At 44.0% G+C, this 110427-nt stretch overlaps 2 protein-coding genes across 2 annotated transcripts; both read left to right on the top strand.

Moving 5' to 3' along the window:
* The first annotated feature begins 8116 nt into the window (after positions 1-8116).
* Positions 8117-92670, top strand: LOC128453123 (ankyrin-3-like). The gene is given in 47 exon segments (XM_053435837.1): positions 8117-8239; positions 36002-36103; positions 36385-36483; positions 38782-38880; positions 39492-39590; positions 40745-40930; positions 41337-41360; positions 42874-42972; positions 43317-43415; positions 43984-44082; positions 44584-44781; positions 45469-45567; positions 45716-45814; positions 45925-46023; positions 46133-46330; positions 47740-47838; positions 49876-49974; positions 51305-51502; positions 51787-51885; positions 52728-52826; positions 52932-53030; positions 53189-53284; positions 55184-55256; positions 59391-59514; positions 63083-63227; positions 65061-65128; positions 65913-65945; positions 66837-67124; positions 67159-67313; positions 67630-67841; positions 67927-68134; positions 68333-68429; positions 69791-70019; positions 70109-70234; positions 70569-70691; positions 71248-71274; positions 72642-72723; positions 81993-82067; positions 82384-82515; positions 82906-83049; positions 85213-86656; positions 86777-86939; positions 87235-87315; positions 87590-87673; positions 87802-87909; positions 89059-89150; positions 90545-92670. Coding segments are annotated over 46 exon segments (6804 nt in total). The 3' UTR covers positions 89131-89150; positions 90545-92670.
* A 1007-nt stretch (positions 92671-93677) lies between these two features.
* On the top strand, positions 93678-108317 carry LOC128453647 (coiled-coil domain-containing protein 6). The gene is made up of 9 exons (XM_053436652.1): positions 93678-94012; positions 95216-95365; positions 97184-97312; positions 97901-98004; positions 99042-99202; positions 101263-101419; positions 102959-103059; positions 104279-104400; positions 107040-108317. The coding sequence occupies exons 1-9, from the start codon at positions 93758-93760 to the stop codon at positions 107235-107237; spliced, it is 1377 nt and encodes a 458-aa protein (XP_053292627.1). The 5' UTR covers positions 93678-93757; the 3' UTR covers positions 107238-108317.
* The last annotated feature ends 2110 nt before the right edge of the window (positions 108318-110427 follow it).

The following is a 110427-nucleotide window of genomic DNA, read 5'->3' on the forward strand; positions in this document are numbered from 1 at the left end:
ATCTCCAGGCTCAATAAGCACGGAGTGAAAATGCTCAGGTGGCATTTGACCTTTCTTCAGTGAAGAAAAGCAATAGCATGAGTCAGTGTGTGCCTGAATGTGTGTGCACTTCCCTGTAACACAGGACTGGGGGGTTTCTGGGTGCAGCAGCACTTTCCAGGTGGCTGCTTTGTGTGTTTGTGTCTGTTCGTGTGTGTGTGATGATACTTTGATATGGGGCCTGCGTACAGTGCAACAGCGAGTGAGGCTCCCCAGACACAGTGTTTCTTGGCACATCTCTATGATCCCATCATGACGGGGAAACTCGACACTGGGGAGGATATTCCACTGGCCAGCAGCTCAGGGAGGGTAACAAGGCTGCACAAACACGCAGCTCCTGCAATCCTAGTAGCAGGGTCTGCTGAGGTTATGGCTGCACAAACACCCAGGGCTTCACACACTGTGCACGGTGCAACCTTAACACGGGACCACATGTACAGTGCATAGTTTTACTTAAGTTTGCCAAACTACACTAATACACCTCTGAACACCTGTATATATGTGTATATGTAATATAATGTGTGCGTATTTATATATATGTATATATATATATATTTATATGATTGCATAAGTACACCCCCCCAAGACTGTACTAATGAACACCCCCCATTGCTGAGATGATTGGCACAGAGAAAGCATTACACCGGCACATTCAGGCATATGGCATGTGGACCCACTGATGGGCCCACACATATGGTGCTGGTGGCTTCTGCTGCTTCGCATGGGAGGAAGGTCTGTGGTTGCCTTTGATCAGCCTCCAAATCACAGAGCACAGCACATAAAGTGCTGCCTAAAAATCCCGAACTGTTTGGGTTGCATTATTTTGTCTCATTATTAAAAAAAAACAAATCAAATACAATGGCTCTTAAAGGCCTCCTCCCCAGTTTATGTGATTTTGCAGTCCTAGGATTTATTTAAAAAAACAACACAATACTGCAGTTTTTAACAGTATGTGTATTTTTACTACATCATTTCTTTTTTTTATATTTCCTTTGAAAAACTTACAGTTGTTTTATGGAAAAGTTATAGTCCACTGGCGTGTGTTTTGAGAATTTACACACACAAAAATGTCGATTGTGTTGTTTTTATTTTGAATCTTAAGTCCCCCCCGCTCCTGTCACGGATCAATGGCTACCACAAGTAGCCTGGCTGACGTCCAAAGCAAGAAACAACCATTAAAATCCCAGTTTGAACTAGAAACCTGGACAACATCACAAACACCTGTACTTTACAAGAGATTGTTCACCCTTAACTCTAAATCCACTGACACTCTTCCTGAACCATATTATCATGTGGACATTAATCGTGTGTTTGTGTTTTCAGTCTTTTAACATCCTCTTAATTCCCCCGTCAGCAAAATCAACCCACAGTTTCCATGGCAACTTTTGTTTTCTATATTTATCCTCCATGGGAAGTTCCTGGAACATCCCACCACCTTGCCCACCAGAGAGCCGCCGTCCAGGGACTGGATTGTCATATTGGGAGGCATTTGCTATGGTGTTGAGTCATATCTCAGAGATTGACATGTTGAATCTGGCTTCTGATTGGCTGAGTGACAGGGTCATGACCTCTGAGGCCTCCAATCCAACCATCAACAGATTCTCTAGCTCGCTGTACTGCTTCTCACCATCAGTCCCATTGCCTTTCCAATACATTCAGAATTTCCAGAATTTGTCCTGCTCTGTTTTCAATTAAAAAACACTCAAGCTGCATCGTGATGGCTTCCATCAGGAAATGGTGTTTTATTAATGACCAAATTGAACTTCCTCCTCGGCCACAGATATAATTATTCCGTCCACAACAGATTACATAGCATAACTGGACTTACTGTAAACCAGCAGTGAAGAAGTGGGAATTAAGAGCGAGACATTTAATAGACAAGTGCACAGGAGAGACATTCATCACATCGCTCCTCTTCTAAATCATTTCCCTGCAAAGTTTAGACACCGCCCGGATGACCAAATTGTTTCCTCGTTGTTTTGTACAGGATTTGATTGATTATTTAAAGTCCTGAGTTATTGCGGAGCCCGATGCAGTGTGAGGAAGACACCGGCTGTGATTGTGCGACGCTGTGTATTACTGTTCCCAACCGACCGTGAAATTGTTTATTCTTCTGCTGCCGTTCCCGTGTAAAACAGAGAGGGGATAACTTCCCTCACTGCACAGCCGAGCCTGTCACAGCACCACTTGTTTCAGCCAAGAAAATTAACTCCCCGTTGCTCACCGGAAATTCGTAATCAACCGGCAACAGTGCCTCGCTCTCCTTGTTACTTGGATATGACCACTGAAGTCATTGCTACTCCCGGGAGTTATTGTCTAAGAAAAAGAGCTTCAGCCTAATTAAAACACTGATTATATTTCTTCTTGTCCTCGTATGGACTTAGATTTAGTCAACAACACTTGATTGCATTCTAGAATTTTTGCTTGCAAATGCTTTCTGAGTCGTAAACACGAGTCATTTGCTTTGAACAAACCAGACTGTGGTAATTAAATGCTTGGAAATATGGCCATTGACTTTTCACACAGTCTCCCCCTGGTGTTATAGGTACATAAATCCAAACCCTTTTTGTTTCTAGAGTAAATCACACCTCCCCTAGTGGTTGATCCTGCGCTAACCTGCTGCTCTTCATCAGCTCCTCTCATTCTTCCGATTCTAGTGAGGAAGAGGAGGAGGTGGTGGAGCATGTAGGGGACATATCCTAGTACAGGCAAGCAAAATTGAAATAATCATGCTTTGATGATGGAGGCGATAGAAATGCTCGCTGGTTTCTCTTTGAGTGAAATCCGGGCTTGTTTTTAAAATCTCATTTATTCCCCTCTGCATCGTGACAACATTTTCAGTGACTTCAGTAATTTTTTCGGATGATTAACTCTTTTTCCTGCTTTGATGTGACCCATATAATCTGTATCTGTGAGCGTAAACAGTGAATCTCTCTGCCTACGACTGCACAGTGACAAAAATAAAAAGCAATTCATGCTCATCAAACTGAAAAGAACGTACCTCCCCCCAACTGTCAGTCAACTGCCGAGGACCCCACCTCACGGTGCACACGCCTGCCTCCGTCGTGTGCATGTGTGTGTCAGTGTGCTCCTCCTCTCCACTGTGAAAGTCCTGTCTGCCCCTCAGTGGGGAAACCATGGAAGGACATTTTGTTCTGGTTTGAAAGGGAGTGCTCGGTCGTGACACACATTTAGATAGGTTACTGGTGGCTAAGTGGGTTAAAGCCAAAGCGCATGTCTCAGGGTACATTATGCTTTGTCTGGTAGGGAGACATTCAAATCATTTTGAGGATGGAGTGATTACAGGTTGTCGGAGAGAGATCTGTGTGAGAGTGGGACTCTGTGTTAAGACCGGAGTGGACACGAGAAACACGGAAAATAAACAACCACCATGTTATTGAACTGCCTTATAAGCTTCGGGCTTAATAACCAGTCTGCAAACATCTTCGAACACCAAACAATGTCTAAAGCGGCATTCAGACATGCTCTGCAGTGTGAACACTGGCCGGAAATTTCCCAAAGGGGCAGAATGTGTTGACGCCAATGTTTCGTATCAGTGGATCCGCACATTTTCCTGAATTCTTCATGCCAGGCCCCTGGTATATTCTCTGGGAAATGGCCGAGTGAGCCCATGTGAGGAAAAGGCAGCAAAATCCCTAAAAGTATTGATTATTCTAACACATGACGGATGAAAAATGAAAGAAAGTACAAAGAATCCAAATATCTCAGGATGAGAAAGAGGTGTTGACGTGCTGTAAACAAGGGTCATTTATCAAGTCCTGTCTCCTGCCTGCTCCAAACAATCACCTGAATATCCTGTAAAGGTTCTTTTTGTTCTGAACACATGTGACTCAGAACATCTCCTGCTGCATTGTTGATAAGTGAAAGACAAACTCCAGATATTTCATTGAATCTCTGATATATTGCAAAACTCAAATCCATATTTCAACCCCCATCACCTCCTTTTCTCACCACATCTCCCCCCCCCATATTGATGCATTAGGCCTCGGGCTAAGTGTAGGTGGTGTAGGAGGGGATCCTGTGTGGGTGGATCATTTTCTGTCAGTCACTCCACTTTGCCATTTGACCCTGCACCTTTCATATTCCTCTTCGTTCTTCCTCGAGGCGTTTCTAGACCGGTCAGAGCAGACAAAGATTTCTTCACACTCTTGGATTAGCAGAGGGATTTATGTTGTATAAAGAATATATATTACTTACAGGTAGACCCTGGCCTTATAGCAAAGATTTTTTTTCCGTTGTATATATTGGATCTAAGTTTGGGTCGAGATCTGGTGTCACGTAAATACGTGTTGCTTTGCTTATGTCCCTTAATGACAAACACTGATTTAATTGTATTATCCAAGACCTGTATTTACACAATCTCATGCTGTGCTCCCAGGACATATGGGACAGTTGATGCCGTGGACCACTGGAGGGTAGCAGAGCACAGAGAATGATTCAGTTCAGCCAGACTGACAAGCTGCTTTTCTTTTCACTCCTTTATACTGAACCTCAGATCAGACATGACGACACACGATTTACAGTTTGTGAGAATTCCTGCAGCACGGTGACTGTTCTCGTGCATGTGAGGGAATGATCTATACAAGGCTGCAAAGAGGAAGCAGTGTTCAGGACAGGTAGTGGTGAATAACGTGAAACAGGGCAGTTCAATTCAGAGCTGGGGTGTGTTGGTAATCTTCTGTCACCTCACAGTGACCTGTCCAGCTCCCACCCTCCAGATGCTGTCTTAGCTCGGCCCTTTTAGTTTTTTGTTGGTGTATTGGGACACACTGTTGTGGCTGCAGAGGTCAAAAGGGCCAATGACACTGATGCCGTGATTGGTCGTGTTGCACCCAGGGGAGTTGCGGCAGCGGGTCACACAGACTCAGGACAACACAGATCATAACAGGAAAGAGACTGAGCCCAGTAACATCGTCTCGGGGGATTTGAAAAGACATTTGAGGATTTAGAAAGTTTCCCTTCTGACCTTGTACTTTCAGTGCTTAACTTCAACATGTATATTCCGAAAAGACCAAAGATAGATTCACTGTAACAGGATCTCTACTATTTATTTACTTTATTGATTTGGAATGCTTTATCGATACAATTCTCTATACATTGATTGGTTTCAGAAACATATTCATCAAAACCCATATAATTGATTGTCAAAACAGTTGTCAATTAACAAACAGTTTCAGCTCTAATAATACCACTAATGTTTAGTCGGGGTTGGGACATTAATAGTAGTATAGTACACATTCTTCATTGTGTGTGTGTGTGATATATCCTCCCAGGGTGTGTGTTTATCGTAACTTGTGGCAAATTGCCTGAAAAACAGTGGAAAACGTCCAATAATCATTGACTTCTATAGAGTTCAGCTCCGGCCAACGGCCAACGCTGCTCTGCTGTAGTCGTCTTGATTTGTCCTTGCTTGTAAAACGCTGTTTGAAATATAGGCCACCTTGGCAGTGGCTCTTACTACGGCTATGGGGGGGGGGGGGGGGGGGGGGGGGGGGGGTAGTGTACTCTTGGCTATCAACGTTTGAATGGATTATTTTCAGTGACTTAATGAATTGTTAAGGAGGCATTAGAAGAGGTTTTTATACATTTGCTTAACAGAGAAAAAAATGTCATTCATCGTGATTCCTCTTTGCATATCTCTCCTCGGACAAAGGTTTTTTCTTTTTTCTCTCATGATAGCGGTTTGTTTATCATGAGCACATATCCCCCGTCCCCGCCATGCTTCCACATGCACCCCCTCCCCCCCCCGCTCCCTCCCTTCCCAATCCCTCTTACCTCCACGCTCCTTATCCATCCATCCTGTCCTCCCCAAAGCCACCCCATTGGCCCTCGCCTAGCAACCGCACGATAATTTGGCATAATGTGACACCCCCTGATGCATGATGGGGGCTATAAGTCAGCATCATCCCCCCCCCCCCCCCCCTCGTGCTGGTGTTTTCGGTTGAAAAGAAAGAATGATGAAGCGGAGGGGATGAATATATTTGAGGTGGATAAAAGAGAATTTCACGCTGGTATTGTTACATGGCTGGTGTCCACTGGCTAAACCCATCATCTCTCCCTGGAGGCTTGTTCTCCTCTCTCTCTAGCAGCAGTGCTCGATCATCCACCCGCTTGTTCCCGGCTTTTCACCGTATGGTTTCCATGTGGTTTGTGTGTGTACAGTTAAAGGGCGTGACCACAGATACAGTGGATCCTGTGGAAAGCAGACAGGCATGTGGTGAGGCAGCCTCTCGGTATCAACAGGACCCGGCCGGGGCTCATAGGTGCCTCTGACAAGCAGGCGGGCAGAGAAACACAAAGATGGCCGCTGCGTGCTCACGTCTGTCTCCCGCTGCCGTGTCAGACGTGAGCACGGCCGATGTGAAGGACGTCCCGAAATAAGACGTCTGGTGTTTCTTCACCTCCTCCTCCTCTTCACCTCCTCCTCCTCTTCATCTCTCTCCTCCGCTCCCCAGTCACAGAAAATCAAACAGGATCCTTTGTTGTGTCCCTCTCTCTCTCTCTCTTTCTCGCCCATTCTGTGTAAATCTGTCCCTATTCCTGTCTCTCCCTCCTCTTTCTCCTCCTCCTCCCCTGTTCCTCTGCTTTCAACAAAGACCTGAGTGATTTGGAGAAACAAAAGCTCCCCTGGTCCAGTTTGACCCCCCCCATCATGGTGTCAGTGAACCCAGATGGTGGGAGGAGCACACTGAGGTTAGAGAGGCACCCGACCAGGAGCTCAGACTTATCTGAACTGAGATGTGATTTATTTGTGCAGTCGTTTGATGAATCATTAATCGATTTTTATTTATTTAATTGGGGGGGAGGGGGGGGGGGGTAGTTTGCCATTCATTCATTCATTCATTCTCTGGTATGAACATTACATTAAAAAGTCAAGTACATTGCCGCAGTTACAATTAAACAATTAACTGGCATTAGTCAATTATGCTGATATGTGTGTGTGTGTGTGTTTGTTTGTGTGTGTGTGTGTGTGTGTGTGTTTGTAATGCTAGTGCACTCTTCCCATCAGGATCACCCTGTCTCTGCTGCCTGTCTCTGCTCCCTCTCTCTTTCCCTTCACCCGTGTCCTTTACATGTTCTCTCTGTGTGTGTGAGATGGCCAATAGGTTGGGGGTATACAATCTCTCTCACAGTCACACTCACATGCACACACATGCACGCACACACACACACACACACACACACACACACACACACACTGCTGTTTCTTCCCCTCACCATTTCCTTTCCAATTCTTACCCCGGGTGCCTTTGCTTCATTCATTCATGCACTTGCACGCTCTAACACACAATTAATCTTTTTTTACACGGTATCTCACACACGTGCATGAGCAAACACACACACACACACACACACACACACACACGCACACACACATCTGCACGGTAGAGCACCAGGTGAGGACCCGAGAGGAGGAGGAGGAGGGAGGGGGGGGGGGGGGAAGAAACATTTAAGAGGACAGACCAGAAACAGAGCGTGGTTGCCATGGTAACCGTTCCTCTCACACCCGCCCCCCCTCCCTCCCTCCATCTCCATTCTCTCTCCCTCCTCTCTCTCTCTCTCTCTCTCTCTCTCTCTCTCCTCCCTCCACCTCTGTACTGGTGATGCTCGCGTCTCTTTCCTCTCTCCATCCGGTTTGTCCTCACCTCTCCTGGACGCGCTCCTCTCTCACTGCCAGCGGATGACACACGAGGAGGAGGATGAGGACGACGAGGAGATGAGGAGAAGGTGCTTCCTCCTCTCTTCCACATTTTCATCACTTTAAAAGAAGAAGAAGAAGAAGAAAAAGAGAGAACGAGAAGGAGAAAGGGCATATCAGACCAAAGGAACGAGCAGAAGAAAGGACACACAGGATATACCTCCAAAGAGAAACCCTACTCTTCTCCATTCTCCTTTTCAAGAAGGGCATTTTTCTTCCCTTTCCCCCCCTTTCCTTTTCTACCCCTATTTTTTACACTGAGATCCTGGTTTTGTCAATAGCCTCTGAACTTCTCTGGGATTTCAGGTGAGGCACGCGTGTGTGGTGTGTGGTGCCTCTTCCATTTTTTTACCTATCATGGCTCACGCGGCCTCCCAATTGAAGAAGAATCGGGGGGAAGTGGATGTGAATGCATTAGAGGACGAGAAGGAGAAGCGGAGGAAGAGCAGGAGAGCAGCGTCCCGGGAACAAAAGAGGAAGGTAACGAGGACTGGCTGGCTCGGCTGGTGGCTTCATCTGCTCCGCTAGCATCAATCGAGCGTGACTGAGTGTGTGTCCGTGTGTGTGTGTGTGTGTGTGTGTGTGTGTGTGGGTCTCTAAATCTCCTCTTGACCAGCAACATCAACTTGGTTTGGAGATTTCCTCCTCACGTCATGTACATGCTCACATTCATGTGCACGTGGAGACCCAAGACATGCGGCATCTTTAACCTTGTAGACCAAATGTGTGCGTGTGTGATGATGTTGCTCTGGTGTGTTTATTGTGCGTTTGAAGTGTGTGCATATGCTTGTGTGTGTCTCTTTTTTTACGCGATGGCTGAGAACATAACTTCACCTGTTTGTGCCCGATGATCCCAGCGACCCGTCTCTGGACGTGAACGCTGTGCCGATGGACACATGGAGCGTTTTGTTTTCCTGCCTGTGACTCTTTGAACGTTTCCCACGGTTCTTGTGAAAACTACGTCACTCAGGGCTTCCTTAAACATCTGCGTACCGTTCCCTGTGTCAGTGAGCAGTGAGTTGGTCAGTTGTTCTGCAAGGAGTACGATCCGTGCAACCGTGTTGTGGGATTCGTTTCAAATTAGACGAGGGCTGGGAGTTGTGTAAACTATGAGGTCATGTTTGTTTATACACGGTTTAAAATGCAAAAAAAACTCATCCCACACTCCTTTTACTTTTTTGGGGGGAAATGTGTGTTTGAGTGTGTAGTTCAGTGGGTTTGTATCTGTGTGTGTTTGCGTGTGCGTGTGCTTGGATGCACAGACAGCCATGTATAATGCATACACGACTGATTTATTGATGACAAAGCTTTTCATATGATGGAGGAGGAAGTGAAGTGCACGTGGGTCTCCCTCCCCGCTCCTCTTCCTCTCTTACATGTCAGCTCTTTACTTTGGACAAACCAGGGGGAGACACTCAGGCACAATAGTGAAAAGGAGCCACAAGGTATGAAAATGATCAGCTACCTCTGATAGAAACGGGAATTTTGAGAAAAGGTTAACTTGTCATCTACATCAACAGTCTGAACTGTCGGCAATCTACACATTGAATGTGGTGTGATTTGTCCGTGAGTCAATAACAGTGACATTTACTGTACTTTGCGCCCATGGGTGCCGGGTTTTGAATTATGCTGCTGCCAATGTTATTTGACCTCAGCCTAAACATAAATAAAGCTCTCACAGCCTAATCTTTTGTAAACCAAAAAATAAATAACGCAAAGAGGATAGTTTAAAGTGTGTGAACATGCCTGTGGGTGAACATTACCTTTATCTCTCCTGTGCTTCTGTGTATGAGAATGATGTGTCTGAGATATTGATCAATAGGAGGTTTTATGGTCCTCATGATGGCTCGTGTTTCATAGACGAGAACAGGGGATGATGAGAGGAGAGGAGAAGACAGGAGAGGTGCTGTATTGACTGGTTTGTGCACAGTGCCATCCAAAGAATAATACTCTTCCTCTTCTCCGTCCTTCCCTCTGTCCTCACACAAATCTACCATTCTCTCCCTCCTCTGTCTTTCTATTACTATTTTTCTACCCTTTTTTTTCTGGGTCTTTGTCATGTTTACTTGAGAGATTTGAACCCTGGACCGTCGCTGTGGGTCACTCTCACTCACACACCCTCACAGATGAGCTTCTCAACACACCAGGTTCTCTCCTGTGGTTTTATTCTTTGGCTGACCTTGATCATGCAATGCTTACCCCTGCTGGTGGCCTTCCAACTTTCACTGTGTCCAACAACACGTGGAAACACACAGACACGTGTGAGTATAACACACACACACACACACAAGAGAGGGATAAGTTGAATATTTCAGTCACAGGCAGCAACAAAGAATGACAGAGACTCTATGAAAGATTTCCAGAATAGGAAAACAGAAACGTGAACATTTGACCGTCAACGTGTCTCCATGTGTGAAAATCCTTTCAAGCCCAAATAATGTTCAAGTTGTATCACCAGTTTGTCATTAGTGTTTCCTTTCTACCTCAAACTCTTAAGGTTTGTTGCTCCTGTTGTAAACCGATTTGTTCATCTTGTTGCAAACTGTGCATCAAACTGCTTTGAGTCACTCCTGTCAGAGAGCCACATGCTATATTTAGGTAAAGCGAGTGTATAACTATGTAGAGAACACTTGTAAAAGGCAGAGTGCTGCCTTCCCATCGGTGTATTCATTTGCATTAGTCACCAAGCAGGTTGAAATGCTGCAAACCCATATTTAGTTTAAGGTAGTGTAGTAGTAGTAGAAGTTAATTTATGGAAGGATGTGTCAGTGTGCATATTCCAGTCTTGTGTTTTATTTAAATTGCAATTTCCCATCTTGTTATATGAATCTGTGCAGTTCAATGAATCACAGGCTGTGTCCAGAATCACTCCCTCATTCTCACGTCACTTCTCTCTAACTTCTCTTTTTCGGTCTTGTCATCAATCACAGACCTGTATAGTCGCATAGAAAGTTAGGTGGAGAAACCAGGGTCATCTCTTGGTATGTTCCACTGTGGGAATTTCTACATGGACTCAAGTAATATACTAGAGAGTAGATATAATACACTGTATTGGAAACAGCCTGAGTACCTGACTATCAAAATGCAGAATGAGAACAAGAAAGCGCATGTGAGGGAGTAGAAGCTGCTTTTATCAGACTCCACTCACTTCAGTGTTGGTCTAATGGAGTCCAGGGTGTCTGGGGAGGGATCCCTGCCAGATGCCAAACAACTTGGTGTTCTGTGGGTGTATGTGTGTGTGTGTGTGTGTGTGTGTGTGTGTGTGTGTGTGTGTGTGTGTGTGTGTGTGTGTGTGTGTGTGTGTGAGAGGAAAGCAACACTGAAGAATATAAAGTTCCCTAACTTTAGCACCTTGGGGATCCCAGTAGTCAACCTGAGGCTCTGAGGACGAGGTACAGGGAAGAAACCACGTCTCTTTGCATCTTTGTTTTTCTTTCAAATGTGTCTGCGTGGATTCATTTTCCTGAGATGGTTGTGATGAAAACAAGTCTGTGACAAGTGTAAACTCAATAGCAACAGTGGGCGTCTGAACGGGAAAGCCCTGTTATACGGTTACATAAATTCTCCAAGCTGCTTTACTTCTAATGACCTTATCTAGAGCCAGGAGCCCCGAATGGATTCCCCGAGGGAGAGGGAGTGCTAAGCAAAGCATAGGCTTCCTTGTGCTGTGTCCCAATTTTACACACTGTTCCTGTACACAGAATACGCTTGGTACTGTACCTATTGTTTCTCTCACAGGGCTTATATGGGCCATGAGCTGGATTCTCTCTACGCTATAATCTGATCCTGTTTTTATCTTCCAAGGAATGTCTGCGCCTGTTTTCCGTTTTTTTTTTTTTTATACGTCCAATTATTGTGTCATTATCTAAACCACAGACAGTTTATAAGGAAGGATGAAATGTCAGCTTCTCAAACGTGAAGCTAGAGCGGCTCAGTCGGCCTCTGGGGGCTTGATGCAATGTAGGACATAAACTCTGCCTCCTCACTCAAAGTACACACGTCCAAATGTGTTCTTAAAGATGGTGTCTTTTATTCTAGATAGTTCTTATTACACCAGTGTATCTTCTTAAAAGACTATTGACATCTGAGGCACAGGAGCTCCACCCCCTGCTGCTACTGCACAGATAATATTATGACCTAATTTCTAGTAAAAGTGGAGATGCATCGACCGACTTTATTTACTGGAAGCCTAATGAAAACAGACATTTACAAAATTGCTAAATTCCAAAGATCCCCGGCATGGTCCGATCATCAGAAGTGAACATCGTCATCATTCGTCCCCATCGTTGGAGAGTCAGTGTGAAACCGGATCTCAGTGGTGAATCTTAGCAGACTGCTGGAGGCCGATGGGGAGTGTTGAATTTGGATGTCAGCCTGGCTGCCTTCAGAGCAAGCCCATGGCAACAGTGGCAAGGCAAGAGTCTGCCCGGCCCTAAGAGGGAGAATAAACCGCGGGGGAAAAGTCTCATCAGGCTTTAGGGAAGCATGAAGGGACGATACATAATATCACTGCATAATTTAATAGCTTTATCTCTCATTTTTCTTTATTTATTTTGCTCCCTGTCTCATTTTACTCACTCATCTCTCTCCACTCCACTTTCTGGCCGGACTGAAACAAAGCCGGCACGTGTGTCGCTTCCCTTACCCCCCCCCCAAACCTACTCCTTCCTTCACCTCCTCCCCTCCCCACCAGCCCATAAATGATGGAGGTTAATGAATTCAGCGCTCATGCATGCTTCTGCTAATTGCATTGGCATTGGGAACCCCTCCCATTATTACAAAATGTTTTCAACCATCAAGATGGCCACCGCCAGGACGGCTGGCAGGAGTGGGTCTGCGGAGCCTTCCAAGCGTCTATTTATTGAAATGACAATTGATGTCGAGTCTATTGTGTTTTTTATAAACATGGTGGGAGTGTGATGTGTGTAAATTGAACTGAAAAGCAGTTGCTTCTCCAGAATCAGATGTAGAGCAAACTGAGGATTGTGGATTTTGTCCTTCATCAGTCATTTGAAGCATGGTAGGATGAATCAGTTAATAGTATGAACAGGAGGAATGATTAGAGCGAGCAAAACTGTGCATACTGCTGTGCTCACCGGACTATTATGGTCTGCATTGCTACTGCACCGGTCATTCAAAGAATTAACATTCAGTAATTACTGCTCCATATAGTTAGAGTCCACCTCCCTCACGCTGGATGCTGACCTAAGCAAAAGGGATTCACGAGAAAACAATGTGGTGTTTAATCCACCACAATTTGATCTCATTGATCTCACAGTTAAATGTTCACTCTCTTTACACCATATCAGAATTATTAACCACTATTTCTCTGTTATTTATTTGAGTCTCATGTCTAGTTTTTCGAGATGCTAAATTCATAAATTTACGTACTTGATTAATCACTTAATTCCTGTTTAAACAAATTAAATATTTCCTAAAAAAGCATTCCACTAGAGAAATATTTTAATAAACTGTCGCTTAAGATAATCACCGATTGGAGTTTAACCAGGAGTGAAATCTAAAGGAGTACAACTTAAAGGTTACAAATATCCCATAATGCATCACTCTCCCATTAAAAAAGCTTTACTAATCTGTGATTGTCTTTCTAAACGTCATTCAGCCTCCACCTTTTCCATAAATATTGTTGCCATGTTTTATTCTAAGACAAACTCGGATCCACTGCACTACCTGAACTCAGGTCAGAGATCTGCGGATCAAATTAGATTCTGTTGAATGTCAATCCAATCGTTCTCTCCACTTAAACACACCACAAGTTAATCAGTCAGTCTTTAATCCACACACTTGTATTTCACATGGCCGCAAACGTGCAGGATGCTCCAATGGGCGACATGCTCCACTGTATGCTGCTATTGTTCTAGATTAGCTTCAGTCTCTAAGGGGAAATGAGAGCGTGTAATAAGGATTGTTCTAATTATTGATCCACCACTTTGAGGGTCCTTACTGTGAGTACTGTTGGGTGATGGCATGTGCTCTTGTGTGTGTATGTGTGTGTTTCGTGGTGGTGGTATTTCTTATGGAGCCTTCGTAACTGGAAACCAGTGCACGAGGGGGATTTGTTTGTCCTACAACTGGGGAGAAAAATCCATGTTGTCTAGTCGTGGTTCCTGGTTGAGAAGATCTGACATCTGCAGCAGGTTATTTAAGTTGTGTTCAACACTAGATTAAACCGCTGTCTGTCTTTTCATGCGGGCGCTTGATGAAGTGTGTGTTTGCACCGAAGAGTCGGAGAGAGAAGAGCAGCGAGAGGGAGGGGCAGAGAACGAGAGAGGAAGGGATGAGGACTAATAGATGGAGAGAGAGAGAGAGAGAGAGCATGTGTGTGACGGAGAGGAGCAAGTGAGAGATAAGAAGAAATGTAGAGAATTAGAGAGTCAGTCAGAGAGAGAGAGAGAGAGAGAGAGAGAGAGAGAGAGAGAGGGGAGAAAGCATGATCGTAAGCCTAAAGGTCATTTGAAGGTGAGTGGCGTCCTTCTCGCCATTCTTCCAATCCATGTGCACCCTCCCTCCTCCCTTCCTCTCTCTGAAGTAGTGCCCTACTGTATGTTGGACTACTTATGTTATTCCACATGACACATATATCAAGATTAAAGTTCTATATAATCTCAGGGCTCATTAAATGAGTAAGAATGACACACAAACTGAGGTTCTCACTTCCTTACAACTCAGAGGGTTGTTAGCATGTATTAGAAGACATAGGATAATTATATTAATCCATAACGTTAAGGAGCATTAAGTCCTTCAGTCCGATAGAAAATCGTAGAAAATGGAGATTGGTGAAAAAATCCATTTCATATTTTTGTCTTCGCGTGTGATATCTATGAGTTCCGTGTGAAAATCACATATTCCCACACAAGAAATGTAGGAATGGAGAGTTTTACCTGTGATAAATTCACTAAACTGGCAACTGTAGAACATTATTTGGGTTTAGTGACACTGTCAGTGGATCAGGAGCCCGGAATTATTTGTCAGATTTCAAGTTCATCTTGCTCCCCTTGCAGAATGGCAGTTTTTTTGCCTTTCGTGCTTTGTTCTTTGTTTTATGTGACACCAATCTGAATGTCTTGTTTTATGTTTCCTTGGACAAAACAAACAGTTAACTGGCATCGGTTTGGGATTAGGATTTACTGTTATTTGACATTTTATGGACCCGGTGATTTATCGAGGAAGCGATAAGCAGATTCATCAGTCATGGAAATAATTATTAGCTGCAACAAACACACACAAACAATGGCACAGAGACGGAATAGTGGGAAAGAAAGAGCAGGAGATGAATCAGCGGACTTGATGAGGCATGGACGGAGGGAGAGAAAGGAAAGGTCAAGACGCGGTGGGCAGGTGTGGAGGAGTTCCAGAGAGAAGAAGAGAAGAGGATCTTCCGGAATGGAAGGAGGGAATAAGAGAAAAGAGAGATAAGAATAGAGAAGTGGACGAGAGGCGCAGCTGGTGGATGAAACACGGCAGGGGAAGATGTCGGCGCTCCAGAACACGTTCACACAGTCGGCCGGTGAACGATCAGTAAAAATAATAATAATAATAATGATGATAGTGATAATAACCTTGATTCATAGAGCGCCTGTCATGGTGCCCAAGGAAAAAAGACATGTTGACTGAAGCAGCCCCGTTTGTGTGTGTGTGTGTGTGCATTAATGCAAATGTGGCAGGTGCTAATCATCCACTCACAGATAAAGCTTATCCTATTGAAATGATGCTGCCCCCCCCCTCCCCTGACACACACACATGCACGCACGCACGCACACACGCACACACACACCACTCTGTTGACCCATGGGACTGATGCTTGTATGGCTTGATAATTACTTTCTTTTTGCTCGCCTCCACCACCACGCCGGTTCCCTGTCCTCCACTTAACCACCTGCCACGCCGCCATCATGTGCAGCGATAACTGGAATCAACTGATCGTCAAGCCGAGCCTCCAGGTCCCGGCTCAGCTCTGGAAGCAACGGAGACAACGGAGATGCAAAGATATTTTAAACATGTCGCAGACTTTGAATTCACGATATCTGTGAAAGGTTTCGTCACCCTCGTGTGTCCCCCCCCCCCCCCCCCCAGACAAAGCCTCTGTCTCTATGGGCAAGGGCGGGATGGTGTGGTCCCGGTTCGGTGGCACCCCCGCCATGCAGGCTGGAGCTCAGAGGCTGAGGCGATGGGCTCTGTTAGGACAGATCGATGGTAATCACACCTCTTCATAGTTAGCTCTTTCGCGTGGGGGGAGGGAGAGAGAAGGGCCGGAGAGAGGGAGAGTAAATGAGGGGGGGGGGGAAGCAGCAGGAGGAGGTGGCAGCAGCAAGGGGGGGGGGGGGGGGATATTCAGTGTCCCTTTGGGAGCAGAAAAAAGCCTGGATTCATGATTAGAGAACATGTTCACCCCACCCCCTCTGTCCCATCTACCAAACCCCAACTCCCAAACATAGATGCACCTTTTCTCTCTCTGCACACGCTGATGGTGCTGGGAAGTCATTTTGTCTCTTACACGTCCAGCCGTCCCCCATTCTCCAAACACAACTCGTCTGCTCTTTGTTTCACTGAGAAGGATTAATCTGTTATGGTTCGTTCTATTTTCATTTTCTTCTCAGATGTTTACTCTGAAGCACAATACACCTCATGTTATGTCCGGCCTAATAGACTCAGCTACAACAGAGGCTCTTAAACCCGGTTTGTCACAAATGTACTTTTGCTCGGGGCCCCGGGGGGGAGCGGCTCCATCGCACCTTAAAGGAGCTAATTTAGTGTGAAAAGGTTGCGTTCTGTGTAGCAGTGTGATCCTAGCATGGGAACTCTGTATTTCCAGCGTGTGCCTGGCCTTGTGTGCACCGCGCGGTACAGTCAGCGGTGAAAACACCAGGTGAAATGATGTGTTTTGTCATCTGCTGGCTTGTGTGAGACAGGTTCCAAGCGGCCCTGTGCAGAACGCTGTAATTCAGCATAATGTCGGCTGATGGGGAAAAGGTTGATTGTAGCTCCGAGCTGGGATTGGTATTCTTCTACTCAGCTGGTTATGTGTCAGATCACTGGATAAATAGACCTTTAGACAGTAGAGCCACGCACACACACACACACACACACACACACCCACACACACACACAAACACACGCGCACACACACGCACACACACACACACACGCACACACACACATGCACAGTGAGGTCTTTGGCTGCAGTTCTCGTGTTTTCCTAACAGTTGTGTGCACAGCCAGAACAGTAGCAAAGCATTCTGTCTGCCCTAATGTTTGATGCTGAATTATTCACGAGCAGCTTTGCCCAACATGTTTGCTCTCTGTTATCAGTGACCGCTCACAGCACATTGTGGGTACGCGAGTGTATTTTATCATCCACGTGAAGACTCTCGTCACCGGGACGCGAGTGAGGCGGCGGAGGATTAATATCGTGATGTAACATCACAACCCTGGTTCACTATACACTATCAGAGAGGATTCCTGAATTGCAGTATCAAGTTGTAGCATGTGTGAAAACCCAGGATGAGGTGCTGCAGCAGATCACGTCTATGTTTCTTTTGGATTTTGTCTCCCTTCCTCTTACTGGTTCTTACTGGTTCCACTCTGTTCATGAATAATCAGGAAATTGTGAGATTGGCATGAATACTCCTACATGACCATCGGTGTCGGAGGATTATCAAAGCGATCGTTTTCTGTGGTATCTTTGTATTGAATGTGACATTTATCTCGCAGATTCCTCTTTTTAAAGATCCTAGAGGTTTTTTTTACGCAGACTTGAATCAGACTTTATATCCAGAAGGGATTGGTGCCACGAGGGGAACTCTCTGTACATGTTGTGATATGAGTTTACCCCCTTAGGGCAGAACAGTAATTCAGGATTGATGCTGTGCTCTGGCTCTAGGTGCCCTTCAAGCCCACTGTTCCTGCCAGAAATCCATCACTAATACTGTACAGCAAGGGCACAAACACAGGAGGAGGAGGTGGAGAGATGGTGTGAAGAGTGAAAAGAGTAAAGCAGGACTAAGAATGCTAAATGAAGCTGAAACTAAATGACTTGACACGAGAAATGATTAATCGTATAACCTGATTTTAGGGATTTTGAGCAGATGGATGGATAAAACCTATTATCACGGCTGACATGATTAGTCAGTTAATCGATTTGTTGATTGACAGAATATGTTTCAGCCTCACAGATGGATCTAGGTTTGAACTGTCTTTGGGTACAGCTTTGTCCAAATATACACAGATTAGCATTTTGGATAATGAACGAATAGAAGGATGGACAATTGTGATAATCATTGGTTCAAGCGTCATAATTGTAACAGACATATTTTTTTTCTTTTTCTGACGATTTCTAATCCCAAATAATTGGTTGATTTTATCCAGAAAACGATCCGTTGTTCATGAAAGTTTCAAAGTGGAATTTCTTCTGCTCTGAATTCAACGTTATTTGTATCGGGGAGGATCTGTCACCAGTGAAATGCTGCTGTTTGACATCCCACAGGAATGAAGAGCGTTAAAACTGATGATGAGGGTAAAACCTGATCTTTGCTTCATCATCTCTCAGCTCACACGGTCAATACCAACACATGAGCTCGCTCTCCCATGCATAACTGAGTCACGGTGAATTCTCTTTGTTTCCTGGTTGTTAATTCTTCTCCACCATCACTGAACCAATAGGTCGTAAATGATCTTCGGCATCATCTGGTTCCTCTTCCTCCTCTGGTGCTTCTTACCCTGTTTGGTTTCAGCCTCTTTAACAAACACCCCATCACGTTGGAAATAGAACAGCCCTGCAGCATCTTCCAGCCAGCTCCCTCGATGATGATGTGTGTTCCATGTGTTGACAATCTCACACTGGATATTTTCGGTTTTCCTCCCTGGTTGTTGTTTTGAAAGCGGCTCGACTCAGAGATGTTGTTGTTTATCTATAATACTAGTATGTTCCCACCCAGCCATTTCCTACCTGGAGGGAAGTGAGTAATAGAACAGAGAGCAGATCGTCTGTGTGCTGTCGCTTGGTCTCGATTTTAGAACAAATAAGGATTTGACTCCCTTCTGTGTTTGTCTAAAATCCTCCTGTTAGTGAATTCAAGTTTTTAGGTTTACCACAACTTTATTTTCACCTTCTGTGAAGTGTCATGTTGGTATTACAGTTGTGTTGAAGCAGGTGTCTGGCGACATTGCTTTTGCACAATATGCACCAATGAACGACAAAAGATGCTAATCCTCTATTTCTAAATGTTGAAAATCAAGAATTGGTATTAGAGTGAGTTTCATATATTTTATTTACTACAGTTTTTCTCACAGCTATGGCCGACACGGGTCAAGAAAGAAAAAACATTAACTTTTGGCATGGATCCGACTACATGCTACAGTAAAAAGTTACACACTACAGTTTTAAAAAGTAGACACCACATTGTCCTTACTGTCTAATTGCACACTTTGCAATCTGTCAGCTTGAAGGTTTGATCTGATGCAACGGGACGCAGCAACATGAGTCAGATTGTTGCTAGTGTTGCTGCTGACTAGGTTGCTGTCACTGTGTGTGTGAGTGTGTGTGTGTGTGTGTGTGTGTGTGTGTTGCTGAATGGGGATGCTGTCAGCTGTGTGTCAGCCATCTTGACACCCACATTGCGCTTTTAACTTTTCCGGGACCTTTCCTACCCTGACAGCCCAAATGGCCTCTCGGCCAGTTACATACATGCAAGTTGCTGAAACGTCCAATTAGAAGAAGTGTTGGAACTAAGCAGAAATGACACAGAGGAGACAGCAACAGAAAAAAAAACGAAGCTGCAGTGCTTGTTCATCGTTTCACAGGGTCAGCTTGACTTTTGTACTTTTGACCTTTAAATTAAATGGAACGTATTGACTTCCAATTGATTTTAAAGGTCTTTAAAGGTTCAGTGTGTAGAATTTAGTGACACCTAGTGGTGAAGTTGCATGTTACAGGTGCATACCCATCAACTCACCGTCACTTTCCAAAGATGATAGAGAATAAAATGTCTCTTATACCGCCTTATGATGTGATGGCATTATACACATTCTTTGTGTGTAGGCCGTGTGTGTGTGTGTGTGTTTGAGTCTTTGTACCTGTGCCTCTCTCCATGTGTGTTTGTGTGAGTGTAGATTACACCCACCACATGTTAATGTTGTATGTAAGAGGCACTTCAAGGTGAGCGCAGTGTGGGGGTGGAGGCTCTTAGACGTGACTTGATCATTTGAGTTGTTGCTGACACCGTCACGGCCTCAAAGTGTCCTCATGGAAACACATATCACTTAATCAGGTGAAGAGAACCCTCGAGGTTCTCTCCCTGATATCACATGTTCGTGTCCCCTTGCTGTGGCAACATAGCCACACATGTCACATGCAAGTTTACCACAAGGTTAAACCAACACGGACGATATATGTCCCAGATATGTCCCCTGAAATAGACAGAAAACAGAAGAACTTCTCAGGAAATGTCTGATGGTCGGGGCAGGGTGAGTAGGAAAGAGAATAAAACAGAAACACTCTGTACATAGGAAGAGACGAGACGACGGCTGAAAAATATTAGGTCAAATCATAAGTGTGGCAGATGAGAAACCACCTCAGTGAAGAACGCAGCTCAGCATCATTGTTCTGTGTGTGTGTGTGCGCGTGTGTGTGTGTATGTGTGTGTGTGTGCACTAGCCAGGCTAACCGACTGTACCCATCATCAGTCAAGGTTGTGTCTTATTATAGGTCATTAGTTTCTATGCTCGGCTGCGACCTTGAAGCGCGCTGCATGCACATGCACCATATCAGGAAAAATGTGTGTGTGTGTGTGTTTGTGTGTGTGTGTGTGCGCGCGTGCACCCATCCTGCTCTGTGCATTGCGCCACACAAAGTACGTGTTCGAGACTGCCTACTGTATGTCAACGTGTTGTGAGAGCGTACATGGCTGCACCGTAGATGAGCTGTGTGTGATGGATGGATGGACGGGGGGGACGGGGGGGTCACAGAGGGTCAGCCAACATGCCCTCATGCAGGGGGGGGGGGGGGGGGGGGGGGGGGGGCGGGGGGGTCACTAACACTGGGCTAAAGTAAAAGTGCTGCCACCCAAAAAAAATATATGTCTCCCGTTCTGGAGAAGAGGCTGAGTCCGAACTGCCAGCAGTCATTTGCTGCTTGTTGCCTTCCACCTGCTGTGACAGTCACACTGTGATGTGCAGACCACATCAAGGTCTCACCCAAATATTTGACTTACTGAGAATGTGATGCATCAGAAAAGTGTTTAAACACTGACTCGCTGCTTTTTATTCCTTTTTTGTTCTCTAGTTTGAACAAACAACAGTGGATGTGTTGCTGGGTGACAGTTACAAATGATGGCAGCTGGATGTTCTTGCCGTTCTGGTTACTTTTCCCTTTCAACCTCATATAGCACGTCTGAAATAAAGTTACTATAAGTAACAGTCCACACCTGAGACTTGTTTCAGTTGTATTGTAAACTGTTTTGCCGAATATTCAGCATGTAAGATCTACCTGAGCCGGCGTGCCTCCTGAGGATCGGTCTAAATCCTGGGGGACTGTATTGCTGAGCACCAGTGGAGCAGATTCATGTTGCAGTGTCCCGCTGAAAGAAAATCAGCCCAGAGAGGAGGAGGAGGAGGAGGAGAAGGAGGAGAGAGACATTCTGGATCATCCTGTACCCCTCCCTCTATCGATTTCCGTGTCCCATGTCTCAACACAGCACATTTGATAGAGAGACGCTGCTCATGAGCCCGGCCAGCGACACAAGGAGAGATGACATCAGAGGAAGCTTTTTTTAATTCTCCTTTCTCCCCTTTAGAAAGTCACATGACGCGACTCCCAGGGTCCACCTGACGTGCGGTGACGAGGACTGTTGCACTGACATCTGCTGGTGTTTTTCATTCTAAATCAATGAGAGACGGAATGAATGATCATTCCCCTGCATGCCGTCCCCTTAAAAATAATGAAATCCTCCTTCAGGCCCACACTTGACCCTTTAAACTCCCGTGACCTCCGGGTCTGATGTTGTGCTTCGGTCAAGGCGCCATAATTGCTGTTAAGGGACTAACGTGCCTGAGTATTTGCTGTCATCCCTCCAGCTGGAAAGAAATATACACACTTCAGAATGCGTGTTGCTGTGTAGTGCGGTTGTAGTGTAGTGCTTTGTCTTCTGGGATAACGACCATTTCATAGCATAGTGAATTTCTTTACTCTCAACACTGCCGCTGTCTGTCTTGTTGCCACGCTGCTGCTATTATGGATTTGGGCCCCCCCCCATTCAACAGCCTATTACTTTGTGTTGCCTGAGGGGCAGCTGGCTGCTTCAGCACCTAATAGCCTTCTGTTGGCTGAGCAGGATCTGAGAGACCATCACTCCAGCGTATAGGAGGCTGTAACGTGTAATAAACCCCTGTGTTTGTGAAGGAGCAGAGATTTAAGAAGTTTACATGAAAGATCAGCGGGTTTCATCGGTCAGGGTGTTGGACATTGGATAAATTCAAGCACCTTTTCACTCTCACTCTTCCTCACGAGGCTTCACTCCTTCCTCCTCTTTCCTCCTCATCCTTTTCTGTCTGGATGGAGCCTCTGATCCACTTGGCCTCATGTCAAAGGTAGAAGATTAGAATATTGTCCCTCAATTTTAACACGTTTACTGAGACGTCTGTGTGTGTTTAGTTTATTATCTGTGTGTGGAGGCTGAGGGGGGGGGGGGGGGGGGGTTCAGGGGGGACAGATGGCTCGTGGTCTGCTCTCGTCTGGTGCTCTCCGCCTGCCAAAGATCAGGCTCAAACCATTACACCACTCAGCACCACTCCGCTCAGGCCTGCTCGACGACAGGCCGACACAACAGCCCTCTTTCTGTTTTATAGAAAACTTTATGAGCGATTATAATGATGAAGTCGAAGATACAGAATTACTTTTACAGCAGATTTAGTTTAGGCTCACTGACAGACTGTATTTAACAATAAATACCAGGTTTTATTCTTTGGCTCTTTTGAAAGTAAGTATACTACAGAACATAGTATTTTTTCTAGATTTTGAAATCCAGAGAAGTAAAATACACACAATAATTATACAGATATTTCATGTTGTTCCACTCAAGTCCTCCCATACAAATGAATGCCAGGTCACAACCTAGATACAGTCTGTGTGTGTTTGCAGGATGTGAGAGCATCAAGCTGAATGTAGGGGCGTCTCTGCTGTGGTGGTTTAGTGAGAAGTGAGAATGTGAACACAAAGCTTTCAGACTTGGCCTCTTCCTTCTCCACAAAGTCTGGAGAGGAGCCTCGCCGTCTGCTGCAGGGGTCTCAGCAGAGAGAGATTTATCACTGCCAGACACACACACACACACACACACACACACACACACACACACACACACACACACACTGCATACAGTACAGTATGTATCTTAAATTAACTGACTGAATAAGTAACTCCGATTATCTAGCCTAGGTGGCATTCTCAGATATATTGATTTATTTTAATCTGTCTTTTCCATGTTTTAAACTGTATGTTTGAAAAATGTTGTGTTTATGTGTGTGTGTGTTACTTTCCCCTGCATGTATTTCCATTTAAAAGCTTTTTATTTCATTGCTGCCCATCTTGACCAGGACTCCCTGCAAGAGGAGATATTGTATCTCAATGTGACCTTCCTGGTTGAATAAAGGATGAAGGAAAAAATAAACTTATAGCAGAAGATAAAAAAAGGAATTGTGTTCACTTAGAATTGACTTTAACTTGACTTTAACAACCCCCTGTGGAGCCAGATGCACATTTATTACAAAGTTTACTCCCTTACTATAGTGCAGCTATGGCACTAAACCAGTCCAACAGATAGGATGTGTAGGAGGTGGTAAACTTGTTGATCTCTGTTGCTTTCAAGGACACGAGGGAGGTTTAGAAACGTACATGGCACATCTGAGACTGTACCTGTCTGTGACACATGTGCAGACCCACACGAGGAAAAGTCAGACGTCTGACATGAAGACTCAGAAAAATCTGTGATCAGGGAACACGGATGGATGGTGGAAAGATGGATGAGTGAGATAGAGACAGAGAAGTTGAGGAATGGCTGGATTCTTCCTTTTTATCACGAATGTCCCTCCAGTTTCTTTTCCACCATGACTTGAGGGACACTGTGGTAATGGGCGTCTGCAGTTGATGAATTGGTTTTATCATTCACCTTTTAAACACTGTTTTGAAAAAAGAAAGAAAGAAAGTATCTTCCCTCTGTGGCAGATCAAGTCAATCATGAGATTCGATTAATCCTGTCATATCAGCTCAGGCTGCTCGAGTGTATTTGACTCAAGTGTAGTTTTTCCTTGTCAATGCCCGTGTGTGTAAAATGAGAGTGTGTGTATCTGCTGTGTGTTTTTACCACTAAATCTACATAACAAAATCAGTCCTGTGTGTTGTGTACCGACAAATTATTGAATCACTGCACAATTTAACACATATTCACTACATATTTGAGTTTTTTGTGTTTAATGGGGACGATGAAGTATAGTGGCTGAGATTTGTGATCAGGAGATTTACTCTTATTATCCTATAAGCTTTAGTCTTTTCTCTAAAGTCCCTTCAACATATTGACCTCTTTCTTTGTCACGCGTTGCCATCCCTCAAATTTGAAAATGTGTGTATCACATGTATCCCTCTCTCCTCTACATAGACACACTTATAGTTCAACTCATCTCAATTCCATCTCTTGATGCTCGTGCATGTGACCTGCTGTTCACACAGGATTGGCTCTTATTATAGGTAAAGTCATTTCAGTGCATTCACTGGTTCGTCATTTGCATTTTCATGTTCCAGTGATGTATCAAAAACCCACTCATAAGAAATCATGTATCAGTGGAGAACTGGCTTTTTGACCCACAAGGTGTTTGAAGTAGTTTACAGACTTGAGTCTCTTTAACCTGAGATGGCATCACTTCTGTTCTACAGTGTGATGCACATCTAACAGCATGAATACAGCCCATATTTCAGTGGAGACAATTGTCATCGGAACAGGAGCAGTAGTTTTTCTGTGTGTTTTCTCATGATTAACGTGACATGTGTCCACTTTAAAAAATACTCCAGATGTGGAAACACGTGAGACCTGTGCTGTTTTCATGATGATGATGGTACTTGTCATGCAGGAGACTGTCCACCAGAGTCCAGTGTTTGACTGCTGAACACAATCTGCTGCAGGTCAGACTGAGGCTGTGGAGGAGAAAAGCAGAAGAGGAGGAGGAGGAGGAGGAGGAGGAGGAGGAGGAGATGTTTGACTCGTCTCTGACTTTGTGCTCGATTTAACTGAACTTTGACATGTTGTGTAGTTTTGGTCTCTTGTCGCTCTTTGGCTGAGAGCTCTGTTCTTCTGCTCTATGACTTTGTGCTTCATCTATTTGTCCTCCTCTTTGTCTCTTCTGTTTCTATCTTACATTCTCTTCTCTCTCTCTCTTATTATTGGTTATTTTGTTGATTATTTTGTTGATTAACCTCGTAATTGTTTGGTCGAATAGTATACAGCCAAAGTGACCATATAGTGAATAAAGTCTTTAAGGTGACGTCTTCTTACAACAGCACTTAGATTTCCATTTACTATCTAAGTAAGGCAGCAAATTCGCCTTTTTCAGAACAAGAGCACATCTACTGTTAGATCCTTGAAAAAGTATGAGTAACCAAATATCAAACTGGATCATTTTTTGTTAGTCGAGTAATCTAATAATCATTTCAGGTCTTCTCTCACTCTCCTCTATCTTTACAGTCTCTCCAGTCCTTCTGACCTTTTCTCTTCTCAGACCTACTCCCCCCCCCCCCCCCACACTTCTCTTTCCCCTGTGTGTATTTCCTCGTCCTCTTCTTTGCTCTTCTGGAGTCTTTATGGTGACTTTTTGGCGGGACAGCTATTGATCCAGCGTCGTGCACTAGTGTGTAGGTTTCACCTGAACAGCTGACAAGTCAGTTGGATGAAATCCAATGCGACATTCAGGTTCTCCCCAAGTCAGGGTCAGCGTTATTCCCCCTGGTCCCAGACACAGGAGAGACAGTAGGAGCCTTCATGTGTAGTAGAACAACATTTAATTTAAAATAATATGGATTTAATAGATATTTAACCTATTTACATAGTATGATTTTTCTGATAGTAATAGCTCAGTAATGATCTGATATTGTGGTGCTGCATGATGACGTCTGAGGTTTGCATATTCACTCATTGCTCCAGTTGAATGGTTCACCTATTTTCCTTTCCCAAGTTCCCTCCCTCTTCTCCTCTCCTCCTCTTTCTGTTCTTTCTACCCTTCCTCTCCCTGCCTCCTTCACTTCCTCTCCTTATCCCCTCCCTCCCTGACGGTTTCATGTCCCAGGTGACGGAGAGGAGCTGTGCCCTTGAGCGCGCTCTGTGCAGCGGGGGCAGTAAATTTCCGTCTGGTGTGTGTTATGTGCTGTATGTTCTCCGCAAATACCGAGGATAGTCTCCAGAATGAGAATGATGGGATGTTTTACAGCTTCCCTCAGATGGCTGAGCTCACACATTATGGTTGTGAAAGCCAGTCACAATTATTGCTTTTGCCCCACGGCTCTTTCTTTCCCATTTGAATACATAAGCATTTATGTGTTTTCAGGCTTGGATTTAACATGCATATCACAGTTCTGATGCAAAGTATTGCTTCCAAGAAATAATATATTTATTTAGCTTAATAATCCGAGCTATAATTTGACATTACAGTCTACAGTACATCAATCACACATACACACATTAATGAGAAATAATAAAACGAGATTAAGATTTTATTTGAGTGTTTAACCTGACTAAAGTAAACAGTAAATATTTTATTTGTTCACAATGTTTCCTGAAGCACAGATTACAGTTACACTCACTATTTCATCTGTTAACATCACATATAGCATCTGGTGATTTTATCTATAAATGGTTTCTCAAAAGACCAGTGAGAAACAATAAGTAGTATATTTACATGTCAAATAGATAAAGTATTATAATCTACCTATAGTAACATTTGAAGCCTAAGATCCCAATTGTACAAATCAATAAAGAGAAAATATAATGTTAAATGAAAGTATAAGAAAGATATAAATTATGTTAATTGTAAATAAAATTAAAAATGATTCCCAGATGTAATACAATTTGATTTTTGGCAATAGAGATCATTTTTCATAAACGCTTGACTCCCATCCTCCTCTGTTGTGACTCCCCCCCCCCCCCCCCCCCCTCCGTAGCCATGGCAACCCGGCAGAATCCCAGCTGCTGGCTGCAGCGTTAGCGTGAAGGAGCCGGTGATCCACCGATCACATGTTCAAGTCCCCTCTACTGGTCCAGAGCATCTGTCACTCCCTCTGTCAGCTCTCACCTTCTCCGTCAGCTCTCACGTTAGAATTTTCTCTGACTCTCTCTCCAGTTCTCTTTGTCTCTCGTCCGAAAGCTGATAGCGCTTGGAAAATACCCATGATGCAAGTGGTGCCATTCCTCTGGAATAGTGACAGAATGTGAAAGCGGCCGGCTGAGGGATGGACGAGCTGCATAATATTACAGGCAGTGCTGCCAGGAAAGCATTATTCCTGCTATAAATAACATGCACGGGTGTGACACTGATGAACTGTGCTTATCATTTATAATCAAAATGCTGCTGGCGTATGGAAAGTGTGGGATTTTTCCAGATGCTGTAGAAGTGAACGGCCGCAGCATTTGTTTACTCAGCTGTGGAGAGCGACTTTTCCATCAACAACAAAAATGTGTTCTCAGCCAAGTTTCCCTGCAGGACTTCTGCTTCTGCTCAACGATGCTGCACCACAGTAAACGTGGAGCGGCTGAGGCGGACATGAATGTTTTGTTTATTTGGTGAAAGATTGGAAATCAGTAGTTCTATCAGGTGAGACTTAAAGAGAAACAAATGAAACGGACAATGAAATGTAATTTATTGTTAACAAGAGGAACAGGCTTTGGCAGAAGTAACAGAAACAGTTGTTTAAATGAAGTGCGTTGGATAGAAGAAGATTTCCCCTGAAGCCCAGACACTGGTGATGAGGAATGGAACATGTGGGACCTCTTATGAAGGGGCAGCTGTGGTAAAGTGGAGGTTGAGCAGGTTGTTCACTAACCTAATCAATCTCAGCCTCCCCCATTCATTCATTCATTAATTCAAGTGTGAATTGAAGTTTTCTTTGGCAGGACACCCCAAAGCGGTGAGCCGGCAGTGTGATTGATTCACTGTTGTCCTGCAGTTGGATCATTTGCTAATACCTACATTTCCCAGATGAAATGAATTAATTCAATAATTAGGGCCCGAGCACTGACAGTCGGAGGCCCTATTGAAATTGTAATTCAATTTATTTATTATTTGCAGCTGGACTTGGGCCACAGACATGATGAGGATGTGAGAGAATATCAGAACACCTTTTGGTTTGGGCTCGTTGGCAGTACGAACAAATTTATGAAAAGAAGAAGCTGCACAGTAACAATATCCATAACTGGCATAAATAAATGTGATGCTAAACAAGTATTTTTTTTAATTTCCCAATATTATTATTCCATCAATCTGTTAAGAGTATTTGTATGAAATCATATGGCCTCTTAAACATGTACATACAATCCTTGGGAGATCTTTACAGTTGTGCGTGGTCCTCCGAGATAAGATAATCACATCATATGCTTCGCAGGTAATTACCCAATTACACAGACACTTTAACATGCCTGTGGAAACGTTACATGTTACATGGACACACTGGTTAATGCTGCATGCTGCCCTTCATGGGGACTTTTCAGTTTCTTCTGCTGCATCAGATCCAGGCTCTTTGTGCACATTTTCCAGGGGAGCAGGGAGTTTAACTCGGTACTGGTCTCCTGCACTGTGAGCAGGATTTGTGTGTGTGTGGGGGGGGTGATATCAGTGGGGGTGAGCTTCTCATCCCCAGTTCCTGCTCAGCTGACTGCTGAGGGGTGAGAGGTGGGAGGAGGTAGGGTGTCCCTAATACCAAGGGAAAAGCCCCCTAATCCGCTGTCACAGTGTCCCCATTGATTGGTGGGGCGGCCCCCCCACTGGTCCACTTTCCCCCAAAGATAGCGTCTGGTGTTATTGTTGTTGTCCTCTGCTGTGATTTGGACTTGAAAAAACTTCCCCGAGCAGACACACGTAGAATCGGCCCTGTTGGAGCAATAAGCCTGAAACACACATTCACGCTGCTCTTTGTCCGTGTGGAGGAGAAAAAGCTGATAAGCAGGATGATAATTCAGAGCCATGTGTTGGCAGAGGATGGCAGGGGGAGTGAACCGGTGAGTGGGAGGAGGAGGGAACGAGGGAGAGTGGGTGGGATAACACCAGAGGGGAGGGGATGGGAGTGGAGGGGAGGGGCTTTGACATATCCCACCCGAGTCACCTCAGTTAAAGTATTTGTTTTCAGCTGCTATTTTCAGCTCGGCCCCTCTTGCCTCCCCAACCTTGGGTATCAAGGTCTCAGTGTCAGCGCCCCCCCCGTCCCCCCCTCACCACCCCTCAGAGTAAATGAAGGTGAGGAAGAAAGGGAAGGAGGCAGAGAGGGAGGAGGGAGACGCCTCGGCTATTATGGTAAGTCAAGTGCTCCTCCTGCATCCCCCCCACCCCACCCCACCCCACCCCACCGGTTTCGAAGATGCTTTCTGGGGCAGGGGCCAGCTCCTGTGAGGCGGTGGGGATTTACCCTGGTTGACACATTAAAAAAAACGAGAGAGAGAGAGAAGGGGGGATGACAGGGAGAGAGAGCGAGGAGCAGCAGAAGGGATTTGCAGCGTGTCCCTGAAAGATGCTTTGTTTACCCACCGCTGCAGAGTGGGATAGACCCGCTCTCCTCTTTCCTCCCCACTCCTCCATCCCTCTTTCTTTTTCCGGTGCACGACATTGACCGGGCGGAGGAAGGAGCTGTTGTATCCTCCAGTGCTGTAGCATCTATTTTTTTCTACTCTTGTTTCCTGAGCTGATGGCACCTTGCTGGTCCCAGTGGGCTCGATGCCCGTGAGGTTGAGATAAAGACGGAGCTGACAGAACGGATGAGGGGTTAATTGTCTGAGCTCGGGTTTCACTCCTCTTCACACAGAGGAGGGGAAAGACAGAGAGAGAGAGAGAGAGAGAGAGAGAGGGGGACATGGCTGTGGAGGACGGTGCTGTCTTCCTGACACAAGTGAGTAGTGCTGAGATCTGGATTTATTCTCATTTGCTTTATTCTGAAGACTCAGATTTGTGCTGTGTGATGGTGTCTGAGGTTGATGTTGTGGATTCAGTGATGCAACAGCTACAGTGTATCATGAATCCTGTGTATCATGAATTATGACTGAACTGGTTTTTGGCTTTGTATCAACTCAGAATCAGAATGGTGCCTGGAAGGGGGACATGTTTGAAGCTGCATGGCAACAACACGCAGGATGTTGTTCCGGTGCACATGTGAGTCTTTGGGACCTTGACTGGTAGCTGCTCGTGCACCTGCATATTTAAAATGTCCACTGACTGCATTCATGTTGTTTATATGCTTTTGCCTTTTTATGGAAATACATTCATTTGCTTCTCCAGACTTTTTCAAGGCAGTTGCTCTTTGAGCTCAATGCAGCTGTTGTTAAAGTGAATGTTTGTCAGCACATGTCTGTATCTTGCTTTCTGGGATTAATAAAGTTGTATCTTAAGTTGAAGGATTTACATATAATGTTGTCTATTAGAGGAAGTGAAAGAGAGGAACTGACTCACACTTTAAACAGAGCCTTTGTAGAATCTGACACAGCGTTGGTTTCTTTCTCAGTTAAAATCTCTTTCATTGGAGAAAGGTTCATTGTTTCCTTATTAAGATTTGAAATGGGTCTATAGTATTTACTCATTCATTCACTCTTTTATTGACTTACTTATTAATTGAATGTCATTCCTGCTAGTGGCCATCAGGAGGCAGGACGCTGCTATAACAGCATCAGACCACTTCACTCCTTTGTCGTACTCCAAGAAAGATGTGGTGCTTTTCCTAGAGCTGTTTTTGTTTTAGAGCCATGTTGATGCTCCAGATAACACGATGCACGTGCAGTCATGAGAGCGGTGGAGCGGATGTCTGAAGAATAAAATCTGAACTCTCTGGTTAAAGATTATCAATCATTTTGTTGCCAATATCATGCTTTCCATCCATACCTCCATCAGGCTTGATAATGATTTTCTGGCATGAGCATGTTGACAGGGAAATGGGAGCATTAATTCATCACTGGCTTTGCTATATTTAGCCTTGAAAGAACCAGTGGAATCAGGATACTACGAAGGACTATTTAGGGCAGTTGGGAGGATTGGGGGAGTGCAGCAGTTTAAAGATGGGAGTAATGGAAGTGGTGGTGGGTGGGTGGGTGGGCTGAGGTCCTCTGGCACCGGTGGGTGTTGTGGCCGACCACTGGAAGCCCCTGTCTTTGTGCTCACAGAGCTGGGGAGCGCAGAGTGTTTTGTGCTGTCAGGAGAGTCGGGGATAAAGTGGAACAATGCAGCCGCTGCTGGTCTGGCTCTCCTCCCCTAAGCTCGCCCAGTTCGCCCAGAGCCGATGACATCAACGCGCCCTGTGTGTCTCCGTGTGTGTGTTTACACACTCTCACCTGCATGTGAACGGTGCAAAAAGTGTTTGCAGACATGTAGGTGTAGTCCCTCTTGTATCTGTCTATAGAGCTAAATGAGTCCTTGTTCTGTTACACACTCGGTGCAGAGTGCCAGACTGACATATCGGAGTCTGGCATCGTATCAGTCTTTATTCAGCTAACTATCCTCTATCCGTGTAGATTATCACTGCGTTGATGTCATCAGGAGAAGTGCCAAGTACAGATTCAGCAGAATGAACAACACGTGCTCTGCTGCTCCAAAATGTCTCTGAACCCAGAGTGAAGGGAAAGAGGTGAACTGTTTGAGATCATGAGAGACACTCCGTCCCATTTCAGTGCTACTGGTTTTCAGCTGGCTGTTTGAATGTGTAATTAAACTCCAGAAACAGAGGGCAAATTCATTTATATTTCTATTCATATATTATGTCACAAATACATGTCCAGGAGCAATGTCAACACCACTGAGCTTTAATGTTGCTCATCTTCAACGACGAGAGTAAAGTCCAGACATGTTCCTGATCTTTTCCAGAGGAGGCTGAATGTGAGAATATAAATGTTTCATTCAGTTGCTCGCAGAACTTTTCCCACCTGGCCCCTAACGTCTGGAATATGTCCATGTGAGTCCATGTGAGAATGGAGCAGGAAAATATCTGGTGTGTTGATGAGGTTTCTGACACGTGACAATCCTGCAATACAAATATATGAAGATGAAAAGGAGGAGCCATACAAACAGGCCTGGAGGAAAAGACAAGGAGATTCAAGAGCTTTGAAAAATTAAGGCCCCACAGTCCTGTTTATGGGCTATAAACAAAAAAAACTCTGATTCCCACAGCAGAATGTTTCCATCCTGTTCAGCTCCACAGCTTCAGCCCTCACCTGGATGATCATCTCCTGCTGTTTTCTTCATATGTGAAAGTCAAGAGTTCAGGTCTGAAATGAGCTGAAGAGATTTATCAAACCTACTTCAGCCCTTTTACTTTAACGTTTTTCTCTCTATACTTTAAAGAGCGTCTGAAAACAGCAGTCATTAACCAAGGGGCATTTTTAATTAGATATGAGACAGTTAATTGCCATCTTTACAGCAACCTGCCCCGAAATTAGCGCCATTTCTGACTTTGTAAGACTGTAATTGGGAATGATGGTTAAACTTGCCGCTTTACCAGTTATTACCCATGTGTCGGATTTCTCTCCCTCTTTCTCTTTCACCCTCTCCCTATCCATTAGATTAATGCTTTCCTTCAGGCTTACCTAGTCTGTAATGGCCCCATTTTCTCTGAACCTCTGATCTGCGGCGGCTTAATGATATTTCTCTTGCTAATCTCTTTCCTCGTCCTCGGTAATGCTTGGTTCACAAAGACTTGAAGATCCGTCGTGCTGGACGCAGATCGGATACGCGCGGCGGGTCGGACATGTTGGTCACTGGTTTTCACTGCAGGCATTAAAGGATAAAGTGACGAGAGCAATGAATGGTGACTTATGGATAAAGACTAGTTAATCTGTTGGCACTTTGGCTTGAGCAGATGCTGAAGGACAAGCAAAGAACACTGAGTGATGTTTAAATGCTAAATTGGACCCTTCAAAAAAAACATTAACGTTATATTCAAAGTTGTTCCCTCAAGTGAGAGCATGGGATTTCTGTAAGTGGGTCAATATCTTCTTGTTGTGTTATATATATATATATATATGTATATATGTATGTATAAAACCACATCTGCCGGAACAAAGCAATAAGATTACAGTATTAGATATCAGGACTTATATAATATTTAAAGCTGTGAATCACTGAGTAGTTGTGATGCAGGTTGCCTGTCCACAGCAGTGCGACCCTGTGTTGTCTAATGTCAGAGGTTTTAGAGCCGTTAAGCATTTGGTGACACTTGAACAAAGCCTGAGAGTCACGGGTCACACTGCTGTACAATGCATGGCTCTCACTGAGGACACATCTGGTTACGTGAGAGATTGGACGTAACTGTTGGGATGGAGGCTTAAACACACTCACACACACACACACACACACACACACACACACACACACACATGCTGCACAGATATTATAATATGTTGATATTATTAATTGAATAATTGCTGATGAAGCTGGTCGGACTCTGGCCATTAACTAACTTTTTTTTAATGTTGTTGATCTACCAGGGAAGTCAAATACAATAAGATAAAAAAAACAAAAACAAAAACAAATTCTAAGTATAACCAGAAAGACATTCACCACCACTGACAAGTACTTCTATAACTTTACAAAACATTGAACTACAGCCAAGTTCGTCACTTTTTTGGGTCCCCTGGAAAAAATGGTGTGATTTTGCAGTGGTTGTTTTAAATTTGAAGACTTTTTATACACAAAAGAAAACTATAACTATAACTAGAGGAAAGAAAAACCGAGAAATCATAATACATCTCCTTTACATAAAACAGTTATACATCTGTATTTAATAACATGGATTTGTGTTGGTGTTGACTCAATATAAATTAAAGTATAAAATTGTCTAAATGTTCTCATGATCTTGCTCAGTTTGGATTCCCTTTCTGTTCGTACATATGTTCTCTCATCAGTCAGACAGTGTTTTCATTCCTGAAAGACACCACATGTAAACAACCGTCACTGTGAATTACGCCGACACTATAAACCACTTGTACACTAACTTAACGCAGCAGTAAAGGAAAGTATCCTAGGAAAAAGCCCCAGCAGGAGTTTGACAGAGAGCTGGTGGAGGATGCTGAGTTCTGGGAATAAACAGGTCTTTACTAATTCTATCATGCTGAAGGTGAATTGTATCTTTCTTTTATCTGTCTCATGACTCTGCTCTCCATCACGGACATCTAGAATCATAGAAATGTAACACAACTGAGTTCACAAGCAAAGTGAAGTCTCTATTGGCACATCTACACAAACTGTTTGTCGTGCAGCAACAGGAGATTTAGACCAGCGCTCTTGATGCTTATGAGTTTTCACTGTCAATTTCCTATTTGACAGCACAGTGCAGCAGTGGCTTTAATGCAGCGCTACCAGGGACTCTCACTTCATTACCTCCAGCAGTATTATCATAATCAATTTTAAGTGTCTTTGAACCTTTTATATTTTTACAATGTTACTTCCACACACTGACCCAGTAATGCTACTGGTTTATTTGTGATTGTTGTTGACCTGTGCCTCACATTTGTTGCTCAATATTTGTGTATTTCATCATGACGTTTCTCAAGGCCACAAGAGCAGAGAGGTCGTTAGTGGTCCAGTGCGATGGAGCAGTCCTTTGGGAGCTGGGGGGGGGGGGGGGGGGGCTATGGAAAAACAAAGAAGACATTTCTAGATGCCGCTGATTAGCTGCAGAGATTTAGCTTAATGGTCCCTTGTAATCGGGGAATGACTTAGTTTCCAGTTAACCTTGTTTCATCTGCCAGAGTTTTGTTTACCCCCATGCTTAAGTGACACATCTTTTCCTCTTACTGTTTTTATTTATCTGTGGAGCGATCTGATGCTGCACGTCCTGGTCTCTCACATTTGGGCTTTGGGTCACATCCCTCTCTGTTCGTCAGAGTTATTTGTGGAAAAGCGTGACCGAGGGGGAGGCGGAGAGCACAATGTTGGATAACAGCTCGTACTGTTTGGCCGCGCTGGGTTTATCCTTAGTGTCTCCGGACGCAGGGACTAAATTTAGCACGTCTTTGCTTTTGATAATTCAGGGGAATTTGTTTTTTTTTTGAGCCTCGATTATTAAGCAGCAGTTCCACAGCCTCTCGCCCTCCTGCTCTCAGCAGCTCCAGTGCTGAGTTCTACAAAAAGCTCTTAACAAGGCTGCTGCGAGGACGGAAGTCAAAATGTGCAGAGTGTGCTGTGTGTCATTTTATGTCAAACCAGACGTCTTAGGAGAACACATGAACCTTCGTCTCTTCTCCTGTCTCTTTGACTTTCTCCCTCTCTCTCTCTTTGTGTACTCTCATCCCTCGTTCCATCTCTCCCCCCTCCTCCCTCTCTCTTCCTCTCCCACACACATGCACACCACATTTGTCATGGGGACAAAATATGCTTGCCTCATCAATTTTATTTTGGTGTGCAAAGCCCTATTTCTGTAGTGAAATAAAGGGACAGCCGAGCAGAGCAGAAGATGCTCAGCTTCTCGTAGCAACGCGACACTGATCTCCTGCTGGATTCAGAAGAGATTTCTGAGGAAGAGAGGAAGAGAGAAGCTCTCTGTGGCAGCTGTGTGGACCACCCAGCCACCATACTTCCCACCTTTGGGATTCAGAGACGTTTGGATTAGAGAAAGCTGAAACAACAGTCCAGTGGCTGTGATGGGCGACCGAGGGTGATGTGACTTGCTGCGGCTGTGTTCTCATGGATTTACTTTTTGCACTGTTTGCGTTTTAGCAGACTTCTAACTTAAAAAGGGACGATGGAGCTCCGCTGTGTTTGGACATTGGCTTTGTTTTTCCCTTTGTTAAGATGTTCTTGGGATGTGTGAGAAATTATGACAGAGTTCTACCTGGTACAGTAACATTTTGGCATTTGTATGTGCTTTTGTTCTCCTCTGTGTTTACAACTGAAATGCTGATGCAGTTGGAAATGTAACGCAGATAAACATGTGAAGTGTCGGACCTGACATTCTCTTCCTCTCTTTTTTCTCTCTCTCTCTCTCTCTCTGTTTTTGTTTTTCTCTCCCAGTCTGACAGCAATGCCAGTTACCTGCGAGCAGCCCGGGCTGGAAACCTTGAAAAGGTCCTTGACTACATCAAGTCGGGGGTTGAAATAAACATTTGCAATCAGGCAAGTTTTTCTTACACTCTAATTAAGAAAGTGGAAAAATGTTCATTTGAATCTTTGTCCTCCTCGGGGTCTCTTACACGTAAACATGCTTCTCAATCACATACTGCTGCGTCAGCTAAATTTCAAATGAAAGAGCTCGAGGGCTCGAACTGAACACGCAGGATTATTTCAGAACATTTTTATGATTTTAATCCATCCATTAAGCACAATTACACATCGTGTCACAGCGTCATCTTCGTGCATGAGCTGCTCTTACTCAGCTAAATGTGTGTCTTCCTCAGAATGGTCTGAACGCTCTTCATCTGGCCGCCAAGGAGGGACATGTGGAGGTTGTTGCTGAGCTGCTGAAGCTCGGAGCCGCGGTGGACGCAGCCACGAAGGTAAAGGAGACCCTGTCCCCTCTCGCAGCTCACCTGAGGTTGTGGTCGACTATATTTGGACCCTGCACGAAGCGTATTGCTGCAGTGTGGTTACAGTTTGGCTGCTGCGAGTGTGAAGCCTTCATTAGTGTTCAATATCGGATCAATAGTTAATGACCCCCGTGGGGATCACAACTGGAAACACTGAGAAAATTAAACAAAAGGACGTTTATGTTTAATTTCAACAGCAGAGGATATTAAATATACGTGATTAAAAGCAGCAACAGTTGTAACACTATTGTTATATTGTATCTACTGTACAATATGATATCATATCATGTAATACATCCAGGATCTCCTCCTTGAAAGCATCTTTACCGTGAAGCGAAAATGGAGATGAGATGGAGAGCCATTGAAAACATAACCCAGATCTGTTTCCAGGGGGCTTTCACTCACTGAGTCGTCTGGTTCAGCTCCTCTGCCACAGGCCATATGCCTGGTGCCGACATAAACACAGCACATGGTGAAATATTCAAGATCAAGGAGAAAACCTTTCCCAATTAAAACCTCTCTGTTGTGACCTGGAGGAGGCTCAGGGATTAGTTTGAGATTTTTGGGAATCCACTGGCTGCCCCCCCCGAATGCCTACAAGTTACATTATGCATTCAGGGAGGCAGTGCTGTTGATATCTAGATTTTTGTTATGCAAAGTGTTTCATTTAAATTCATGGCTTTTTTGATGATCGATGTAATTTTGCATCAGGCCCTGAAATGTTCTTGTTTTGGAAGAATTAAACAAGAAGGTTTGTCCTCAGTGTTCAGACTGCTGGATTAACTCTAGGCTTCACTGATCGGTTTGAAACAGTTAGAGAAAGATGGTTTGACAGATTTTGAATATTTTGTCTGTGGTGTTGTTGTTGTTGTTCTGGACTGACCTGTCCATGGTGCATCTATCTCACAGAAATCACCTTATGATCCTAGTGTTAGTGCAGGAGTTGTTTTCCCAGTGAAGTGTAGTAGCTGCAGCTTTGTTCCCCCAACAAGTCACTGGGAGGGTGTTAGTGTGGGTGGTGGACGCACCAAGCCCAGATGGTGATTTCTGAATGAATGTAAATTAATTACGTTGGGTCTTGTGCTTCAAAATGCCAGTTTCTATGTTTATGTTTCCACTTCGACTGTATTTCCATCTGTGTCGTGAAAGCAATATCTCTGCAGTGCCTTGAAGGAATTCACGGCGGTGGACTAGTGGCAGAAACTTGGACTATGGCCAGAAAAGGTCTCTGGTTCGTCTCTGGTTCGACACCACGGAGAAACAACAAAAAGACGAACCTGGATTGATCTGTCCAAAAATCCAAGAGGATTCTCCCTACCCTGTCTAGTGCCCCTGAGCAAGGCACCTTACTCCCCCAACATCTGCTCCCCGGGCTTCGTACATGGTCGCTCACGGCTCTGTGTGTCCTGCACCAGATGGGTTAAAAGCAGAGGCTAAATTTCCCTACCTGCATGAGTGTGCCTTTGCATGTCTGTGCATGTGTTTGGGACAAATAAATGCATCTTAATAAATAAATGCATCTTAAATAATGTGCAATTGGACTCAAAGATGAAATGACAACATTTTATATTTTCAAAAACCAATTTCTGGACATTATCTAACATCATAACTTTGACCATAAGGGACAATTGAGACCATATCTCCTGCAACATCCCTTTAACCAACTACTTTCAGTTCCTAAAAGCCATATGAAACTTCAATTAGGCTTTAGTTGCTCTGAACAAATATGGATGTATAAGGGTAGAAAAAGAAATTGAAACCTGTCATCAAACTCTTGTCCTCAGCTGCGTAAGGAACCAGTGTTTTCTGTCTCTATATTTCTCTGCCTTGGCCTCAGCAGACATTTCTCTCTGTAGTGTATGATACATGTGACAGATGATCACGATTGTGTAACAGCAGTTATAACAACATGGCTCGGTATCACTCGTCCGGGACACAGGTCAGGGGGTTAACTCTGCCGTCCCAAGGACCTGTGCATGTCCTGTGGGAAGCCTCCTGTTGTCCTGTCTTCATTTATAGCCGAGGCTCAGCGGTGGGGCTCATGTTGTTTGGGACCAGCGGTATCGGAAGTGACACATTGTTGGCAGTGCAGGGGGGGGGGTGCCAGAGCTGGAACGCAGGCTGTAAAAAAGAAAAGTGTGGTCGGGGGGGGGGGGGGGGGGGTTATGGATATCTACAGAGGACAGTGACAGTCACACTGAAGCTATGCGGGGGAACAGGTGGGACAGAGCTTAACACGCGTCCCTGTGGTTGTTCCGTTTAATCCAGAAAGGAAACACTGCTCTGCACATAGCGTCGCTGGCCGGACAAACGGATGTCGTCAAAGAGCTGGTCACTAACGGAGCCAATGTCAACTCGCAGTCTCAGGTAGGTTATACACAACATGCACACTCCCACTCACACGTGCACAATGTCACAGGGACATGACAGTAGGGTCATGTTGGGCTACTGGGGGAATTTGCCCCAGCTGGGATTCACACATTTGTTTCCATGATACTGTGTCATGAAGTCAAATTATATTGAGGGCATCACCTGCTGCAAAGATCCTCATCGGCAGAATCTGGCATCGCTCCAACTGGGCCTCAAGAAATCTGCTGCTCCGGCACGTTGCATTTCACTCTGACAGATCAAGGAGAGGAGACAGATTTCAAACCCCATCTTTCTGTCTGGTTTTCATCAAACGCTGAAACAGATAGTGTGTAAGCCCATCGCAAAAAGTCCTACCTGAACATTACACATCATTATATATCATCATAATACTCTCAAGATTCGTATTTTCTACAATATAATAATGTTTCATGATGTAAATGTGGAATAGAGGAAAAAGTCTGTAGGTTCTGATAATAGAAAACATCTCAAATCCAATCTAAAGGAACTGACAACACAGATTTATCTATTAATTTGTTATTTCAAGGTTAACATGCTTTAACCATGTTGCTGAACGTGTGTGTTTGTGTTCCGGTCCGTGTCGTGCACAGAATGGCTTCACTCCTCTGTACATGGCCGCCCAGGAGAATCACCTGGAGGTGGTTCGGTTCCTTCTGGAGCACAGCGCCAGCCAGAGTATGGCCACTGAGGTACTGTACATGTGTGTGTGTGTGTGTGTGTGTGTGTGTGTGTTGTGTTTTATCGTGTGTGTGATCATATGTGTGTCAGTCCTGTGTTATATTGTTGTACCATTGTGCCTAAGTCATGTATGGTCTCTATGTGTTGTACTAACCACCTGCATCTCCTCCTTCCTTCCCATCTTCCCTTTGTCATCCCGACTCCCCTCACTCTGCATCTGCCTGTTTCTCCTTCTCCTTCTTCATCTTTCTTTACTCCCCTGCTTTTCCCTCATCCACTCTGTCTCACATTCTCGTTGTCCCCGTCTTCTCTGCCTCCTCCTCCCTCCTACTTGTCTCTCCTCCGCCCCTCCTCCTCCCTCCTCTCCCCATCTCTTTCATGAGCGACTGGGCAGAGCTTCATTGATTGGTAGTGTATGGTGGCGGTGGTGAAGGCAGAGTGACCTTGAGCGGGTCACACACACGAGGTCTGCTCCGCTCGCTGCCTCTCCTCCACGGCTGCTGACGTTACTGCTCTGATTTACGATGCTCAGCCTTGTGCAACCCATACATACACATAATTACCTGTCAGCACACGTATATACACACACACACACCCACACACACACAAGAATGGGATGTGCACATATGGAGACAAACATCTGATGGGGCTAATGGAATAGCTAGGGCAGTCTGCAGCCCGCTGGTTTACATCTATGGGTTACATGGTAGAACGGGGGGATGCCCTTTAAGACATGTACACACATATACAACACACACAGAACTACACACAGATCCAGTGCTTGTGTGAACAGCACATCAGATGCCAGCACATGCAAGTGACCAATATATACACAGATATGCACAGATATACAGAATCCAGAACAGGCAGCTTTCAGCTAAATTATGCATCTTGAGGGTAATGTGTGTGAGAGTGTGTGGGAGAAACCTTTTCCACCACATCCTCTCATTATGTAACGTACATTAGTGTCCTCTATGGAGGAGAGGCATGAAAATCTGCATCTGTTTGAAATGTGGTGTTTGAACTCAAAAGTTTTCTGGATCGACCCCCCCCCCCCCCCAAAACACCCAAAACAAAAGATTCTATAAAGCATCAAAAGAGGAAAAAAGTCGCTCGATCAAACTTTATCATTCGCTGACTCCTCTCTGTCCCCCCCCGCGTGCAGGATGGCTTCACCCCTCTGGCGGTGGCCCTACAGCAGGGCCATGACCAGGTGGTCTCCCTGCTGCTGGAGAACGATACAAAGGGCAAGGTGCGCCTGCCTGCCCTGCACATCGCTGCCCGCAAGGATGACACCAAGGCCGCGGCCCTGCTCCTGCAGAACGACCACAACGCGGACGTCGAGTCTAAGGTGAGCGAGGACGTCTGATGTCTCTGAGGGAGGACGCTCAGCTGGTTTATCTCTTTGATTGTTTCCTTGATGCGTTTCTTTCTTTGTCAGTTCGTTTTATTTCTTGCTGCCTTTTGCTTTTCCTTCTTTCCTCAGTTGAAATTGTTTTTTGATGCTTGTTTTGGCAGAAAAGGGGGAAGGAGCAACACTTTGAACGGAAGATGATAAGATTTGAGTTGGGGAATAACTTTCTCCAACTCAAATCTTATCATCCTGAATCTTGAATAACACTGACTTGTTGTGTGTATGTTTTTGTGCGGAGCTCCTCCTCCCCTGTCTCTGCTGCTCCACTTCCTGTCGGTGGAGGCCCTTCTCAGTTTTTTGCTCACTAACCGCTCACTCTCTCCTCTCTTGGCTGACTTTGTAGATGATGGTGAATAGAACAACGGAGGTACACCTCTACTCAGTACATTTTGTAGTCTCCATCGCAGCTCATTAAAAAACTCTGGGAAAAAAACAAATACACTTCAGTGCCCCCGACCTGATGCAGTAGTGTATCTGCAGCCCCCCCCCCCCCTTGTCACTTCTCCTTTTCCATTTTAACTCAACAATCGTCTTCTTGCTCCTCATCGCTTCATCCATGTAGTGAATAATATCTCCGCTCATAGAGAAAGTCAGAGTAGCGCATGTTCCACTAATACTGATGTAGTTCATCCTGAGGCTGGAGGCTTGGCTATCAAGGTGTTCCCTTGATTCTAATGGTTTCATGGTGTCCAAAGCTGCGGCTGTTCCTTCTGCCAAATTCCTTGTGACTGTGGACAAGACGTTGTCCTGATGTGTCCCGACACAGTCCGTCCATGAAACTGATTAACATGATAACCAGTGGAAGCATGAGAAGTGGTTTATCTAACCTGCATGGCAACCTAATCCCCTTTGAGCTGTTAAGGAACCCAGCCTTCCAGCAACAGACAGTTTAACTAATTTACTAGATTGCAACCCTGTAGTGATATTAGTACAACCCCTCAACCCTTTGCACCTCAAGCATTTTGCATGGGACCAAAGCGAGAGGCTATCTCAAACACTGCTTCAATGGCAAACCAGGAGCGCTTTGTCACCTCAAAGCCAGGTGACCCTCCTGCTGGGCCGGCCTGTGTTTTGGCTGGCCTGGGTTCTGGTATGTCTTAAAACAAAGGCTTTGTTGATATGAGGCTCGTGCATGGGTGGAAAACAAATTTGCATCAAATGCTGATGGAAAATGATTTCAGATTTTTACAGAGGAACATGAGATAATTAAGATTTTTGTGTTTCCTTTTTGGATGACTGAGTGTGAAGTTTAAATACTAGATGTGTGTAGTTGGACACCAGATGTCTCAACTCCGAGACACCTGCTTCCTACTAGATTATTGACTTTATCAAATAGGGTTTTCCAGTGATTAAGTAGCTTAATGTGAGATTCCTTCCACTGTCCTTTTGTTGCTTTGACAGCTGTTGCTCACTAAGCCAGGGGTTCTGTCGGGGAATCACTCTTTAAAGTCAGCAAATGGACTTTAGGTTCATCTGCAGGACACTAAACCTATCAGGATGCCTATAGATAACAGAATTACATATACAGTTTGCATGTTGAATTGTAAATTACAGATTATAGACCCAGGTGTACTTGTATCACAGCATCACAGCACATAGAAGCACACATGGTATACTGAATTCAAACCCCTCCAGTTGTCAGCGTACCACCGGCCCCATGTTTGATGCTGCTGTGAGAGAAAAGTCAGGTGTTAGTGTAACAGTGTGTAGTAAATTGTGTCCTCGTCTGTTGGAGTGTGAGTGAACACCGACCACAGGCCTCTGTAGACTCCTGTAAGGCCTCACCTGGCACACAAGTGTTGCGTTTCATGGGTTGTAACGTAACGTGTGTGTTTTGTCTGTTTGCATGTGCGTGTTGTGCGATTTTCCTCGACCCTCAGAGCGGTTTCACCCCCCTGCACATCGCCGCTCACTATGGCAACATAAACGTGGCCACGCTCCTGCTGAACCGGGGAGCTGCTGTGGACTTCATGGCTCGGGTGAGTTTAGTCTGACCTCTGCTGTCTGGGAGGAGTATTACCATGAGTATAGGTAAACAAGAGTAAAGGAGCAAATAGTAAATTATGAAAAGTGTCAGGACCTTATATCCTTTTAGGACATTTTTACTTTTCAGAGTAGTTATAACATTTACATTGTCTCACTGACTAATAAATGACTATTTACCTTTAATCAGTAAGCAGGGAGCACTGCAATTAATTTGCAGGCCTCAACAACATGTGGTCCAATAGGATTAACTTTTCAGATGGGTAGACATAATTTTAGCTTTCGTGTAATTCCTGAACGTCACATGTGATTTGAAATCGATTTCTTCCTTTTTCCTCAGAACGACATCACACCACTTCACGTGGCATCAAAAAGGGGAAACAGCAACATGGTCAAGCTGCTGCTCGACAGGGGATCCAAAATTGATGCAAAGACCAAGGTGAGAGATAAAGCTAATGAGGCTGAGCGATGAGGTATTTTGCGGAAGTTTTATCAGGCAGATTTTTCTGTATTCTGCGTATTTGTGAAAATTTTACCTATTGCCTATTTCATGTGTTGCAGGAAAAAAGTCTTTAAATCCGTCTTGTCTAACGTTTCTTGTCAAGATTTGTGAGGATATTTGTGAGAAAAAACAGCAAACCACAGTTCAAGCAGCCCTAGGGTCATTGAAATACTATATAATTTGTGAATTTTAGAGAAAAAAACTTGAAAATAGACATAAATGAACATGGGTTTTACAGTATGCATTGTCGCAAATGTAGAGATCGAAACACAAAAGAGAGAGACTCATACATATAAGACTCTCTCTTTAATTTCCCCTCCTCTGAAAAGCCTGATATTTCTCATTATTGTTGTGACACTAATAAACCATGTCCCCTGTCTCAATCCAAGTATGTTTGGTCATTGAGAAGAGCTTGAATTTGATATTTGAGACTCTACAGAAACCATGTGAAGTTTTATATTTCCGATGAGCTATCTACACCTTTGCCCTCCCTCTTCTGTTTCAGGACGGCCTGACACCTCTCCACTGTGGGGCGAGGAGCGGACACGAGCAGGTGGTAGAAATTCTACTCGACCGAGGAGCACCTTTCCTCTCTAAGACCAAGGTAGCTACTGGGACGATCAATTCAGGATTCACTGCTTTAATGAGATGAGTGAAGGAAAGGTCACAAACACACGTTTTAATCCCACTTTTGTAAAACAGAATAGAATCCATCACATTTCACTCAAACAGGGCCACACTGGATTTATAACACACAGCTATTTGACATCTGTTAACCAATCAGATAGCAGGTCTGTTGTTGTTGCTGTCGCATTGTCTCCATAACGTCTGTGCGACCTCTCCAGAACAGCCTGTCTCCGCTGCGTGGCTCCACACTTTGACCACGCAGGACGACCAGTGTAACCAAATAGACATTGTTGTAATGACCTCGTTATAACAATGCTCCTGTAGCTTCCTTCACAGTCTTTCAGTGCAGCGCAAGGCCACGCCCTAACTTCCTGTGTCTGTCCATCTGTCTATGTGTCCGTCTGCGTGTGTTTGTCTCTTTCTTGTCTCTCTTCTCTCTCTTTCTCTCTCTTTCTGTCCCTCTCTCCTCCACCTGTAGAACGGTCTGTCACCGCTCCACATGGCCACTCAGGGGGACCACCAGAGCTGTGTCCAGCTCCTGCTCCAGCACGACGTGCCGGTGGACGACGTCACCAACGACTACCTGACGGCGCTGCACGTCGCCGCCCACTGTGGTCACTACAAGGTGGCCAAGCTCATCGTGGACAAGAAGGCCAACCCCAACGCCAAGGCACTGGTAGGGATATACAGGGGCTGAAAATGAAAAGTCATATCGTCAAATTGACCAAAAGCATTCAGAAGATAATGGTTTTTGAAGACAACAGTCATATCATTAGTAACTAGTATCGTTTCATGTTGTTGTTGAATTAAAAACATTTAAGATCTCTTGGCAAAAAAACATGGATCCTTTATTTAAGAATAACACATAATGTATGAAATCAATACATAACTCGAGGGGCAGTCAGACGAGCACATACCTCCACAAAGGTCCAATAGTCCCCTTAAATTGTATCATGTTATAGATATCAATGATAACATGGCTTATTATGTATTCATCAAGATTCATGATTTATTATCTTGCAAGTCTTGTCTCACCATATTTAAGAAAGTCATAAAAACATTCCTGGATCCACCCCCTGATCCAGATCCACACCAAAATGTCTTTCTTGACCCCTGAGGCCTCTCCTCACCAAAGTGGGTCGTGATCTCTATCGAGTAGCTTATAAACAAAAACAAAAACAAAAAAAATGTACAGGGCTGAAAACAGACCCACAGGGCAGAGGCATTAACATGTAAAGATATAAAAAATACCATTTGACCATTGCACTGCGTACATTTTCGGATAATTCACGTATAAGCCTATTAAAAATCATCCCTTATATTTTCGGCTTTACACAAATGTCCTCTTTCTGTGTGTGTGCAGAACGGTTTCACTCCACTTCACATCGCCTGCAAGAAGAACAGAGTGAAAGTGATGGAGCTGTTACTTAAACACGGAGCGTCTATCCAGGCCGTCACTGAGGTACTGTACCACACTGACACTCATTCACTCTGCTTCACGACCTCCTCAGGACACCACACGTTTCTTATCAGTGTCAGAATTCACAGCTTTTCTTCTACTGGTAAATATTCACAGTACTTCTATGTGGATCACGTCTGTTTCCCTATAGTCTGGCCTGACCCCCATCCACGTGGCAGCCTTCATGGGTCATGAGAACATCGTCCATTCACTGACGCATCACGGAGCCTCACCCAACACCACCAATGTAGTGAGTAGCTCATTCATACAGTTGTTTTTACATTTTAAGTATTTTTTTCAACTTGCATCGCCGCACATAAAAAGCTCCCACTGACATTCAGTCACTGTGTGTTTTCCCAGCGGGGGGAGACCGCTCTCCACATGGCAGCCAGGGCGGGGCAGGCCGACGTCGTCCAGTACCTGCTCAAGAACGGCGCCAAGGTGGAGACCAAGTCCAAGGTCAGAGCCCTGAGCACCATTATCAATCACTGTGTCAGGTGGAGAAAGAACTAAAACAAACGAGGATCAAATCCTGGGGCCAAATTGACTTTTTTCTCCTTCTCTGCAGGACGACCAGACAGCGTTGCACATCTCCAGTCGACTGGGGAAAGTCGACATCGTGCAACAGCTGCTGCAGTGCGGCGCCTCTGCCAACGCCGCCACCACCTCAGGCTACACCCCCCTTCACCTGGCCGCCCGTGAAGGACACCAAGACGTTGCTGCCATGCTGCTGGATAACGGAGCCTCGCTCTCCTCAGCCACTAAGGTAAGACTGGTGGAGGGTCCTTAGATTAATGCAGAAAATAACTGGGATGAATATTTTCTCTTTATAATGATAAAACCAACACTAAAATAAAATCTAGTTTTCCAGTGTCTAATCTGTCCACTAGTGGGCGCTGTTCTGTTTCCAGCAGACTCCTTGGAGCTTGTATTGTGTTTATTAGCTGGAGTCTGTTGCTCCTGATAAATTCTCTCATCTTAATAAAACCATTCATAGACTCCTGTTATAGACCCATAACCTTCCTGACACTGTTCAAACTATTGTGAATTTCTGTCACGTTGTGGATTAACACCATTTTGACAATGTTCACATTCAGGTCAGAGGTAATATCAAAGTCATTTAAACCAGTGACTTTCACCTCAGGAGGGTTTTCTCATGCGTGCAGTCAACCATGGAAACATATTGTCATTTATTTCTGTCTAATTGCCCAGATTAAGGTCACAGGGACTTGTAGAGTCGACTTCATGTGCTCGGTTTGTGCACGTGTGATACGTTGCTGGGGGCGGTCTCTCAAGGTGACCTCTGTCAGTGGAGCAGATGAATGAAGGTCAAACCCGCTGCTGCCGTCTTTTGGGACGCCACCCGAGTCACCTGCTCAGGGAAATTATGTCATACCAACCTGGGGAGGAGGGAAATGGGGGATGAGAACTCGAATTTGACCCATTTTTTTATGTTTATTTATAAAAACAAAATACATGAAAGAAGTGGGTTCATTTTAAAACGTTTAAAAACGTGTATTTCTATCCAACAGTCTGTCGTCTCTCAATCACTCACTGTGTAAACTGCAAGAGGAGGGAATGTGAACAGGGGCGAAAATGAGGCCAAGTGTTTCAGAGCGTGGAATGAGAATCTGTGGGAGTCTCACATTCCTGTGGACAATCTGACCTAATGTCTTTAAATATCTTCACATACACACAGGATGGAGGCCCAGATTAACCCAATCACATTGTACAGCAGCCGTTTATAGATTCTAAGAGTTTCTCAGGGTATCGCAAAGCTTAGACCAATAACCGGTCATCATGAACTTCATTGTTATCGATGAAGTGAATTCATTCTGAAAATCAAATGTAACTGGATTTGAACAAACCCAAACCTTTTTTCAAAGTTAAACCTCTTCTACAACAAATACTTTAGCTTTTATCTGTTGATAAAATTATAATGTGTCATGTCAAAGGTTAGTCAACGATGTAGTTAAAGAAACTAAATTGTCGTTTAATAACACAGCATCTTTGTCATTTCAAAGTTCATTACAACTAAGCGAAAATGATTTCCTTATGAAGCAGTTCACAAATATTCACTTCCTGTCCTATCACCCGTCTCTAATCCTCCTCTCTTTTCTTTCATCTTTCTGCCGTCGTCCATTTTAACGATGCTTATTAATTTGTGTCCAACAGAAAGGGTTCAGTCCACTGCACGTGGCAGCAAAGTACGGCAAGATGGAGGTGGCCAGTCTCCTGCTGCAGAAGAGAGCTGCGCCTGATGCTGCTGGAAAGGTGCGATGTGTGGAGAGCTCACAACACGTGTTAGTGTCAGGGGAAGAATCCTGACCAACGTATAAGGATGTTTTCAGATGTGCTGCTGCTGGAGAGAACTAACAAACTAATCATGTTGAAAAGCAACAAGCAGCAAGATGTCCTATCATTGATTATTGGCAATAATAAGACCCCTATATAGAAGAAAATCTAAACTAATAATTCAGAAATCTCTGTCTGTCTGTCTGTGGCTTGCATATCGAGAGAACTCGGCTTCACACTTGACATCAGTGTTGTTAGGGCCTAAAGAAGTTTAACGTCGAATCTGGTGCAATTTGGAAATGTGATACATTCGCTATCGATAAACTTTTAATAAAACAGCGGCTGAGACTCATCAACAAAAGTGAAATTGTAGATCACATCCGCCACTGATTCTCCACCTCAGGGTTCTGTGTACTGAGTAAGCTTCACTGAGCTTTGAATAAACAGGTGAACAGCTTTGTGCAGCTGCAGCTTCAGGCTGATGTGGACTGAGCTCTTTATTTGCCTCGGCTCAAATGCTGCAAGTCTCTTTTACAGTTTCAGAAAGAAAGCTGCAACCAGCAAATCTCCCAGTCCAAGCAAACAGCCAATGGTTTAGAACGTGCACTAAACTAGTAATGTACAACAAAGCGTAAAGCATGAGCAAATCATTTATACATTTGCAGTGTTGACCGCTCCTGAAGCTTTGTAAAGATCTGTCATTGAGCTGTAGACCGTAAACATTTCTGGAGAGATAACAAATGGCCCCAAATCAGGAAGTCGTTCAGATAATGTGTCCATTTATCATCCTGCGAGTCTCTCTGTCGCCCGCTCTTATCCACCCTGTCTCTGAGAGAGTGAACAGAATCCTGTCTGAGATGAATCCTCCGAGCTGCAGCTGCACACGGGGACTGGTGGCGGTTGTGAGGATGGGTCGGCAGGTTGGGGGGTTGAACAGATGCTCCTCCTGTTTCTTAAAAAAAAGATTTGCTCTGTATAATGCTCTTTATATCCCCACACATAGTGACACATTTACTCAGCACAGACCTACTGGCACTGACTAACAGTGTTTGCTCCTTGTGTGTGTGTCTGTGCCACCATCTGAGAGCGTTTAACATAATGGCGGTCAGGTATGATAATGACGCTTTCACCTCTGCTCGCTGGTGTCACGCTCAAATCGGTCCCATTGTAATCCTCAGTCTAAACTTAGAGCAAAACCAGAGTTTCCTACTTTAGTTCAACTCTTTTAAAATGAGAAGAAAGACAAGAGACGAAGAAATGAAATAAACGTTTTGACCAAAAGCACGAGAGTTGTAATCGTAACAGGTCAGAGGATTATCAGGACGTGTTCTGGGACACATGTTTTCTGAGTCATTTCAAGTGTCTGTTGAGTAAGTGGGACATTCCAGTGGCTCAGTGAGCATCCTGCTGACTCAGTGCTGGCTACTATCGTGTGCATGAAATACTTTGGATGTGGCTCAGAGGCTCCATCATCTAACTCTCAGGCCTATGTCCACCCGTGTTGTGAAAAAAAGGAAATATGACGTTAACTACAATGTTTTAATTGCAAACATGATTTTGTGATATCTCGACTAATTTTCGGAAACAGTGTGACGTTTCAAACCTGAAATCGCTCTTGAGAATTGTGAAGAAATTAAACTTCTGAAATTAAAAGTAGTTGCATATCGTTGATTTTCTTGTAAGGAGAAAGGAGTAGTTGTAATTAAAGATTTTTCGTTCAAGGCGATTGAAAATCCCACTTATTACTTATTAGCTGAATAAAGGGGGTTAAAAATACCTGATATTTTTGGAGATGCACATCAAGGACACGCTGTTCTCTCCCTTTGCTTCTTTTTCTGAATTCTGAAGTATTTGCTCTTAACTGTCTCCTTTACTAAATATCAGTCTGACGTCCATCTCTCCTCACGCCTTTATTTGCTTCCAACTTCTAACTTGTGTTTGTGCTTTTCTGGCAATCTTCTAACTCCTTGTTGTGTTGCTTGTGTCCTTGTGTGTGTGTTGGTGTTGGTGTTATAGAGTGGGCTAACTCCACTGCATGTAGCTGCTCACTACGATAATCAGAGAGTGGCGCTGCTGCTGTTGGATCAGGGAGCTTCCCCGCACGCTGCCGCCAAGGTATCCGCACAAACACACATAAACACACACACACACTGAAACCATCCCAGTGCCTCCGCCATTAACCATTAACAGTGTTTTTCATGTAATGTGCGTGGAGATCACACACCTTCCCCCTTTCCTCATTCCACCCTTTCTTGTTTATAACACAGTGAGTGTGTGTGTGTGTGTGTGGCTTTTTCTCCTGAGCTCAGCAAACTTTTTGCAATATTATCTCCTTTACATTCAGCTAGATTTCATGAGTATTCTCCCAAAACCGAAGCAGAGGGCTCGTGTGATCGGACGGATGATTTCTACGCGTCATAAATTACTCACTCGCCCAAATGTTGTGAACTCTCTGGCAAAGCCAAGAGAAAATACTAATATAGTTACTGCTTTCATAATGTCTGACGCACACAATCACACGTCGTTGTGGTTCAGCCCCTGTTCAGCTTGAGAAGTCACAGAATAAGAACGAGCAGAATGACGGGAGTAGAGCACGGCAGGAAATGCCCCTTTTTTCAAGACAGACATCTGGAAAGAGGAGACCAAAGATTGCAGCAGTAATTTGTCTTTGTGCTCGATCTTCCCCTTTTTTCGCTGGCTCTGTTTACTGCATTTTTTCTCTCTCTCTCTTTCTCTCTCTCTCTCTCGCTTCATCTTCATCTGTTTCTATTTATTACTTTTTCTTTGCCTCCTGCCCTCCTACACTCTTACTCATTCCTTCCCTGCCGCCCTTTCCCTTCGGTTTCCTCCTCTATCAATTGGTCTGCTGGGTGTAATTTAAGTGCATTTTGAGAACCAGGATCCGTCCGTGTGGAGTAGAGGAGATGAACACCAGCATTTGCACGCACACAGACGCAGCAGTGAATAATAACCAAGTTGCACAAAACATATCTGAGCCAGGAGGATACTGAGTAGATTATGTTGACTCGTGAACTTTGTCTCATTGATCCTAACAATCCAAGAGAGAAAATAATGTTTCATTCAAAGGGGATGGATGGCTTGAAAGTAGTAGCTGTGTTATTTAGTGCTCAATGCAAAGTGACAGTAGGGACTCAAAATAAATGACTCTCGTACAAATCATTGACTTTCACTGAAGCTGAACCCACCTCTCTGTGAACCTCAGAGCTGCCCAGAGGGTTGAATAAAGCCCAACCACAGATCACACCATCAATAGTTTCCTCCATTCTCTGTCTCTTTATTTTTTAAATGAATGGAATCAAGTACATTATAGAGAACAAAACACCCATTTTGCGCAGCACTGAGCACAACCACAGTTTCTCAGTAGAATGAAACGACACCCCCCCCGAGCTCATCCACCCTCCTGTGTCTCTTTCCCCTCCCTCAGAACGGCTACACTCCGCTGCACATCGCTGCCAAGAAGAACCAAATGGACATCGGGACCACGCTGCTGGAGTACGGCGCAGACACCAACGCCATGACGCGGCAAGGCATCAGTCCCATTCACCTGGCGGCGCAGGAGGGCAGCGTGGACCTGGTGTCCCTGCTGCTGACCAAGAACGCCAACGTCAACATGTGCAATAAGGTGAACTCGGCCAAAAAGCTAAAGTGCATGTACCTAACCTGTATTCTATGCTGCTAATTCTCTTATGATCTATATCTGGAAGTCAATAAACCCTAATATTTAGTTTCATCATTCAGATTCTGAATTGTACCTGGTTACAATCAAATTAGTAGAAAAACAATAAAAGATTTTCAGCATCTTTTTTCCTGAAGGATAACATGTGTCAGTGCTGTTATGTGTTCCCACTGTAACACATGTATTTACGTGTTCTCACGTGTTTTTGTGTGTCCTTCCTTCATGTACAGAGCGGACTCACACCACTTCATTTAGCAGCTCAGGAGGACAAGGTCAATGTTGCAGAAGTCCTTCTCAACCACGGTGCTGATGTCAACCCACATACAAAGGTAATGCTTCACACAAAGGCACACACACACACACAAACACACACACAAAATAATCATCTTTAATTCTGTTTTACTCTATATTTTCAATGGAACTTTCTTTTCAATGTATTAACAGCAAATGGAAAAATCTACTCGCACACATTCATCTGCTATCATCTTAATAAAAAATTGCCTGGTGTTTGTGTCTTTGCGGATGCAGCACACACTGCAGCAAACACACACACACACACACACACACACACACACACACACACACACACGTCCACATGAGCTCATAAACGATCTAATATTTACTTTCATTCACTGATACACAAACACTCACAGGCCTCATAGCACGCTGCTCACGTTCAAACACGTACTGGCTGAAGGTTGGGCTCACACAAGGTTATCTCTGTATGTGTGTGTGTGTGTCTGTGTGTGTGTGTGTGTGTGTGTGTGTGTGTGTGTGTGTGTGTGTGTGTGTGTGTGTTTTTGTTTGTGCTGACAGGACAGTTGTTTACAGCAAACAGGTTATTCACTCGCTGATCTCCATTATCATTATGCACCACACACATTATTCAACAGGGACATGACATGCGATGTAGTTTGGACGTTATAAAGGGGATTTTAGAATCAGATAGCATGCTGGGAAATATAACATTATTTATTTTTCATATGTAAACTGTTATTTTTCTCTGATAATAATAATTGTTATAGATGAGCTTTGCACATTAACAGTCTGTTGTCTCAGAATCTGTGACGTGAAAGATGTCAGCTCGCACACGTAACCGTCCTTTCATCGACTCGCCCGCTCATGTGTCTGCTCCTCCTCTCTCTCCTCCTCCTCTCTCTCCTCCATCCAGATGGGTTACACCCCCCTGCACGTGGCCTGTCACTATGGCAACGCACAGATGGCAAACTTCCTGCTGCAGAACGAAGCCAGAATCAACGGCAAAACCAAGGTAGACAAACTCACCGACATGTCAAGTGCACCCTCTTGTGTAACTGTTTTTGTCTAGATCTTTTTCCCTCTCTAAAGCCGACTGTGTTCATGTGTGTGTGTGCAGAACGGATACTCTCCTCTACACCAGGCGGCTCAGCAGGGCCACACCCACATCATCAACCTGCTGCTTCAGCACGGGGCCTCGGCCAACGAGCTCACCGTGGTCAGTGCACAAACACACTGGTCGTACACACACACACACACACACACACACACACACACACCCTCCAACAGGGCCGGAGCTTGACGAATCACTGAATGCTCTTTTTGTTTTCTGTGCGCCTCCTCTGAATAACTCTCTCTCTGTGTGTCGCTGCTCAGAATGGGAACACTGCCCTCTCGGTCGCCCATCGACTCGGGTACATCTCTGTGGTGGACACTCTGAGGCCCATGACGGACGAGAACCTAACCACCATGGTGAGACACCGCTTTCCTGTCCATGGTTGAAGGTTTCACCAATATGTTCCAAACTTACTCCATTCTTGTGGATATTTTATTTAACATGTACTTAGACCGAAAACGAGAGCCAGGTCATTACAATATATGTGACACTGAATGAATGTAACCTTTATCCTTGAAAAGTTTTAAATGTTTAGAAAGTAATAATCCAGCATCATCAGCTACGGAATATTTGATACATTCTATACATTTTGCCTGTTTTACTACATACATATTTACATTTGTCATATTTTTGCATCATTTATTTATTTTCAGTAGATTCAAATTGTATTTTTTCCATATGATTTCTCACCTTCCAGGCAGTTATAGATTTTTAAAGACACTTTGACTGTAAAGAATCATGATCTTAAGAAAAAACGTTGTGACGAATTTCATCACTTTTAATGATTTGCTACTTTTAAATGTTTTGGCATTTTACCAGCAACGATTTTTAATTTGCAATCAGAAGCAAGAAACAAGAAAAAATAGCTACTATGATATGCTTAAAAATGCAAATGTGAAGTATTTGTCGCTACTGGACTGAAACAAGTACATGCTCCTGTGTTCAGGGGCTGTATTGATATTGTTTTGAAGTGAATTGTGTGAACGACTCTTTGTCCAAAACTTGGCCAGTCAGGCAGCAGCAAACTGGAGGTTGGGTCAGTGTGTGAATCCTTGGAAATCCGCCAGCAAATCACTCAGTCAGCCACCATGTGTCACTTGTGTGAAGAGAGAGAGAGAGGGAGGGAGAGAGAGACAGACAGAGAGAGAGAGAGAGAGAGAGAGAGAGAGAGGGCTTAGATTGGAGCTTAAGGTTTCTCCTCTAATAGCTCAGGTCACTAACAGCGATCGGATCAACACACGTGTCTGTGAGTGGGGGGGGGGGGGGGGGAGTGGCAAAGAAAGCGTGGCAGTGGTATGATGAAGGGGGGGACAGTGGGTGAGGAGATGGGAGGTCACTGAGGATACTGCACTATCAGCAGCAAAGTGTATTAGTCATAACTGTCTCTATCGATAGGGATGAAAGTAAAGGATCAAGGTCGTTTCCCTGCTCGTGTGTTTGAGTGATGTATTATTCACTGAGCAGAGGCCTCGTGGTTTCACTCCCCTGTTGGACCTGGACCTGCTCAGCTGTGTGGGGCCATGTGGCCTTCAAACACCTGTTATTACTTCTTAACGGGACAGGAGCCACAACTAGGATTCAGCTAAATGTTCAGGAAACACACGTGAAGGTCGCACTTCACACAAGATGGAATGTAACTGCTGACCTGGTTCTTAATGGACGCAGTGGGCTCTGAAACATTGAGTCGTTTTCAGGGGATGTGATATTGTCCGACCTTCTAGATGTGATCCCTGATTTTGGTTTGGATGAAAGTGAAATTCTGAAAACTTCAAAAGTGTACTGCGGGGGGGTTGATATTTTTGGCAACTTTAACAATACAGCAAGAATACTTTCAAGTGGAGCGCAACTTGTTTATTGATTGGTAGATAAAATGAATGGACATGAGACTTTATATATATATATAATTATTAACGTTCATATCAGCCGATATCAAAACTTTTATGATATGTTTACATTTTACGCAAACAATTCATTTTATTCCCTAATATTTGAATAGGGATCAGCCCCCCCCAAAATCCATATTGTTCTGGGTCTAGTTTCAAGGTTCAGGTTGAAAATGTCAACGAGTAAATATACAGGAAACAGGCAAAACCCTGCGTCATGTGACAATCTGAAATGATTATTTTATTTGTTTATTTACAGCTTTGTAACTTTGGGGTTTCTATTAGAACTAGCTCTGACTGTTAGGGATACGTTTGGGGTATATATGTTTATTTTACAATAAACTGAATTGTGCATCTCTCTGTCATTTACAGAGTGCATCAGAAAAACACAAGATCAATGTTCCAGAGACCATGAACGAGTTCCTCGACATGTCAGATGATGAAGGTACGTAGAGAACTTTGAAACTTCTCTTTAATTTGCTCAACTTCAACAATTAGTTGCTAAGATCAAATACATTTTTACTAGTTTGCCGTTTTCATTAACATGTGCATGTTTCACTGTGTGTGCGTCACAGTTCGGGCCAATGTGCCAGAGATTCTCAAAGAGGAATCTTACTCTGATGTTGACGAAGGTATTTGTCGACAGCTTGACTCCACCGCTCTGTTGTTGGTTTGTTTTCCTTTAACCTGAGACGTTCATCAGAACTAACAACCTGCCTTTGTTGAAGAGCTTTTAACATTCTACTATTCAGCTTTGCTTCTCATAGACTCTGCAGCAGAATCAGAGCAAACTCACCCAACGTTGGTTTGTCTGTTTTGTTATTTTGCTCTTATTTATGGACTGGACAGAGCTGGAGATATTCTATTTGTGCTTTGTTTGTTTTTGTTTTATTTACTGTAATTCCAGCCCTCCCAAGTCTCAGCATCTTCCATTTTGTCCGAGAAATCCATCTGCAAACTTTGAGCAGTTCTTTTTTAAAACTGTTTTATCCTCAAATTTGGTCTTGGTTTTTTTTTTCCTCTGGCAGCTTTGAGTGTCCTGTTTCTGTTCACTAACTGACACTGCTGATGTTATTTTCACTGCTACTTGAGAAAAACGGACTTGTTATTTTTAACCACATGCACATCAGAAGTCTCATTCTGCTCTTTATCAAAGACGCTTTGTAAAGTCTCATCCTGACTCCGACCCTGCAGTGAAGGAGCTCCTGCTAGAGAATCCAAATTAGGCCGACGTGACTCCCATCATAATTCACGTTATAGACTATAAGGAGAGCTGCATATAATCAACAAAAGAATCCTATTGTATGTAAACTAGCACTAATAGCATTATTAATATCAATGTCAGTAGAATATCTGCTGTAGAACCACAGAGCCAAACAGCACTGTGGAGTTTGTGGTGCAGGCGTCACAGTTTCAGGCTGCTGTCCTTTGTTTGGGAACCACAGAGCCGATAGGACTGCAAAATTGATGAGCTTGTTCATAGACTGTCGCTCTGCAGGGGGGGGGGGGGGGGGGGGTTCTATGTCAGGCGATACAGCCAGACTCAACAAGTTACACACACACGCACACACATATCAGGTTTGTGCTCCAGCTACGTGATAAAGTTCCTCAATGCTTTATGGATGATTCAGGGTATCATTGTTTCTCAACAAGAATACCTTTAAAAGTAATTCACGACTATTGTATTTGTGATGTGTGGCCAGAACCAGACTGGTTTCTGTTTGCTGCTGCGTCCACGCCTGAACTTCATCATCATCTCTGGAGCTGTGTGTGAGTGTGTTTGTGTGTGAGAGAGAGAGAGAGAGAGAGAGAGAGAGGGAGAGAAAGTGGCAGTAAATAGTTTCCTCATCTCCGTTTAATCCTATATGGTGGAGGTCAATCCTATTAGGCTGCAGGTTGAAGTGTGTAATTCTGAGCGAGTGTTTGTGTGTGTGTGTGTGCGCGAGCTCCATCACACGCTCACCCCTTGCTTTCTATAGACTACTACTACCACCTTAAGTAACACCTCAACTCCTGCTTGCCCTCTAAACTGTCATCCCACTGTAGAGTATATGTCCATAATCCCTGTAGGACTAGATTCACTAGTTCTATGTGCTCTAGGCAGAACCTGCAGTATACAGAACACTATATATATATAAAACTAAAACATCTCTTGCATAATTGTTCTTAATGTCAGACTTGTGCAACTATTACTCCTTGTTTGTGCAACGTGTGGAAGGAAGAGCTGAGCAGAGAGATGTTGCTCAATATTTTTTGTAAAGTTGACAGAGTGATGAATGAAGTGAATATTCGGAGCCTCACTCCCAGTTTGACATGAAGCCAAACTCGTCCCTGTCTCCTCCACTGAGGCTTCCCGTGCCTTTGCTCCAACCCGGTGTCAGCTGACCGTGGATCAGCCTCTGGTGACGCTGCTCAGCCCGCGGTGTGTTGTCGCTGCTGCTTGTTGAGCTGCAGGGACGCACCGACGCGTCCTCCCAGTAAATCCAATAAGACGGAGAATTAACCGACAGCGATGTCAGATGGTTTCAGTTTCTGCTCAACTCCGACGCGTTTTTCCTCATTTTTACGCTGCAGAGACAAACTTAGTGGAAGTTGAGTTGTGTGTTGTTGAGAGATGTGCGCACCAGCAACAAGGGCGCAACTCGGTGTGAGTGGAGCGAAGTGCGTGGGGTGAGAGGAGGGCAACTTTTTTCCACCAGCAGCATAAACACAGGAGGGACCATTGAAACAGTCTGGATTCTCTCTGTGTGGAGGTTTTACAGGATAAACAAACTCAGGGATATAAAGAATAATAGAGAGCAGTGAAAATGGCAGAATTGGACAAAGGTAAGTTTTTGGGCCAAGATTTATTATTCAGGCGAACTGGTGGGAGGAGAAACCTATTCTCCCAAAATGTATCTCCTTCATAATGTTTACTTCTCTAAGTGGATAAAGATAGATAGAAGTTAATACACGCTTTATATTAATGGTGTTATTTAGTTGTTTATTGTTTCTCTTGTAAAAAACTCAGTGTTTGTCGATACTTTGTCGACACTTTTAACATTTTCAAGGGGTGTGAGGGTGTAATTGTGTTCATGTGTGTGCGTGGGTTGTGTGTCTATGTTTGTGTATGTGTATACGTGCGTTTGCTTGCGTGTGTGGTGTATGAGGGCAGCAGGGAGCTAAACGTTCTCCAGTTTTGTCAAGTCAGACAGAAACAACCAGAGAGACGGGAAGTCAATTGATCGATTTTTAACACAACAATAAAAGCAGAACGTGTCTTAGAAATCCTCAAAACGTCATCACGACGGTTGCCTTCTTCTGGAGTTGATACATGTTTAATAATGGATGGAGACCATGGTGACACACAGTGTGTTGTTATGTGTCAAGTGTTGGGAAAAATAGTTCACAGAGGCCAACAAACTTAGGAAACAATACAACAACTGTGTAGAGTTTCTAAAGAAATGTCACTTAATTTGCACATCTAAATACATATGCATTTTTTTCTTTGTGATTTCATTTGTCATCACTCTTTTAATTGTTGTCTATTGTCTCTGGATTTATAGATATAGATATGTAAACAGATATATCTTACTTCATTAATCCAAAGGGGAAAGGTATGTTTACTCAAGATACATTTATTCAAGATGCAAAGATTGCTGCACTGAGATATATGAATGAATAAATAACTAGTAAACCTTTAAGATAACATGGGAAACTATCTAGTATTTCCTTCCTCTTACTTCATTCATACTCATCATCAGTTTCCCGTTACTCTGCTGTAAACCGTTAAGAGTTGATTTGATGACTTCAGTCTGAATAGCAGCTGTTGGCTATTTTTATTGGCTGGTCGCTGAGTTCCAACGAGCAGAAGGCTGCTGGTTTTATTTTGAAGGGTGTCCCCGGAAGCCCTCCCGCCGTGTGACGGTGTGTCGGTAGTGCGGCAGTGTTGGAGGTGGGGGGGAGGGGCTGCGGTGAAGGAGCGCACTGTTGCAGGACGGATCCGGACATGAGGGAGAAGGAGAAGCGCTGTGGCCGCTCCGCCGGCTTCATAGACCGGCGTGTCATCGTCCACCGGTCCGCCGATCGAGGTGCGCTGCGGCCGGGCTCTCTGTGTAGATTCCCCGGGGGTGTTGTGCCGAGGCTCCGGTGGCCGCGGGACCTCCGGCTGTGTCCGAGGTGGATGCGACGGCAGCTGCGTTGTGTTTTACAGGAGCTGCTGCACATCTGCAACATCTGCAGCGCTCCGGCTCTGCTGCTGCAGCCTCCAGTGGCACCTCGCTCCTGAACCACTGCTGTCCCACCTCGTGACACAGTCGTGCACAGGTGCTGCTGTGTGTGGTGGTGGTGGTGGTTGTTGGTGTTGTTGTTGTTGTTGTGTCGCTGACAAAGAGACCAGAGGAAAAGTTGCAGTGGGCTCTGCAGTGAGGCAGCCTGTGTTTTGCTCAGCGTCACACTGCTGCTGATCCGTTATCCCAGGCCTCCTCTAAGTGATGGTGTTTCTCTGCTGTGCTGCAGCGTCGCCTCTCTGCTCCGGTTTGTTGTTCCTTCATTTTTTGTGGTCAACCGGAGGATCTCATGATTTTATTGCCTCCACCAGGTGAGGATGCGATGACCGGGGACACGGACAAATACCTGCGGCCTCAGGACCTCAAAGAGCTGGGGGACGACTCCCTGCCCCAGGAGGGGTACATGGGGTTCAGCATAGGAGCCCGCTCCGCCAGGTAGGCACCTGCCCTTGTTACTACAGACATACAAACACTGACGTACTCAGGTGCAGAGCTGTCAACCACAAGTATCACGTTGGTAATAGACGCTGTAGTTGTTTACCCTTTGATTTATTTATAATACCAAACCTGATATGATGGGCCATTTGCCAGATTTGATTGTATATGTTGGACTGGTCCAGACGATACGATACTGGCCAGTCCCTCCAGCATTCACACAAATGCAGACACAAACACACAATAGTGGAATTTGCTGCAGAAAGCAGCTGGAAAGTTGCCATCGAGTGATTCAACCTGACAAAATGATTCAGCGTTTTGTGTGTCCTCATTCAAACCCCGTGCAAAGATTACAAACGTTCCGTGGAAGGTGTAACTTTGAACTTTGATAGTGAAGGTGTAAATTTGAACTTTGATAACTCTGAACTCGGCGATCCAGCCCAGCTCGGGCCTAAGTACAGTTTCAACAGTGGAAACCTGGCAGTGCCCCGGTGAAAACACAACACTGTGGCGTCCCCACAGTGTTGCTGTAGCCCCACTGACAGATGGCAGAGGCTCTGTGATGGTCGGATTGATAAAAACAACCAGGCTGACTGGGAGAGGAAGCTGCCATCGTCAGCAGGGCCACAGCAAACAAGGGAAACGCTGAATTAAACCCGAGAGATTCTATGTAAACAAGCCTGGTTGATGAGGCTCTTGGATAAATATTAGAGTTATGATAGAATTCACGAAGGTAATTACGTGGAAAGATTATTAGTTTAAATGATGAGAAAGTACATTGGGTTTTGTAACAATTACTCTTGTGGTACTTGAATCAGCTATTGCAGATAAGAAAATTGTTTTTATTATTATTTTTACTGTTTCACATTAAGCAGAAATAGATTTTTAAGTTCTCGTCAGGTGTCTTTGCAGGGGTTTGAATGTAATGCTGAGAAAAAATATGAAATCATTGATTGACCGATGAACGCCTGATGCTGAGCGACCTCTTTTACTTTCCTTAGCTTTCTGTTTATGACATCGACATTGCATGGTTTGCTTTTTCCACTGGGCTGCAAACACACAAACCTCAGAAACACATGCAGCCCATAGTCGTAGCTGGCAACCATGCAAAGGCACAGCCTCAATGTCATATGGGGGAAAGAAGAAAGCCACATCATGCTTGAATGTCTGCTAAATGCTTTGCTTTTCACTCTTCTACTTTATTCTTTTCCTTGTTTTCCCCCCCCTTGCGCCCCGTACCTCATTCTAGCCCTAGAATCAGGTAAGAAAAGAGTAGTGGTCATAGGCAACATTACCTGTGAATGGTGTCCCTCCCTTGTGACCCCCTGATCTACTGTTTGACTCCCTACATCCATAAAAAACCTCTAAACCAAACCACCAGTCGTCCATCCTACAGTGGCGTCATCCACTATTGCTGTTCCTCTGTGTGTGTCTGTGTGTGTGTGTGTGTGTGTGTGGTAGCATCATTCTGTTGCTGTCTCGTGTTTTATTCTGAAATCATCATTCCATGTTAGCTCCTCACCCGTCACCTTTAAGTCATCGCATCACAAAAAAAAGTGTTTTCTGCTTCCAGTGTGGAAAAGAGACAATGTTGTTGTGCAGACGTTTTCTTCAGTTTGAGTTGTGTTGACTAATTACTTAACTTGTGGCCCTTTATTTCTTTTTTTTTTATTGATGTTGCCCAGTGTAACTTCCAGGGATTAAAAAACATCCATCTTTTTTATCCACCATGTTTACTAATGGATGGATAAACTAATTGTAAGTCGCTTTGGATAAAAGCGTCTGCAAATGACATGTAATGTAATGTAATGTTTACACGCCAGTAATTGGAGATGTCCCAGCAATTCTGGATTTAAACGGTTTGCAGAGATGGAAAATAATATAAATCGCCCCCTATGCATCGAAGAAAGACTCGGCCACACACACACGCACACACACACACACACACACACACACACACACACACACACACACACAGTCTTAAGGATGCACAATGACTCAGACACAGGTATGACCTAGTAAAATATTGTAGAGATGAGAAAGAGGTGGTTTAGAAAATTGGAACAGCAAGTCATGTTGGAGAGGAGTGGAAAGGGGGGAGGGAAGGTGACAAGGAAAGATTGGATGAGAGGAGAGAGTCAACAGGGTTGGTAGCATGGGGGGGGGGGGGGGGGGGGATATCTTCCATGGAGTTAATTGCAGCGTAATCGAGCCATCGCAAATGGACTCGGAAATGAGGACGAGATGATGGGACAGTGTGGTGAAGACGAGCGGAGGGGGGGGGGCGGGGAGAGAAAGAGACGACAGACAGCGAAAGAGAAAGAGCAAAGAAGGAAGGAAACGGAAAAAGCACGGATGTTTATGGATGGGAGAGGAGGATGGACAGAATGAGAAAGAGGAAGAAGCTGTGAAGAACAAACAGTCCCGGTGAAAGCAGAGCGGCGGGGTGGGGGGGGGGGGGGGGGGGGGGGGGGGTTGGTCTGCCATGCCAGCGAGTCCATTCAGGCCACACAGAGTCGCTTGGTAACTTGGATGGTGGGGCAGGCTGAATAGAGGGCTTCTCTCGGTGCTGAATAGAGTGCCCACTCAAACACGCTGAGCTCTGCATTTTCTCCCCCTCGCTCCCCTACTGCACACACACACACACACACACACACACACACACACACGCACACACACACACACACAGGACACATAAATACACATCTACAGTGCAAACACCCCTTGACAAAATAAGAGAGAGCCAGAGCTATCAGCCTCGATGGTACCCCTTTTCCGAGCCCCCCCACCCCCCTACAGCGCACAAAAACATACTCCTCATCACATGTGTTATCTCCACACACACACACACACACACACAAGCAAGCGCACGTGTTGCGAGCGACTGCAGACAGTTCGGCTCCCGTGTGCGCCGATCAATTCCACGCAGCGAAATGAGCACAAGACAGAAACCTTGAAAGGAGTCCACAGCACCGCATAGAGCTGCAAAAATAGACACGCGTCACCGCACGCAGGCACACAGCAGACTGCAGCAGGACAGCTTCCTCTTCATGTCGGGCTGCTTCTGAAACAGGTCGAGGTCAGCTGCTAATCTTAGAATAAAGCGATGTCAGACCTGAAGCTGGAGTTTGAAATCGTGTTTCTTCTCACCGTCGTTATCACAGGATTTGCTCAGAGACGTCCTGTGATTCCTAAACTCTCACCTTCCAGCCTTATGATATGAACGTACAGTCCTCTAATCTGTCGTGTGTCGTTGTTTAGATACACTCACATCCGTGTTCGAACCCCTCGCCCTCACCTTCATGTAGAATCAGTCGTCCTCTTTTCAGTCTCTCTCTTAATGCAAACCAATCAAAACCTTGCTCTCATTTCCATCTCTGAATGACCTGCTGCAGTATCTTAACTCTCTCTGACTGCGGGCTCTATCGTTTCCCCTCTATTCTCCCACATATTTCTCTCGGACTCTATCTCTCCGAGTACAAAGCTGATTCCCTGGAGGTTGCATGTAATAATGGATTCCTTTTTGTTCTATGTCGTGTTCCCCTGCCCTTGGCGTGGTAACATGTAGCCTCCGCTCCTTCAGTTCGGATAGGTCCAACACACTCAACCGGAGCTCGTTCGCCCGAGACAGCATGATGATCGAGGAGATCCTGGCCCCCACCAAGGACACGGTAAGACCCAGTTCTTCATCTTCTTCTTCTTCTTTTAAAAAAATCTCAGTTTGAGTTCCCCCTGTCGTCTCTTTCCTGTTTTTCAAGCTTTAATGTTTATCGTTCACCACAATGTTGCACTTTTGTGCTCCGTCCCTCTGTCAATCAGCTGTTTAAAGAAACACTAGCTGGGTGGAATTCAATCCTCCATCACAGAGGTGGTGTTGATGCCATGCTTACTTTTGCCAAAGTGCTGAGGGGGAGTGTGTAGCACCTTGTCGAAGAGTTTATCCAAACCTAAGGGCTTCAGGAGGCCCCTCTTTAGTTTCTCATGGAAAGCTTCAGCTCAAGCTGCCTGTCCAGTACTTGTTCTGGTGGCCATGAGCAAAAACAGAAACCCTAACCTCTTTATACTTTATAAACAGTGTTAGTAATATAACCTACAACTGCAAGGACATCATCACCCAGGAGCTCAAACTATACATGGCCAAAATATGCACTGAGCTCCTCTGTCTTCTACAGAATAAGAACATGTTCTTTTCCTGATGATACGTTTCAGGGCTTTTGTATAATCTGCTAATCTGCTACAACCTAAATCGTAGTAGGAGTCTTTAGATTAAAAGGCTCATCCTCATTGAGATCAGATCTTTGGCAGCCACTGAACCCTCTAGTGAAACAAAGTGTGACTTCTGAACCGTCTCTCTTCTCCCCCAAGCTTCAGAGTGTCTGTAATGACATTTCCTACTTGGTTGACCCACTGAATAAGGTATAAAGTATAAAGCTTTTGGTCGATGTCCGACTCACTCGTCCGTTTTTCTTATTTTTTCGGCCGCAGTGGTTTCAGCTCTTGAGTTTTGTCTCTTTGTATTTGTGTTTATTTTGGGTCGTTGCCACTCTCATCTCACTCATTAGTGCCGGTCTGCCTGTAGTGGATGGTTTGTTCCCATGGTACTTTGGCTGTGTGTAAGTTCCCATGTGTCAGTGTTCACAAAGGGCTGTGGTCAAACTGAGGAAAACTTGGTCGACTGCCTGAAATCATTCCTGCTCTCTTTGGAGGAAAAAATCGGCATATTAATTTAATCGGCCACAGTAAAAATACTAGTGTTAAAACTACATATTCAAATATGCCAATCCAGTTTGCAGTGAAGGCCTCAAGCGTTAAACACAAATTGTTCTGACACAGGAAACTGCTTTTTGAAAAGTTTGAACATCTCTACCTAAACATAATGCAACCAAACTGATGACTTTGATTGGAACCAATAAACACGAAGTTGTACCCCTTGAAAATAATGGGTTCATCTTGGAAAGTTATTGATGTAACACCAATTTGAATTTAGTCGAAGCAGAGCGTATTGAACTAATCGACCAATCGCATGGGAGACCACAGCCCTGGATTTATTAAAGCGAATTCTCAGTTTCCACTTCTTCCACCATCATCATCGTTAGAGTTGCACATTCACTGGTATTTTCGGTGTCTTTTTGTCCCGATGATGGAGAGACAAAGGTTACAAAAGGAGTCCAGAAGCTGTGAATGTCACCAGCTCATTGTTCCATATCATGCATGACTCAGGGACCATTGAGATAAGACGGGGGGGGGGGGGGGGGGGAGTAACCTGTTATGTTCATGCAGGGATCAGTAATAAGCTCTTTCACTTCCATCCTCTTGTTTCTGTGTTTTGTATTTTATTCTGTTTTATCTCAATGATTTATCTCAACTCCTTTTCTTTTTTATCCTCCTTGTTCTTCTCACCTCCTCCCTTTTCACCTCATCTCTATCTCCTCCCCCCCACCCACCCATCCTGCCTTAAATCTTTCTCCCCTCCTCTCCGCTCCTCTGACGTCTCCCAGCATCTTGCCGTGACGAGGGACTACGGCTCGGAGTGTATGCGGCGCTACAGCTGGACTCCAGACACCGTGGACCACAGCCACAGCCACAACACCGTGTCCAGCCCCATTCACTCCGGGTAAGAACAGCTACACTTTCCCATGTGATCCCTCAAAGCGTGTGTTTACCAGCATGCACACGCACACATGTGTGTATTACATATAGACAAACTCGAGACTCGTATTCTGCATGTGCATCCAGGCAGTTTATGCTGAAATCACACATTATATTTACTTATTGCGCAAATATGTATCGTATTCTGTTCCCCCCCCCCACACCACACCAAGAGTCAATATTCAGCAAACCCCGCAGCACTGATGCAGACAAGGTGCAGGGCTGTGGGATTTCTGCAGTGCTGCTACTGTGCACGTTACATTACAGCATAAATCCACAGCTCATCCTCCGAAGCTCTCGCCGTGTTCGCTGATATGCTCCGGTCCTGTCGTCGCAGTTACAAAGAACAGCCTCTGTCTGAGCTCAGGGGCTCATTTGTTTCATTTTGTATAAACTGATAAGATTTCGCTCTCATGTCCTTCACTCCACTTTGAATATATGACGTTATGATATGTAAATTTAGCTCTTTACAAAGGCTGCTGGCTTTTTCATTTCCTCGTTTTTTTACACTCAGATATGAGGGATCTGTCGTGTCAAGTATTTCTGACGCTGTCTATGTTTGTCCGTCTATATTACGTTGTTCATTGTCATTAACTCCTTGGTGTCTCTCAATGTTTCCTTTGAGTTTAAATCTCCCATTTCATCCTCTGTAGTTATAACAGATCCCACCAGTGGTTGTGAAACTCTGATACTAAAACTGGGTTCTGGGGATTTGCCCCCTGCATTGTCTCCATGTGTTTATTTTGCAGCCTCTCCTCCCCGCTCCCTCAGTATGACTCCAGGTGATGACTGAGTTCGCTGCTTACCCCCATGATGCCGCAGTGATGTCTCTCCCTCCTCCACCTCTGTCTCCCCCTCATCCCCCTAGTCTCACACTCTCTCTCTTTCTCTCTCTCTCTCTCTCTCTCTCTCTCTCTCTCTCTTCTCTTCTGAGCCTCCTCTACTCCTCCAGTCTGTGCTCGTCTCATCTGTGTGGTCTTGTGTTACATTTTGCACTGCGTAGACTTTAGAAGTGTGTGGTACAACATGTTTTGGAGTTTTGATGTGCTGTCTCTCGCTCACACAGTCTCTCTCTCTCTCAGTGCACATAAAGAATACATCACAGGGATTCTCGTGTTCGCAACACACAGTATTTGAGATAACATAAAAATACAAATGAAGAGTTTTTATGCCTCTACTCCGCCCCATCATCACACTTAAGTCGTGTCTACAATTATATTAACGGGGAAGAAGAATGGGGCAAATTAAAAATATCACATTAACCCTCTCCTGGTGAAAACATCTGTGCAGGTGTTTAATATGGAATCACTGAATGCCGCTTTAGAGAAACTGAAACTTTGGCAACGATCTCACTTTCAGCCTCAGAACTGGAAACTAAACTCTCCGTGCCTTCATTAGCACCCGGTTTATTTTCAGATGGTGTTTAATGTTCTAAACTGAGGCAGAGGAAGTTGAGAACGTCAAACTTTCAGAACTCAAAGCAACCTTTTTTTTTCTCTCTCTCTCTCTCTCTTTTTGTTATTTTCTTTTCCTTTCTTTATTTGGGTGTTCGGTGATCACAGCATGGGAATCGTCCTCCTCACATGTGTCCGTGGTTTTGCTTCTGTCGCTCCTTCTCTCTATCTGTCTGGTTTCCCCCCCCTCCTCTAACATTGCTCTCTTTGATCCTGCAGGTTCTTGGTCAGCTTCATGGTGGACGCCCGCGGTGGCTCCATGAGAGGCAGCCGCAGCAATGGCATGCGCATCATCATCCCTCCCAGGAAGTGCACCGCGCCCACACGCATCACATGTCGCCTGGCCAAGAGGCACAAGCTGGCCTACCCCCCTCCCATGGTGGAGGGAGAGGGGCTGGTCAGCCGGCTGGTGGAGGTTGGACCGGCCGGGGCTCAGTTCCTCGGGTACGAAGCGCAGGACTTGATGAGTTGACGTTTTCCTGCCCCTGACAAATAATTTCCAATAATGTATTGCAACGTATTAACTTCTCTTTCCTCTCAGCCCTGTGATTGTGGAGATCCCTCACTTTGGTTCCATGCGAGGGAAGGAGAGGGAGCTGATTGTGTTGAGGAGCGACAATGGTGACGCGTGGAAGGAGCACCAGTCTGACGCCAGATCAGAAGACCTCTACGAGCTGCTCTCTGGGATGGATGAAGGTAATGGAAAAGTTATTCATTTTCTCCACAGTTTTTCTGAGTCAGTGAAGGTGAACTGTACCACTCAGGAAAATCATATAATACATAACCCAGGGCTACGTCAGCTGGTGACCTAGAAAATCAGGTTTACCATCCCAAAAGCTTTTTTTTTCTTTTTAATTTAGGCAGTTTGGCCTATTTACTGTCTTTTTTGTCTTGATACTGACCAAAACGCCAGACTTCAATAGAGCCCAATGGTCAAACTGCTTAGGAAAAAGATAACATCCATTAAATGTTGCTTAAAATTACATGTATATGGAACTATTGTCTCTCGCAGAGCTGGACAGCCCTATTGAGCTGGAGAAGAAACGCATCTGCCGCATCGTCACCAGAGACTTCCCTCAGTATTTCGCGGTGGTGTCGCGGATAAAGCAGGAGTCGAACCACATGGGTCCGGACGGAGGCATGCTGACCAGCAGCACCGTGCCCATGGTGCAGGCCTCCTTCCCACAGGGGGCGCTCACCAAGAAGATCCGTGTCGGCCTGCAGGTAATTTAAACACAAGAGTTAGGAAAAGATTTAAGTTCTCACAGTTAAATGAACAAACATTGACTTTGCATCATCCTGTGTTTAGGCCCAGCCTGTACCCGACGACATGGTGAGGGCAGTCCTCGGCAACAGAGCCACCTTCAGCCCCATCGTCACCGTGGAGCCCAGGAGGAGGAAGTTCCACAAGCCCATCACCATGACGATCCCTGTCCCACCTCGGTCGGCGGAGGGACATCCCAGCGGACACAGGGGGGACGCTGCCCCGTGCCTACGTCTGCTTTGCAGCATCACAGGCAAGTGAACCTGCATGATCATTCATATTTCCTCATTCATAATCACTATGAATTGAAAATCTGTGTAAACATCAGCCTGACGTTGGATGTTAAAGGTCGCTGGTCGATGGAAGACAAAAGTATGTTCAGTATAAAAGCTGAAACACAGGTTTGACTGAAAGTTCAGTGAGGTCATGCTTTGTCCTTTGCTTCATACAGGAGGGACGTCCCCTGCCCAGTGGGAGGACATCACAGGGACCACACCGCTGTCCTTTGTAACTGACTGTGTCTCCTTCACCACAAATGTGTCGGCCAGGTGAGACACACACACATGCATGTACGCACATTGCACAAACTAAATAATATACATGTAACACCACAAAGAGAAGAGTTCTGGATGGGATATAGGAAATGAACACTCAGCTAATGTAGAGCTTATTATATTTGATTGAAATCCCAAAGTTTGACTGCTGAAGCTAAAGGGGAAACTAATGAGACACATTAAAGTCGTGCTGACAAAAAAATATAATAAAAATTCACATTTTGCCCAAATAAGAGCATGTCCTGTTTCTCTTCCCCGTTGCTAGAAAATAAAAGTCATTTAATTTGACAATGAATTAAGTAAAGCATTCGATCCAGATTGTTAAATGTAAAAATGTTGACTTTTATTTGGATAAACAGATTGTGTTTTATGGACCAAAGAAATAGTGGAGAAAACAATTGACAGATTTATTTATTATTTAAAAGCCCTGTCCTGGCCAGTAGACCAAAGACCTCTTCAGAGGCCCTCAGAGAAGAGACAGTGCAGCACTATGACGCAGAGAGGAGTTGGCAGCGAGTTGTAAGATCTATCACAAGAGAGAATCTCAAATTACTGTCAGCTGGCACTCGGATCCACACGACAGCAGTTTATTCTCCTGACTCCTGTTTTCCCCCCAAATCTGCTTATTTCAGTGCACGGCACAAAGAGAGCGTGTTCCCCTCCTCGTGCTCTACAGACAATCATCTGCATTCTGTTTAGGAGCATTGTTGACACATTGCTCTCTTGAAGCAGCGGAAATTGCCTTTGTCCATTAAAAACATAATTTGAAATCAGTGCTGCAATATGGTGCATCTTCCTTTTCACTTCCAATAAACTAGCAAAAGTAGAAAAAGAAGATAGCGTGAATGCAAATGCCCTTTAGAACACATTTAGAAAGTTGAATCTGTTTATCAAGGTGATATTGTTTTTGTTTTTGTTTTTCTCCTCCTGATGCTCGTGTTGACTCTTCTCTCTCTGACCCTGGAACAATTTCACCTTCACACACATTTACCTGAGAGGACACAGTGTCACACAAGCAGTGTATTGATAAGTCCGGCCTAGACCTCGGCCAGCGAGCCTCTCGGTTACATGACACAAAGTCATGAACTCTTATCTTAACTAGATTTGGATCATGTGGCGAGTGTGTGGCCTGTTATTAAAGGAGCACTCCTCGCTAATTACTATGCAGCTGTCACGCGTTCAACCTTCAGGGAAATGACCCCAGTCGGGTTTTTTTTACTATTTAAATTAATACTATAGTTTTTCAGGTTTGATACAAAAATAGTCTCCATTCATCTTCGTATCAGGCAAATTGTTTACCTGGCCGACTCTCTGATGTTTCATTTTCTTTGTGGTGTTTTTCCTCCTCTCCTCAGGTTCTGGCTCGCAGACTGTCACCAGATTCCTGAGACGGTGAGTCTAGCGTCTCAGTTATACCGGGAGCTGATCTGCGTGCCGTACCTGGCCAAGTTTGTGGTGTTCGCCAAGATGAACGACATAGTGGAGGCTCGGCTGCGCTGCTTCTGCATGACGGACGATAAGGTGGACAAGACGCTGGAGCAGCAGGAGAACTTTGAGGAGGTGGCCCGGAGCAAGGACATCGAGGTGGGGTTTTGTGTTCGTGCCAAATTGCAAACACTAACAAATGAATATATCTGTTTCATGTTGTTCAAATGAGATGTTTTCTCGTGTAGGTTCTCGAGGGCAAGCCGATCCATGTGGACTGCTATGGCAACCTGTCACCTCTCACTAAAAGTGGCCAGCAGTTGGTTTTTAACTTCTTCTCCTTCAAGGAAAACCGGCTTCCTTTCAATGTGAAGGTAGAACACTTATCCCTTATCTCACTATCCCCTCCTTCCACAGGCATTCACTCTGCATATTGTTCACTCTCATTTAAATTGTAATTGTGCCTTGCTCGTTGATATAGAAACAACAGTTTTCTTTTGCCGTGATTAATGCATTTTTCCAGGAAAACAACCGAATCACACTGAGCTTTACAATTATTACAAATTTGCCATAGGTAGAAAAAAAAAATCTTTAAAACCTGGATTCAGAAAGGAAACTACCTTTTCACCTTTTTCCACTTTGCAGCGTTGTTCTTCAAATTTTGCCGCAGGCCAAGTTGTGACGCAGTCTTCTGGTTATCTCCTACAGATCAGAGATATGGGCCAGGAGCCATGTGGCCGCCTCTCCTTCCTGAGAGAGCCCAAGAACACCAAGGGCCTTCCACAGACGGCCATCTGCAATTTGAATATCACACTGCCAACCCACAAGAAGGTAGGATCGAGTGTTTGAATAGTTAATCCAACCAAAGGGCCACATCATATCATCCACATGTAAATGACCTTGAGAGACAGAGAGCAGTGTTGTCCTGACGTCAAGAGGAGCCGCTGACATTCATTTGGTCTAGAAACGACCGCCTGCTGCTTGTGTCTATTGGTGTTAAAGCCTGTGCCAGTCATAAGACCCCACAATGTACACACGCAGCCGCACACGTACATCATGCTTTGTTGTATTGCCTGGCTCACTGTGGGTGTATACGAATTTTTTGCACAACAAAAAAACACACACAAAAAACACTCCATGTGTTTGTGGTGTTGATTGATCACAGGAAACTTTAATCATTTTGCTTTTGCTTTTTGTTACTTTGCTGTTTATTTGATTAATCTCAGGTTCTTTCCGATGCCTTTTGTTGTTTTTGCTGCTCCATTTTCACCCCCTGAATTTTAATTTCTACCTCCTCCTCCCCCCCCCCCCCCCGCTCCCGATAACTTCCCCGCTCTCCATTGTGTCATCTCTCTCCTCTCCTGCAATGCATCTTGGATTACCACAGGATATGGAGTCTGATCCTGATGATGAGGTAAACAGAGTCTTCATCATCACACGGAGCCGCTTCTTCTTTGTTGTCCTTTCTGTTTGCTTTACTGCAGATGCTGTGGTAAATATGCGCGTGGGCCAATATTTTGTCTCTGTGCAGCACCTGCGTGTGAAAGATGCTTCGTTTTTTATTTTTTTGAAGTGACCCCCATGTAGTGCATGAGTGGAAGTGGCAATTGTTTTAATCAGCTGGGATTTATTTATTGTTGTCTTCATCCCTAGTCCAGTACAGAACAGTTGCTGTGCCACACCTCGGCTTGTTTTTCATCTCTATCTCCCTTCACATACGTGTTCAACAAGAAATCACCAAATCCCCATCCTTACTGTTAACCCGTCCAACGATTCACACTGGACTCTGGTATCTCTTGTGGGCTAAAGATGAAACTCTTAACTCTTATTATTTGTCCCACTGTTGCGTTCTATTTGGATTATCCTTTCTTCACCCTCGTCCTCTGCCTTCATGTTATATTGAACGCTAACACTCTGAGCCGCATGCCAACACGTCTACAAGTTTAATCAAAGGGAAATTAGGCTGTTTTGATGTTTGAGTGTTTACGTAGGTAGCGTTCGAGTTTGTTTTGCTCTTTCAACACAAATATATCAACCCTCTCCCTAGACAGAATATTTATGTTGGACAACCACCAGGTTATTAAATATAGATTGTGTTCATTGCAAAAAATGATTCCCTCTACAACCACACAGTTTCCAAAAGACTAGCCGTACTCTCAAAAACCAGCACTGATTTTCTTAGAATGACACAAAACTAAATACATAGACTCTAGAACCACATTTGTTTGGCAGCATTATTTTTCCACTTGGTTTAAAAGTGCACACTATTATCTGAACGGCCCGGTTCTATAGATCATGAAATGCAGAACTGTCCATTATAAACTAGACTGCGCTGAAAATGTATCACAAGCCTTATATCGAAATTAACACAACTCCTACCGCTATCGTAATTGTATTAAGGTGTCCCATGTCACCTGTCACATGTCACTTCCATGTCATGGAGGTTGCATTTGGTCACTTGCTGGAATAGGACATACAGACAAGGCTTACATTGTCTGTAATTATTTCATTGCAATGACGTTGAGAAATGCAGTGAGAGAAGCGGTGTAGAGAAACAGGCCAGATGAGACCTTACAGTTCTCCTGCAGTGCCTCCTTGTGCCAGTTCTAACAGCATGTACTGATTCACTAAAACCAGGACAGTGTCTGCGCACCACAGCGTCCAATTAACAAAATAACAGACTAACATTCACTTTTAGACCATCTCTGAAAGATAATAACCACATTTCACCTTCCACTTTTTTATGTTAAAGCATCTTTTGTTTTTATTTGTTTGTTTCAGACTGAAAAGCCCGAACGACGTCATACCTTTGCCTCCTTAGCTTTGCGTAAGCGCTACAGCTATTTGACCGACCCAGCAGCGAGTGAGTTTCCCATTTTTACTTTCGTGAAAAATTCTCAATTGGTTTTAGATATTTTTGTAATTTGAATCAGATGCCCTCTTCATGTGACACATACTCTTTGGTCATTTGTCATTCATCAAACATTTGCATGGTTTACTGTGTGTTACGCTTCGCTCACATTCCCCATGTTGACAAAACAAAAAGTCCCCCGGGTACAGCTGTTAATTTTACATTCGTGAAAACACTGGGAATCATTGTCTGTCTGTTCATTTATCATTTGGACGAAAATGTTTCATTTCATGTCGAATAAAACTATTTTTTGAATTCTTCGCATTCTTTTAGTGGCCATTTCACTCTTATTGGCTTTATGACTGTGTGCTGCTGTGTTTATCAATGTGGTAACGGGTTGCACTTTATATAATGTGATTTCTCTACAGTCAGACTATGTTAGAACATTTTGCCATTTACAAAGTGTCGGCATACGTTTCAATGGAATCCTTATTAATAAATGCAGTTTCCTTTCGGCACTTTCTAAGGACACACAAGTGTTACACATTCTTAGATGTCTGTGTTTCATTTTATTCTTACGGATTAATCCACTTGTGTCATTTTTTTAAAACAAGCTGATTCCTTGCCTTTTTGTAAAGTGCAACCTCTTATTTTATTTTGAAGCCGTGACCAGACAAGTAAAGTGATATTTATTTTATTCTACACACTTGTGGGGTCATCTCTGGCATTGGAAATGGACCAAATGAAATCATGATCACAAGTCAGTGAAAACTGTACAAGGCACTGCTGCGAAGAGACAAATAGATTAAGCACATCAGAAGTCAATGGAATTTTCTGTTGGTTATGTCATTTTTTTTTTGTCACCTTTATCACGTCATTCATTTCTGTTCCTATACGTTGTTTATCAGGTGTATTTTGCCATTAGTCACTTCCATTTCATCCTGGATATTTGAATATGGGCCTTTATTACATTTGACAGACTTTCTCAGTTTGAACTGTTATGTTGTTTTGAACCTTTTGTCTTGCCAACGTCAATAATGCTGTTTCTGACTGACTCAAATTTCTCTTTCTTGTTTTATATCATTTATTTCTTATTATTTCACGTTACATTTTATGTTTGCCTCCTTATTGCTTTTCGTTTAAATTATGGTCGAAGAAACAACTGATCGAAGCTCGCCGAGAACACAGCCTACTAGCTACCCTCACAAACCTGTCTTTTCAACGAGATCTTATCAGGCGTGGTCGCCTGTTCCTGTCGCCGTCCCTGGCCAAGCCAAATCTGGGTTTGGCTCCATCTCCAGTTCGTCATCCAACACGCCTTCTGCCTCTCCACTAAAGTCTGTCTGGTCCATCAACTCTGCCTCCCCCATCAAGACCAACATCCCTGGATCACCTGCACATTCTGTTAAGTCAGCTAGTGACATGGCCTCTCCCATCCGATCTTACAGAACCATCTCCTCTCCTATAAAAACTGTAGTCCAACAAGTCCAGTACCCGAGCCAGGTCTTGTCTAGTCCCCTGGCCTCACCAGGGAAAAGTGCCCCAGATCCTATGTCTATGAAAGGACTGGCGGCATTATCTGCTAGGACCTCCCCTCTAACTGTCTCTGGAGGAGGAAGCACTCTTCTTGAGAGAACATCCATGGGCTCGACGCCACCAACTTCTCCCAAATCATCTCTGAATATGTTCAGTTCACCATACAGGACTGTTATGGGGGGCTCGTGTGGCTCCACACCTTCCTCCTCACCAATCAAAACAGTGCCCGGTCTCTCGTCTGTGCGTTCCTTTGCTTCGGAAGTCACTGGCCCTGCAAGAAGCCTGTTCTCATCTCTTACATCACCACTTAAATCCAACACCCCTCCAAGTGCTGCATCTCTGATCAATGGAACAGCATCTCCTTCACAGTATCGCTCTTTATCCCCAACATCTCTGCTCTCCAACAGCCTGCAAGAGAGAATACAAGCAACCACCAATGCTGCGACTACAAATGTCAATGCAGCATTTGATGAGGTTGAAAAGACATTGAATTCTTGTTCTGCAGGCTATGGTACCTTGAAGTCCTTGTCCTCCTCCGGATCCTCCTCCTATCAGTCCATGAGATCATCTGCCTCTAGTTCCCTTTACACCTCTCTAAGGCCCTCTCCAAATGCCACCCCTGCTGTTACATCCAGTACAATGACTGTCCCAGTGTACTCTGTTATTAATCTGCTGCCAGAGCCCCAGTTTAAAAAGTTACCTGAGGTCTCCAAATCAGCTGCTGCCCTCCTGTCCCCACGGAAGACTGTGCCGACTGAGGGTAATTCTCAGTTGCAGTCTTCCTTTTCCAGAACTCTTTCTCCCATCAAAGCCTCTCTTTTTTCTGCTGGCCTAAAATCAAACACCATATCACCATTGTCATCCAGCCAAGAGATTCTGAAGGATGTAGCTGAAATGAAAGAAGACTTGATACGAATGTCAGCCATTTTGCAGACAGATCCGAATTCCACAGCCAATAAAGGATTTCAGTCTGATTCTCCCAAGGGGGTCAAAATAGAGGACGAGGAGCCATACAGGATTGTGGAGAAAGTAAAACAAGATTTGGTTAAAGTCAGCGAAATCCTTACTAAAGAATCTGTGAAGGATGGTAAGGTTTCTCTAGCAAGGGGTGCTTTGGATGACATACACTTTTCGAAAGTGCAAGTTGAACAACCACCAAGCAATTGGAGCTATCCGCCAAGATACGAGACTGTGGTTCCTCAAGCCAAATCAAAAACAATACCAGATAGAGATTTAAATCTCTCCAAAGTGGTTGACTACCTGACCAATGACGTTGGTAGCAGCTCTTTCTCCAAAATGCACGAAACAAAGCATAAAGCCGATGAAAGCAAGAGAGAAGGAGAGGGCAAGGAGAAGCAGAAACGTGTCCTGAAACCCACCATCGCCGTTCAGGAGCACAAACTCAAGATGCCTCCAACAAACATGCGATCTTCAGCTTCCGACAGAGAGATCGGTAAATTGGCAGATTCACTTTTTGGAGCTGACACTGTGCTAGACTCCCCTGATGATATCTCTCATGAACAGGATAAAAGCCCCCTCTCAGACAGTGGTTTTGAGACCAGGAGTGAAAGGACACCATCTGCCCCTCAAAGTGCTGAAGGAATGGGCCCCAAGGCCCTTTTTCAGGATATCCCAGTTCCGCCAGTGATCACCGAGACTAGGACTGAGGTGGTCCATGTCATCAGGAGCTATGAGTCTCCGGAAGATGGCAAACAATCTCCAATGGAGGATACACTTGCTGTCAGATATATTGATTCAGATTCTAAAGGGTATCTAAATCAAGCTACTCCAACTTCAGAACAGAATAAGTGCTACTCAATAAAAGTCGGACCTGATGAAGATCCAATGGGAAAGGGGATGAGGGTAAAGGAGGAGACTCACATCACTACCACCACCAGGATGGTTTACCACAAACCTGGCAAAGAAGCACAATCTGAGAGGTGTGAAGAAACCATGTCTGTGCATGACATAATGAAGGCTTTTCAGTCAGGCAAGGACCCTTCTAGAGAACTGGCCGGACTCTTTGAACACAAGTCTGGCAGTGAAGAGACATCACAAAGAGGCCTTGAGGACATCAACTCCAAACCTAAAGTTGAAAGAATAATCGAGGTTCACATTGAAAAAGGCAATAAAACAGAACCAACAGAGGTCATCATCAGAGAGACAAAAGAGAAGGAGATGTATTACTACCCGGGGAACAGACAGGAAGCAGATGAGCCTGAGGAATCACTTCCAGTGTACCTTGACTGCCCCAGAGTAAACACATCCATGTCTCAGGAGGAAGACAGTCGCCCTAGTTCAGCCCAGCTCATTGCAGATGACTCTTACAAAACCCTAAAGCTACTTAGTCAGCAGTCTGTAGAGTACAATGAGGATGAGTCATCTGAGCTTAGGGGAGAATCTTATAATTTTGCAGAGAAAATGCTTCTCTCTGAAAAATTTGACCAGTCTCATTCTGACACAGAGGAATATCTGAGAGACAGGACTCACTTCCACTCACCAGAGAGAAGCAGTGACAGTGAGGGTAGATCTGTTGGGCCAAGGACAGAGTATGTCTTCAGGTCGCCGAGAAATGTGTTTGACAAATCAGGAAGAATGGCCAGTGTTGATGATAACTTTGACAAACTGACACTTTTGCAGTATTCGTCTGAACCTGGAAGCCCAAAGCAGTCTGTTTGGATGCGGGTGTCAGATGACACACAGAGTAAGGAGAGAGAAGAGCTTATGTATGAAGACAGAGTGGACAGAACTGTTAAAGAGGCGCAGGAAAAACTCAGTCAAGTATCTCAGTTTTTTCGAGATAGAACAGAACAGCTCAATGATGAGCTCTCATCTCCAGAGAAAAAATCTCGTAGAGCCGACTTCAGAGAATCGCGATCAGGGCCGAGCTCCACACACAGCAGTCCAGAGAGGTCAGCTTACAAGAATGGGGCAAGTGGGGAAGAGTGGAGCAGAGAAAGGCTTAGAGACAGGTTCAGCGCCAGTGATAGGAAATGTGCCAGCTTACCCAGCAGTCCAGAGAGGAGGGTACTGTTGCAGTATAGTGATTCAGACCCAAGTAAACAAGGAGATGGTAAATCCCAGGGAATCCCTGGTGAAATGTCTAAACCTTTTCAAATACCTTCCTCAAAAGTGAGTGCAGTAAGGCTCAAGTTTGAGCAAGAGGCTCAGAGGCAGGATAGGACTCCTCAAAGTGTCCAAAATTCCAATGCTCCTATTAGGAAACTTCAGGAAAGTAAGCTACCTGTGTATCAAGTGTTTGCTGGGTCAGATATTCCCAAAACTCCAGAAAGTCCAGGAAATCAGAGGAGAAGTTTGGGTGGTGAATCAAATAAGTTCTCCCCCAAGCAAGAAACAAGTGAAAATGTTCAGGAGGAGAAAAAGCTATTCAAAACTTGGGAGAGCCAAGGTTATGGAAGCTATAAACCCCAATCTCCAAAGCTATCTCATTCATTAATCCATGATTCCATGAATGATGGCAATAACAGTGATTCCCAAAGACAGGAGACGACCAAGAAAATAATCTACACAGAATTTGTTGTTCATGAAACTCCAAATACTAATGATAGTCTAAAAAAAAACTCGGAATCACAAATTCCTATTAGAAAGCTTTCTAATTTCTCAGAAAATCTGAAATCCACCTCTTTAAAAGTAGATGCCTCTGTTGAACCATGTGAGAGGGCGGGGTCTCATATACCGACTTTAACTAGAAATCGGTTACACAGTAGCTCTGAATCCAACAAGTCCACTCGTGGATCATCACTAGGAAAATCCACAGACTCATCAGATGGTAGCCAGTCAACCATAGTGTGCAACGGTGTTGACGATAACCAAATAGAGTATTTGGATCAAGTGACTCCTGTAGTTGTTACAGAGGGTTTCAAAGATATTAAACCCTTGCCTGTGTATGTTAGCATCCAAGTAGGAAAGCAGTACGAGAAGGAAACAGCCTCAGGGCAGCTGGGAACATACAAAAAGATAGTAAGCCACGAGAGTAGGACAGTGCATGAGACAAGGGGTGCATTTTACACTGTCAAGCAAAAGCAGTCTCCATCTCCCCCAGAAGATGACACTCTCGAGCAAGTGACTTTCTTGGAAAGCTCTGGGAAAAGTCATGTTACCCCTGAGACCCCCAGCTCTGAGGAAGTCAGCCTGACCTCAAGAGCACCAGACTCGGCGATAGGCCTTATACCCAGGATGCCAAGCACTATCGCAGAGGAGTCCGAGGAGGATGAAGGAAAGAGTTTCATCTACAAGGAGCCCTCGAAGGAAATATCTAAGCCAGCTCACCCAGAAACCCGCAGTAAAAAACAGCATGATACAGAGAGACAGAAATCAAAAGAGAAAAGAGTGGCTTATATAGAGTTCCCACCTCCTCCTCCCTTAGAGACAGAGCAGTCTGACCCTGAGAAAAAGGGATCGTGTGTTTCTTCTGAGGCAGAGACAGAGATGATAGAGGTGAATCTCCAAGAGGAGCATGATAGGCACCTATTAGCTGAACCAATCATCAGGGTGCAGCCTCCATCCCCTATCCCCCCTGGAGCTGATAACAGTGACTCTAGTGATGATGAATCTGTGTTCCATCCCATCCCTGTCAAAAAGTACACCTTCAAAATGAAGGAGGAGGGAGACAAACGCTTAATAAACAAACCATCTGAGAAAAATGAAAACATTGAGTCTGAGATCAATGGTGAAGTAAACGTAGAAGATGCTGACTATGAACAAAACGGCAACGACCAGTCAATCACAGACTGCTCTATAGCATCCACTGCTGAGTTCTCTCATGATACGGATGCAACTGAAATAGACTCTTTAGATGGGTATGACCTTCAGGATGAGGATGATGGATTGAGTGAAGACCCTAAAGCATCAAGTCTGTCCATTGATATAAAAAACACAGACCGATCATTTAGTCAGTCCAAGCTTGAAGTCATTGAGGAGGAGAAATTTGAGGAAGCAGGGGATAATGGAAAGGCTAAAACCAGTACATCGTCAGTAAACTGCAGTGGAGAAGAACCAGATTACACCCTTGAAGGAAGACATCCAGAAAGGCAGATCTATGGAGAAAACTGCTTTGCCTACCAACTTGAAGAGGAGTTGAATTCAACGTTTAAGACTGTTGCCACCAAAGGCCTGGACTTTGACCCCTGGTCTACCAAGGGGGGCGATAATGATGGAATTTTTGATTCCAAAACAAAAGACGAGGATCCTAAGCCCTTTGGTTTATCGGTGGACGACAAATCACAGGCTACAACACCTGACACAACCCCTGCTCGAACACCGACTGATGAGAGCACACCAACTAGTGAGCCTAACCCCTTCCCTTTCCACGAAGGAAAGATGTTTGAGATGACCCGCAGTGGTGCTATTGACATGAGCAAGCGGGACTTTGTTGAAGAGAGGCTTCAGTTTTTCCAGATTGGTGAGCATTCCTCTGACCCTAAAACAGGGGAAAAGGGGAGAGGGGGCAAGATCCAGGGGGTAATTTCCTCTCAGTCACAAACTGGGGAGAGGGCCACAGTAGATGGAAAGGTGAATGTTATAGATACTACCACAGACAGCAGCACTACACCAGCAACACCAACAGCAACAACAGCAAAATGCAGCCCTGCACAGCCTGGCAGTGACACTGGCCATACCGGTACTGATGCCCCCACCTGCGAAGCCATAGCTGAGACCGCCTCCTCTTGCACAATTACAGCCTCTAAGGTTGATCCCAAATTACGCACTCCTATTAAGATGGGCATAGCTGCCTCTATAACTGTGAAAAAAGACTCAGGGGATCTCACAGATTGTAAATCTGAGTTATCAGAGGGACAAATGGTGCCAGAATACATCAGTATAGAGGGCCAGTGTACAGAGAATCAGTCTAGTAGACCGAGTGAGTCCGAAACAGAGAGAATAGAATACCCTTCAGAAAACTGCAACAACAACAATAACCTTGAGTCCTCCAGTGTTCAGGCCAACTACATTCAGTGTGGCAGTGTGGTGTTCAATTTGCAGTCCTCTTCTGAGCCCACTCTTCAGAAAGCTAGCAGGATAGAAACACTGTCCTGTAGGGATGTAGAAGAGAGAGTCGATGTTCACAGCATCAATCAAGGGCAGGACCAGAAAAGTGAGACCGTCAAAGAGAGTGAAGTGAAACAGCCCAAGTCAAGGCTTCCAGTTAAAGCATCAGGGTGGTCATTTCCCACGCAGGGAACAGCAATGGGCAAACAGAAGCCCAAACGAGCAGTGAAAGTTGAAGTCAGGAAAAGAGGAGCGCCAGCCATAGCCAAAGTAGAGCCCAGGTCTAGAATACCAATCAAGGATGTTAAAAAGAGCAGCCCTGCCGCTGCAGCTAGCTCACTGGTGTCAGTTCGGGTTACCTCACAGCCCAAGAGGGCATTGGACTCAGAGAGAGCAGCCATACGTTTGCCCACAAGGCTACCACTGAAGGACAGGCATCAGGTCAGCAATGTCACGAGTGAGGGATATAGACAGAGCAGACAGGAAAAACCTGATGAAATTTGTAAGCGCACCATTGAATACTTTAAAGACATTAGCGGGGAGACGCTAAAGTTGGTGGACCGCCTGTCAGACGAGGAGAAAAAGACGCAGACAGAGCAGTCGGAGGAAGACAGCACCTCCCGGAGCACCTCTCTGTCGGACGCCTCCCAGCCTTCCCAGCCCTCCCAGCCCTCCCGCTCATCCAGGTCTGGTAGAGGTTCGAGGGCTGAGGCCGGGGCCGCGTCCGTAAGGGCAAAGGTGGCGACGACGGACAGGGCCTCCGGCAGTGAGAGGAGCAGGAGGAGTAGGCGGACTGGTGGGAAGGAGGGCAGTCAGGGACTCACAGGGTCTCGAACGCCTCCCATCGCAGAGATCAAGCCTAGTTTGTAAAACTTTCACACTATGTTTAAAATACATCTATATATTTATATATTTCACTTTTAGTTGCATGACATCGTTGTGATCGTTTAATGGTTTGACTGGAATGCCTGTGGCGTGTTTACATATTCTCTTTAGAACATTAGCTGTCATTTAAATATTTTTTTTGTCATTGATGTACTGTGTACTGTATTGTCCATGTTGCAAGATTCTCTTTCCTCTGTTCCCCACTGTCAACCCCCTTTAACCCCCATATAGTAGAGTGAGCATGCCAGTAGTAGTGACTGGTCCACTGGCACAACCAGTCCCCTGTTTGACAACTCCCTGGTCTGTCTGTCTGTCTGTCTGTGCAGGGTGGCTACCAAAGTTACCGTAGTAGTTTGTTCTCATACAGTTTTCAATTGTGATTTATACTAACTAGTATTAGCAATTGACACACAAAAGCGCCTTCGCATGACAACATTTTAGCTCGCAACATCGAACTTTCCACCCTAGATTTGTAGAGCGATGAGTCTGTTATTGAGAGTCATGTTATGTTTTGTTGTTACTGCCTGCCTAGAAGATACACAAACACAATCACAGAAACCCACTTACTCTATGAGCGTGTTTAAGTTGCCCATAATGTCTCAAGTGTGATATATCCTTTTCTTGCCATCCCATGAGGAGAATTTAACCAATATTACAGCTATGTTAACAATAACATGCAATAACTATTATGATATAAATACGTTAAACACAACCTTTGATTAATCACGTTAATTCTGATGAATAAGTGGCCAGAAAAGGACGGTTTATATGTTTATTTTTCTCTTACATTACTGTATAGGGGAATGGGAATATGAATGGTACTGATTTGTCGTTGTCCTTTATCTCCCCAGGTCCCCAAAGTCCCTGTGAGCGGACGGACCTGCGCATGGCTATCGTTGCAGATCACCTGGGACTCAGCTGGACAGGTGAGGCCCATTCTGCATTGCCCATGCACCTAACTTGCTTTCTTTCTTAATCTCAAACCTTGTAATTTTACTGCCATCTTCAGGCTAACTGTATATCTCACAAATAATTATCATGTTACCTGTAGCCCTGGAAAAGAAGAGCTAAAATAATGAATCTCCTTGTTACACACAGTATAAGCCTTTCAAAGGATTTTAATTATGAAACGTGTATATTTAATTTGTAATCCAGTATTTGCACTATGAACAAAATTACAGACACTTTGAATACTGCATATCAGAGTTTTAATATTTATGTATATTTTGTGTCCCATCACAGAGTTGGCCCGGGAGATGAACTTCACAGTGGATGAGATCAACCACATCAGACTAGAGAACCCCAACTCTCTGACAGCACAGAGCTTCATGCTGCTCAAGAAATGGGTCAGTCGGGAAGGGAAAAACTCCACAAGTAAGACTTTGATTTTATTATTCCGCTTTCTGAAAATGTTGTTTTTGTCCCTATTCCTCCTCTGTGTGTTTCTCTTTCACTTTTTCCTTTCAGTCTTTTTTAAAAGAAATGAACTACTATTGCTAGCATAGGAAAATGAAAGGTTCTGTGTAGTCCATCTTTGTATTAGTACTCTCCCTGTTTGTCTTACTCTCTGTTCTTCTGTCTGTTTTGTCTCTTACCTGTTCAAACATTCATATCCTGTCTCTCTGGACAACAGACTTATCGTGTTAACCTTTCCTGATATTTTTTTTAACGTATTTTATTCTCATTAGTAAAAAGAATGTTTAAATGTTCCGTCATTTCAGGCGACTCAAAAAAAAACGTTTTCCTTCTTCTCTTCTTCCACAGCGGATGCCTTAACTACAGTGCTGACCAAAGTCAATCGGATGGATATTGTGACTTTACTGGAGGGCCCAATATTCGACTATGGTAACATTTCAGGCACGAGATGTTTTGCCGATGATAACGCTGTTTTCCGGGATCAGGCTGATGGTAAAGTTTAGCTCTGTCTAGCTGACCTCTTACCTCTCCCTGCTACCTTTCTGTTGTTCCAGTGCATGGTCTGCATACAAACAGTCCCAGTGCAAATCTGTAGAGAAAAACTCATTTACAGTTAGGACAACTGGCTCTGTTCTTCCAGAAATACAATCCTGAGCTTCACATTCTATCATTTGGATGCCAATGAAATAATTATAGTCTTTTTTCTTTGAGCCAAAAATCTATTTAAACACTTTAACACACTGATTTGATTTGGCTTCTGCTGAAGTAACCACTCTTTTTATTTAAGTCAGGTCTTGCTCAGGTTGAAAACTCCAAGTGTGTCCAGTTGTCACAAATGAGGGATATCCATTAGGTGCATGCTGCAAACTATATACTACTTTATATGTTTTTCAGTCGTGTCTGAATTGTGTAGAAATGACATAACCCTGTAGAATCTGCTTTCCTGTATTGATTTAGCTTAGTTCTCCTAGTTCTCCTCCAGTTCCTCTGAGCCTTCCCTGGATAGATGAGAGAATCTCTTCCTCCGCAATCAGACTGCCTCCTCCTCCTCCTCCTCCTGTTCCTCCTGCCTCCCATCACCTCTACAGCAGCATCCACTGCTGTTAACAGCACATAACCGCTCTTAACAAGTTAAGAGTCATGTGTTGCGCTGTGTGTGCCTTCTCCTTCTCCATCCCTCGCGTGCCTCCTCCTACACCCTCCCCTCATGTGATGCCATTCATTGTCTTGTTGTGCGAGCATGTTTCACATCAAACAATCATTCATGATGTCTTTTTTTCCTCCTTCTCCACTTTTACATTTTTGTCTCTTCTGTTTACCTCTTGCCTCAATCCTTTTTTTCCCCGTAGTTTGCATTATCATCCCCTTAACTCCCGGAAGCACTGTTGCTGACTTCATTGTGCAGACACCCGTTCCCGACTTTCCATCTCAAACCCAAACACCTCCACCAACTCCCCTCACTCCCACTGCAGCACTTCACAGCTGTCCTTTCCCCCCACGCCGCTCATCCAGCTACGAGTCCTCAATTTCGCTCAAAGACTTGGCACCTCAAATGCAATTTAAACAGCTAAGGTTCAACTTCTCCCAAACTCCCTCCCTCATTCCATGCCCCTCTGCTAAACCTTGTCTATGCCCCGCCTTCCCTTTCCCGCCAAACCCTTCCTCACCGATCCCACTTATTACTTCACCTTTACCTGACTCATCTGCTGCTAACTCTCCATCACCTACTCCTCCGTCAGCTACCTGTGTCCAATGCTCTCCCACCTCTGCCCCAACCTCCTCTTCCTTCACTATGGACCCTAACCTATCTGAGCCCATCACCATAGCTGTTTCGTCCATTTGCTGCCCACCCTCCGGTAGATTCTCACCCTCTGTCACAGCCTCTCATAGCAGGGACTCTTTAGTGACTCAGCTGGCGCCGTCCTCCCGCCCTGTCTCCTCCCTGTCCTGCTCTCCCTCTGGGTCCCGCTGTCCTAGCCCCATCCCTCTCTCCCCTCCCCTCCGCTCCCTGTCTCCCTGCCCTGCTTGCCAGTGCGCTCTCTCCATCCCTCCACCTGCCGCCCAAACTCTCGTTGATCCTTTAACAACGGAGATATACATGTAGCTCTTAATGTCGCTTGCCCTCTTCCCCTAATCCTTCTCACATCTCTCATCTGTCACTTTTCTCATGTGAGCATGTAACAGAACATCCTGGCAATACAATATAATATTAGTATCTTACACTCATTACATCCCATGCTAGAGGATTAACATGGCCTTAACGTGTCCAACTTTTAATGTCTCACCGCAACCGCAGCTGTAGAATGAATACTCGAAAAGAATCTGGGCACTCTTACTGTCAATATGAATGTGCTTCTTTACATATCTTTTTATTTTTCAATATGATATTTTCAAACATACAAAGACATATGCATTTTATATATTCTTTGCATTTTACTGCCTATGTTGGTTTTACCGCCATTAGCTACTGAGATCACCATCTCAGCTGGTGGTTTCCTGGAAACATGCTTTACATTTCAACCTCTGTGCCATTGTCCACGTCATATGGTGAATGTGTAAGGGCATGTGTGTGTTTTTTTTGTTTTTTTTGTTTTTTTCGTGGCATGCTTCGTATATGTGGATATGTCTCTACATCTCTCATCCTGTCACCAACAGATTATCAGAGCATTCTAGCGGAGCTGCAGTCTCCCGCCACACTGCACTCTGATCCCCACTTCCTGGATCCCGAACTCCCTGTCACCCCTAACCCTTCCCTTGCTCATCACCAGCCAGAACCACACACCCCTTTGCTGGCCCACTCCCATCGTCAGCCCTTGCCCTGGAGCCCCGAGATAGAGCCCGGTAGCAGAGAGCCAGGCAGCCCTCCCAGGAGCCCCCCCAGGCCTTGTGAGCTCACCCTTTCCTTCCCAGTCTTTGAACTCCCTGATCCTGTCCCTTCCAAGGTCAGAAAGCCCTACATCGCGCTGAACGACCAGCTGCTTTTGAGCGAGGAGGAAGACAGGCCTTGTCATGAAATGGAGCTGAGCCACAGGCCCAAGTCACCCTCCTTCCCCGCGATGTGCGAGTTAGACACGTTTTACTTCACGTCATCCCCTTCGCTATCATCGATATCATCAATTACCCCTTCAACGCCTGACAGAGCACACATAGGAGACACAGGACTGCAGATGGGTTCCCCCAATGGGGTACAGTGGGATGTAGGTTTGAAAGGAAGTGACAAGAAAGTGACAGAAGAGATAAAGAACGTTGGGGAGATGGTCGCAGCAGAGGTAGCAGAGGGAAATGGATTAGAGTGGGTAGAGAAGGACTTGATCCAAAATGTCGAAAGAAAGTGTGAGATGATAACAAAAGACAGGTCTAAGTTAGCGGAGGAAAGTAAAGGTTTGGTTGAACAGAGGGAGGAGTCTGCACTGGAAGAGCAGCACGTCCTTGTAGCAGATGAGAGTAAGGAGACAGCCTGTGGGATGGAAGAGGTGATAGATGTGCAGAGTCTGTCAGAAGAACCGAATCATGTGATAGAAAGTGAGCAAGGATTTGAAAAGGTTTGTACCACAATAAAAACAATGACTGTGAATGAGGATATCGATGAAAAGTCAGAGGTACAGGAGGGGGACGGGGGCGGAGATGATTTGGTCTATGAGAGTAACAGAGTGGATAACACAGATGGACAAGTCCAGTTTAAAGACGAAGGATCTCGTGACTGTGATAAAGAAGTTAGCGGGACAGCCGAAGGGGACAAGGCAGCCGAGGACCAGGCTGTGGCTCGCCTCTCCCCTCAGGCCTGGGTTGAGGCACTTGGAGAACTTCAGTCGAGTGAGTCCAATGAGGAAGAGGAGGAGGGACACAGAGACAAACAAACCACAGAAGAGACATTGGGAACTCTGATGGAGGAGGTGAAGAATGAAGAGGTCTCAGAGGAAAAGGAGGAGGACACAGAGATGATGCAGGACAGGGTTCAGGCGATCGCTGGTCCAGTTGAACAGGCAGAAAAAGACTTGTGTTCACTTTCAGGTTGGCACAGTGACTCCTCCAGCGTCAACGTGGAACCACCGACACCAGGCCGCAGTGTCAGCTCAGACCTGCTCGACAGACGGGAAAGGTAAGTCACCGTTAAGTCTCAAAGAATTCATTAATTTCATGCCAACCAGACTTTAAATTGATTCCTTTCCTCATGCATCTACCTCAGAAATAATTCTCACTCTTTGCTTTTACCCAACAGCCAAGAAATCTCCAGTGAGTCCATCACTTCCTCGTCAAGGGCAGAATCGGGGAGATCCCGGCACAACGGCAGCAGCTCAAAGCACTCACCTCAGGGCGGCTCCTCTGAGTCATCGAATGGCAAAAAGGAAGAGGGGGCGCTGGTTTCAGAGAAAAAAGTCAAGGTAATGATACTAATAATAATTAATACAATCGAATAATTGTAACTTTTACAGTCTGGAATCTTCTAAAGCACTTTATGAATTGTTAATCTGCAGTTGCAGAAGAAAGTATGGTACAAGTTGCGCTAAAGAAACTTCAGTGATTAATTCCAGGTTTCTTTTGTTGTGACCCAGCCAAACAAAGTTCATGAATGTACAAAGTGTTCTAACTAACCAATTCTCTTGCCCTTACATGTGCTTCTTTCTCCCGTTGACTCCCCCATGTGTTTGTGTAATGATGTTATAATGCGTTCCCCAGCAGAAGGTTAGCGTAGATTCCGGTTCAGACGAAGAACAGACTGTAACCACCAGAATCTTCAGACGCCGTATCATTTTAAAGGTACCCTGGAGCAGAGGCTGGGCGGCGGCTCGGGGTTGGGTTGGTTTGGTGTAGTTGACGTGGCAAGTCTGGTGTGCATTAGACTAGTTGTGCTTGGTGTTCGCATAGTTCTACACTCTATGCCAGTGTGGATGTGTGTGTGCATAGATGTATTTGTGTCCGTGCACTGCTGAGTCAATCGCAGTTCTTTTCTCCTGAAGTGTTGTTTCGGTGTGGTGATGGGACGGCATCTTCTGTGAGCCTGTATTCATGTGCTAACCGGAACTACTTGCAGGGAGAAGAAGCAAAGAATATGCCAGGAGAGTCTACGACCGAGGAACACTATATGGACCGAGATGGTAACCTCATCAGTAGAAAAGTAATGTATAACTTTACTTCCATTTCCCATCCAGATGAAATAAAACCAACCACCGGGAGAATAGATCATCTTTTTCTTCCAATAGAGGATCAGATTTTTTTCTTCCTTCGTCCTTCTTCCTCGGGCAGGTAATCAGGAAGGTTATTCGGAGGGTTTCTACTCCCACACCAGAAGGAGGTGACAAGCGGCTCCGGGACCTTCTGCACAGTCCCACTCTGCAGGAAGACGGGTCTGAGGTTGGCATAAAGACACCCGCGCCTGTGTTCCTGGGTTCAAAGTCCGATCTCTGTTCTCCTCCTCTCAGAAAACATCAGCATGTGGGAGGTTCACAGCCAACGCAGAAGTTAGGCTTAAAGCTGCACTCGGCAAAAATTGAGGTTAAAAATAACCTAAATCAGAAAGCTGCAACACAAAAGGAAATAAAATCCTATCTAAAGGAGAAATGTTCATTTAGAGGTAACTTATTAACACAACACTATGTAACTTTTATCGAGCAACACCGCCCCCTGCAGCCAAACCTCATGATTAATTCTGTTGGGCTCTGTGTTCGAGCGATTAAGCATCATTCCCCCTATTCCACGTCAGTGTACCATCGAAATAATGTTCAGGCTTCTCTTTTTAAGTTAAAAAGATTGCAAAGCATTGCTTAAAATCCTGTTACTCATACAGCCACTGTTCATGTATATTTGGGATGAAGAGGTAAATTGGGTTTTAAAGAGGTTAATAATTAAATACTGATACCATATGTTATTTCTTACATATTGAAAACCTCAGTGTTCTTTGCGTGCAGCTTTAAGTCAAACAGTCAGGTCAAAATGGAATCAGTTTGATGTGATGGTTTTCTTTTTCATTGGTGTAGGTCAACTTTTGACTAACATTAGCTTTTTCTACATATTTTTTCCTAATTTCTCTTCTTGGAAAAAAACAACACAAAACCCCCTAAATGCCACCGTTTAAAGTGCAGCCTTGCGTTTTGTGTTGTGACCGTGTGGTGTCTGTTGTGTTTACAGAACAATGGGGACGCTGACTCCGCTCTCCCTGACTGTGTGGTTCTAATGCTCTTTTTCACTGATTATTCAACAGTATGACTAATCAGTGCTGTGAAAATACACTCTGCCTCTTTTGTTTCTAACGCCTCCCGCACATTACACACATTCTCCTCCTCCAGGTGTCTGGTTGCTGTGTGGTTTGGGTCCTTATTATGTTCTCTAACAAAAAAAGACACTACTAACCATTGCTAGTGTCAGACTCCTGCAGTACCTGTGTGGTTTAACTTCTCCTTTGTGTCACTTTCAGGTTTGTGTGTTGGGTTGCTTCTTATTTCCCTCCCATCAGAAGAAAATGAGACCATTGCTCAACTGTATCTTCTTCTGTGTGTTTTCTAGCAGGGAGACGTGTCGAGAAATAGCCGGCGGAAGGATGAGAGAAGGTCGGGGGATAAGAAGCTCCACTCATAGGGATGGTTGTGATCTACCAGGTTGGTTTCTCTGTAACACTGTGAGTTTTGTCTTTGTTTGTGTCAGTGTGCAGTGTGCAGTGTGTGCAGTATTGTTCTCCCCATTCTTTCCAGCTCTACTACAGAGCTCAACCGTGTGGTTCCAGAAGTAAAAAAACACCATTCATTTTCTCAACGGAGATTTTCAATATCAGCCATAATATTATAACCATCCATGGTAGACTAACCATAACCTACGAGATTGTGTAAAAGATGGATGCTCCTGTAATTACTACACTACCCACAATCCTCAGGTTTAACTCACTGTTTCCATGGAAATGTTAACCACAACTGTGAACATGTCAACTACTAGTTTAGAAACATAAGACACTTAGTGCTCATTAGTGAGTTTTGAAGATGCTGGTAGTTCTATTTTTTTAACTATCAACTGAGCTCTACCATCCCTGTGTTTCCAGCCTGTGAGCTATCTAGTTGCCCCCTGGCTCCAGCCCCGTGCTTAATACTCACATGATAGTTGTTTTGATTCACTCTGGACAAGAAAAAACAAATTAGTGTGTTTTCCCCAAATGTCAACCTTTTTTTAATTTACCCCTCCCCGGATGGCGCTCTGTCCCACAGGCTGCAAACCTTTCTGCCCCCTGGGTTCACTGGGTGTGTACGTATGAATAGGGAGCAGTTACAATGGAAACAGGGCCGAGGGATGGTACACACCTCAGCATTATGTTACCCCAGTGATTCCCCCCCCCGTGCCTGTTTTTGTCCAGTAAATCCCCAACTCAACAACAGCATTGTAGCATCCAAAAGAGTTTGTTATCCGGCAGACCAGACTGTTAATCCCCACTGCTGTTCACCTTTCGTGTTGTGTTTGCAGTGAATCATTCCATCTGTACAAAAGTGACTCAGAAATAATATGGCACTGCTGTGAGCCTGGCGTGGAGCTTCTATAGTATCACCATAACAACCCCATCTGCTCTTGTTAACTCGTCATCTCGTTACACAAAGAAGTGAAAGATTGCATCAGTGATTTTGAATTTTCAGACATTCAAGATGACATTTTTATTCATATTCTGTAAATTAAGATACTTCCATTCATTTTCTGTACATTTTTAGATGTAAAGTAATTTTGGGCATTTAAGATTATTAAGTTAAAAAGAAATCACTTATAAATGGAGCCCAACTGATTCCTAAGATGATTTCTAACTTCATAAATAAACTTATTATAAAACATATTATGATGTACATCTTTTCTGCATTATTGTTTATGCCGCTAAATAAAGGTTTGCGTATCAGCAAACATAAATGTCGATATAATTAGCCAACGAATATTTGGGTCAGGCTCTAGCCAGAGTCTTTCAAATTATTAGGGGTAACATGAAATTGATTTGATTATGTGATGTACATCTTGTGTTTTACAGGTGTACAGGAACTGGGTTAGATGTTTCCTGGGAATATGTGTTCAGAGGGAAGAGTTGCGTCGTGAGGACTGCAGGCGCGGCTCCAGTCTGCAGCTGTCTTCTTCAAACAAGCGGTCTTCACGTGAGAGGAGGCGACCCCTCTGACTTACGCATGAGCATGAAAAACTCACTCCCTGTCAATCAGAAAGACCCAGGAGGTTCTCTCGCTCCGACTGCGGTGGACCTGTGGACAACGATTCTGCTTCCCGTTTTGTGTGAGACAATAATAAATGCCATCGGTCCACTGGTGACGTGAGAGCCCTGTGAGGAGGAGCATCGTTTTCCTCGTGAAAAAACGAAAGACTCCGGTACCGACAACCACAGACGCAACTGTGACCAAAGATGGCACAAAGAGCTCAATCCACTCGGTGGGCAGAAAGAACGAAGCAGACACAATAACACAAGAAATATTCAATTGAACACTTCTGATTCAAACTTCAACACTCGCCTTATAGTTTCTTCTTGAACCCATTGTTGTCAGGATGTAAATTGTCTTGGGATTTTTTTTTTCTTCCTTTTTTAAAACTTAAACAACACAAAAGCTTTTTTCTGTATATACAAATTGCGATGTGTAAAATTCTTTAAAGATAAAAAAAAGGGCATGTTTCTGGTTGAGAACGCACTGAGGAGAGCAACCTTTTCAAGTGCTTTCAAAATTGATGGAAACAGTTCCTCTTTTAAAGATTTGAGTGTAACTTCACAGGATCTTGTATAATTAATTATTAGAGCAGGTATAATGTTTGTACATGAAAAAAAGAAGAGCTGGTTTGATTTTAACAGAGGACATTTCCAGAAAATCAATTTCAGTAATTCCCAAAGTGGGAGTGGATCTAATCCTGCAAAAAAGCAGCCTTTCAGAGTACTCCTATTTTCATGCATGCTGTTCACATTATTTTAAGTACGATTTTTACAAGTTTGCAAACACTGTATTCAAATAACAAATAAAACCCTTTATCTGTGTACACATATAGTCCAAACATTTGTCACCGATTTTATATTTTGAATTGAAAAAGGAAACCATTAAAAGCATTTATCATGTCGGGGGTGAGGATGAGAGAGAAAAAAAGGATCTATGGCTTCTCGAGGGTGTGATGTCTTGTCTATGTAAAGCCGGAGGAGGGCAGCTTCTGCTACAAGAACGATATAATCTGAATGTAAATGCTAGAAGGCTGGCTCGCTGTAAAATTATAACTGTTATTGTGCGTGTTGGCTATAAGGTGTAGGAGTCTCTGTACACTGTTAGACTGTTTGTAATCATTTTTTAGCAGTGTGTCAATTTGGTTTCCTAACGGCTGCTGTGGTATTAAAGGAAAACTGGGGGCATTTTATTTAGGATTTTTTTATTTAAATTTTTTTTGGGGGTGAAATATTTCCTTAATTTAAAACTACTCACATTAAGGACACATAAAGACATTATTTGATTGTAGCTCTAAATAGCATATTGTATTACAAATACACTGGATGGTCAACAAGCAATTATTTAAGCATTAAATGAATTGTGTTAAACTCTGAAACTGTGTGATCTTTTTAGGCTTGAGAGTCTGTATATGCAGTGTCGAATAGAGTCGTTTTCACTAGCTCATTGGCAAAACTTTTACTTCACATTACAATAGGACTTCTCTTTTGTATTGGTTTTCATTAGATGACCCATGTAGTTAAAGTGTGGTGTTCTACTGGAGCGATGGCTCAGTATGCTGATGTCTAATGCTGTGGACATGAAGACTATGTGACTTTCCTTTTTTTGGTGGGGGGGGGGGGGGTTAAAGGAAATCAGGACGAGTGCTGTACCACATCCCCGTAAACTGTCAATCAAGGGGTATATGGACCCTTTGATGTGGTCTAACTATCAATTTTTGTCAATTTTGTTGGATATGTGTTTTCACATGAGCAGATTTTTTGATGTACAATTCTTACTAACAGCGTGAAGCCATTGAAATGTAACTATTCTAGCACTTTGGTTATTCAAGGTCTTTTAGAGGCTATAGCAGCAATGATGCCATCACAAATGTTTCAGACGTCTTTAAAAAAAATCAAACTAAAAATGACAAAAAAAAATAAAATAAAAATGCATTGATTTCGCAGTACAATTGTTTCTGTTCTTGTCTTTGTGTCCTTGAAGGTTTTGTTATTAAATTTAAGCAACGGCTGCAGCGGTGATGTGATGGGAGCCGCTGTCCTTCAACCAGATTTTATATTAACAACACATAGGGCGGTCTTTTGAATGGATGACGAAACTAATTTGTAGCCACTGCAGTACTTCATTCGTAAAACTACCTCATGAAACAGTATTATTATGTCTTATAATGCAGCTTTAGCTTAATTAAAGACTATTATATTATCTTATAATACAGCTTTAGCTTCATCAAACAGAACACTATTACAATGTCTTATAATGTAGCAATAGCTTCATTAATCGGTTTTATATTGTCTTATAATGGAGTATAACAGTAATATAATGTATTGTACATTTATAGCTTCATTAAACAGTATTATAACATCTTATGATGCAGTTAAACAGGATTAAAATGTTATACAATGCAGCTTTAGATTCATTTAAATGTCTTATGTCTTATAATGTAGTTTAACAGTATTAAAATGTCTCATAATGCATCTTTAGCCTCATTAAGCAGTATTATGTCTTATAATGCAACTTTAGCTTTATTAATGTTTTTTAATGTCTTACAATGCAGTATAATAATATTAAAATGTCTTATAATGCAGTATAATAGTATAACAATGTCTTATAATGCAGTACAATAGTATTATGACGTCTTATAATGCAGTTTAATAGTATAAACATTTCTTATAATGCAGTTTAATAGTATTCAAATTTCTTATAATGCAGTTTTGGCTTCATTAAACTGTATTATAACGTCTTATAATGCAGTATAATAGCTTTAAATGTCTAATAACGCGTCCATGTACAGTGCTCGTGTTAAGTTATCCTTTCAGGTGGATGTGCTGTCAGGTGTCAGATCATCAGCACCAGGTCGTGGATGGAGCCTCTCGTTTATCAATGGTGCACTGGGCGGTACTGGAGCCGTCCTGGTGGTGGCGCTGTGCCGACATGTGTGAGCAAGGTCACACGGTGTACCAGCGCTCGGTTGAACCGTAGCTTCGCCGTGTTCGCTCCTCAAACTGCCGCCGTCCTCTCCCCTTCATACCGTCACAGCCATGGCGGACAGCGCAAGCGAGAGCGACACCGACGGCGCGGGCAGCAGCTCGGCCACACCGATGTCGACCTCCGCCTCGAATTCGGGCAAACCGAGCATAGTGATCTCCCAGTTCCGTCTGGAGGAGCTGACGAACCGCCTGGCCTCGCTGCAGCAGGAGAACAAAGTTCTGAAGATCGAGCTGGAGACGTTCAAACTCAAGTGCAAAGCCCTGCAGGAGGAGAACCGGGACCTCCGCAAGGCTAGCGTCACCATCGTGAGTAACGGGAGAGCTAGCTAGCTGGCTACATGCTAGCACCCCCTCACGCCACTTTGCACTGCGTTTGTCAGTGAGCCAGGTGCGGCTGCTGCTGCGTGTTTAGCACCGAGCGGCCAACGGGGACACGTTAGACACGACAACTCGCATTGTTATCTTTATATGAACACTGCTTTCTGCTGTTTTGCTAGTGCTAGCTCTACTAATATTCGCTAGCTAGCATTTGGTTGGATGTGTTGCTAGTTTAGCCAGCGGGCTAACGCTCTTTAGGGTGGATGGGCATCGTTAGCACAACTAGTTTGTTTTGCCCTGCCAGCGCTCGGCTAACAATAGCTTAGCGGCTAGCGACCAGGTTAGGGGCGTTTAAAAAAAGTAGGTGTGCGCCTCACGATATCAGTTACCGGACTGCTAGTTAGCTGTTTGGTCAGCTGGTTACTAGGTGTTAGCCATTGTCACCACGTTTACCTCCGTCAGAGGTGGTGTGGGTGACTTAACTGGGAAATAAATAGCCCAGCAGCAGCAGCACTGGTATGGGGCGATGCGTCATACGTCTCCACGCTCGGTTAATCAGCCTCCGCTTCATACTAATGTGTAACTGATCTCGGTTGGATAGATGGGGAAGTATGTAGGCCAAACTTAGCGAGCTAGCTCAATGCCAGGCTCATATGTTGGCAAGTCAGCCCCACTGCAAGCTGCCCCCCCTCCTCCCCTCTCCTAAAATGTGCCAGGCTTAACCAGCATGTTGCTTTCTATTGTCCATCTCCATGTTTTTGAACAACTGACACAAGGAGAGAGGGGAGGGGGGGGTGGTCCAGCTCGCAGAACAGACTGTTGCTCCGAGGTCAGTGGAGAATTTGAGACTGGCGCTAACAAGGACAGACGTATCACCATCGCCCTGTAATGCTAGCTGCTGTAGCTGCCTCAACACATCTCCCATGTTTCACTCTTTCCCTCACTGTCAGTCTACCCATTACTGCAGCAGCTCTTGAGTCACTGGGGGGGGGGGGGGAATTCCGCTTCCTCTTTGGCTGACACATTTCACTGCAGCAGATTTTTGGGTGGTTTGTGTTTGTAGTATACTTCAGTGCACCGTTGATCACATTATAATCTGAATAAACCTTGAACACAATCCCAGTTTTTTCACGTGCTACCAGACTGATGGTCGCCTGTCGCCGCTGTCTCTTTTCTTTTCCATCCCGACAGCAAGCGAGAGCCGAGCAGGAGGAGGAATTTATCAGCAACACCCTGTTCAAGAAGATCCAGGCCCTCCAGAAGGAGAAAGAGACCTTGGCAGTCAACTATGAGAAGGAAGAGGAGTTTCTCACCAATGAACTGTCAAGGAAACTCATGCATGTGAGTGGGAACAAGATCGTTTATTGTTGTTGTCAATATCCGGCACAATAGAGAAAATAGTTTGACCCCTATGTGATAACTAGTCACGTTGTTAGCAAATATCACTGCGGCACAGAGATGCTTTTCTTTATTCTCCATTATGCAAAGTTTGTGGCTACTGCGTTGTCTAGCATGTTCAGCATAAGCTTGCTGTATGTGTGTATCAATGGACAACACCCTATGTTTCAGTGCACGGCAGCTAGTGCATTATCATCAACTGTCCTGGTCCTCGCCTGAAGCCTGGAAAGGCTCAGGATGACTTCATTGCGGCTGCTAGCTGCTCCAAATGACTCTCAAATTACTCTCCTCCCGTCTGTCAGTTATTTGGTTGTGTCTGTTTTCCACATCTTATTTCCAACTGCAGAGCACGCAGCATGTGCATGCTCACTTTCAGTGGCTAACTGAAGGGTGACTAATGGTGTGTTGATGTGTCATGGCGTGGGAGTCTGCAAGGGACACATGCAAATGCCTAAGCAGACCCTGCTTAAGGTCATACTGATGGACTTGTTTGGGGTTTTGTTGTCTTACCTTCTCACTTAACATGAAGCAGACCTGTGCCTGCCTCTGCGTCTGCCTGGAGACTTGGTGCTGACAAATGCCCCAAAGTGTGTCAGTGTGTGTGCTTGTTTACATGGGCATGTGTTTCAGTCCTGTGATGATGGATTGCAAATTGAGGAAATGCGGTCATTTTTTTACTGGGTGTGTATATGCTCCTTAAGAGAAGCACTGTGGTCGATTGTTTAGTCTGACCTGGATTTCCCCCATCGATGGGAGTTTTTGCTGAAGTTGTCTAAAGTTCAGTAGCCAAATTATGCATCAGCCTCAGCAAGGATTTGAATCAGTCTGGATTTTATGACCCATACCCTGTTAATTCTGATATATTCTAAAGTGCCCATGGGATTTTATTTTATTTTAAAGAGAAAGCTGATCAATTATTTCAGATCAATTGTTATTAATGTATAAACTAATGAAAGGGGGAGAGTTTGTAATGATACCACACTATCTGTATACACGTGCTCACATTGCCACCGCTCTGGTGTTGCTAACAAATGGCCTCTGCTTGAAGGACAGAAGAATCCAATGGGGATGTAATATCTCAAGGTGTCCATAGGCTGAAAATACAGAAACATATTTTCACTCAGACTTGGGTATAGCCACAACTCGCCACACGGTACAAAGGGTTGTTGCCAGTAGTTTGATTACTTAAAGGGAGGAACCCTGTCAAAACAATTCCTAAAATTCTTTGTTTGTTAAATTGAGGATGATGGCTGCAACGGGTGTGTCAAAACTCGATTGGCCGTTCTCTCAGCCAGGATACTTCAGAGCCATTCATTATAGGTGAAGATAAGCTGCCTTGTTCTGAGGTTTTCTTGTTGTTTCTATTGGTCGCATAATGGAAAATGTTATTTTTCCCTTTCCAGTCTTTTCCCATAAATGAATTTACATCCCCCTTTTTCCTGTAATGAGTAATCACTTATGTAATAAATCACACAGCCGTCCCGTTTTAAAACAGCACTGAGCCGCACCCGTTCTTTGTACTGGTGAGATGCCAGAGGTGGTTACTTTGGTTGCCAAATCATTATTTTACTCTGTTTATTGCTCTGGGAATTGTACCATTTTGCTTTAGCAAGCTAAATAAGATGATCCGAGTGTATTTGTTCACTGTTGTGAAGTCTCCTCCGGCTTTGGTTTCTCTCCCTTTCTCATTTTTTTTTTTTTTTTTATTCACCTCCTCCTTCCCCCTCCGTCCTTGCCCTATCCTCCCCTTTTCCATCCCAGCTCCAGCATGAGAAGGCGGAGTTGGAGCAGCACCTGGAACAGGAGCAGGAGTTCCAGGTTAACAAGCTCATGAAAAAGATCAAGAAGATGGAGAACGAAACCATCTCAAAGCAGCTAACACTGGAACAGGTATGTACAGCATGGAGGAGCAAAGTATCCAGTGTGGAACTACACTTCTCTGAGTTTGTGTCCAGTTATTGTGGTAAAGCGAGTTGCCAACATTTTACCACCCTTAATTCTTCCCATTGAATGTTAGCTGGAAAGAACATGTTGGTCTGTGGCTGGGTTCAGACCTGTGAGTACAGAACCAAAAAGTTTCCATGCTCTGAAGTCAGGATATTTGTGTACATGTGTATGTATGTGTTTATTGTTGCTATTCATTCATCAATGTAAAAGACATCCTAATGTAATACTGTTGTGCATTTTGCCCAGATGGAGGTGCAACACAAAAACACAAATCAGCATCTTAGTTTTGTTGCGGGGTTATTTTGTATCAGTTGGTGATAAAGACATCTTTATTGGCCATTCTTCCATGTTGTTTTTCTATCACTCCGGCTCTCTCACAAGCAGACATAAGAGCTGCAGTTCTTTCAAAGAGAAGCTTATCTTGACAGAGACCTTGGTTTAGCAGTGCAGCATATTTTCTGTGCAAATCAGCGAATGCTTTCCAAAGTCATGTTTTTCTCTGGAAGTCACACGCTTTCTTTTATTCTCCAGTTGAGGCGGGAGAAGATCGACCTTGAGAACACATTAGAGCAGGAACAAGAAGCCCTGGTCAACAGACTGTGGAAACGGATGGACAAACTGGAGGCTGAGAAAAGGTGTGGAATGATAATATATGATAACTGTCTAAATATCGAGAGATGCTGCCTCTTTTTACACCCATATTCATACACAAAAAAGCAACTCCACAAAAAAAAATGTGTAGTTTCTTTCGCAACCTATTGTGGCTTTCATTTAACATCTGATGATTGTCTATAAATTGGCCAGCATTTGCACTAGTTATTATGAAGCCTAATGGGTTTGCCTAATATTAAGCAATATTCAAAAAATGTCTACAAAAGAAACTTCATTTTAATCTAAACTTGCCTTCAAGCTATTCTGCAAGTGGACTTTCTTTTTTTTGGTCGGCTTTCTCTGTCAGACAGACAGACAACCACACACACACACATACACACACATATTCACAGGCATAAATAAAATGCCTCTCTGTCACTCAACAGTTGACTCATCTTCACTTATGATGCAGAATAACAGTAACTCTCTGATCTAGATAACACATTTTGAGGTCAATGTTTTTTGTTTTTGTTTCTGAAGGCTTGATTTATCGATATTCAATATGGCAGATGGATGAAGAATAAGGATTTAAAAGGTTTTATTATTTTTGAAAGTTTAATAAATAGTCTCAGATGTGGCCAGTAGGCTTTAGCCCAGAGATATGTTAAAGATGGAGGATCGCATATATTTATTTAAAAAACCTTTTCATTATAGCTGCTTGCAGACATGCACTGAAGTCCCCAGTTCCTCTGTATCTTCTCCTGAGTTGATGCATGTGTGAACACAAAGGTCCGAGTGAGAGGCTTCTCAGTTTCTGCTGATTTGTGTGCCTGGCCTCCGGGTACAATATCCGTAGAAATCCAAGAGATGTCGATGTGAGAACACAGCAGGGGATCCCCCACCGTTGCTGTTGTGAACGCGTCTGTGCAGAGAACCTCCCACTGTGTTGTCCATTTGTGAAAGGCAGACTGCGGCTAAACTCCGTAGCCATTCTCCGGAATTTACCCGCAGGTCATTTCTAAAAACGGCTTATTTCAGTTAATTATTTCACCTATGTGTTATCTTTGTTTTTCTTAACTAGAATCCTTCAGGAGAAGTTGGACCAGCCCGTATCAGCTCCTCCCTCCCCAAGAGATGTTTCCATGGAGATAGACTCACCGGAGAACATGATGCGGCATATCCGCTTCCTGAAGAATGAGGTGGAGAGGCTTAAGAAAAGCCTGCGCACCACTGAGCTGCAGCGTAAGTGGCCTCAACTTGTCACATGATCCGCAGGGGGGTGCAGCCTCTCTGGGGGGCAAATTCCCTTTATGGCTAATTAAGGATGTGATTGGTAAAAGTGATAATCAGATAAACTGTGATGGGCAGATTCACCCTAAAACCAGTACGGGCTGGTTTTACATAGAGAACAGGAAACTCTCTGGCTTTGTGCTGACATAGTTTACAACCTCGTTAGCTTCTTGTCATTTGCTGGTCACATTAAAACCTGAGATGGTGTAAGATCGCCCTTATAAAGTAGGGGAACTGCACAGTGGTCAGCAACAAGGCTTGAAGGAAATACCCTCTGGTCTTAAAATACAAATCTTTTCTCTTAACTCCTTTTGAAAGCGGTACCCGTTACATCTGAGCTCTGTATTATTGTCCTTATGATTCTCTTGAAGGTCTTAAACCTGTGAACATGTTCTGTCTACTATCTATTACTATTCTACACTATCTATTCTGACTACAACGCTCTCAACTTGTGCAAAACCTCAGATGGAGCAAAATACTTCTTCTCCTTCCTCTTTTATTTTGTTAAAAGCTGATCAGCATTACTGCTATTATACAAGCTGCAGCTCCAGTCCTGTGTAGAAACCTGTAACTTAAAAAGTAGATACCATAAAGAAGACTATAATTAGGACACTAAGCACTACACCACACCACACTCAACCACACAATATTAATAAACGTATAACACACAATTCCCAGCTGTATTTTGCACTATATATTACATTAATACTTCATGGAAATACATTAGCAAATAGGTTCCGGTGTAAGTACCAGTGTTTAGTGCATTCAAGGAGGCCTCAGGTGATTGTTGGGAAAAATAATCTTGCTGATGCCTTTTAAGAACACTCCAGCATCAACTACTTTTCAAGAGCAACTCTTTCATAGGGATAAAACAACCCTTTTCACAGTATGACTTTCAAACTTAACAAAGTTTCTTTTCTCATTTAATTCGAAGGGACAATATAGCAGGTTAAAGATTATTTGGGATGGGACCCCCAACTCTATGATACCAGATTATATTGTAAACGAATGCACCTTTAGAAAGTTAACAAAACTGTCTAAAATGTGTGCTAAAATATTTGGAAGGAATTCATCATGGGAGATTATACTAAATATGATATTGTCAATGTTTTGTTTTTACCACTAGAGGGAGCCATTAGTGTAGTTCTAAAAACAGTTCTGCTCCTAGTAAAAAGTTCATGCACCACTCCACAGTATGGACTCCATTTGGAACCCTTTAAATCTCTACTATGCAATATTCACTATGCATATATTTTCTTGTCTTTACACTGTATATTTTATTTTAATTACATTCATTAATTTTTCTATATTTCTATATATATTTGTATATACCTTAGACTTAAGCTTGGAATATTACTTACTACTTGCTGATGTTATTTTTACTCTTGCTGCTGTAACTGCTGCTCATTTCCCCAGTGTGGGACTAATCAGGGATTATCTAATTTTATCTTAGTCCAACTGACACATTGTCTGAGACAAGAAGTTAGACTGAGTCTTCAACTGGAGAAAATCACATCATTGCATTCATTCACTGATAATCTTTTGTGTTAATAGCAGTCAGCACGGACCCACTACTGTACAATCAAACTAGATAGTTCTTGGAAGTTTCAGGAAGGAAGGGGGGGTGTTATATCTGCACATTTTTTAGATACCAAAGGATGTTGTGTTTTCCCCCTCTCTGTTTAATTGTAAGCAAGATTACACACACTCAACTAAACGAATTACTACAAAACCTGATGGATGCATTCTATATGGGTTAGAGAAAAGCCCATTACATGTTGGTGCAGATCCAGGGTTTTATATTTCACTTTCTTTAACATTGCCGGATATTAATTCATCAATCTTCAGGGACACAAATGAGGCTTATTTAGGGAACTGATATTTGAGTGTGTGAATTATGGTGCAGCTTAAATGTATTAAAGCGGACTGTTGGGCCTTTACAGAGGTTTGTGCTCTTATTGAGTGACTTCCTACTCTCAGCTGATGTCATCTGTTTTCTGTCCCCCTCCCAGACACAGAGAAGCGTGCCCAGTACATCGAGGAGGAGCGACACATGAGGGAGGAGAACATCCGGTTGCAGAGAAAGCTTCAGAGAGAGATGGAGCGCAGGGAGGCCCTGTGCAGACAACTGTCTGAGAGTGAATCCAGTCTGGAGATGGACGACGAGAGGTAGAGGATGGGACACATGATATGACAGATTAATAAATACACTGCAATAACTCTGGTGTGAAAAAACCTTATGTGTCAGCAAATCGAGGTAAATGGATGAAAGATAATTCATCACAGTAAATGGCTTGGCCTGTCTGCTGGAGTCTGATGTTGCTGGGAGAGGCTGGAGACTTATTTGGCTCCATCTGCCATTCATACTGCTGACACTGCTGATAGAATGAATGGGGCCCTGAACCTGTTACAATAAAAAGATGAAGGAACAAAAGAGGTATAGATGTGAAGGACACAGAGCAGTTGTTCTCCTAATGGCCGGTATTTCTCAGCCCTGTAAAGGCTTTCTTTGTGATAAGGAAGTCAACAAAACCTGCCTGTTTAAACATGCCTGTTGGCCACATGTCACCACCCCAACCGTTCCAAACTGCCTGTGTTTTTTCTTTCAGTTTGGAGTCAGACTATAGCTGTCATTATTACTTCAGACACCAGTGGTAACACAGGATATTAACAGCAGCTTAGTTTAATCTAGTCAGATCTCATTATAACTGAAAAGGAGCCATGCTCTCAGGATCATATAAGCCAGTGACTGCTTTGTTTCTTAATGAACGTGAGCTCTTAAGCTTTACGTACAGTCACAAAAACATTCAAATACTCGTCGCTCACCTTTAGTTTGCTAGGTATCAATCGTATTCCATTAGGTTTGGGCCAATGAACGAGGATGATCGTCCATTTCTTAGCCATATCCACATTCAAGTTTTTCTTTCAGTATTAGGTATCTGCATAAACTGAGCCAGATCCTATAGAGAATTTAAGATACTCATATGTTCATAGAACAGCCTGTGAATCTCACAAAGTGAAACAATGCAGCTGTAGACGTGTTAATCTCTCACACCTTGTTTTTATGAGCTTCTCGTTCTGAAGACTGGAGGTCACAGGTCTGTTAAATTAATTTATTGATATGATGTAAATCAAAGTTCATGTCAGAATCAGAATTCTTTTTATTGCCATGTATATTTGCACATACAGGAAATTGCCTTGGTGTGGCTGCTGCATGTTTAGACGTTGCCATCCTTGACTGTGACTTTTACCAAAACTCTTAAAGATGTCTCACTCTGTTGGATTTGTTGGAACAGCAGAAGAACTCTCGGCTGTACAGTTGTGGGACAGACATCTGAGAGGTTCTTCTGTCACTATCTTCAATCAGACATTGACGTACAGACAACAACAGACAAGTTTAATTTGTGACTGTCTGTTTTCTAGTTAATTAGTTACAGCTGATAGGACCAACTACCAAAATCAGACCTGATAAATGAATGTTTCCTAGCCTGCACTGTTAATGTCAATGATGATTGCCAATTTATTATTAACTTCTTATCATAGTAAGAAGTTATGTAAGGACATAGCTCCTGCATACACAGGATTCCGATCACATGTTGCTGTCAACTACAATATCTCTTGTTCTTCTTTGTCTCTTTTTTATCATAAATTCAACCAAAGCATGTTTTTACATGTATTTTTACCAGCTGTAAATTTTCACCCTCTTAGGTACTTCAATGAGATGTCTGCACAGGGCCTGCGAGCGAGGACCGTGTCCAGCCCCATCCCCTACACCCCCTCCCCCAGCTCCAGCCGACCCATATCACCTGGTAGGTAGATTTGACATGGCCACTGTCCAAGGAATACAGCAGTAAACAAGGTACATTACGTCAGAGGGTGGCCGACAATAAAAAAAAACGCCTTTTGTGTCCAACGATATGACTCATTGGCACAAACGCAAGCTTTATCTTAGTTATAAAGTCCATCATAATCCAATCTGGAAAAACATCCTTTGACAAGTTGAAGTTTATTTAAGGTCAGCAAAACCACAAATTCATTTTCCGTGAAAAATGTTTGTCCTTTATCCCCTTTCTGGCCAATCAGTTTATTTATATTGTCCTTCAAAACCTTCTGTATCTGCAACCCCCTGTTTCTGTGGAAATCAAATTCATTCCTCTGATTAAAATGAATGACGGTGGGTTGAGTAATAGTTTTGGTGCAGACCACACGGTCGTATATCCCAGGAAGAGCAGCACGTCTCCGTTTGACTTCTGACTGGCTCTGCGTCCTCCTCCATCTCTCTTACCCTGTTTCCTGTCGATCCTTTCAAAATAAAGGCAAAAAAAAAAAAAAACTACTCACAAATGTCGAATAGAGAAACGTTCACATAGCTTATCAAGTCATCTCAGCTACAGAATTTGTTATCTCCAAACCAAGTAACTCAGGCTTTTTTGGGGGTTTATCAGATATTCAAGAGGAAGGACCAGTTGTAACTCTGGTTTTTATGTGAATATAGTTAATGAGTAATATCATCTTGCCCACACGGATAGTCCATAGAACTGTTGGTGCTCTTGCTCAGCTAACATGACCATTAGTATAGTACTGAGGTAAAAGCACATCAGGGACATAAAATGTACACACTTGTGATGTTGACAGGTATTTTTTGTAGATCCAATTTTCCCATTTCTTTATCATCTAAACTTAGCCCCAGGTGTCTTTTGAATCCTATTGTAAAAAAGCAACAAATTCAGTGCAAAGGGGATCAGGCCATTCAGGGTTCAAAGTTCGCTGAGTCATGCTTTTTTGTGATTCAGCATGATATCAGACTACAGCCCAAATGTTTGCTCAATCATAAAATAGAGCTACGGTGCCAAAGCACTGCTGTTTTCTGTTCAGTCAGCAAGATACTCTGTTCACGCAATCTTGGACTATATAATCATACAACCGGTTCTTTAGGAAATGGCAGCACTTTCAATCATAATATAATAACCTGATTAAAAAAATTAAAAAAGTCCTTACATTTTGTACAATGTTGTCTTCCTTCCACAGGTCTCTCATATGGCACCCACACAGTGGGCTTCACCCCTCCAGCTACACTGTCTAGAGCTGGCATCTCCCACTACAACACTCCTGCCCTGCACGTTCACGGAAGCTCCTCTCACGCCGTAGCAGTAAGTAGCATGCATCCACGCATCTTAAACCAACATCTGTTGAATTGTGAATGTTTCAGGATGTTTTAGGTTGCTTGTTTTGTTAAGTGTTGTTTGCGATCCAAGGCTCTCATAATTATGCAAAGTGCGAGGAGATCCAACTGAAATTTTAGTAAAACTGAATGTGCTCCAAGGTAATAGATGTAATAAAAAAATCTTAGTTCCCATGTGGTCTTTGCACTATTGAGTGAACTGTTCCACTTTTTGTTTCTGTTACGTTTTGACAAAAGGCACAAGCTCAGCCCTTTCTTTTTATTGAAGATGCTGCCCTGGCCATCACACCAGTTTGTTCACTGGTACTGGACAGTTTGTCAGTATTGGGAACTTTCCATTTATGCACTCTGGCATATTTGATTTGAAATTTAACAGTGACCAGGAGTTTAACTGTCTTGTAAAGTGTGAGGTTTGCCAAAAATGGTTTCTTGTCGGCTATGGTGATGATGATGATACAGGTTGCCTGTCAAGAGCTTCAGCTATGATTGCATTTACAAGACTGAAATGTCACTCCGTAGAGTGCATACCTCCACCAAGGCCCAATGCTGCACACAATTTCATGGTAGTCAGTTGAGTAGTTTTTACATAATCCTGCTGACAAGCCAACACAATATCCTTGTTGGAGGTAACAAGAGGTCATAACACACTCTGAGCAGGGCCTCCTCTCCCCTGGACTAAGCTAACACTGGATGCTGGTGTGACTCACTGTCTTAAGAATAGTATGAGATGGGACAAGCTGGGGCTAGCTGGTCAGCATACTAACTTTAGTAGAAGTGATTTTAAATAGGAGCAAAATAAGAGTTGAATTGGCATTGCTTTCTAGCCCTTGGTAAGTTTTTAATACAAAACAAAGCTTGCTGAAAACCTTTTTATAAAGTACAATGCACATCCATGATGGTTAATTGGGCGTCATCTGTTGATTTGACATGAAAGGACCTAATATGTAACTGATAATTTAAGATAAGATAATGCTTTATTAGTTGGCGATGGGGAAATTTGCAGATAGATTTAAGAGAGCTTTATAAAAATATCTCAACTAAGAATGTTATAAAGATTTCACAAGCTTTCTTAATGGATGAGTCCAAATGCTCTGACAGTCTTGTAAAATCAGAAATGCTGCCAAAAGTTGTGTATTCAGGCCGTGACAGGGCTTCATGAGAGAGATTAAATTAAATGTCATTGTTGGTTTAGGAGTTAAGACTCTTTTCTCCCTGCTCCTCCGTACCAGCTCATTACTCCCATGTTACTCACTTCTCGAGGGACCACTGCCAATTGGGCACTTACCAAGTCACAGTGACTCCGTGTGTCTTGGCTACATCTTGCATTTTCCTACAGACACGGACATGGGAAGTTTGTCTTGAAAATATTTTTGATTGTTTGTTTTTATAATTCACTTTACAATCTGTACATGTAATCCTTGTATTCAAATAGTTTTAACTGACCACTTTATTGTGTCCTTCCTCCTTATGACTTTATAGTAACTAGTCTCTAAACTATTTCTTCCATAATTAAACTTTACCTCCCACTCTATTTTATATCCTTGGCTACATCCATACTGCTGCGTTCTAGTTTGAAAAGGCGTTTTCAAAGTAAGGCGATCTCAGTCCGCACAAGAGTTTTGGAATTGTTTTAATCCTCGTCCATACTAACACCCATGAAAACGCCTAGCACTAGACCAATCATCTACACTGGGCACGCTGTATCGATGTAAACAAGAAGGAATGTAGGGCTTGCAGGTCTGAGGAATTGTTGCAGATTGCATGCAGAGTAGACCATATCTCTCCCATCAGCCCACAGCCCACCCAGGAGTGTAACACTTGGTCTGGAAGATCAGAACTTCAGAAGGATTAATTTTTCTCTAAAGCCCCTTTTTTCGTGCCTCCTTGCTGGCAAAAGCTACGGCCAGTGGCATTATGAAATCTGGTTGTCCATTTGTCTGTTGAATTTCCATGAGCACAGATGAAAGTATTATCATTATGTGGTGGTGGCTACAAACAAATCAACAGAAAGAGGAAAAATGCTTTTGATCCGTAGTGAAACTGCAGCGGCTCAGTAAGCTGAGTAGGAGGTCCTTCCCATGACCCGGGGCGGATTTGCGTTGCTCAGACCACCTCCAGATTTTGTCTGGTGTGATGGGCTCGCTATCCGATCTGAGGACGTACACATCTGTACTGTACAAACTGTCCGCTTGTGATCGTATCACAAAAACAACATAATAATACCAGGAATACCGTCGAGGGAATGTCTTTGTTGTTCAGAGTCCAATGTCGCAGTGACCTGAAAGACGACAATATTTAACACTTCAGCTTGACTGGTTGATGAAGTGGAATTGCTAATTTCAGCTCGTGAGCAATAGTTCTGTGGAGAAAACGTGACTCACCAACAATCTTATTTTCCTTCAATGGTTTGGAACTCTGGAAACTGTCTAACAAAAAGCACTGATTCAATTCGCCTCCCTTTTGTACACTGCTGTGCACACAGAGGTTCATTGTTGCTCCATCTGCCAAGTAAATTTCAAAATGAGAATAGTTTCACATGTTGCTCTGACATGTCTGTTATTTCATAGAACAGGCTCATTAATGTGTATTACTCTCTTTCTCAAACAGAGGCCCTCTCCAAGAAGAAGCACCAGCCCGGACAAATTCAAGCGACCAACGCCCCCACCCTCCCCCAACACGCACTCAGGGGCCCAGCAGGCTCAGCCTCAGCTACCCCCACCAGCGCAGCCCATGGTCCAGTCCATGTCCTCCCCGGCAGCTATGTCGCATCATGCAGCAGCACATCATCCTCCCTCCCAGCCTTAACGCCACACACAAGTCTCTGTCTTTGCGCGTTAGTGCGCCCACTGAATGGCACGACGCTACCGCAACAGCAGCTTCCATCATTACCAGCTCTGGAAGTCAAGTTTCTTAATCTCTACCAACTCCACAAAAGAAGCAGCTTCAACAAGTTTTAGGGTGGAAAGAAACAAGTCGGCAGCTGAATGAAGCAAGCCGCCTGCCAAATCCACACGTGGCGTTACTTAACTTCACTTTTAAGGAATGGATGGACAGAAAAATAATCGCTTCTGGGATTTGTAGGCCAATTATCTGTTCCATCTTCTGTCTTGTACATGTTATGTTTTTGTTTTATTTGCTTGGGACTGTAGCTGGTTGGAATTGTTGTTGTGGCGCTTCTAAGATAGCACAAGCAGCACATGAAGTAAGTGTCATGGTGGTGTTTTCTGATAGGTTGGATGTTTGGATCAGTGGATGAATGTATGGTTAGAGAAATTGATGAATTGATAGATGGATGTGGTTGATTCTTTGCGAGCCTATAATATGACACTCAACCGCAGTAATGTCCACCATTCCAGCTCATCCCCCTGCCCCCTTTAGGTCTCCGAAGCAGTGTCAACATTCCACCCCCCCCCGACCGCAAGTTTGAACAGCTTTGATTAGGTCAACAAGAGTTGTCACAGAAGACTGCTGGGAGTTTCTCCACTATAGGGCATTGATCAAACAGGGCATGTGCCACAGTTATTTTAGTCTTTTGAAAGCATTCGAGGCTCTGCAGCTTTTCAGTTCAATTGAAAAGGAAAAAAAACAAACATCATGGAGGACGGGTGCGGGGACATAAACCACAGATAAATGTTGCCTTTTTGAGGTGTATAAAAATGTAGTCTGAGGTGTTACAACTTAGTCATGTACTCGGTCTCTTCTCTGCTCTTCTCTCTCTGGTGTATTTCTGAAAGCTTCTATCATCCTTATGGATATTCCTCATCAGAAAAAGGAAAAAAAACATAATGCTCTTTACACTAAATATACATACTGCTAAAAACATTCTAAATGAATGGTACTGTTGAACTAAATTTCTATGTATGATTAAAGCTCTTGAGATGACAACTTCTGTTTTTAATTGTCAATTTTATGGATAGTATTGTGACAACTGCAAGGGTTTAACAATGACGAGCTTTGTAGACTTTGTAGGAACAGTCATGTTTTTCAGGAGACGTCCGTTTCATCAAACAGAATTTAACGGATCCTAAGCGATGCAATGGTTCCACTTGGGTTTGATCTTTTTGTGTGTTTAGCTTCACTGGATTGTTTCCTTTAAATCATGATGTCCCACTAAACCCCCACAGCAGTTGATGGAAAGTGTTTGTGCCTTAAATAAAACTCCACCATCAGACCTCACGGAAAACCATCCCCTTTAGTTGCATTTAGTGTTGCACGTGCACGGAGGTAACTAAAGATTTTACCATCCAGCTTAATGAGAAACATGTTAAACTGACCGCTCAGGCTTCCCTACGGTCGAAAACTGGTAAGACTTCATTTGTCTTTTTTGTCTTTTGTGACTTGTGTTATCAAGTCATCTATTGCCACCAAGAAGTTAACACTTCTGGGAATATCTTAAACGTTTCCTAGCAATCCAATGACTTTCGTGATTCCTTTGACTTTTCCTCTCGGCACCACCATAAATTTTAAAATAATGGATTGCCATAAAATTTGGTACCCAGTGTTTGTCAAAACAAACTGCCTTTGATCCCTGAATGTTCTTTTGATGCTTTTGGGGAAAATCCCAACTACTGCATGTTTGGCAGAAAACATACACACGGACATTCATGGTCCCCAGACAATGATTCTTTGACATTTCATCTAAAGCACCATCTTCAAAGCTAAGAGCTGATATGTTTTTGTCTACTACTCATTAGCGAATGTTAGCATGCTACATTTTATTAAAGAAAATTGATGTTCATCGTACACATACCTGCTATCATTCTTAACTTTCATTGTTTAAGACAAGTTTTCAAATAGTTTTAACCGTATATCAACCATTCTCATAACTCTATTACCCTGTGAGATGCAGAATTAGCATCCTCAGCATTTGACCCATGGTTAAGGTTTCATGAAGTTATATGTTCAAATCAAAACAATAGAGCTGGACCTACCAGCCAGCCGACGGGCCTTTACACTTTTACAGCCATGCATGTAGCACGACTGAAACATTAAATATCAGTTCTGCTTTGACATCCATCTATTGTGACACCACTACATCTTGTGATAAGCCTCTTACGTCGGATTCTGTGCCTGTATCCAACACCGCATGGTCTCAACCAGTTCCTACTGGCTGAAGACTTGAGGGGTGTTGTTCCTGAATGAATCCCATCAGGGTCATGATGTGCGCGCTGGTGAAGGGGAGCATGGCAGTGACGACAGGCTCCCCAGGTAACTGCAGCTTGTTTACAGACACCATGAGTTCAAACTCCCCAGGATGAAAATGTAGGCCTACCCCCCCCGACATAAGATTGACATCAATCTATTGTTGTCCATCCACGTGCTGAGTTCTGGTACAACTGAAGTGAACACCTTTGTTTTTCTACTATGTTCCAGTTTTCTCTCTTGCTGCTGAAGCCGGCAACCTGAACTAATCCAAGCAGGAATCCGGACTGGAGGCTCGGGTTCGCCACGCTGGGTATTGAAGTTGGTCTTTCACCTCTGCGGCTTTATGGATCTAGGTGGCCTGAACCCAAAGCGATTTATCCAGACTGCAGGGTGGCTCTGTGTTTTTACAACTGCCAAGCCTGTTGCGTAAAATGGCAGCAGGGTGCTGGATCTCGGGTGTCACCAAAAGTGAGGGAGAAAAAGAAAATATACTAAAGAAATACGAGTTCATCTCGTGTAAATCTGCTGGGAAGTGTGTTTTCCAGGATTATTATCATGTTGTGTGGACTTATTTACACTGGCACATTAAAGTCATTACATTTAAAGTTGAAGAAGCAAACATATTTTAGTTATAGTTAGAATAATAATACATGCTTAGGTCAGTTAAGGTTTGACAGGTGGTAGAAGTGGTGTTTAAAGTTAGATTAAGGCTAAAAGTTAATGTTAGTCAATGGAATGTTATCTTGAGTCACACCTGTGTGTTTACTGATGGTCTGTTACTAGGTAATGTCAACTCCACATCAGCTGAAGGAAACAATACAACTTTCATATTAGTCCATTTCGTATAGTT

This window comes from Pleuronectes platessa, chromosome 12 (assembly GCF_947347685.1).
Source record: "Pleuronectes platessa chromosome 12, fPlePla1.1, whole genome shotgun sequence".
In the NCBI taxonomy this organism is placed as follows: Eukaryota; Metazoa; Chordata; class Actinopteri; order Pleuronectiformes; family Pleuronectidae; genus Pleuronectes; species Pleuronectes platessa.

Bases quoted from the DNA above. Each gene is read 5' to 3' on its own strand.
- LOC128453647 (XM_053436652.1), top strand. From the start codon at position 93,758: ATGGCGGACAGCGCAAGCGAGAGCGACACCGACGGCGCGGGCAGCAGC. The intron at 97,313-97,900 runs GTATGTACAGCA...TTTATTCTCCAG, and splicing joins AGCAGCTAACACTGGAACAG to TTGAGGCGGGAGAAGATCGA. The intron at 104,401-107,039 runs GTAAGTAGCATG...TTTCTCAAACAG, and splicing joins GCTCCTCTCACGCCGTAGCA to AGGCCCTCTCCAAGAAGAAG.